Raw genomic sequence first — 144,179 nt, 5'->3', positions numbered from 1 at the left:
GATTATTACTTGGAAGAAGATAATTTGTCGGTTACATAAGAATTTGATATCCTATCATGGTGGAAAACAAATGGGTTAAAGTTTCCAACCCTTCAAGCAATTGCAAGGGATGTTTTAGCTATTCCAATAACAACTGTAGCTTCTGAATCTGCTTTTAGTACTGGTGGTCAGATATTAACTTCTCACCGTAGTCGACTTCATCATATTACTATAGAGGCTTTGATGTGTACAAGAAGTTGGATATGGAACTCAAACCATCTAGGTAAGTTACTCAAATTTATTAATATTTTTTGTTAGTATTTTTTGTGAATTCTCATCTAATATTCTACATTTGGTGTTTGTAGGTGTTAAAAAATTAAAAGGAAAAGATGTTCTCATGAGTGAAAATGAATCTGATGAAGAAGGTACATTATATTCTAGTAATTAAAATTTTCAATTTCAATTATTATATCATATCTAATTTTTCATTTTTTTTCTATGTGTAGGTGGATCGAATGCAAATGAAACCACTGATCATTTGTAAAATTAATAAATATTTTGGTTATTATAAAATTTTAGTAATGTGTAATTTTTTAGCTTTTATATAATTATTTGAATTTTATTTAGTTGTTATTTGATACTTTAATTTGAGATTTATACTATTATAATATTTTTCTTAATATTTGACATCATGAAAATCAAAAAGAGTATGTTATTTTAATATTGAATATTTTGATAGTATCATGATTCCGTTGGTGTGATTTTTAAATTTTTTTTATAAAAAATATTTAATTGATATATGGAACAATAAAAAAATGGGTATGGGTATGGGTATAAGAAAATACCCGTTACCCGGTGGGGATGGGGATGGGTCAAAAGTTGTATACCCGTTGGGTTTGGGGATGGGAATGGGGATGAATTTTTATTATAGGGATGGGGATGAGATCATGATACTCGTACCCGCCCCGTTGCCATCCCTAATCCTTATGCTTACCCCATTAACATTTATTTTCTTACTCCTAATATATCCATCAATGTATTTTTAAGCATATTTGTTTTGATATAATAATTTTTTGCTTTTTAGCAACAAATGTTGCTTAGTTTCTTAATTCTTGTTCAATTTGCATTTTGATGGAGCTTGTCATTTTCAAAGTAAACTAGCAAGTTACAACTTATATTGAAATGTACCTAGTTTGACACCAAATTTGTACATACATTTTTTAAACAAAAAAAAAAAGCTATTAATTTTTCCTATGTTCTATAAAAATATTATTAATTAATTAATTAATATTTAATGTTAAACTATTTTTTTCTTAAAAATAAACTCTTCGTGTTAGCTAGCAATGAAACAATCCTATTGTTGAAATAAATTCTTAGTGTTTAATAAATTTTGAGAGAGACACAAATGACCCATAAACACAATCACATATTGCAAATCACGAGCTAACAACATAAAGTAAGAAATCATTTTGTACCCAAAATCAATATCAACTTTAATTCGCTATAATCAACAATAAATTGTCTAGTTTATTGGCTTAGAAGGTTGTCTCTAATTTGGAATAACCATTATAATGTAAGCATTACATTTTATAATCCAAGCAAGTAGATTGGAGGATTAATACTTAGATGAGAGCATCGATGGTGTGCACAACATCTCAGTATGGAATGTGAGCATAAACTCTACAAAACCCGACCATAGCCACTACAAATGAACCATGAGCACCAACATAAACCACAAATCATTAATGGAATTTTCTTATCATATGAATTTCAATAAAACAAATATTTTATTAAATAACATTATAAAACATTGAGATAAATTAAAGCTATCCAAGTATTGACCATTACAAATATTAATTACCTATAACAGTAATTGAATAAATAAATTACATTCTTAAATATTTTAAAATAACTTAAGAAAAAACTTAAAATGATTTATCTTAATTAATTCAAAAAATTACTTCATAAAGTTCACTTCTAGTTTTAAATATACATTGGGCTGATATCAGCAACGACACGAATGACCATTGACCCAGAAATTTCTAACACCATAGCCCAATCATTCCCATCACATTCAGAAGTGGCTATTTACACTCCCTATTTATTAATACACGTTTTACATTTTTTCTATTATATTAAATTGTAATTTTAACGTCTCTTTATTTTTGAATCCATAATTTTGATATTTATTTCTATGATTTTTTTAGTTATTAGATTTTAAAGGATCTCGAGTTTTGACTCACGCTATACTTTTACACATACGTTTTATTTATTTAATTTTATTATAATCAAATTCTGAATAATAACGAAATATTAGTTATCCAAAAAGTCAATAAATATTCCATATCAATAATATGTTTATATAAAGAAAAAAAAAACCCTAAAACTAACGTATTCGTGGAAGATACCATCAAAGCAATTCACATAAGGGAGATATTGTATATTTTTCTCTGAAAAAGCAGATTTTTGTATACTAAAGGCCCCTTTGTTGTGATTCCAAAATTCCAATGCGAAGCATTTTCTTAGTCGTTAAGCTTACAACTTCAAAAATAAAAAAGTTTACGATGAACTCAAAATCGTGTGAGTAAAAGACTTGTTTGATTTACATAATAATTTTGCATATCTTTTGAAGTGTAGGTCCAAAGCATTGTTTTCATAGCTCGCAGAGTATAATTTGAATTGACTTTAGGTGAATAATAAATACATTTTAATTTTTCACTTTACACTAATGAAACCCAACTTTACATGGGCCATGTTATCATTACCTCTAGTTTAAACATCAATTTGCTAAAGATGATGTACTTTATCTTCATTGTGTATGACTCGTCCTCGTTTGCTCTCGTGAACACAACCATATAATTAATTAACTACATTAAAACTTTGAAGTCATCCCAATTTTTTTTTTTTTTTTTTAAATTGATTATCCATCATGCTGGGTCCAACGACCATTTCAATCCATGGCTTTTTTTCCACCACCCTTTGAATTGAAACTCTTTTATCGTTTTTATTTTAACCCTCACAAACATAAAGCCAACCTTATCCCAATGGTCGTTTTGGACATCCATAATATATGTTTTTGTTGTTTTTGGACTTAATTTCCCAATGTCGAGACATCGAATGTGTCGGTTCATATCACGAGGTGTTCATATCAATGCATGGTTCGTGTTCTCTTCAGTTTTTCACGGTTTGTTCTTTCCCAAATTCATGGTTTGCTTTGAAGATGCGTCATCTTTTGTTCTCAAGCAAGACAGAGAGGTTGATAATGAGGAAGAGAACAGACTACTCACAATAAATCTAAAAGGTCAAAATAATATATTTAAATAAAATATAACTTTAATGTTTAATCTTTATGTAACTAAAATATATTTTCTACTTATTACAAAATAACATAAGTGAGTTTATCTTATTATTACATCACCTTTAATCACCAACAATACTAATTCTTAATTTTATTCTTAAATAACAAACTTTTAACCATATAATTGGTAACTGACACCGCTTCTTATCATTTAGAAGTTTGGCCGGAGGGAGTTTTTTCATGCTTTAATTTGAACACAAAGCTTTTGTTAAATAGTTTTACAGACAAAGTCAATTTATATATAGGTAAACATTATCTTATAAACTAATTTTATAATATTGAATTAGACTTAAATTTATTCATTAACATGATATCAAAGTTATATAAGTTAAAATATATTTTTATGAAATTTGTTATTTGTTGAATCTGTTAATCATTCATTATTGTGTAATTATGCTCTCAAAATATACACATCTTGGTGTGAAGAGATGTATTGAAAGTTTTACATAAACTAAAAGAAAACTAACTTAGAATATATATATATATATATATATATATATATATATATATATATATATATATTAATCCTATTTTAAATTGTTTTGTAGGGTTAAGTTGTTTAAAGTTCACCCACTTTTAAAATAAACTAAAAAAAGTTTCTTTGGTGATCCAATTCTATAAATCCTCTTTGACGGTGTTTCCATTTTGTTCGCAATAAATTAGTAAGAAAAAGAAATGTTGAGGATGTTTTTATCAATTTTACTATTTTTACAGGACCCAAAACATAAATATACAATTGTAAATAAATAGAACTTAACAAATCAACTTTATTTTCTAATATATAATTAAGATAGAACAACCTAATATAAGAATACAAATAAGAAATATCACGTAATAGATTTTACAATAAAGACATAATAACATATTTTATTTTAACATCAAAGAGTCATTTGTAGTTTAAACTTCATTCATTACTGTGCTCAATATTTATTACAATCAGCAATTTAATAAGACTCAAAGAAATTGGAGATTATTATACGTCTTAAAAAATCTAGAAGCAAAGATTTTATTTCCAATAAGAAAAAAAGTATAATTAACTTAGACAAAATTGTGAGTTGTGGGCTCCTCCTTCTTTGAAAAGACGTCCTAAAATATATTGATACTTTGTGCTGAAGATTCTCATGCGGACACATCTTTGGTGTTACTTTCCTTAAAGTATTTTTCTATTTTATAAGAAATTAGTGAACAGGCATCTGATATACATATATCTAAAGAAAAAATACCGAAAATATAAATATAATAAATAATAGAATGTAATAGTAATAAATATTAATCAAATGCAATACGTCATTACTCCTTTATAACCTACACACCGAGATTAAGGCAGACTTTTAATAAGCCTACATAGACTAGGATTAACTCTACTGGAGATTTTGAAAGTTTAGAGAAAGATTATAGAATTTCAATAATGCAACTTACATATTTTGAAATATCTTAAAACTATTTCCTTATCATATAATTAACTATTAGAGTTATCAAAATATATTAGAACTCCAATTGAATCCGATCTACCACACGAGTTCAAATCGGATTAGATTAAAATTTTCTTATAAATTTTAATTTGAATTAATTTTTGATTTAATTCGATTCGGATCAAGTTAGGTTAAAATTTTCTTACAAATTAGCTTTTGACTCGATTTATCTGGATCAAACTCACTCAAATTGAACGGACAATACTTTAAATATAAGAATCCATATTAATAATGTTATTTTAACATATTTGACTAAATGAAAATAAATATATATCATAAAAATAATTAATAATTTCTTTGAACACTCTTCATCATAACCAGAAATTACTTTTCTTTTTTGTTCAGGTGTTCATTGTGCAAAACAATTGACTGGCAACGCAATGAGTTCTTAAATTTTTACCCGAAAACTTGTCATATCATTTAACCAAATAGGACCCTCAATTGAATAATTTGAGTTGAAAAAAATGACCCCTTAACTTTTATGTCACACTTCATTGAAGATGGCCCATAAGTATCCCTTTCAATGGGAGGAGGCCATCATCACCATTGGAGCCTCTATCCTCTTAAAGACAAACTTTAATTATCCACGCAAGCCAAGGGCCCAACCTTATTAACAAGGCGTTAATACAATTAATTCTAATAATTGTTGGGTCAACAACCCTAATTGCAACATAGGTTTCACATGTCTCTTGTCAAGTTCTGCTACGCTATATAGGTCATTTTTAAGACACCCCTACCAACTAAAGACTAATATTTGTCCCTAATCAAACAAAGCTATGGTCATTATACTTGTAATGTGGTGTTGGTCAACAATAAAACAAAATAGCATTTTGTGCCAAATTTATAAAGTTCCACAACAGAAATTGCCTTGCACTACTACATAATTATTGCTCCTTTTTTCCTCAAAACCAATACACAATCAATCATACCCCATCTTATCATTACATATTCCTCACAAAAGATGGTGTTGAAAATCATTGCCATATTCGTGAAACCCTTTTCTAAATTGCACTGTTTAATATTCCAATCCCCTTGCTTTTTCTATTTGTTTATACATCTAATCTTGCCACTCTTTGGTCGATCATTGAATCTGATTCTTTCAAGCATTGTCTAACCATCCAAACGATGCAACAACCAATTTAGGAATCTCATCTTACGCATATGTGCACAAACACTCACTCCTTTCTTTTGCAAATTATACCTCTTCTCTTGTTTATGAAAAATGATAGTGTTTCAACCCCAAGTCTCACAAAGTAAATATGACAGTGTTACTCCATCACGATTTTATCTTTAAAAAACGTCTTAAAAAATATTTTAAAAAAAAGTATTTTAACTATTAGATGTATGAAACACCTAATTATAGCAGAGTTGATAACTTTATTCTCATAAAAAAATGATAATTTCATTCTTTACTTCTTTTCTTAAGATTATTTAGTATGAATTATTGATTAAAGTAACACTATTTTTTTCTTTTAAAAAAATCAATAATCCTCATTAAATTAAATAAAAAAATAAATAATGAGAATAAAAAAATGAAAATCAATAGCATAATTTTTTCATTAAAAAAATGGTTGCAAATAGAGGCATTATTACCTCCCCATGAAGCAAAGTTCCGAAACCTCAAAACAAAAGTTCATCTTCATGTATCTAAAAGTCACCATTCCCTACTTCTCCTTCATCAAACACTAATTTTCCATCTTGGTCCCTCTTAAATCAATCAACCCGTGAGCCTGTGGTCCCATAGCCAAGTCCATTCATTGAAGTAAGCAATCCACTTCAACCATCAAAAGATCAAATGTAGAAGGAATTTCCCAAAATGCATCCAATCAACATCCCCTGTCTCACCACATGTAAAAATCATTATTCAAATCCACATCACCCACTTTTGGGACTACCCTAAACATTTTATTTTATCCATCCACAGATTTTAGGGACCTGCCCCCCACTTGTTGATAGAACTCACATCAAATACTACACTAATCGATTGTTGCAAATTATTTTAGTGGACTGTCCGAAGATTTATCCATTAGAACACTGAAATAAGATCAAATGTACAAGAAAGAAAAGAAACTCATAATTCACATTATGCTGTGGCAATATATTACAACCAGAAACATGAAGGGCATGTTCCACAACTTTTTACTCCACCCCATTTTGTCTTCTTCTATCCCCCACAATCCTATTTTCATCATCACTCCACTTAATTAATGATACCAAGATAAAACATATCTATCTATCTAGTTGTGACGGTGATGAACACACTCTGCTGGCGTAACTGGGAACCTAGCAGTGTCAGAGCAATAGTCATAGAAGATGTGTCTGGCCCTAACCCACTTCAGCTGATGGCTCTGGTGCACGTTGAGTTCAGCCAGATTTGGCTCGTCCCACCAATACTTCTTACCCTCACTGCTGCTGCACCGTTTGGAGTTATCCATTGCAGCCACTGACACAGGGCACTCACAAGCATTGATCTCAAAGTTCTTGAAGGTCGCAAAGAACGGCGCGTGGCTCCAATCCGTCTTCACACGACCACCCTGGGTCGCCCAATCGTCGGCATTCCATATAGAACTGTACACACCCATGGCTTGGTCTTTCGGATAAGGAATACCCTTGTGCTCCATGTTCGTGTGCACTCTTATCGGCGTTTCATCCACCAAAAACCTGATCATGTCAAAAAACATGTTTTAACTTTTAACCTTTAACCTTTAACCTTTAACCAAACAATGTAACACTTTCAGGTTTCAAATTTAATGCAATTTACAACAATTAAGGGGAATGGGTGCTTACACAACTTGTCGTTGGTTCCAGAAGATGGAGTACGAGTGGAAATCCTTGGTAGGGTCGAACCAAAGGTTGAGCCTTTGTTCTCTGTTGCCCACTCCGTTCACATACACGTTTGTTTGGACTGAGTATGGTTCCCCTGTGGTGTTTCCTAGAAACTCAAAATCAAACTCGTTGTGGTTTGGCCCCTCCGACGACATCTACGTCAAATCAATAATCGCTGTGTCAGACTCATTTAGATTCCTCAATAATTGAAACGGAAAAAAGTGAAAGGTCAATTCAACCGCAGAATAATATATGGATCACGAGAACTGTTGGGTTGATCGTGGCGAAAGTAAAGTTCCCCACCAGAATTTAACAGAGCATTGGTTCGTAGATCGCGAAGACGGGGACAAAAGTAATGAATGCGAATATTAATTGGATGGAAAGTAAATCACGAGGGTAAACGGTAGTAGGTAGCTCCTACTAATGGGTGTGTTAATAGTCTTTCCATGGATTCCAAGAACAAAATTTTTTTGCAGAAAAACATTGTTTACATTGATTTTAATTCAATGCATTAAATGAGGTCCCCGAGGTAGACCATCTCCATACTAATGATGAAGAGTTAACGCCACATAGTCAAGTCAAGCCAAACTAGTAACACTATCCATGATGATTATTAATTGATTTTTGTTAATTAATACTTAACAATCATTAAAAAAAAAACTGAGAAATAAGAATAATTTCGTTCACTCACATAGAAAGCAGTGACAGTCCCAGCTGAGTCACCTTCCACGAGCTTAAGCTGGATGGTCACTTTCCCAAACATATACTTGCTTTTGGATCCAAAACCAGCCCCTGAAAACGTCCCACTCAACATTAGTGTCACAAACCAAACCATTTTCCTCCCATAATGTGATAGGGGGATGAACTAGTCAAAGATCATGACTAAGAGGCTAACAAAGACAAAGTCTCAGGATGTTTAAAGAAACAGAAAAAAAATAACGGTGGTTTTTACCGGAATAATTGTCAAGTTTGAGTTTGAGGAGATCTCCTTCATGGACGAAGTGATCAAAAGCCCAACTAGGTTGGAAAAGTTGGTCGAAGTTGGAGGTGGAAGCCACCCCCACAAGCAACATAAGACCCACAAACAATCCTAAGGAGTGAGACATCCTTAAAGCGGAACAGAAGAGTATGGGGAGAGCAGAGTGAAGGTTCTGAAAGCAGTGAGTGGAGAAGAGAGTGGGAAGTGAGAAGGGTTTTATAGCGAAAATGTGTTTGAAAGTGGCTTGCGAGATAAGCTGGTGTTGCATTCCCAACGTACACATCATGGAGGAGTGTGCCACATCAGCATGCCAGGGTGGATTTCAAATACCAAGAAAAAAGACATAAAAGATGATGTGGTGCGTGGCAAATGGTGCCGTTAATATTGCAAGTAACAGCTGGCAAAAGCTGTTCACTCTTCAAGCTCCACTGGGCACCCACTGTACACCCTCACAACAGCAACACTTTCTTTAATAAAATTGATGCAGTAACCAACATTTTACTTCAATAATAATAGCATTGTTTAGCAGAGACAGAAATTTGAGGATGTGTGAGAGATTTGAAATGAGAAAAAAGTGGGAGAAGATGTTAAATTAAATGGGAGTGTATTAATTTATCATAAATGGCCTAGAGAGTAGAGAGTGTGGTACGGAATGGGTGGATATGGAAAAAAATGGTGCAGAGCAATAAAATGATGTGGTGTTGTTGGATGGATAAAGAAGGTGATGGTGGCGATCCAGCTGTCATTGGTAGTACAGGTTTGAAAATCTCTGCCATGCACCGTCACAAGCTTCTCCTTCGACAATTCATGGCGGCATCGCAACCAGACACGCGTGTCTTACAATCTTGGGGCATCCCTTGTCCCATCTTTCGAGTTGATAAAACTGTCATGTTGGATATTTGAATACATATCTTCTCCCATACATTTATCTCTATTATTATCCATGTACAGGATAAGATCAAATCAAAATAAGAAAAATAAAATAAACAATTAAATAAAGATATTTTTTAATTAAAATAGATCAATTTCTATGTATAGAGATTTTACAGAAAATATAAAAACATGGTGGTTAAAGTTTTTATACGTAGCGGTTGTGGTTTTCACGATGTTGCAATTGCTGACGGCGTTTTTCCAGCTGGAGTGTACACGAAGACGCACTTACTCAAAGGCCCCGCTTCGTAACGTTTTTTTAATGTATACGTTGGAGTAATTCGTAGTATAAAATGATTATGTTGTCATAAACTCGTTTAACGATAATAATATTCGTTCATCAATTCTCTCCAAATGCACGTGCAAGAGGATTACCTATGCACTTAATACTAAATTATTAGTGGGAATTAGGTTCAGATAATTATTGTTTTTTTTAAATTAAACATTATTAAATATAGACTATGGTTTAGTTTTTGTGCTTTTTTGTATTTTTTTATAGTTTTTTTTTTTTTTTTTACATTCAGGTATCTGTAATATAAACACGTGACTAGAGTGAGACCAAACGGATAGAGTCCATTCGGTGGTCCAATTAAATTCTATGGTCCACTCTAATATAATTATATTTTAGGTAACATGTATTTTTTTCGAAAATTGTTTAAATTTAACTTTGGAATTAAAAAAAAAAATTCATGTACTTCTAATTTTAAAATACAACACTCTTAGTTAGGTCTCCAAGCACTGGTTGCAACTTTCAACCCCACTCATTTTCAAACGAAAAGCTTTACGAATTATTTCAATAATTAAAAAAAAAATCGAAATATATGGTATTTGTGAAATTTTCGTTTTCTAAATATTTGTTAGGACCGATGAATTTAAATATTTTATTTAATTTTCTTATTTGACTGAACTGAACACATTTCTTTCTAGATAAGATTCTATTCTTAAATTTTTATTTTGTAAATATTTCTTGTAATTGAGATTTTATTTGTGGATAAATTTCATTTTCTAAATTTTAAAATATAAATGCTGAATTAAAATTAAAAAAAAATATTGAAGTAATTTAAAAATTAAATTTTTAATAATACTTGTATATTTAAAGTCAATGATTCATTGTGAAATTTCAATTTCAATTTCGTTAATAAATTTAAAGTTCTATTTTAATTATTTAACATATCTTTCAAACAATTCTTAATTTTTTCTTTTCATTCAAACAATTTATTATACTTTAATTTTTTTTTTGAATTTAATAAAATAATAAATATATATTTTAAATTACCTTATTCAAACATACTATGAACTTGGACCTTATAAAAGAAAATTCTAAATAACACCCAACTATGTTGTTAATTGCAAAACCTTTTTCACGCATTTTTTATTTTTATTTCTCCTTGAGTCAAGATCCAGAGTCTTGACTCCAGAATCATGTTGCTTTTAGACTCAACTTTTAAAATTTTTATCGATTAAATAGTTAATTTATAATATATAAATATAAACTTCAACTGTGAATTAATGTTTTAAGATTTTAAATCTTAATAAAGTTTAATTTTTATTAAATTTATCATTTTACTGGTTATTGAAATAATTTTTTAAATTTATTCCTACCATAACTAATAATTCTATATTATTTAAAAATTAAGGTCCAAAATAATTTAAATATTTTTTTCTTTTATTTTTTATTATTTTTTAAAGATAAAATTGTAACGGACTTTACGTTAAAATGAACAATATCTTATATATGAGTGACCCTTGTATTACATAATTTAAATTAATTATAATATTTCACCCATTAACAAAATTTAAATAAATTAGTAAAATTAAGATTGTATTACTTTAAAATATATTAATACAACCTTTATTTTTTAAAAATGAAAATGATAGGAGGTTCGTAAGTAAGGTGAGTGATGTTGACAGATAATATAAGGAATTCATCAGAATAATCAAAATAATCAAATATAAATTAATATATGAATTTATATGAATACACGAGTATACAAAAGAATTATTACAACGTTGATAAAGCAACGTTTCGGGATGCGGAAGTGCGATCGGCACAGACTGGAAATTGCAGAAAAACCACACTTTCTCTCAATTTGATAATAAAAAAACACTGTCCCTCTTACCCCAACCCATCTTCATTATTTTCACAAATCTAAAAATAGAAAACCACATATTTTTATATTTTTTTAATTTTGACTTCATCTTTCCTTTCGGATTCTTCTATATTGGCAGATATGGCTCCATGTGCCTTCCACATTCTATTTGAAAAACATTTTTAAAATGCATCAATTTATCAAAAAACATTTAAATAAATAGCAACAAAGTATACGTAAATTGAGAAGTATCTGCTTTGGCTGGGACAGTGGTACACAATAATTGTACGGGACGTAGTTGAGGCAATTTTTTTGTGATGTGTTGCGCAGATGAAGAAGCTTCACTTTAATATTAGTATCGTGTTGCAAAAGTTTGAGTGTGTGAGAAGGAGAGAGAGGTGAAAATATGAATAATTACTGTGACGCAGAGAAGAGAGGGAGTAGGTAATGAATGCGACCTTGAATTTTACTTGTGGGAATAGGCTTCCCTTTTTCAGCATTCACTGCTGTACTGTAGAGTGTACTGTCTTCACTCCATCACGCCAGCACTGCATAATTGCACTTCCTTTCTTCTGCACAACATTATCAGACCTTCACCTTCTTCATCAAAAATCTTCTCTTTCTCACTAATTAACCCTTACGATTCCCGAAAACAAACCTAATTTTTCTTTCACTGTCTTAATTTTAGCGTTTTTCCTATCGTGTAAACGTGTAAAATATGTCTAAATTCTCACGAAAAATCTAATTAAATAAAACATCGTCTCCTTTATAATATTCAAAGAGCATGAAGTTCAAAATATAAAGGATTTTACACTCACCCAAATATATCAAAAGAAAAAAAAAAACTACACAATGTCAGGAATAAATTTAAAGTTCACAGTTATTCAAAAGAACTTGCTCATAAGCATGAGATTTCAAAACTACAAAAGTCCTCCAAACATGAGCTCAATGTCCACACACGACCACTATGTTGCAGCATTTCCATCATCACTGCGATCATCGGGGGTTCCCATATCTACTCACACCAAGAAATTGGTGATCTTTTCAAAAAGGAAAAACCACACAAAGAGACAGACACAAGCAAGAAGAGTAAGTTAGAGTAAAATATTTTTATCATACAATTAAGCATGTAATTTAAAGTCAAGAACACATAAATCAACCAAGCATGTGATAGCAAACAACAAGACTTACTCCATTTATCCGGATACATATAATCGGTCGGATTCACTGGATGCTTGCACTTGTGGTGGCCTCTACTGCTCTGCAGAGCCATTGTCAATGGCTTTCACCTTATCACGCACAAGGTTAACCTTCAAACATCTAAGGCCATTATCCTGCCAAAAACTAGGGTCTCCTACTACTCTCACCACTTGAGTCAGTCCGCTCTACGTGAGACTAACTGACTCTTCAAAGTTTCATATGCAATCTTTACTTGACCCTTACCTAATTATATACACTACGACACCACCATGAATTCTTACCACGAGGTTCATGGTGGTGCCTTGTGTGATGGACGTAATTTCATGAACCTCTTACTAAGGTTTCGTGGTGGTGCCTCAGTGTATATAATTAGATAAGGATTCAATTAAGGATTGCATCCTAAAACTCTAAAGAGTCAGTAGTTAGTCTCACGTAGAGCGGACTCACTCAAGTGGTGAGAGTAGCATGAGGCCCTAGTCTTTGGCAGGATAGTGACCTTATATGTTTGAAGGCTAACCTTGTGCGTGGTAGGGTGAAACACATTGGTAATGGCTCTGCAGAGCAGTAGAGGCCACCACAAGTGCAAGCATCCAGTGAATCTGACCGATTATATGTATCTGGATAATTGAGTCTTAGAGTCTTTCTTGTTTGCTATCACATGATTGTTGCCTATCTTGTTGCATGTTTATGATCTGTTTTAAGTATTTGGGTGCCATAACATGTTAAAATGATTTATACTCTAGCTTACCCTTTATGTTTTCTTATGTGTTTGGATGTGATTTTCCTTTTTGCAATGATCATCAATTTATTGATGTGAGCAGATATGGAAATCCCTAGTGGTCACCAGGATGAAGGAAACTCTGTAGTGTAGCCAGGCTACGGTTGAATCTCATTCCTTCAAGTACTCTCTATAGGCATTGTTGTCTGTGTATTTTGGTCAAGTGTCAAACTATTACATTTTATTTTGTTAATGGCACCGTGGTGTGCTTAGTCTTTCTTATAGTATATTCATGGATAATTATAGTGGTTGATGTTTATACTCCATAGCGTTGCTCTTTGTATTATATTCTATGTGATGTTTAATTTAATTAAGTTTATTTATTAAATATGACGTTACAATATTACAAGTCAAAATTTAAGTATTTCACACGTTAAAATTTATATTATCTTTTTATTACATCTAACATGTTAAAATTATAGAAATTGTAAAGTAAAATATATTTAAATTTTAACGTGATATACCTAAGTTTTATGGTATAACATTTTGAAAAGTTATATTAAGAATTTAACAAAATAAATAATATTAATTTTCTTTTAAAAATTAGAAATCAAGTGAGTCAAAAATATAAAGATCAAAATAAATAAAAATAGTAAATTGAGTTACAATTTAGTCTTTAACTCAATAATAAAGTACTTCAAAATATAGCTAACATAGTTCATAAGTATTCCGACATAGGAATAACTAAAAGCTTAATACAATCTTTTAAAAAAAAACTAACACATATTCTCTAACTTATTTCTATACTACTATTTCCATTTGCTCCTAAATCTACTCCCTATATACATAATATACGTCGCAATAATAGAAAACAAAATATACAAAATGCAAGGGTAAGCTAAATATCACAAAAATAATCTATAATCGAAATATATCAAAATTTTCACCAAAGTTTTAAAATAAAGTTAGTTAATAAAAAGTCCAAGAATCACCACAGAGAAATTTTTAGACTCATGAATCTTGCTTACGGAATACTAGTATATTGAATGTCATACTAACCCTTCTCTCCTTATTCTAAACAACAATACCTCAAGTGATACATCATATATATCATCTAGTACTGACAGGATTAACTTCACTAGCTCTTTAAGTAAGTCATATCATTAGCTATGTGAAGCCTCCTTTGACTCTTACCACCTAGTTATCATCTCTATGTGAGTTTGATACTAGTGTTGGAAGTCCCACATTGACTAGAGATAAGGCTATTTCATACTATATAAATGGGGTGCAAATCTCACCTTACAAGTTGGTTTTGTGGGGTTGAGTTAGGCTTAAAGCTCACTTCTAACATGGTATCAAAGCCAAGTTAGAGCCTATCCTAGCGAATTTTCTTGGATATTCACGCACGAGATGTCTATACCTACATTGTCTAGAGATAAGGCTATTTCATACTATATAAGTGGAGTACAAACCTCACCTCACAAGCCAGTTTTAGAGGAAATCCTACATTATTTCTCGTATCCCTAAACACAATTTCACATAATTAAAAGTCTCACATCACAGGTATAAAAATCCAATTGCATATTCATACCCTAAATTTAAGTTAGCATGCAACTACACATTCATACCCTAAATTTAAATCAACGAACTAAAATCAACAATTGAATAATGGTTTAAGGACCATGCACTACTAAAAAAACTCATATTTCCTCCAATTTTTTTTTAATTTCTTTTTGGAAAAATTCTTATAAATTTTGTTATGAAAAAAAATTGCAGGAAATTGATGCTAATTTGTTTGTAAAATATTTTGTATAAAACACTTTTCACAAAAAAAATTGTAAGAAATACTTACGAATTTTATAATTTTGTAGGAAATAATTACCTACGAAGGAACCGCCACTTAAAATTCTTAGAAAAAATAGCAGAAAAAAATATTTTCTTGCAAAGTTTTTTAACAAATTTGCAAAAAAAAGTTCATATAATATGAGAATTTTTAGTAGTGATAGTTCGATGAAGATGCATAAAAGAGAAAAAATCACATGCAACAAAAAATAGCTGCATACACCAGAAAGTTAGGTTGCTTTGCTCTATCATAGGTGGATCTTCAAGAAAAAAAAATGCAAGAGGTGAGAAAGAAAGATATTTGAAAACTGAGAATGAATCAAGGTTATTTCAAGTTTAAGTGAACCATTCTTAAAAGAAAAGAAACCCACTTTAAATTTTTTAATATATATATATATATATATATATATATATATATATATATATATATATATAATATGCTATTGATAAGGAAAACAATAGCATTGAATATAATGATAAAATTCTACTCTGTTTAAAATTTTAATCACGTTCTTACATTGAATATCAAAACTAAATTATTAATTAAATCTAATATTATTAAGAACGAGTTATATTTAGAGTAACATTTTTTTAAAAAAAATAAGAAATTAATCGAGTCAAAACATATATGAAAATGAAAATAGATAAAAATTTGAATCAAAACTACATTATTAATTAAATATAATATTTAACAACAAGTTATATTTAGAGTAAAGTTTTTTTTATAGATTTTTTCTAATCTAAAATTCAAATTCAAAATCTTATTTAAATAAGCCAAATAATCTAAAATTCAAATTCAAAATTTTACTTAATTAAACGAAATACAATTTGGGTTAATGAATGATATAAATCTGATTTGCTTGTTTAAAAATATCTTTCATCAATCCATTGTACTAAAATTTGATTTATTTATAATATTAATAATAATAATAATAATTATTATTATTGCTTGTGCTTATACATGGTTGGTGTTGTTTTAAAATAAAAGTAGTGCGTATTTTATATCTGTAAGAATCGATTTTATTTAATTTAATTAATAAAAACATATTTATCCTAATTTTTTATATTTCTGTTATAAAACTAATCGTTTTAATAGTTTTTACGCTATTAAACAAAACATTATATTATGATAATTCAAAAACAGATGATAGGAATAGGTCGGTATAAAGTATCAATACAGTCATCCTTCAATAATCATACATGTATTGCCTATACATACAACCTACACTAAGAAAGGGGTTACAAAACACCCAACCATTTAAACAAAACAAAGAGTGAAGACTACTGCTGGAAACACTCAGTCACAACTCAACTCCTATCCAGGAGGGGTGTGTCCTCACCTACACTTTTAGCTGCTCACGCCAATCATTAAAGGCGATCATTGCAAACGAGAAAGACACACAGAACAAACATATGCAAGAAGGGTAAGCTAAATAAAGAGAAATCATGCAATTTTAATAATTAAGCATCAATCAAGGTTTATCACATTTATCAGAATTGTCCAAATCGCCACAATCATAACACGCAATCACAATTCTAGACTCGATATCCAGATTATGTAAGTGACATTGGAGCTCTTGGTGGCTTGCACCTGTGACGGATCCCAAACTCTACAAAGTTTTGGGCACAAGGGGTATTCACCCAACCACTCCCAGGGTAAGTCCCCTTCACGTCTATGACAGATTGGGTCCATAAACTAGGACCTCCTGCTACTCCTCCCGATATAATCCATTATACTCTATATGAGTCTTAATGGTTATAGGAGCGTCAGGATACCACCAATATGAGTCTTCATGTCCTTACATTCACTAAAACCATCATCCTTAGAATTTCCCTTGAAATCCTAATTCCATCACATTCTCAAATAAATCAAATTCACACAATTCCATCACGTAGACTATTATTCATAAAACTCACGTACAAAATAGGTAATTATCACATCAGTCCACTTAGCATAACTTCATTTAATCTAAAATAGAGAAGACAATCCAATTCTACAGTGAATCTCGCTCAAGCTAGAGGACCTCGCCTGAGCTAGAGAGTTATCTCGCTTAGGCAAGCTGCACTCGCCCGGACGAGTCCTCTTACAGTGGGCACCTCAAGAATCTGAGCGAATTCTCGCTCAAGCTAAACTGGTTCGCTTAGACGAGATGATCTCTCGCTCAAGCGACTCCAGCTCGCCTAGGTGAGACCTCGCGCAAAGACATATGTAACTCTTTGATACTTTCGGTCAGGCGAGAGCTGCTCGCCTAGGCGAAATTATCAGGATTTCAATCTATTCTTCACATGCAGAACTACGAATTTCACACAAAAACTCAATTTCACACAGCAAGTAGTTCCAAACATCAATTAAACACATACTCATGCAATCCAAGCACTCAGAGACACTTTTTACACGAAAATTGAGTGAAAAGTTAGCTTCCCTTACCTTTTTCTGGTGAATACTTTGGTGAAAGCAACTTCAGATAGGAAAAGCAGAATTCCTTAGTTCAACCTAAAGAATTCATCATCAAGGGAATGAAAGAACACTTGATCAGACTCAGAACAGAAACATAATTTCGAGTTTGAAGCTGAAATTGAACCCCAAAACGAAAATGGAGACTTACCTAGAAGGAGGGGAGCTAAGAGCGGAGACGGCAGGAGGTTCTGTTGAGATCACTCTTCCAGAATCTGTTCCAAGTGCAAGGAGAGAGATTTAGATAGAGTGATTAAGGGTGATTGTGTAAAGAGTGGTGGTGAGGCAGGAGTGGTGTATGGGTTTCAGTGTTCTGGAACGAGAGAAGAAGGAATAATAAAAAGGAGTATCACACTAATTACCATTATCATTTGTACTCTTCTCTCTTTAAATATTTGTAAAAGTCACTAATATTCTTTAGGTTATTTTGTTTTAGAATTAATTAATGTTAAGGACATCACGGATTAGGTTTTTATAAAAAAGAAAAAAAAATACTACTTTGAATTTTTTTCTACTTCAAGAAGTTTGTGAAATTCACAGAATGGCTTTAATCTTCTTTTTAACGAGACACCATAAAAAAAAAAGGAAAATGAACATATTTTCAAGGATGGTGAAATAAAATAAGAGCAAAGTTGACCAAGGAAAACGATATTGTAATAAAAGCTTAAAATAACATTTCACTACTAAAGCTTATAAAAATAAAGTCCTGGCTTATGTTAAATTGTTTAAGTCAAAAAGACTTCAAAATTTGATGGATTCACTTAGAAACCTATCAACATTATTGATTAGTGGCACTATCAATCTAACACAAGATCCTAAATTATCACGGGCATTCAAAAAACGGATCTAAATCCAGCTTTAAGTCAAAGAAAAAGTCAGAAGAAAATGTAAAATTGTTTTTATCCCATGCAACATAGTAATATAAAAAGAAGAAAGAATGGTCAAAAGAACTTAGAGTGTGTTTGATAGAGTATTTTAATGAAGCAATTCATTTTTTTGAAGAATTTAGATTTCTTTGTAATGAAATGCTTTGTTTGGATAGAGAAATTAGAAAGCATTTCAAATGCAAGCATTTTTTTTGAAGGATTTCAATTAGCTAAATTAGTAGAAATTCAAATACCCTCAAAATAGGTGTAATTTGAAATTCTTCTCACTCAACCTCACATTCTAGACGATCTGGACGGGCACGACGACCCGGACGGTCCCAACGACCTGAATGTGTCTGATGACCACGACGGGCCCGACGACCAGGACAAGAACGATGACTCGGACAAGCCCGACGACCCAAACGGGCCCGACGATCCCGACGATCCAGACAGGCCCGACGACTCGGATGGGCCAGACGGTTTGAAAGGTCATGTACGAGTTGTCAGGCCTGTTCGAGTCTCGAGTCCGTCTAGGTCGTCGGGCCTGTCCTGGTCGTCGGACGTGTCCAAGTCGTCGGACCGATCCGAGTCATCGGGCCCGTCCGGGTTCTTGGGCCCATCCTAGTCATTCGACCTGTCCGGTCTTCGGTCTTGTCTGGGTGTATGGCCCCGTCCAGGTCGTCGAACCCGTCCGAGTATTTGGAAATGTCTGGGTATTCGGACTCGTCCGGGTATTCGGCCCCGTCCGGATTGTCGGGCTCGTCTTTTATCGTCGGGCCCGTTCTGGTCGTCGGACTCGTCTAGAGTATTAGGCCAATGACCTAGACAGGTTGGACCGGGCGATATTGACGAACTTGACAGCACAATCGTGCAGTATGGGCTGTTAGGCCTCTAGATCATCGGGCCACCCAGCCTGTCTGGGCTTCCCAGTCGGTCCAGCTCGGGTGGGTCATCAAGTCTAACCAATCCGATTTCGTAGTTGGGTCTACCCCACCCATCTAGGTTGTCGAGCATGTTTCCAAACTAATCATGAACTCAAAACATAATTAAGCGTAAAATAAATATTGTTAAAATTAAATTTTATCTCACAATAAATTCAATTTTTTTTTCCAAACAAAAAATTGAAATGTAAGGTATTTTAATTTCCTTATCCAAACAAGTTATTTAAAAAATGAATGGAATTCAATTACAAGTAATTCAAATACAAAGCATTTCAATTTCTAAACATTGTTGAAATGCTCCATCCAAACACAAGGTTAAGGATTATCCAATAATAAAAATAAAATAATTGATGTTGTAAATGTTTAAAACGGGATAAAAGAGATATAGAAAAATATAAAGTGAGTTTCATTAATGATTTTAATATTTAATGAAATTAAATAAGTTTTTTTCTTTCTATTTTACCTTTTCACTTATAAAAAAAATTATGTTAGCCTCCGTAAGTAATTGTATGGAAAACATAATACCATGTCTCCTCCCTAAAAAGGAGATTGGTGTAAGTTATATATAAATACATAAATTAATTTATAACAATACATTACCAATTCAATTAATAAATTATATAAATATACAATAATTTATAACAATAACCGTAAGAAATAAATTAAAATTCAATGAAAAAATTATACAGGTAAGAACATAGATTAATTATTAATTATTAACTTGGTATGCTAACTCTAAACTTTATGTCCGTGAACTGAAAGATACAGTCTCACATCAATTAAATCCTCAAATGTGAAACTACATATTTTAATATTTGAAAACATTTAAAATTGTGAAAATTTAATAAAGTACTGTAAATTTTAGTTCAACTTGAAAAGAATTTTAATTTTAATAAATAAATTAAAAACCACAACAACACCTGAAACTAATTAATTAATGTAGGTGGAATTCAACTTGTAAATATACAATGTTGTTCTAGAATCTGATCGGGTAAGCAATTCCGTTCAAGTCAATTTTTTTAAAATCAATTTAGTAAAAAAAAAAAAAATCTTCATTTATAAATTATAATTTAATATTATTTATAATTAATGTGATATTTTTAAAATAATTTTTTATAATATTAAGTGAAAAAATCAGGAAAAATGGACGATAAATGATATGATAAATTTAAATTTTTATTAGAATTAAATACTATAATTCATATTAAGAATTGAGTTTTAGTATAATTTAATTTGACAAAAAATGATTTAATATACTCTATAATTTAATTTAATTTTTAATCGATATAAGATTTTTAGTATATTAATTAAGTAATTAATCTTATATAAACTAATAAATATATTATTTATAAATATATCCAAAGCTCGTAGTTGATTTCAAAATACTTTCACTTCAGGACAAGAATATTATTAAATTATCATGTCAACTAAATAGTAAATACTTAAGCAGGTCTATCACTACATTTGAACTTTGGTAGAATGGTTTTCAAAAAGGACTTATTTTATCGTTTTTACTTATATAGTTAATATTATTGTATAATTTCTTAAGGCAAATATGAAATGGAAAGAGTATAGGAAATTTTTTGGATTAAATTTGGTTCCAAATGAACCAAATATCTACCCTGTCAACACATCATACGCAGACAAATACTAAGGCCAAATCAATCCCTATCATCAGTCACGGACACATAAAAATGGTAATTCATAAGAAAATGGTCAATTAAGATTTTTGGCAGTTGTTACTTACTCCCTTGTCTTCTCTTCAATCTTCAACCGCAAAAGAAATCTTAGTACTTTCCACGCACTAAAATGTATGATAAAACTCGATGTTCAGTAAATAATAAGAATATAAATTAATATATATGGATTTACTATTGAATAGATGCTCTTGATTATGATTTATAGATTAGATTAATCATCCTTTCAAACAATTATTTTATTTTGTGCGTGTTTATGTTCTTTAGGCTAAACTTAATGTTTGGCTTCACTTAATTGGATCTCATATGTAATTATATATATAATTTTTTTTCTCTCCTTAATTGTTTTTTTATAGTTTAGCATGTGTCTCAAATCTAATTCTAGTTGATAAGTTACGTACAAGAGGATTTGAGGTAACTTTCGTTAGAAAATATTTGAATTTTAAGTGATCTTCAGTGATTCTTCCCACTTTTCGAAAAGTACTTCAGACTACTTTGTCTTCTTAAAATCTCCCAAAAAGTTGAATTAATTTTTGAAATATAAATTTGTTTGTTGCATCGCCTATTTTCAAAAATTTTAAGAATGTCTAAAACTATTTCTAAGACTCTATCTTATTAAATTGATAGTGATTATAGTGAAGTGCCTAGTCTACAACATTTGACCAAAGTACTAAAGTGATTAAAAATTTGGCAAAGACACACATCTATTTTGAAAACAAAAACAAAAGAGTTGAAAGAGATGAATATATTACTACCTCAAAGAAGGAGCTTAAGATTTTTAAGGAAAAACAAGCAAAGTTTTAAGAAGAGTTGAGAAAAAGTAGGAGTAGAATTCAATCAAGGAGAAGTTCCAAAAATCATACACAACTCATACTAAAAAAAGTATAGTAGAATTTTAAACCAATACTGTTAACACCTGATTACGTCCGACCAAATAAAATTGATTTTTAAAAAAGTAGTAAGCAAAGAAAATAATAATGAAAAAAATAAGTGAAATAAAGTTTATAAAGAAAGAAAAATGAAAAATTTGAAAGAAAAAATTGATGGTTTAAATTAACATGAAATAAAAAATAATGAAACTCATTTTTCTATTAACACATCCTATCTTTTCTGTTCTTACCACCTATCCATTTCTTTCATGATCCTAACTGTACTACCTATACCCTTGCCATTTTCTTTTTCACCCAAAACCATTACCAACTCTTTGGATGCCACGTGCCAATTTTTTTTCTCTCTCCCACTAATTCACTTTACTTAAAACATTCACGAAACCTCACGTCACACACCATTCACGTTAGGGTGGGCTATCTCATCCACTTTTATTCCATTCTGAATTCATATAAGATATATTTTATTAAAAATCAAATTCATTTTATTGAATTCAGATTTTAATATAATCTATATTTTATATATTTTATGAATTAAATATCTATTATCAAAATTTAGATTTTTAAATATGGATAATCTAAAAAATTTAATTTAAAATAATCTAAATTTTTAGTTAGGTTGTCTGAAGGGCAAGTTGGGAGTGATTCAAAATTGGCCGTATTCGGTGGAGTCGGCTCTATATAAAATTTGGTCATATTCGGCTAAATTCAGTCGAGTTGGCATCGGTTAAAATTTGGCTAGTCAACCTTAGAACAAATTTGGCCGTATTCGGTCGAGTCGACTCCGATCCAAATTTGACCACATTGGGTTAAGTTGGTACTGGATGAAATTTGGCCATATTCAGCATAGTCGGACGCGACCAAAATTTTTCCGTATTCAGCCTAGTCGGCTCCGACTGAAATTCGATCAAATTCGATTGAGTCATCCCGATGGAAATTTGACCGAGTCGGTCTTGGCCCAAATTTGGCAGTATTTAACCAAATTTGGCCTCAACCGAAATTTGGTTAAATTCAATCGAGTCAGGCCCTACTGAAATTTATTGTTGATTAAGTGTATCTTTGATGTTTTTGATGATGTCCATAAGAAAAAATAATAGCATGAGAATGTTGGAATTAAAGCAAGGCATGCTGTATGTGTGAGCATGATGTATGACATGATGTACGTGTTAATTGCATCACACTTAGTCAAATAGATCAATAGGCTATAATTGGTATTAGGGATGTCAACGGGGCGGGTAGGGTACGGGTAGTAGCTCCCTCGTACCCTACCCGCTGGATAAATATCTGCCCCGTACCCGTACCCATATTCGTCGGGTATCCATTATGCGCGTACCCGCTTATTTTTTTCATATATGCGAGTATCCACGGGTACCTGCGGGTATTTGCAAAATTATTTAAAAACAAATATTTAATCATAAATTCAAATAAAATAAAATAAAATACATCACACTCATAAATTTTAAATAAAGTTCAAATAAACTAAATTTGATACATGTCCAAATAATTGTAAAAGTAAATATAAAATGACGTTTAACCCAATGAAAATTCTTTAATTAGTGCTTTGATCAACAAATCCACTTTCTCTGATTGATTCTTGAAAAATAAACAAAATAAACAAATAATAAACCTCAATTGTCACGTGCCAAGTATTCTTATTTTGATTTTATCATTTGACAATAAGCATATCATAAACGTCATTGTCTATATAAGGTTTGATGTATATGTCCAATTTCTAAGAAAGGAAAGAGAAGAATGTCAAGGGATGTAAGTTTAGCGGGTACGGGTATCCACGGGTATGGATACTATGATACCCGTACCCGCCCCGTTAATATGCGGGTATCAAAAATATCCGTACCCGCGGGTAGCGGGTATAGATTTTTAATATTTGTTTTCTACCCGTTACGGGTTTTATCCGCAGATACCCGCGAGTACAGATCTCTTTGACATCCCTAGCTGGTATGTGTGTGATAATTACAAAAGGTTGTTTTGTTGTCTCGATAGTCGACTTGGCAAGATGCAAGAAATTCATAATTGGAAATTCATAATTAAGATTCTTGCACCTTTCTAGGCTGTTTTCTTGTATTCTTTTTACAGTTTGAAACTCTTTGTATTGCTGTTTTTGTTTAAAGCAAGTGTGTGGTATAGCCTTGCTGTTTTTGGTTAAAGCAAGTGTGTGGTATAACCTTGCTATTTTTGTTTAAAGCAAGTGTGTGGTATATAGTCTTGCTTGTACGATTTTCTTGTCTAAGAGTTTAGATTTGCTAAAGTGTCTTTGTAAATTTTGTAATTCTTTGAGATATAGTGAAACTCTAGTGTGGTTTGCTAGGAGAAACTGAAAGTAGATTTTAAGGAATCAAACTAGTATAAATCTTTTGTGTGTGTTTCATTTCTTTCTTTCTTTATTTTTGACATGGTATAAATGTTCCAAAACATTCAATCACATTATTTCAATTGATTTAACAAGCAAAAACTTTTAAAAAACAATTTCAAATTGCTAAAAATTGGATAAAGTTTGTCAAAATCAATTCACTTCCCCTCTTTTATGAAATTGTGGTACATTAAAACTAATAAAATTTAGTCAAGTTGACCTAGACACAAATTTGATCTTATGTGACCAAGTTGACCTTAGATAAAATTTATGAATTAGAAGTCATAAAATGAGTTAAACATCTTACAGTAAAAAAGAAGAAAAAACTAAAACGAGTACGCAAAAAAGAAAAGGAATAAAAAGTTAATCGTCAAGGAGAATTCAAAAAGAAAAAAACTATTTAAATATCACTCTACATTAAGTAAAAACTAATTGCGATTTTCGAAACTTATGCCTAAAATTCATTCTCTGCATCTCTTTAGGTAGTGTTTATTTGAGAAAATGTTTGGTTCCATTTCTTGTATTCTCTTTCAATTACAAAACTTTTATCTTGTTATAATATTTTTTCCCTTTCAATATTTTCTATACAAAATAGGGAAACGTTTTGATTTCAAAGGTTTTGTACAAATGTAAAATTAGAGAAAAACTAGAATGATTTTTTATTAAAATAAAAAATAAAATTATATTCTCGTGAGAAATGGATACTTGCTTCTCAAACAGGGAAAGGAAATAAGGGACATAAGTTCTCTGGTGTTATGTTAGATAACCAAAAAATCTCCTTTTTTGTCATTTAAAGGAAAAAGTTAAAAACATTTTGATCATTTTATATATTTTTTTCTTTGCATTCTTTATCAAAGTGAATGAGAGAATAGAACAATTTATCATATTTTCAACATTGCAGGTATTAAGAATTTTGTTGAACAAAAACAAAAAAATGGCTTTTCCTTGTTTTAGATTTTTGTTGTAACCCAAAAGAATTCTATATAATTTTTCATACTTTCAATGTTAATTTTTTTATGTCCACTAACACATATTATTCTATGGTTATAAATTTTAAGATATGTGTTATAATATAAAAAAGCTTGTTTATTTATTAAGAGAAACAAGAAAGCAAGAGAAAAATATAAAGTGAGACAAATGGACCAACGTTTATTTTTTAAGATAAGCCCATATACTGCTGCTATTGGACTTTTGGGACCTTTAAAAGTATGAAAGTAATATTATGATCTAAAGATTTTACGCTATTCACCCCCAAATTACTAACTCCACCTCTATAATATTTGGAAAAGACTCAAATATCTTTCACCATTATACCATATTACACCACACCACCACTGTTACATTACTGCTGTGTAGGAAGAAAAAGAAGAGAAACACCACAGAGGAAGAAGTTTAGAGAAAATACGAAAAAAAAAAAAAATTGTTTAAGAATGTTTTGTTTGAGATGTATTCATGTGTTTTAGAAAATTCTTTCCGGAACATATTTTATATAAGGATATTTCAAAAAATTCATATAAAAAAACATTACGTGCTTTCAAAAATATTATTTGCGTAAAACTAATGTGAAAAAAAAAGACTGACATTTGACCATTATTGAGAATCTTTTACAAAGTAAATATTTTATATTATCATCATATCATATATTTGAATTTTTTTAACATGTTTCAAAAATATTATTCTAAAGAGTTTGTTCCAAAACATATTACCTGTATTCCAAAAATTTCATTCTAAAAATTTTATTTGAAAATTTTGATTCGAACATTTCATTTCAAAAGATATGTTTTCGGAAAGTTTCAAGACAGAATATATAATCCAAAAATAAGGTAAAGTAGTTATTTTGAAAACCTAAGGGATTGCGCGAATAAATTGTGGGGTAAAGGAAGTAAAGGCAAGGATTTTATGAATGTCATGCCACTTGAGAACAAAATGGGTCAGTCATGATTGTAGCAAAACAATTCTTTGAACTTGGAGTTCTTCAGAAACTAGTTAGTTGAAAGTTAAGAAAATGGTTAGCAGTTTAAAATTGGTGGCTGAGAATTGTTCCATTAATTTATTAAATTATTTATATTAAGTGAAGTTATTTCTTAAAGTTGCTAATGAATAAAATGGAAAACAAAAATTATGTATTTGAAATCTCTCTTCTAAAATAATGTTTTACTTTGATAAGTAATAAATTGAGAAAATAAAAAAAATGTACATATATCCATTCTATATATAAAATTTATAAAAATAAGCATTTTTTTAATAAAGTATTTTCAACAAGAATTTAAAAATAACGTTCAACATCCATTCTCTTTTTAATAATAGCACTGATATTTAATATCGCCATAGTTATAACTCATATATAGTAATTTCTTGAAAATATTAATCTCACATAGCCGATCGCATACAATGAATTATTCATTCATATATTGTCACGCAATATATTTAATTTACAGAAAAAAAATATTATTGAAACGGAGAAATATTGTGTGAGCTCAAAATTTTAGCTCGAACAATATTCTTTAATTATAAATGAGTGAGTTAATGACTTTTCATAATTCTAAAGTCATATGTTGAATAATCTTATAAAATGTGAACACCTTTAAAGAGAAATAATTGATTTAATATATTTCTCTATCAAAATAAGTTATGACTTAGAGTGTTAAATAACATTCTTCGATATGACCAATGAAATACTCGATGATGAGTTTCTTAATAAATAATTAAATATAACTTCTTCATCTTAGTGACTAAGAGAAAAAGGAAAAAGTTTTGGGAGATTAAGACAAAAACCTAAGCCTTCCATAAAAAGCTTGACTTACATTTATCATGGCCAAGATTGTTAGTGTTAGATGCTGAAAGAACTTATTAGACAAGCTTAACGGTATATAGGTTTTGATGATAATCAATGAGACAAGAGATTTAAGTTAGAAAGATAATGTTCACATTAAACTAAAAATATATAGATAATATATTTATACAAGGACTGGACAGAGAAAGAGTAGAATAGAACAAAGATGTAATTAATATATATATATATATATATACACGATCCAATTAACGATATGCTCTCAACTGTGATTATATATAACCACTAGAATGTGAGAGATATAAAAAAATGTCAAAAAGATATATAGAATGAGCAGAATTGTGAAATCTCTCAAGAAAAATCAAAGAGAAAAAAAAAAAAAAAATACTCTGAGAGCTTAGAGTCAAATCTAACTTTATTGAGTAACATTGAGTTGTGTGATAATCATTGTAAATATTCTTCACATTGTAAAGTATACCCTGTGAGATTTATTGTACTTTCTTGTTTGAGATATTGTTATTATTTATTTTAATTGAGAGTTCTCGATATCACGAGAAGATTGTGAAGGATACCTTTAGAGGTTTATACTTATAACCTAGAGAAGACGATACTCATTGTAAATTGTAGATGGTGATATTGGTTGTAACTTGTAGAAGTTTGTACTTGTTGTAATTTGGAGAGGTTGATATTCATGTTAGTCAAGAAATTTAATTAGTAGAAATTCTTAAAAAAATTGCTTAAGAGACTAAACGTAGTCTCAACGTTAGGTTAAACTAGTATAAATTCTTGTGTACATTCTCTTCTCTATACTTTACTATGTTAACAATTTTAAAAAGTTTACAGACTCTATTCATCCTCTATTCTAGAGTCATCTTGCACCAACAAAGAAGATAATAAAAAATATGATTTTAGATTTTTGAAGAGAGATCAAAAGGTTGAAGCAATTCACCCTCATGAAATAGAACCCAATAAAAAGATTAAAAAAAACCACTATAATGGTACCAAAAAAATATGACAATGATTTGTATATTAACGAAGAAAATTATCTAACTATTGCATTTGAGTAGTTGAGTTCGGTGCATCAATTGATGTCATACTGAAAGAGAAACTTTTGTTTCATGAAGACATGAAACCGTGTCATAAGCAACAGTGAGTGTTGGGAAAACGACTTTAATGACTTTAATGACAAGTTAGTGTTGAAATAAGAGATGTACCTAAGATGCACCTGAATTTTAAGTAAAACAAAATGTTCGTTTAAACCAAAAAAACAAAGCATGTTCAACTTCTCGTATCTAATTTGTGCCAAATACAAATTAAGGCTCTTGCCCAATTAGCAACGCAATTATTTATTTATGTTTTTATGCATCCTTCCATTTATTTTCAATTTTAAGTATGTTATTTATATGATCTAATAAAATTTGGATAACATTTTCTAGAAAATTTAAAATAATAATATTGATTATTACTTTGTCAATTGTACTATGTTTCTTTTCCTCTAATTCTTAACTAACTTACATTTACTTCTATATTGTATCCAAACAAAACTAAATAAACTTAAAACAAATTTACTTAAATAAAAATAGTTTTAGTTATAATAAATTTTGATAATACTTCCTTATCATTAACGATTGTCTCAAACTAGTATTTGTACCCATGCACAGGATTTTAAAAATAATAGTATATTTATTAAATTAATTTAAAAATATAAAAGAGTAATTAAATATAAGTATTTTATTTTATAAAATTAAATAATAATTTTTAATTGTTTTTATGATGAAAATGTATTTAAGTTTTATATATATATATATATAAAACAATGTCTTGTATATAATTATTTTAAATAATATATTAAGATTGAGTTAATAGAAATTAAGAACAAATTCAATTTTAAATGAAATATTGATTAGATAATGTAAAAAGATGTAAATAGTAAACTCCGTAATAATAAAAATGGTGAATGATGAAAAAAGTATTTATTAGACTATCCAAAAATAAGAAAGTTAGACTATACAACAAATATGAAGAGTAGATGATATAAAGTTAAAAAAAATAAAGCATACAAAAAATATAAATAGTAAATTATCTAAAACTACAAAAGATAGACCACACAGAAAAAATATAAAGAGTATACTATGAAAACATTTTTACCATTATTTTGCTATTTTACATTTCAAATTCAAAATTTGTTGTCATATATATTTTAAATTTTAAAATTTCTGTGTTATTGACGTATAAATCTTAATTTAAAAGAAGTTTAGTTTATAAAATTATAAAATTATAAAATTATAAAATTATAAAATTATAAAATTATAAAATTATAAAATTATAAAATTATAAAATTATAAAATTATAAAATTATAAAATTATAAAATTATAAAATTATAAAATTATAAAATTATAAAATTATAAAATTATAAAATTATAAAATTATAAAATTATAAAATTATAAAATTATAAAATTATAAAATTATAAAATTATAAAATTATAAAATTATAAAATTATAAAATTATAAAATTATAAAATTATAAAATTATAAAATTATAAAATTATAAAATTATAAAATTATAAAATTATAAAATTATAAAATTATAAAATTATAAAATTATAAAATTATAAAATTATAAAATTATAAAATTATAAAATTATAAAATTATAAAATTATAAAATTATAAAATTATAAAATTATAAAATTATAAAATTATAAAACTATAAAACTATAAAAGTATAAAAGTATAAAACTATAAAATTATAAAATTATAAAATTATAAAATTATAAAATTATAAAATTATAAAATTATAAAATTAGAAAATTAGAAAATTAGAAAATTAGAAAATTAGAAAATTAGAAAATTAGAAAATTAGAAAATTAGAAAATTAGAAAATTAGAAAATTAGAAAATTATAAAATTAGAAAATTAGAAAATTATGAAATTAGAAAATTATGAAATTATAAAATTATAAAATTATAAAATTATGAAATTATGAAATTATAAAATTATAAAATTCTAAAATTCTAAAATTATAAAATTATAAAATTATAAAATTATAAAATTATAAAATTATAAAATTATAAAATTGTAAAATTGTAAAATTATAAATTGGAAAATTGTAATTTTTGTAATTCATTATTTTAACATAAAATAATCTGTATTAGATTAATATTATTTATTTTTTATGAATTTGTTTATAAAAAATTTACATAAATATAATAATTATTCCATTAATATTTTAATCACAAAAGAACTACAAACTTTATATATTACTCATTCTAATATGTCAAAAAAAAAAATCTATATGTTAAAATTTAGTTTTGGAAAATTGATACATTATATTTACGAATTTAAATGGATACATTCTACTACTAAATCTAAACTTTGTAACATAAAATAATATTTTTTTTATTCTTTTCTTAGCATCTATATTTATTATAGAAATTAAATTTTGAAGTATAATCATTATTTTGAATTTTATACTCAACATATTATAACAATTTCATTTAACAATCTATTTTAACCTTACAAAAGAAACATCGTGGTAATTGATGAATATATCAATCTAATTATTTTAGGTCTTCCTATTCATAATTAAACATTTAACACAGGTTAAAATAAAATTGATTAATTATTTTATTTTATTTTTATATTATAAATCTTTTTTATTTAAATATTATTAAATAAACAAATTATTTATACAAATATGATAGCAATTAAATTAACTATTAAAATAAAAAGGTTTAATTATGTCTTTGGTCTCCATTTTGGAGTCAAAATCTCAAAATGGTACCCAAATTTTTTAAAGTCTCAAATTGATCCCTTTTTTGTTAAAAGGTCTCAAGCTTGTCCTTTCTGTTAAGTCAAGGTTAACGTCGTTAGACGGAGTGCCACGTGGCAGTGACAGAGTGATGTGGCAGTAACAGTGACACGTGTTAGTATTATGTCAGGTGTCATTTCCTTAGTCTCAATTTGATCCCTTTATTTTAATTTTTGTTTCAATTTAGTCCCAAATTTTGTAAAAATTGGCAATTTTGTCCCTCTCTAAATTGAAATCAAATTTAATTTCTATATAAATGTACACAAATATTTTCATCAAAATTGATATTTTAAATAAATATTTTTAATCAAATTAAGTTCATTTAATTAATATTTTACATTGAACTTTATTTAAAATTGTTTTAAAGTTATTTACTATATGTGTAAATCTTTTCTGCACATCACAAATGCTTTCTCCAGACTTCATTCTGAACATCTCATACTCTTGAATGAGAGTGTTCTTCCTTGCCCTTTTAACTTCATTCGTGCCCTCATGGGTTACTTCCAAGACATCTCACATTTCTTTGGCTGATTCACACACAGATACCCTGTAAAATTCATCCAAAGTTAGTGCAGAAGATATAATATTTTTGGCTCTAACATCATAGTGTGCCCTTTTATTTTCATCAAGAGTCAACTGTGAGAACTCTATAAGAACAATTTTTCCTTCCACTATCTTAATTGGTTTAAAAGGTCCATTCACCACAGCATCCCATACCCCTTTGTCCACTGATTCCTCTTATTTTCATCAAGAGTCCACTGTGAGAACTCTTTAAGAACAATTTTTCCTTCCACTATCTTAATTGGTTTAAAAGGTCCATTCACCACAGCATCCCATACCCCTTTGTCCACTGATTCAAGAAAATTTTTCATTCTAATTCTCTAAAAAGGGTAGTTTTCACCAGCAAACAGAGGTGGCCTGTTGATGGATGCCCTTTCAGCAAAGGTTTGAGATGTATTAGACATATTCGGATCTTTCTAATCGATTATCGTGCGATTAACCAGCTCTGGTGCCAATTGTTAAAACAGATCTGTCTAATAATCTTAACCAAGAAGGGGATCTGAACTGGTTATTGAGTCTTTCACTTGGTTAAGTGGAATCTTGAAAGAATCTTTAAGTCTTATAACCCAATTAATCAATTTCGCAGTTCTGTGTTAATGGATTGTTTAATGCAATTAAGAAAGATTGTAAGAGAAGAGATAAATCAAGACACAACAGTTTATACTGGTTCGATTCAAGATGAATCTACGTCTAGTATTCTCCTAAGTAAACCCACTTAGGAGGATTCCACTAATAGAATTAGGATCCAAGAATTATAAGAACATCAATGAACATACGTCCAGTCTTCTCCTAAGTAAACCCACTTGGACATCATCAAAACCATCTTCATATGAGTTGAAGTAGCTCCCCCTTTCAACAATCTCCCCCTTTTTTATGATGATCAAAATATGTCCTATAACATAACAACATTATGTGTCCTGCAATACAGAAACAAATAGCTTTCTCCCCCTTTAGACATTAGCAAAAAGAGCATCGGGGTGTAACACAACCAAACCAGCACATACCATGAACATCACAGAGTAACAATACAAAGTATGACAATACTAACAACGTAGCAGGTGAAATCAGTAACACAGGTTAACATCAGAGTGCAGACAGCCATAAATCAAATCAACAATTAAGTATTGCAATATCAGTTTAAACCAGTAGTGCAGAAATTTATGGAAGTATAGAGCAAATAGAAACCAAGACCAATGGGATGGATAAACAGATCCAACAGCAGGATTATCAAAGTGCATACAGGCAATTAAGGATTACAGTACTAGCAGATGACTAATCTAATGAATTATGTAGTGTTCAGAAACAAATTAGCCATAGCAGGAAAATGATAATCCATTAGAGAATTACCTAATGGATTAATTTATGCAGAAATATGAAAAAATGCACATTTTACTTCCTTTTTAGTGAACAAACATGCAGTAAATTCAAAATATGGGAGTACTTCAACCAACAATTATACTTGATCACAATAGAAGAGGAACTTTTCATCTTGGCAATGCCTAAAATTTGACCTTTGTTATTATCACCTCTTGTAACATGACCATTAATTGGCTTTGTAAGATATCCTGCAGAAGTTCTTCACATCTCCTTTCATGTATCTTGAGCATCCATTATATAGAAGCTACATTGTTTTCCTTGCATCAAGACACACCTGAAACAAAGATTAAAGAGAAGATGCAGGTACCCAATTGAACTTGGGTCCTTTCATGTTAGTGGTTTGAGGTGTTCCTTTAGGCACCCATTTGTACTCTCCTTTAGGAACCCCATAATTTTTAAAATAGCAGGAATTTTATGCATGACCAAGTTCATAACACTAGGAGCAAATAATAGATGTTGGTTTACTCATATTTAGAAATTTCTTGTGCCTAATGGATTAGATTTGCCACTGTAACCTATTCCTTCTTTGTTAAGCACACTCCTTTGAGATCCTAACACTGCATCAATGTTTGATCTTCCCAAGGTAAATTTTGAGAGAGTTTTCATTAGGTAATCTATCTTTTCTAGCTGTCCTGTGCATTTTTCACATTGGGGAGAGCTTGTGTCATCTTTGGACCTAGAGTGTTTCTTAGATTTCTCTAGTTTTTCAAGACTTATTATCAAATTTTCATTTTCCTCTTCTAGTTGCTTTACTCTACCTTCAAGCCATTTAATTTCTCCTCTACGCTTATTATTTGACTTTTGCAATTTTGTGGCTTCCTTATGCAATTCATTAAAAACATCAAGTAATTCATAGTAGTTATTTTCATCATCATTGGAGTTGAAACTACTCACACTGCTCTTAGAAGAGCCTGTTCCAGCCATAAGACAGAGGTTGGTCTCTTCCTCAATGCTTCCATCAGATTCACTGGATGAGTTGGAGTCACTGTTGTAAGCTTTCTTTTTCTTCTTGTGCTTGTCTGCCTCACCTTTCTCTTCTAGTTTTTGCTTCAGCTTGAGGACAGGGCATTCAAGTTTGATGTGTCCCATTTTTCCGCACTCATAGCAGGTTGGAACATGTTTTTCTTGCTTCCTAGAGGATCTTTTAATTTCTGCAGAATTACTGTTAGTTTTGTTCTTGTACTTTAGAAATTTTGAGAACCCCTTTACCATTAGTCTCAAAGCTTCACTGTCAGAGTTATAATCATCATTAGAGTCATCAGTAGATTCTGCTTTCTTCAGTTTTGCTGCAGATTTTACAGCAATCTTCATGGCTATTGTGTGCCTCTTTTCTCCATCCTCTTCTTCCTTGAGTCTTCCAAGCTCTAGTTCATGTTCCCTTAGTTTCCCAAAGAGTGTGGCTATGTTCATGCTAGTGAAATCTCTGGATTCTGAAATTGCTTTGACTTTGGGATGCCATGTCCTATTTAAGCTCTTCAAAAAATTTTGATATTGAGTTCCTCTTTGTCAAAAGTCTTGCCAAGAGCTAGAAGGTGATTTACTATATGTGTAAATCTTTTCTGCACATCACAAATGTTTTCTCCAGACTTCATCCTAAACATCTCATACTCTTGAATGAGAGTGTTCTTCCTTGCCCTTTTAACTTCATTCGTGCCCTCATGGGTTACTTCCAAGACATCCCACATTTCTTTGGCTGATTCACACACAGATACCTTGTAAAATTCATCCAAAGTTAGTGCAGAAGATATAATATTTTTGGCTCTAACATCATAGTATGCCCTCTTATGTTCATCAAGAGTCCACTGTGAGAACTCTTTAAGAACAATTTTTCCTTCCACTATCTTAATTGGTTTAAAAGGTCCATTCACCACAGCATCCCATACCCCTTTGTCCACTGATTCAAGAAAAATTTTCATTCTAATTTTCCAAAAAGGATAGTTTTCACCAGCAAACAGAGGTGGCCTGTTGATGGATGCCCCTTCAGCAAAGGGTTGAGATGTATTAGACATATCAAGATCTTTCTAATCGATTATCGTGCGATTAACCAGCTCTGGTGCCAATTGTTAAAACAGATCTGTCTAATAATCTTAACCAAGAAGGGGATCTGAACTGGTTATTGAGTCTTTCACTTGGTTAAGTGGAATCTTGAAAGAATCTTTAAGTCTTATAACCCAATTAATCAATTTCGCAGTTATGTGTTAATGAACTGTTTAATGCAATTAAGAAAGATTATAAGAGAAGAGATAAATCAAGACACAACAGTTTATACTGGTTCAATTCAAGATGAATCTATGTCCAGTCTTCTCCTAAGTAAACCCACTTAGAAGGATTCCACTAATACAATTAGGATCCAAGAATTACAAGAACATCTATATAATTCTAGAACCTAAAAACCAAAGAACTTGATCTACCAATCAAGAACTCCCCCTAGGAGCAATGCATCCACGCAATTGCACCTAGGCCTACACTTCACACAATGAAGCAACTGTAATCAGAAAGACAATAAAAAAGAATCAAGAAACGAATACACCTATTGTTGTGCAGATTTGTTAATTTGCTCCTAGATTCAAGCTAGACCCATCAAGGTAGAATCAACCATCAATCTCCTTGAATCTTCACTTGAATGATTTTCAAGAATGCTTAAGAACTCTGTGAATCTCAGAGGGCTGTTTCTCAGAATGTTTTTCAGTGATTTGTAATTTTTTCTAGACAGAAACAGATTTCAAAAAACAGCTTTTATACAGAGTTCTCTGCTGTCATTAATGGATTAGGAATTTACCTAATCGATTATCGTGAGTGTATTTTCACTGCCTTAGTGCAGTACTCATAGCTAATCCATTAGTTAAACAACTAATCAATTTGTGATTGCACAAGCAAGAGTGTGATGATTAATTACAACTTAATGCAGGCTTGATTTACATCTGATAATTTCATACAAACAGCCTAATGCACAGCCTAACTAAAACAGGACTAATTCTAAACTGGTAATGCACATGAAGTGTAGCCTTGGACATCATCAAAACCATCTTCATATGAGTTGAAGTAGCTCCCCCTTTCAACAAGACTAAGGAAATGACACCTAACATAATACTGACATGTGTCATTGTCACTATCACATCAAAAAGAAAAAATAAAAAAAAAATTCAAAAAATCGAGGAACTGACATGTGGCACCCCATTTAACGCCGTCTAGCCAGACTTAACAAAAAGGGCAAACTTGAGATGTTTTAACAAAAAAGGTGACCAATTTGAGACTTTTAAAAATTTGGGTACCATTTTGAGATTTTGACTCCCAAAATGAGGACCAAAGACATAATTAAACCTAATAAAAATTAAAAACAAAAAGCAAAACAATGACGAATCTCAAACTAGTTTTATAATAAAAATATAAAAAATAAATTTAAATAAATAAATATTATAAAAATAATAATTAAATAGTTAATATTTAATTTATGAGTTTAGAGTAATTTAGAATTTTTACCTTTATTATTTTGAAAAATACTTTTATTAAAAGAATATCTCAATATAAAATCAATATTGGCTATTTAGTTTAGAAAAATTATTTCTACAACACGGTTTTTGGAATACAATGGTTTCGAAAATAATTTTTAATAACAAAATATAAAATTAAAATATTTAGTAAAGATATAAATTAAATAATTAAACATAAAAGTGTTATAAGTTGTAATTCTTAAGTCTGTATGGGCATCTTTTTTTTTCTGATCTATGTCATCATTGTATATCTACAAATTATGTCCATGCTTTTGTTGATTAGTTGATATTATACGACATCGTTTAAGCGAGAGTTTTTAGTTTGAACGATATCGATATCAAATCATTTTGTTGCTTGTTCTCTTGTCTGATTTGGATGTTGATATATATTAATTTTTTTTATCCATATTTTTTACCCATTAAAAACATAATTAATGTAAAATCGATCCGCTTCCTATTTTTTCATTTGGATTCATTGGTTGCGATCACTCCCGTATTTTCCGCTACCCCTAAAGTATGCGTGGGCATCCTCATATCCAAGTATTGGTTGATATCTACATCTATATCTATGTGCATAATTATGTCGAGCCAGGTAGGGATACATATTTAGTTCGTTGAGTGGTTGACATTATTGATTGATTATATGTGGATCTAGTTTAAAAGACAAATACAACTTAATTAATTATTTTAAAGTTACATATCTAAACTGATTTTAGATTTTTAATAGTTTGGAATATAAAATTTTTTTAAAAATCATAATATCAGTTGTATATGAAAATTAAAGTTAGAATATAAGGTTTAATTGTATCCAACTTTTGAAAAAAATACTTCAATTAGGTCCTTTCAAACGGAGTTGATTAACGTTGTTAACTACGTGTCACGTGTCAGTATGTGGTTTTTTAATTTTTTTTAATTTTTTGAAAAAAAAAATGCCACGTGTCAGGTCTCTGTGTGCCACATGGTATTGTCAGTGCCACATGGCATTTCAATGCCACATGTCAGTATCACTATGTCATTATGTTGATTTCGATTTAGTTCCCATATATGTCTTTTTATTTCAATTTAGTACCTATTTATGTGTATCTGATTCAATTTTGACATGATTTTTTTAATAATTAAAATCTATTTTTATAAAATTAAAAGTAATTAAGTATAAAAATTTTACAAAAATTAAGTATTTGATATTTATATTAAAATTTAGTGGTAAAAGTCATTTTATTAAGTCATTTTTAATAAAAAAAATTAGTATAACATTCATACAAATAGAAATTTTGGTTTAAAATTAGTAAGAGACAATATTGTTCTATTTTGAAAAAAAAAATAATTAACAAAATGTAACATCCCAATTTTTAGCAGGCAGCTTAAGACTAATAAAAATAGGGAGTTTTATCATAGTTCCAAAATAGATAATTCAGTGTACACAATATATTAATACAGTCTTACAAAAGATATGACTAAAAAAATATATCACTTATACACTTACATTAAACTAATAAAGTTATACCTAAACTGACCACCATTAAAGCTCCCACCTAAAATGATGGCTCCTCATCCTCCAGAAGTGCCTCTGACATTGCAACCACATCTGCTCCCACCATTAAGGTGATCATTGCAAAAGGAAACATACAACACGATACAGAAACACAATAAATAAGGGTAAGCTAATAATGATTTAAAGAAGGTTACATTAGAGTAAGAGCATAATAACAATCAATTATCACAAATTCACACAAGAACATTCCAATACTCACACGCCATTCAACTTTAGACTCAATTATCTGGATATATGCAATTAACATCGGACCTCTTGGTGGCTTGCACCGGTGTATGATTCCCAAACTCTGCATAGTTTGGCCTCAAGGGGTTATCACCCAATCATCACACCAGGTAAGTCTCCTTCCCGCCAAAGACTTGATCGAGACCAGTGGCTAAGACCTCCTGCTACTCCTCATGACATAACTCATTATACTCTACATGAGCCTTAATGGTTATTGGAGCGTTAGGATACCAACCAAAACTGAGTTCTTATGTCCTTGCATACACTACCTCATCCACACTTTGAATTTCTCCATGAAACTCTTCCATAATTCACATACAACAGATCCATATTCACCCAATCTCACTCAAAGCAAACCAAGACAGTCAAAATAATCCATTTCATATCAGTTAATGCAATGAAACACATCAAAACAGCAAACACATGAAATCTGGCAGCTCAGCGCTCAGCCTCAAATCCAACACTCAGCCTCAACATTTAAAATTTCATTCTAGGCCTGTAGGGGTCCCAACGTTGGGGCACTGCTCGGCTGGCGCTCAACCTCATTTTTCTCGCATTTTTCAACGCTAGGCACCATTGGGCTGGCACTCAGCGCTGATCCTCTCGCATTTTTCAAGGCTCAGTCTTGAATTCTGTGGCTCAACCTCACACTAGAAAACAACACAAATTCTGGTTTTCGTTGAGAGATGTTTCACTTGATTTCATGACCCAAATTGGCACCTCCATGGAAGTGTTGTCTAGTTTTCAAAATGGTTTTCAAGCAAAGTGAGATGATACCAATTAGAGCCATGATTCAAGTGTTCATTTTCCAATTCAACCTCAATTCACACGATGCAATCACAATTTCACTTATACCAAACATCAAACAATTCACATTCCATCACACTTCAAACAATCAATTCTAATTACACAAAATTACATTCATTGTATCCCTAATTAAATTCAATTATTAGCTTCCCTTACCCGACAAAGCGACTCTGCAGACCCAAACCGCTCAAAGAACACCAAAACACATCTAACTTCATAGAATGCTCTATCTACACATAGAAACATCACAAGAACGATCAGGACCTACCATTATGATCACTGATCAGCAAAGACTTATACTCATGATTAAAATGTCGCATGCAAGCGGAAGAGAGCTCGCATGCAACAAAACACATAAAAATACTAAAAAGAGAGCGAAAACTCAACTTACGCGAACGGAGAAACTGGTCGGTCCAATTTGAAGAGCTCGCCGAGAGGATCAATCCTACGTTCTCAGTTCTTCAATCAAACGACCAGAGAGACAGAACCTCTAGAGAGAAGTCATAGAACTCTGGAAAAGTGGTTTCTAAAAAGATTGTGTGTTTTAAAATAATGAAACTCGTTTATAACAATTCTATTTATAATAAAACCTTTTAATATTAAAATAATCGAGTCTCACTATTTTTAAACCACTATCACTTTTAAAATGTAATTTTCTAGGGTCTTACACAAAACATGAGTACTTAATAAAAAAATAATTAATTAAGTAATATGTTAAAAAGTCGTTTTTAATAAAAAATATTAGTATAACATTTATACAAATAATAAATTTGGTTTGAAATTGAGAGAAACAATATAACTATTAGTACTTAATTTTGTAAAAATATTTATACTTAATTATTTTTAATTTTATAAAAAATGGATTACAAAAATATTTTAATTATTAAAAAAATTAGGACAAAATTAAATCAGATATACATAATTAGGTACTAAATTGAAACAGAAAGACATATATGGGAACTAAATTGAAATCAACACAATGACATCTGATCGTGACACTGACACGTGACATTGTAATGCCATGTGGCACTACAATGCCACGTGTCACACAAGGGACATGACACGTGGCATTTTTATTTTTTTTCAAAAAAAATTAAAAAAATTAAAAAAATTAAAAAAAGTACATACCGACACGTGACATGTTGTTAACAGCGTTAGTCAACTCCGTTTGAAAGAACCTAATTGAAGCACTTTTTCAAAAGTTGGGATGCAATTGACACCCTTTTAAAAACGGGTACTAGATTGACACATTTCTACCATGGTTACCATCGAAGTAATTAAACTTAATTATAATAAGGGTGTTTAAAGAACTCGTTTTTACATATTAATAATTATATTTTCTTTTTTGTTAGTAAATGAATTAAAAAAAAAATATGAAAGAAGACAACATTTTACAACAAATGAAAAATAAAGAACAAGTTATATTTATACATGATAATAGATAGATTGAATTTACATGTATATAGATAAATAAAATAATTGTTTTAAATATGGGAAAAGCTAGATTGTAACCTTTATTTATAAAATGCTTCTGCAGTTCATTCCACCAAAACCATATTTAAAAACAAATATTATTTTATTAATAGTGGACTCTAAGTCTAATTTAGTCTCACAAAAATAGTTTATAAGATGAAAATTACACTTAATTATATATTGTATATTGATGTTATTTCTGATCGACGTGTAACTTTCAACTTATTTTTAAATAAAGAAAAGTGAATCATAAAAACATGCTAGTTTTTAACGTTCCAAAATACTAAAAAATCTCTTCTCTGAAAACGTTCCATAATACTAAAAAAATCTCTTCTTTGAAAACGTTCCATACCAAACTTTCTGGATATCACTTTTGGCGTTGGGTGCATCCCATGTTTCTCAATTTATCCTTCATTTACACATGTTAGTTATTATAAAATATCCTACGAAACCCCAGATTGGCCACCTCATATTGCAATTTAAGAACTTTAGCATGCTGTAAAACAATACCACACATATAAAACGTGAATAAACTGTTCATTGTAGTGCTTGTGTATATATATATACAAATATATGAGACCACCCCAACTGCAAAACCCAGTTGCAGACATACGCAAGCCTTCAACAATATGGCTCTTATCAACCGCACCTTGCACAATTCCTGTTCTATTTCATATCTCACTTTTCCCAAACCTCTCAAACCAATTTCTCCTAAACTTCTCCAATGTAGGATAATCTTCCCTCGTTACAACGCAACCACCACAAACGTTAACGTTTCAGAAAGAAAATCTGCAAACTACCAACCCAATCTCTGGACTTACGACTTTCTGCAGTCCTTGAAGCATGCCTACGCTGTAATTCACTCAACCATTATAATTATTATACATACTCTCCAAATCCTAAACTTTTTCTTACTCACACGCGTATACGTGATTTGTTCTTTGTATAATGTTTTTAGGATACAAGATATGAGGACAGGGTCAAAGTACTGCAGGAGGAAGTGAGGAGAATGATAAAGGATGAAAGTTCAGATATATGGCACAAACTTGAACTCATTAACGATGTGAAACGCTTGGGCCTGAGTTACCATTATGACAAGGAGATTTCAGAAGTCCTTCTTTGGTTTCACTCTTCTGCAAGATTTAATGCCGCAATCGTTAACAGAAGTTTGCATGAAACTGCTCTGTGCTTCAGGCTTCTCAGAGAATATGGCTATGATATCACAGCAGGTATAACTAAGGCTATAACATTTTTTATTTTTTTCATTTTAAGCTTTATTTTTTTTTTCTAAACAACTATTTGTAATATTATTTAGTTTGTAAAACTACCATTAAAGCTAAAAAATAAGCATTATTAATGTTTTGCATTGATTCCTAATAAAAAACGAAGACTACATCTATATATAATCTCACTATGTTTTAATTGTTTGAGAAAGAATAGAAAAGGAAAAAAAGAAAGTGGCGAGGAAGTAATTAAATGAAACTTTCAAATGTTATCTTTTAGGAAAAAAGAAGAGTGAACAAAAGTGGGTTGATAAAATAATAAAACTTAATCATCTTACTTTAACAAATATTATCATCGTATTAAACAAAAAAAAGCGAAACCAAAGACAAGGTAATGAGCTGTTCATGCACACCATTATAAGAACATGGTCAGTGGAGTTGGGGACCACCAGTTAATGGCTTCACCAGTCGATGATGGTAACCAATAACAGGCTTTTAATTAACAGCCTCAGTGCCTCTCTAATCAGAAACAACTATGATTAATATATAAACAAATAAGTTTTAGGCATTTAAATAACCGCCTCAGTGTCCCTCTAATCAGGAACAACTATGATTAATAGATAAACAAATAAGTTTTACTAATATATATATATATATATATATATATATATATATATATATATATATATATATATATATTAATAAAAAATTATATTTTAATTTTTTAACACTATTTTGAATATGTTTATAAGTTTAATCCAAATAGAATATGATAATATAAAATAATTATAGTGGGTTCATTGTATCCCATGTTTGTAATATTTATTTCAATACATATATGAAATTTTTTGGATTTCGAGTTGAGGTTAAGAGTATTTAAATACATTTTTCATTCTTAATTATTTGATACGTCTTTTAAGTACTAAACTCTAGAGTTTTAAAATGGATTCTAATAAACATTACAAAAAATTATTAAATAATAATTAGAAACAAAAAATAAGTAATCATTATTATTTTTAAAATTTTTTATATTTTATGAAAATTTTCTTACAAATTTATTAAAAAATTTGTAATCCTTTTTTATGTTTTTAAGAGTTTTATTTAAAAAAAATTTCTTCATAGATAATTATTTTTTATAAAAATATAAAATTTATAAATATTTTCTATATTTTTGTGAAAAGTATTTTATATAAAATTTTATAAAAAAATTAATAGTAATATTTTACAAATTATTTTTTATAACAAAATTTATAAGTATTTTTTATGTTTTTAGTATTGTATAATGATTAATTTAAATACTAATTCATAAATGAAAAATTATTTATATATAAAATAGTTTCTATCGAATAACAATCTAATTTGATCTCTATCATTACTTAGTAAGAAATTGGTATCTAATCTAAATTGGCTTGATTTGTTGTATAACATGCAGATATATTTGAGAGGTTTAAGGAGGAGAATGGTAATTTCAAGACAAGCCTTGTGAGTGATGTGAAGGGAATGCTGAGTCTGTACGAGGCATCGTTTTTTGGGTACGAAGGAGAGAAGATTTTGGATGAGGCCATGGTCTTCTCTAGCTTCCATCTTAGGGATGCCCTCAACAAAGGTGAAAGCAGTAACATGGTTTTGGAAGAAGTGAATCATGCATTGGAGCTTCCACTCCATCACAGAATCCAAAGGCTGGAAGCAAGGTGGTATATTGAATCTTATGCTAAAAGAACAGACTCAAATCGATTGCTGCTTGAAGCAGCAAAACTTGATTTCAATGTTGTGCAGTCAACACTGCAAAATGATCTCCAACAAATGTCAAGGTCAGTTTGAGTTGGAAAATCAACAACTCTTTTTCCATTAACTAAAAGAATGTCTGGCGGCAATTAGACCACAGTGATTTTGATTATCTTGAAAATAAAAATCTACCGCACAAACAAATTCTGCTCAACTACCCATCATGAATGTGAAATGATTAATCATATTATTGTGCCTTTGAAAAACTATACATGTCTTCAAAAAAGCCATGATTATGTTATTCTCCACTTAAATTGTTTAATCAATTAATATATATATATATATATATATATATATATATATATATATATATATATATATATATATATATATATATATACTTTCACTATGTTTTAATTATGTGAGAAAGAAAATAAGGACAAACTTGAAATTGGTGGGGGAAGTTATTAAATGAAAGATTCAGTTATTATCTTGAGGAAAGCGACGTGTGTACAAAAGTGGGGAGAAAGAAATATTAAACTTTATCACAACTTAATTTTAATAAAAAAGAAAAAAAAGTAAATAATATTTTTTGTTAACAATTAGTTTCTTAAAAGAAATACAAGATTACTGTTTTATGATGTTCCCTTTCGATTACATCTTTGGAGATATCTTATTTTTGTTTATTGCATTGTGATGAAGGTGGTGGAGGGGAATGGGACTGGCCTCAAAGTTAAGTTTCAGCCGAGACAGACTAATGGAATGCTTTTTTTGGACGGTTGGAATGGACTTCGAGCCTCAGTTCAGTGACCTTCGCAAAGGGTTAACGAAAGTTACTTCCTTAATAACTACAATCGATGACGTTTATGATGTCTATGGCACCTTAGATGAATTAGAACTTTTCACTGCAGCGGTGGAAAGGTAACTTACATAAACAACTTTGATCATTGGCGTATAAACTACTAAAATTATTAATCATTGTACTAAGTAAAAAATGTTTTTTATTGCTTCAGTTGGGATGTTAAAGCAGTTCAAGTTCTCCCTGATTACATGAAGATATGTTTTTTGGCACTGTACAACACTGTCAACGAATTTGCCTATGATGCACTTAAAGAACACGGACAAGATATCCTACCCTACCTCACCAAAGCAGTGCGTTAATTAATAAATTATAACAATTATTTCTTACATTATATACACATATTAGTGCAATATTGAGATTAGTTTTGTTTTTGAATTGAATATCACAGTGGTCTGATATGTTGAAAGCATTCCTACAAGAAGCCAAATGGAGTCGCGACAGACACTTGCCAAGATTCGATGATTATCTCAGCAATGCATGGGTCTCAGTCTCCGGGATAGTTATACTCACCCATGCTTATTTCTTACTAAACCACAACATCACAAAAGAAGCGCTTGAATCCTTGCACAATTACCACTCCTTGTTACAGAAATCATCCATTATTTTTCGACTTTGTAATGATTTGGGTACATCAAAGGTAATTTGGATTCCATACATAACTGTTCTAATCTTTAAAAAATAGAACCACAAGCATAGTTACAAGTATCAAATGTCCTATGACTCAAAGTTTTACATCATTAAATAACGTCGACTAAAACATAAAAGTAATTGGTCTTTTGTTGTAATTTTGCAGGCAGAGTTAGAGAGAGGTGAAGCAGCAAATTCCATTGTATGTTATATGCGAGAAAATGGTTCTAGCGAAGAGGGTGCTTACAAGCACATCCATAGTTTGCTAAATGAAACGTGGAAGAAGATGAACAAAGATAGAGTGTCAGAGTCTCCATTCCCAAAAGCTTTCGTAGAGACAGCTATGAACCTTGGAAGAATTTCTCAATGCACATATCAGTATGGAGATGGACATGGAGCCCCTGATAGCACTGCCAAGAGTCGCATACGATCCTTGATAATTGAACCCATTGCACTCTATGAGATGGAGGCATTTCCACAAGTTGTTTATTAATGTTCATCTTACAAAAGAGAAATAAATTAGTTTGTACAGAGGGTTTGTTATCTTTGTACTATCCGGTCATTTTCAGGATATATGTTAGTGTTAAATTATTTTCTTGATTCTAGCGAACTTTAATGATTTGTTGACAATTTTTTTTAACAAAGTTGACGATGTTTACGACGTACATCTTACGTCGTTTTATCATTTTATTTATTTTTATAGTTTAAAAAGTTTTCTACGTTGCCTGCGAAAGGAACAAATTCCTCACCCGACTTCTCTTCTTTACTTTTGTTTTCAAAACTTCTCTGAGTGCTCTCGCTGTCTCATCATCCCCTGAACTGGTGTTCTTTGTCGCACTTCCGGTGGTTCTTCTTCAGTCGTCCACTGCAACTTTCTGAACCGCACTATGGTGGACGAATTTGTGGTTTCATCTTCATTGCTTTCGGCTACAGCTGTCAAAACGGATAATCGGACCCCTCCTGGTTCGACCCACCACGTGTTGATGATTTAGTGAGCCAACTTAACCCAGCTCACTTTTGAGTGAGCCAAAAAAATTCGAACTCGGCTCAACCCACCGCGGGTTGGCAGGTTAAATGGGTTGACTCACGAGTTTACTTAATTAAAAAAAATTATTTTTTTATTTTTTTTCAGTCAAAACTAAATTGTAATTGTAATTAAAATCTAAATAAACTTTAATACAATCCAAATACAAACCAAAATAAAAAAATACAAATTATTTATGTGTTGGATAAAAAAACAACCTAACATGACCCAAATGTAAAACCTAACTTAATAAAAAAAAATAAGGTTAAAATAATCCGTTGGTCCTCGTTTTTATTGCAGAATCTCAATTTGGTCCTCGTTATTTTTATTAGTCTCAATTAGGTCCTCATTTTTGTAAATTAGTATCAATTAGGTCCTTTCCGTTAGTAGAGAACTAACACAGTTAGGTAGGTATCACGTGTCAACTCCTCGTTTTTTTGAATTTTTTAATTTTTTTTTTAATTTTTTTTAATTTTTTTTAAAAATTTTTTTAATTTTTTTTTAAAAAATATTTATGCCACGTGTCACTTCTGTGATGTGCCATGTGTCAATCTAATATGGTGACACGTGTCAAATTAATGTATGAATCTCAATTTGGTCCTCATATTTGTTAAATTGATTTGATTTGAGTCCCAACTTTTTTAAAAAAATTTCAATTTCGGGCAATCCAAATTTAGACCAAATTTTACTTTTATATAATGTTATGATTATTTTTATTAAAATTGATATTTTTATTAAATATATTAATAATATTAATTATATTTAATATTAAAATTTTAAATATATTTATTTTAATTTTTTATAAAATTATTTTAAAATTTTAAATTTGAATTTATAAAATTGTTATTTTTAAGCCAACTCTAAAATATTGTTGATATTGAATATTATACAAATATTTCGAATATAAATTTATTAATTTATATATTTATAATTTTAAAATAAAATTTAAATAAAGTTTAATGTAAAATATAAATTTAAATAAATTAAATGTTGTTAAAAATATGTAATAGAAATATCACTTGTAATAAAAGTATCATCATTACATTTATAAAAAATTAAATTTGTTCTAAATTTGGAGCATATGAAATTAAAATTATTTTAAAAAAATTTGGGACTGAAATCAAATCAAATTAACAAATATGAGGACCAAATTGAGATTCATACATTAATTTGACACGTGTCACCATATTAGATTGACACGTGGCACATTACAGAAGTGACATGTGGCATAAATATTTTTAAAAAAAATTTAAAAAAATTTAAAAAAAAATAAAAAAAATTCAAAAAAATGAGAAGCTGACACGTGGTACCTACTTAACGGTGTTAGTTCTCTACTAACGGAAAGGACCTAATTGATACTAATTTACAAAAATGAGGACCTAATTGAGACCAATAAAAATACGAGGACCAAATTGAGATTTTGCTACAAAAACGAGGATCAACGGAGTATTTTAACCAAAAAATAAAAACATTTGTGTGACTCTTTTATCTGCGGGTTGGTGAGCCAACCCGGATGAACCGGGTTCTAAATGAGCCGGGTCAAAAATCAATCTATATTAAAATTTGTGAAAAAATTTCAACCCAACCCGACCCGAACCCGTGGTGAGCCGGGTTGGCTCGCGGGTTCCAACCCATTTTCACAGCTCTATTTTCGGCGTTGAAGCTTTTTGACATTGTAGGTAAAGCTTCCTTCTTCATGTACAATTTTATTTTCAAAGTACTCATATTTATTTAGGTTTAGGGTTTTTTTAGAAGCCCCTCTTTTTTGGTCCCTTGTTTGCTTTGTGTTGTTAAATGTATGCCATATTAAATTTTTAAGATTTATTTTGTACTTGTGTCTTGGATTCAAATTTGGGAAAAATAATAATTTTTTCCTAGATGGTGATGTTGAGGAAGAAATGAAACCTTACGAGGGTGAGATAATTATTACTTTTCCCAAATTAGAATTCAAAATATATACAACATAAATCTTAAAACTATAACACGTGATACATCCAACAACACAAAGCACATGAAAACATGAGGACCAGAAAAACATGAGGACCGAATAAATAGGGACTTTGAAAAAAACACTAAATCCAAATAATATGACAGGAGCTCGAAAATAAAATTGTAAAGCAAAAAGGAAACTTTACCTACAATGTCATACAACTCCAACACCGGAACAAAAGCAATGTGGACGAAACTTCACACTTGTCCACGATAGCGCGGTCTAGAAAATCACCCACTAAATCCTAAATATGGAACAAAATCAAAGGAGAGAGTGACAAAGCCAAAAAATTGCAGTGGATGATTGTGGAGAAGAACCATCGGCACTGCGAGAGCGAACACTAGTTTAAGGGATAGCGAGAGCAGCCAAAGAAGTTTTAAAAGCAAAAGTAAGGGAAAGAGTTCGTTTAAGGGATTTGTCTCTTTCGCAACCAATGTGGAAAAAGCTTTTAAAAAATAAAAATAAACAAAACTATAGACACGTAGGAGCCACATAGATGTTGTCAAATAATCATTTTCCTTCTAGTCAAATGTTTGTTCAAACTCTTTTTTTTTCTTCATCAAATTCAATAAATACGTACATATATTACTTTAAAATTAAAAAAACACAAGATATAAGTAATAAAAGAGTGAGTAATGCAATATAAAAGTATATATATGACCTAAATTGAAAAAACAAATTCCAAAACTTGAACCCTTTAAAACAATGTAATGATTTTCAAGCCATAAAAGAGAAAAAATTGTATTGAAGATAAGAGAATGATGTACAATCACTAGTGCAAATTTCACATACGAAATTGCCTTATATATGCCTTGGTTATAGTGAAATCGAAGTATATAAGGAGGCATTGGCATTTTTGAAATTTTTTTGAACTTATATACCTCGGTTGCCCAAATACCCGAAACAGTAACGAGTTTTCTGCCTCGGTTTCTTGAGACCCGAAGCCTATAACCCTTTCTGCTTCAGTTTTCGAGACCTGAAGCCAAAAAGTTGTGCAATATTTCAAATTTGCCCCTGTTAGCTTCACTATTGGCCTCAGTTATTAATTAACCTGAGGCAAAAGCTCTTTTTGGCACCGATTATTAATAGAACCGATGCCATATAGCTTATTTAGGGAACAAATTCGTGAATTGCAGATTCAGGCTCGCGTTTCTCTTCTCTTCTCCAAATTTCTCTACTACACTTCTGCCACTCCCAACTCCTCATTGTGTCACCGTTCTGCTGTCGTCACTGCCACCATCTGGTGCCCTCCCCTGTCGTAGCGCCCTCTTGCCACCGTAGCCACCTCGCGTCGCCCATCATCGCTACCAGTGAGTTTGAAAAATGTGTTTTCGTGTTATGGATTTCATTTGCGTTGCCATTGATTTTTTTTCATTGTCACGTCTCCATTGTTTTGCTTCTTTTTCTTGTGTGAAGTGTTAATAGTGTTTTACATTTTTGTGGTTGAGTTCTAATGGAGGTTGCTGCCATGGTTTGTTTTGGGTTTTCTGCAATGCAGGTGCATGAACAAAGTGGTTGCGTGGGTCACATTTTGGTGTAGGTTGCGTTGTGATTGGATTGTGCAGGTTGCGTCATGATTGGAGTGTTTCCTTTCAGGCAGATCTGGTAGTGGTGGATTGTTCTTCTTCTCCGACGAGGCTATGGCAAGTGCATGGGAAAGTTGCGACGTTGGTTGTTGTAGGGACATATGGTTTCGGTTGTGTGTAGAACCGAGGCAGAATGGAGAGTTTCTGCCTCGGTTGGGACCTGAGGCCAAAAGCAGTGACTTTTTTGCCTCACCCTAATATGCCTCGGTTCTAGAACCAGGATAGAATTGCGAAAATAACCGGGGCCAAAAGCTCTTACTGCACTAGTGAATATATAGCACATGTTATACATGATTCTTTGATTATGGTTAGCATTAAGACCCTACAAATAAGTAAGGTAAACAAGTAACGTTTATAATCATTAATTGATTATTACATTAATTAAAATAACTAACAATATTAAAAGGTGATATTGGATGCATAAATATGCACAAATCAATATATCTTATTTATAATTCCCCCTTCAAAGTTATGGGTTAGAGAGCCACTCCAAGTTTGTTTATCTCTTAGTTGGTTGAATCGTGTATTAGTTAATTAATGTTTGAGTGAGATAGTTAGAAACTTGATCTTGATCAATTGATGGAACATAGGCTACAACAATTTTTGTTTTGCAACACTTGATCTATGATGTAATGCATATCAATCTCAATGTGTTTTGGTCGAGCATGCATAATTGGATTTCAAGCTAAAGCTTTGGCACTTAAGTTATCTCACCATAATGTTGATTTTCTTAGTAGAGAGAATTTCAACTTATCAAGGAGCAAATAAAGGACTAAGAGACAAAAGTGTTTCACCAAGAAAGACACATTAACCAACCATGGATTTTCTATCATTCACACTTGTGGCCTAACTTGCATCTGAGAACCTAATTCAAGTCAATGGATGGTTTAATGTGTAAACAATGGTGAATGTACCTTGAAGATACCTAAGTATTCTTTTGATACCTTGTCAATGATTTATAGTGGGAGAGCTCATGAATGGGATAAGCTTATTTACTATGAATCCTATGTCAAGTCTTGTGTTTGTTAAGTATTGCAATTCTTCAATAGCTTATCTGAAAATGGTTGGATCTTGTAATATCTCTCTTCAACTATAAATTGTTTGTCGGTTACCATAAGTGTTGGACAAGGTGAAGCATTCTCCATATTGAATTTCCTCATAATGTCCCCTATGTACTTTGATTGTATCAAGTACATACCACTTGTGTCTCTTTGAACTTGTATACCTAAGAAGTAGTGTAAGTGATCAAGATTCTTAAGAGAAAACACAATATTGAGTTTGCTTGTTGGAGGACTCTAAAAGTTTGGTGTTGTGTCCAATGACAATTATATCATCCATATATATATATATATATATATATATATATATATATATATATATAAATAAGTGAAAACATATATAATGTTATGTTTTGTTTGATATATATTTCGGTACTGTTGTTTGTAAATATTAACTTCTTTTGAAAAACTTTAACAAGAAGAAGTATAACTATGCTTTATACATCTATTTATGTATGTATGCCCTCTAAAAATGAACTTGTCTATTTATGGATTTGTTACACTCTTTTTCTTTTTTCTTTTGTAACCCTTCATTTTCTATAAGCCATATATATATATAAAACATTTTATTATGCTTTAATAATGCAATTCTACGATCAAATTTAAAACAAAAACTTAACCATAGAATCATATATAAAATTTAACATATGGAAAAGAAAAAGGTTTTTAAAATAATAACGTCACTTTTTCCTCAAATATCTATGTGTTTGTTGATGAAAACAAATATACAATTTCATTGTTAACAATAGTGAAACAAATAATCAAATTAATAGAATAATTTATTTAAGTGTGAATTATATTTTTGTGATCCCTTTTAATTTTTGTCATTACATTACAAAAATATTATTGATAAATGATTAATTTTAATGACAAAAAATAATTTATATAATAACAAATTTAGATATTAATTTATAAATAAAAAATTATTAATAATTAATATGATTTTAAAAGTTATAATTAGTGTCTAAAATAATAATTAAAATAATTTTTATTATGAATTTTTTGTCACACAACTTTTATGTGTAATATTTTGGCCCAGCTCATGATTATGCTCTTGTTTTTTTTTTTTGCTGAGCATTTAACAACACAACCTTATGGTATAAACCAACCAATGGAGAAGGTTCTTAAAAAGCATGAAAAGAAAGTCATGGTGTTCTCTAGATTCCATCTTAGGGTTGTCCTCAGTAAAGGTGAAAGCAGTAACATGGTTTTGGAACAAGTGACTAGGGATAGCAAAACGGGTCAGCCCGACCCGTTTTGGCCCGGCCTGTTTTTGGCTCGCTTTAAATGGGTCGGGCTGGGCTGGCCCAACAAGGCAAAACGGGTTGTGTTTCTGGGGCACGGTCCGCAGGCTGGCGAGCTAGCGGGCTGACCCGCCATCATTTTCCTGATATGTTTATTTTGTAGTCCAAAATCAGATTTTAATTTTTTTCATTTCAAATTTAGTTGACTGAATATTGTCCCAATATATAAATGTACTAGTAGTGACTATAATAATAGTCAGGGTGGTCTGCATATGCATTAATACAATACAATAGTCCATCATCAAAGTTCAAACAAATTGAAATGATTAAAAACAAAATGTAAATGACGTTTGGCTCTTTCATAGTCATCAAGGTCACGGTTGCAGTTGCAACATCAATAACAAGTCTGAATGAGAATACTTTAGGCATGGAACATAACCAAAGTGCAAGCTACATAAAAAAAAACAAAAGCATTAATTATCACAGTGAATAAATACTTTAGGCATATAAAATAAACCCTCCAAATCAATAGGAGCAATGGTAATATACAAATACAATGGTGTTTGCAAGTGAATACTGCACTTATAAATAATCACAGCAGAGTGATATTAAAGTTCACAGCAAGTATATAGTTACAACAAATGTAATAAAAGGAAGGCACGCACGAAAACAGTTTTCAGCACAAAACCGTGTGCTAAAATATCAACAGTTTCAGCACAAAACCGTGTGCTAAAATATCAACAGTTTCAGCACAAAATATCAACATTAGGAGTTCAAAACAGCAACACAATACCATTATACCATTATACAATAGTCCAATAACATTTTACTACACAAACATCAACAAACAATCCAGACCAATCGTTCATCTCAATTGAAAGCAATGGATCGATATGGTTACCTGAATATTGCTCCAATCCAAATAAGCGGCAGCAGCTACGCAAATTGAAATTGGGGAAGATTTAACGATGAACATCGATTAACGGCAGCAACAACAATAATTACGATTCATGATTCACAGAATGGGTCGTGGTGGTCGGAAATCACAAAATCAGAAATTTAGGGTTAAGAAAATTGGGAATTTAGGTTACAAATCGGGAGAAATGGAACCACAACGCAAATTAGGAACATACCTATCTTCGCGGTGGTCGTGGCGGTCGGAATCGTCCGCCAATCGCAGTCCGACGGTGGCTCCGCTGTTTTCGCGGTGGTCGTGGACGCTGTTTTCTCGAAATAGCCAATGACGTGGTGGATGTCAAGGTGGAGGAGAAGAGAAGCGGGTATGGCCAGCGGCGACGACGTGGTGGCCTATGTGTTTCGTGGTGGCCAGCGACGACGTGAGTGGAAGAGAAGCGAGCGCAGAGAAATGAAATCGCAGAGAGAGAGTGCAGAGGGAGAGATTGGGTGGGTGGGGAGCGCAGACAGAGTGTGTGAGGGATACTGAAATATGCACGTGGAGTTTTTTTTGGTACGGGCCGTGGGCTGGTCCGTTTTGGCCTGCGGGTTGGCCCGACGGACCAGCGGGCTTGACGGGCCAGACTGTATGGGAGTTGGCGGGCTGAATTTCTTGACCCGGCCCATGTTTTTTTTGTCGGGCTGCCGGGCCGACGGTCGACCCGGCCCATTTTGCCATCCCTATAAGTGACTCATGCATTGGAGCTTCCACTCCATCACAGAATCCAAAAGCTGGAAGCAAGGTGGTATATTGAATCTTATGCTAAAAGAACAGACTCAAATCGACTGCTACTTGAAGCAGCAAAACTTGACTTCAATATTGTGCAGTCAACACTGCAAAATGATCTCCGACAAATGTCTAGGTCAGTTTGAGTTGGAAAATCTACAACTCTTTTTCTCCATTAACTAAAAGTATGCGTGTTGCAACTTTATCACACAACAATGATTGGTTTTCTTGAAAATAAAAATCTAGCGCACTAACAAATCCTGGTCAACTATCAATCATGAATGTTAAACGATTGATCCTATTATTGTACTTTTGAAAAACTATACATGTTTTGAAAAAAGTCATGATTATGTGATTCTCCACTTAAATTGTTTAATCAATTACGTATATATGCTTTCACTGTTTTAATTATGTGAGAAAGAAAATAGATAAGGACAAAAAAAAAAGGAAAGTGGTAGAGGAATAGTTATTAAATGAAAGTTTTAACTATATTGTCTTGAGGAAAGAGACGTGTGCACAAAAGTGAGGAGAAAGAAATATAAAACTTTATCACAACTTAATTTTAATTAAACAGAAAAAAATGTAAATAACATTTAGTGTTAACTAAGATAATTACTTTCTTAAAAGAAATAAATAGATACCTTATTTTTCATTATTACATTGCAATGAAGGTGGTGGAGGGGAATGGGACTAGCCTCAAAGTTAAGCTTCAGTCGAGACAGACTTATGGAATACTTCTTTTGGACTGTTGGAATGCTCTTAAAAAACATGGACAAAATATTCTACCCTACCTCACTAAAGCAGTATGTTAGCTCATAATTTATAGCAATTATTTCTTACATATTATATATACATGTTAGTGATATATTGAGATTAGTTTTGTTTTTGAATTGAATTACACAGTGGTGTGATTTGTTGAAAGCATTCCTACAAGAAGCTAAATGGAGTCACGACAAACACTTGCCAACACTCGAGGATTACCTCAACAATGCATGGGTCTCATCTTCCGGTGTAGTTATACTCATGCTTTTTTCTTACTAAACCATAACATCAAATCGGCTACAAAAGAAAATTGGTCACTAAAAATTATCTAAATTTGTCTCTAATTAATTAATGACAAATTTAGTGACCAATTATAATCTTTTATTTATAACAATTACTATTTTAGTAATTAATAATTTATAATTTTGTAAATTGGTATATAAATTAGTTATTATAGTGACTAACTATATTTAGTCACTACAATTGGTTTTTAATTAAGAATTTTCTTATAATGTATACGTATTGTAAGGCCCACTTATATTTTAGCCTTTATTTTAAGGGTTGTCCCAAGTAGTTTGGGCCTAAGGCTGGCCTAAAGGAAATTCAGACCCTAACCTGTCCTAATCCCATTCATTCACTTCACTTTTCAAAAATACGCATCTTCTTGCCTTTTGGAACCACATTTGAGCTCTGTTAGGGTTTTTCGTCTTCCGTTAAGCTAGAAGAACCTCGTTCGTTCCAAGTAAGTTGAGCTTCCAACTGTTCTTCCTCTATTTTAGCTTTGTGGCATTAGTTCCTACTGAAGTTGCCCTTATTAATCTAGTTCCCTATCTATTTTCCTAATTTCCAACTCCCTAAGCTGTTCTCGGAGCTGCTGTGCTCTCTACGTTTGGTTGCCAAAGTCCCTTATTAGCCCCTTTCCAGGTAAGGGAAGTTAGGATTTCACGTTTTAAGTTATGTTTGATGAGTTCTGTTGCCTTTTCATGATTTTATATACATGAGTGAAGTTTTAATGATATGAATATGGATTGTGTGTTTGGTGTGGCTAAATGCTTGAGTTGTGTGTGTGCGAACAGTGGAGGGTTCTGGTTTTCTCGCCCAAGCAAGTCTGTCTCGCCTAGGCGAGATTAGCAGTACTCGCCCAATTTGCCTGTGCGAGCTGTCGCTCAAGCGACGAGCTCCAGTTTTGAGGGAGAGTACATCTCGCTCAGGCGAGGAGGTCTCGCCTAAGCGAGAGTGCGTAACAGCGCCACTGTTTCCCTTTTCGAGCCCTCGCCTAGGCGAAGTGAACTTGCCTGAGCGAGACTCTTCTGCTTGAGCGAGGAGCTGAGCGAGAATGCACTAGGTTCTGTTTTTCTCCGTTGTCTTTGCGTGCTTACTATATTTTGGATGAATTAATATGTTAAAGGCATGAAATGCATAATGTGCATGCATGGGATTGGTTCATGAATTGAATATGATGAGTTGGTATGGATTTGACATGGAATATGAATGAGGATTGGTTATAAAGGTTGGTATAAAACTTATACGTGTGACAAGTATTACTTGGTTGGTGGGATATGATTTTATATAAATGGGTGAAATATGTTATTGGTTTGGTTGGGACGTAATTCCTTAAAATATCTAGGTGAGATTTCAGGGTGGTGCCTCAGTTGGTCGGGACGTACTTCCATGACCCCTATTAGTGGGAGTTCATGGTGATGCCTCATCTATATAATTTAGTAAGGATTCAAGGTAAGGTTGCATCTTGACGCTCTAAGGAGTCAGTTAGTCTCACATAGAGCGGACTGACTCTTGTGGTGAGAGTAGCAGGAGGCCTGAAACTCATTAAGGGCTAACCTTGTGTGTGGGGGATTGAGGGGATTGAGACATTGTGACATTTAACTTGGGGGTGAGCAAGGAAATCTACCACAAGTGCAAGCATCCGCTGAATCCGACTAAATTATACGTATCTGGATGAGTCGCGTCGAGTCTTAGTGTATTGTTTGGATAGTCAAAACATGCCTGGGTAACGTATGTATAATTGACTGTGAAAGTGTATATGAGTGCATGATAAAAATATTTTTGGCTCCAGCTTACCCTTTTTGCTTGTTTGGTTTCTCTGTGTGTGGTTCTTCTCCTTTTGCGATCATCAATTTATTGATGTGAGCAGATGTGAGGAACACCCGTGATCAACAGGGAGGTGATAGTTTCGCTGCTTAGCCTCTAGACTGGTTTCTGCTTTTGGACTTTTCTTTTAGGGCAATGGCCCATGTACTATCTGGCCTTTGGGCTTTATTTGAAAACATTATCGTTATTCCTTTATGCTTTCTTTTTGACATCGTATTGTGCCTTGATTATTGTACAAATTTTCTTCTATGTGACGTTTTTTTAATTTGGATTATTAATATAATGGTACATTACACATATTATTATATTTCTTTTCTTTGTTGGATACATTAATAAATTATTCAACCGCATTTAAAAGATAGGTTGGAATTATAGAAAGTAATATGTTTCTCATGAATAAAATCACTAATGTAAGAATCTCATTCTATCAAGTCAAAATAATGTTTTTTGTTTATAAATAACTAATTCTATGCAGACGGATAATAAAAACGTTGAAAATGAAACGAAGAATAAAGTTAGAACTATTCAGAAATTAAATATTTTTTTTCTTAAATTTCAGTAAAAATTGAAATTAGTCTCTCCTTAAAATTTTGGTCAAATTTAGTCCTCCAACATTAGAAATACATGAATTTAGTAATTTTAACAAAAATTTGTTAGGTTTATGTGATGTTTTGAACACGTTTCATGATAATATTTGAGTTGCTTATATCATTTAACACGTTTTCACTCTAATGTTAGCTAAGAAAGACAGTTAAAACATTAAATAAATTTAACAAAATTTGGTTAAAATAACTAAATCCATACATTTATAATGTTAGGAGACTAAATTAAGTCAAAGTTTGGAAGAATGACTAATTCTAATTTTCATTAAAAATTAAGGGACCAAAATTATATTTTATCCTAAAACAATGAGAACAAAATGAATATATAATTAATTATGATTTTCCCATAATCAATGCATATCAATAAAAATAAAATACTTATAAATATATAATATAATTAACTATTTAAAAAAATACTATTAATTTTTATTTACTAATATTTTTTTCCATTAATTATATTATTATTAATTTATTAATATGTATTTTATATTATCATAAAACAAAAATAATAATGAAAAAATAAGTTAATTTAATTTTTTGTTAGTATCTTTTTTATATCATGGAAATAAATAATTAAAATGAAAAAAATACTGAAATAAGGAATAAAATACAATAAGCAATTTAATGCTTTATTAATAGTTATATTTTATATTATAATAAAATAAATAATTAAAATATTAAAATGATAAGTAAAATAAATTAATTCGCTAAATTTGGATATTTCTCAAATTATTTTATTTTGATATATTTTATTTTGAATTATAATATTTTTATTTAAATTGTATATAAATATTTTTGTAAATGGATTAAAACATCACAAATGTTCTATCATTTATAAAAATATTTTTGCTGATAAAAAAATATAACCTGTTAAAATGTTTTGTTGAGAAAAAAATAAGAGTTAAATATGTTTTTGGTCCCTTAACTTTCACTAAATTTTGGAATTAGTCCATTTCGAAACTTTAGACCAATTTAATCCTTCATCTTTCGAAATACATGAAATTAGTCATTTTAATCAAATTTTGTTAGGTTTATTTGATGTTTCGTACGCATTTCAGGATTAAATTTGAGTTGTTTATACTGTTTGACATATTTTTGCTTTAATGTTAAATCAAATACTATTATGAAGCATACTTAAAATGTCAAATAATCTTAATAAAATTTGATTAAAAAGACTAAATCTACGTATTTCAGAAGATAATTGACTAAATTGGTCCAAAATTTTGAAATGAACTAATTCTAAAATTGACTGAAAGTTAAGAGACCAAAAATATATTTTATCCAAAAAATAAAGGAATTTCCACAACAATTAATGTCTACCATTTATATTGTGGGGCAACTACCTCAGAAAGTTAGGCGGTAGGAGTACCGACATGCTTGAGTGATGAGAGTCTAGATAGATCTTATGGATATGATGAGTTATGTTGTATTAATTTATTTTTATTTTTTTTGTGTTTCTCTTTTATCTACGTACGGGTTACCCTTTATCTCAAAATGTGTTTATGTGGTTGTTGTTTAGGAAAAATGAAGTGAAAGAACTAAAGTGCGCTCTATAGATTATAGCACGTAAAGCTTTAAACAAAAAATTCATTTTTGTGTGATGATACATTCCATTTAGTAAGTGAAAACCACAAACTTTCCTTATTTGAGTAAGTGGTAGTGTTCATCTCCTCTCTTGATTGTGAAGTATAGAAAAGTTCCTCTGTGTGGACATAATAAAAATGTAGTGATCATTGTCGGCCTAAGAAAAGGTTTGTCACATTATATAATATATATATATATATATATATATATATATATATATATATATATATTGTGACGATATACATTCACCATGTTTTTTATTTATATTATTTGCGTTAAATATATTAGATAGATCTAATTTAACACAAATAATTAAAAGTATATTTAATCCAAAATAATCAATTCACCCAACCAAGAGAAGTGAATTGGTTATTTTGGTTTTTCACCTTTTTAAAAAGAATTTTGAATATTATTTTTAATCTTTAAAGTTCCAATTACCAATTTTTCAAATTTATAGTTAATGGACTAATTTAATCAATTAAGAAGGCATAAAAGATGAAAGAAAAAAAAACACAACAATTTTTATACTGATTCGATTCAAGATGAATCTACGTCCAGTCTTCTCCTAAGCAACCCGAGCTTAGGAGGATTCCACTAAATCAATAGAGTTACAAGAATTACAAGAGCATCTATATAATTTAAGACCCTAAACACTAAGGAGTTTGATCTACAAATCAAGAACTCCTCCTAGATGCAATGCCTCCACACAATTGCACCTAGACCTTCACTCACATAGTAAATCAACACTGAATAGAAATACAATTAAAAAAAGAGAGCAAGGAACAAATACACCTAATGGATGTGCAGATGTGACACTCAATCCTAAATCCAAGCTTGACCCTTTAAGATTAAATCTATTATCAATCTTTTTGAATGTCCAAATGAATGATCTTCAAGAAAGAAAGAACTTTGTGAATCTTTAATCTCAAAATCTCTCAGAAAATCTCTTCGTGATTCAGTTATTGCGTGAAACTCAAATTGATTTCAAATCTGTTTGTAAATCAGAGTTCTGCTGCTGAGATTAGTGGATTAGGGAATTTACCTAATTGATTATCGTGGGTGAATTTTCACTGCATCAATGTAGTGCCCTATGATAATCCATTAGTTAAACATCCAATCCATTAGCAAGTTCTGCATATGACATATTCAATAGGCTGACAACTAATCTATACGACTCAAGCTTGGTTTACATGAAATCTTAGATATGCATCTCCAATTTACAAGATAAGTTCAAGACTAAGTCTAAGACAGTAAAACAGTGATCCAAGGACTTTGGACATCATCAAAATCAGCTTTATAATATTAAGCGGGCTCTCCATTTCAACAATTTGAATTTTTGTGTGAAATTGGAATTCTTTTTTATTTATAAATTTAATATATTTCGGTCTTCAAATTTTAAAAATAAATGGATATAATCATTTTAACCCAATTACGTTAAATTTTTTTTACGTGTCAAACTCATTTCATTAACGGATTTTGACCATAAGTTTTGAATGGATCAAAATAATATACTCAAAATTTATATAAGTTAATGTGAAATTCCTCTCCTGCACTTGTAATTTTTTAAATCTTAACAAATGATTTCTCTAATTCAACAAACAATTGGATCATTAACATCATGCTTCAATTGTTTGTTTGAATCCTTCTATCATTTTTAAAAACTTTTAGAAAATGAATTTATTTTTTTATTCTTCATCAATATACCTCTTTACCAAAAAGTTTAAAAATAAAAATTAATTTACTAAAATATAATCAAAACTTGAGAGACATATATATTACAAAAAAAATAATAATAATCAAGTCACAATTAAAATGGTTATGACAAAATATACACTACATAACTTTACATTTAATATTCATAAAAAAATAAATATTCAAAATAAAAAACTCATGAAATGAAAAAAATACTAACTAATAAAATAAGGTTTCATTATCAAATGAGGCAAAAGAGAGTTATCTTTTTTCCTCTTTAATAATGGAAGAAAATATATGAGAAATGATAAGAGAAAAAATGACTTTGAGTCTAACTTCTTAATGTTTTCTCCATAAACACAATAAAACGAGTAAAAGTGAGAGATAAGTACAAGAAAATCAAAAGATAATGAGAGAGAACATAACAAAAAATTTTAATAAATTTATTTCTTTTTTATTGTATTTAATTTTATGTTTTATTATTTATTAACATTAAATATTACATTTTGTAAAAGAAATAAAATCTACCTAATTTAATTTTCATCAATATAATATATACTACAAAAAAAAATTAAAAAAATTTGGAGGGTCATACCCTAAGGCAATGCTATAAGATCTACCTATGCATTTCTTGCTAGTACTTGAGTTTTTTACACTGTTTAACACGTTTTTGCTACAATATTAATTGGCAACATATTGTACACGTAAAATAATTCAACATAATTAAGTTAAAAGAAATATAGCTGTTAATTTTTAATTTTTAAAGTTTGAGACCACAATATGTCAAAATTTTAGACAATAATTAATTTTAATTTTGTGTCAAAATTAAAGAATTAAAGATATATTTAACCATTTTTATTTTCTTTAATAAATTTTCATGATAACTGAGTGATGGATTTGAAGGTATAGATGTCAAAAGTAATAATAACTACCTTGACCTAATTTAGATATACCTTATATGATAATTTCTACTTCAAGAGTTGCCGCTTTGACATCATCAAGCTTGGAATCATTAGACACACAATAATTTATGATAGACGTGTGTGATTTAGATTGGACTTCTTTGTCTTATCACATGTTAAAAAATAATAATAATAATAATAATCTTATTATTATTATTATTATTATTATCATTATTATTATTATTATTATTATTATTATTATTATTATTATTATTATTATTATTATTATTATTATTATTATCTTTATATTTTTGATTTTCCACGATCATATATAGAAAGAGATTAAGTTACATGTGTAATAGAAGAATACATGCAATCAAATTATAATTATAAATAGTATTGAATAATAGCTTATAAAGAAATGAAGATTTTTTAAAACAAATTGATAAAAAATAATTCATTAATGTGTTAATATTTTAATCACATCTTTTTTATGTTTTTTAATTTAAATCAAAGTATAACGGGTACGGGTATCCATAGATACGGATATTATGATACACGTATCTGTCCTGTTAAGATGCAATATAAACAATACCCGTACACATTATCTGCAAGTATCCATTTACAATATCCATCTCCAGCCTGTTGCAGATTTTTTCCGCAGGTATTCACATGTGCAAATTTTTTTGACATCGCGAGAGTCTAGATAAGGAGATGATGAGTTGTGTTGTATTAATTTATTTTTATTTTTTTGTGCTTCTCTTTTATCTATATGGGTTACCCTTTATCTCAAAATGAGTTTTTATGTGGTTGTTGTTTCGGACATTATAGCACGTAAAGCTTTGAACAAAAAATTCAAATTTTTATGATGATACATTCCCTTTAGTGAAAGTGTGAAAACCACGAACTTTCCTTATTGAGTAAGAGGTAATGCCTATCTCCTCTCTTGATTGTGAAGTATAGAAAGGTTTCTCTGTGTGGACATAATAAAAATGTAGTGATCATTGTCGGGCTAAGAAAAAGTTTGTCACATTATTCTAGATTTGATATATATGATTGAGTGTGATAAAACTAAAATAATAAATTAAATAATACTTTATTGATAGTTATGTTTTATATCGTAATACATAATACATATTTTTTACAGTTTTCATGAAAAGCGCGTTGGCTAAGCCGACGCTAGTTTCTTTTTTGTAAAAATAATTAAGTAATCTGTGGTACGTCATTTGTTATTTTTAACATCATCTAAAAATAGAGATTAAAAATAATGATTTTGAGAAGTGACTAAGTTTCGACGAACATCATTTTTAAATTTAGTCAAATTTGAGGGATCAAAAACATATTTTTTCTTAAATTTTTATTATCTATTAAATACTTAGTAAATTTATGTTTTTCAATTGAGTCTTTACCATTAGATTTGTTATCGTTGGTAATGTTACGTTTAAATGTTGACATGATTGTTATATTATGTCACCTTTCTAGCCACATATTATTTTATTATTTTAATGTTTTATAATTTTATAATTTATGATATTATTATAATTATATAATTTTATAATTACATAGTGTTATAATGTTTTAATTTTAATTATAAGATTATATAATTTTAAAATTTTAAAATAATAAAATAATTTGTGACAACAATTTAGCAAAGTAGCGTAACAATAACAAGATAACAATCATGTTAATCACTCAATAAATCATCTCTATTAAGAACTCAATTAAAAGTTTATAATTTTATTATGGATTTAAAATATAATTAAGGTTTTTATTTGTTAAAATTTTATAATAATTATTTATTTTAATTTTAAAATTATTTTATCCCTAATTTATAGTTTTTAATTTATTTTTATTAAAATATTCTCAAAAGTTATTTTTAAAATTAGTTATATATATATATATATATATATATATATATATATATATATATATATATATATATTACATCAACTTTAAATTTTCTCACCGCTCTCCACTCGCTTTTCTTTAATATAAACAATTAAACTTTTGATTTTTCTTTCTTTCTTTCCTTTATTTTCTTTTCCATTCCTTTTTCCATTTCAATCGAACAAAAAATGTGTGGTGGTGTGGTGATTGTGGAAGTATAAAAATCTGATACTTAAAAAAGTTACAAGTATTTGATATCTTTATACAACTTGTTCAAAGATTTGTTGTGAATGGAATAATAACCCCTCAACAATTAATATCTCCAATTCATATTGGTGCTATTGTCACGTAATTGTCCACGAGTTGGATGGTAAGAAGGGACATGCTTGAGTATTGGGTGTCGAGAAATTTTATATATTTAATTATTATTATTAATATAAAAAATATATATAATTTAGTATTGAAATTTTGTATATTTTTTCTTAAAAAAGTATAGTTTTAAAATTCTATTTGATATAGAATCCATTTTAAATATGTTTTGCTAATTTCATTTTTTTCATCGGATATTCTTATATTTAAAACTGCTTTCTTAGAATAAATTCCAAAGAATTAATATGAAACTTCCTACTTACAATTTTAAAGAATTGATATAAAACTTTTTACTTATAACTATTTGAATATTAAGATGAATGTTAAAAGATCTCATCTAATTCAACGATTGAATTCTTAGTATAATGCTTGAAGAGAGATGAAGAAGTAAATTTGTATTATTTCATCTTCACTATATCTTTCCTTTTATCACTTGAAAAGGAATGAATCAATATGCCTATTTTTAAAAAAATTAAGACTAAAAAATAATTTATCAAAATCCAATCAAAAGATGTAATTACAAAAAAAAAAATCAGTGATAATCAAGTCACATATGAAAAATGGTTATGAAAAAAATATAGTATATACCTCTTCTTTCTATATTCATAAAAAAATAAATATACAAAAATATCATAAGATGAAAAAAATAAATAAATATCAAACTAATATTTTTCTATCAAGAGACAAAAGAAAATTACCTTTTTATCTTAAAAAAGAACAAACGAGAAATGAGAGCAGGGAGAATGAATTTGTGTTTAACTTTCTATTTTTTTTAAACAAAAAACAAAAAAATGCAATAGTAATAAATGAATACAAGATATGAAAAACTTAAAATGAGAGAAAAAAAAATATCTCAAAAATTTTTATTATTCTTTATTATATTTATTTTTTTATATTGTTATTTATTAACATTAAATATTAGATTTTATAAAATAAATAAAAATCAATCTAAAAAATTTTTAAAAAAATTATTTTAAAAATATTTAAAAAGAATTAAAAAAATTTGGGGGACATGACACCCCTCCAAGCCCTCTAAACTTGGCCATTGCACGTACGTCTTGTGGACATGGATTTTGTATTTTTTTTTTTTTTTTGTGTTTCTTCATGTATATGGTAATAATGAACTTTTGTGCGGTTGTTGTAAAAAGAAAAAAAATTCCAAGAACTAAAATGTTTTCTTTAAATTATATCACGTAAAGCTTTAAACAAAAAAAAAATGCAATTTCTCATGTTCATACATTCCATATTTAGTGAAAGATTGTGAAGCAACCCAAAGTTTATAAATGATGACGATTCTCAATTAATCAGCATGGCATCCTTCACAGTTGTTGTAATCAACTAGTGCTTGCCACCTTCATCTCCATCAGTTGTTCTTGTCAACACAGACAAACTGTAGTACTATTTCCCATCAATGACAGATGTTGCACTCTCCAACATGTTTATGCAGGCACAAAGCTTCTAGCTTGAAAGTTGGGAAGAGTTTAAACTTGTTATTCAAGTTGTTTCAAATGGTTAAACATGTCTGTGGCAAGACAAGAATATCATATAATATAACTCTTCATTTCAACAACGTCAAAACTGTTGGTTTTGGTTACCTCCACACCACTTTGAATATATCCAAATAGCTAATCCTAAAGTCACATAGAACAATTTCAATTAAATTAACTAATTCATCTTGCATAATAACGTCTTATGATAGTAATGAACACTTAAAGTTAAAAGGAACTGATGGGAACATGTTTTGGGCATTGCTTCGGATGTTGTCTGAGAATGAACCAACATGTTTTTTTTTTTTTTTTTTTTCCAAAATAAGTTGAATCAAATTCCATCCTTTTCATTCCAAGGAAATGCATGAAGAATAAAAGATACTTCCTAGCTGGAAGCTAGACGAGAAGCCAAAATGCAAAAAAAAAAATAATAATAAAAATTGAATGATCTGATTATTCAAAACAAGAACCATCAATAATTCAAATTGGACTAAAAAAACTTTTATTTCAGAATAAGGCTTCCAAACTTGAAAACAATAAGTCAACTGAATCTGTCTATTGAACTTAGTTTATTTATTTTAATTAATTCTATTATTCTATGAAAAAGTATATTTTATTAAAAAATATAAATATAAATAATTTAAATACATTCTTACACTAAAAGTGTAACGTCCCATTTAATTATTAAACGAAATTAACGGAAACGTCACGCAAACGATAGTGCAGTAGCGTAGTCTTGGGGTCCTTAACCCAACCCCTACAACCTGGGCACACCACGATGCCAACGGAAACCAAATACAAGTCTAACAAAGAGTGTAGAGTAGAAATGCATAAAGCGATACATGGGCCATAGCCCTAAAGAAAACATGAAGAAAATAACTCCAGCCCAGATGGCTAAGCAGCGGATTCACCATTCCCTTGTTGGCCACGAGAAACTCGTCCATCTGCTCTCATCAATCAAATTGATGATCATCGCAAGAAAGAACAACCACATACAATACAACCATACAACAAAACGGGTAAGCTAGAGCCAATAACATATTCATCATACAATCAGTTATATTTTCACCATCCCATATCCATACAACAACCAAGCATGTCATGACTCTTCATTCAATACACTACGACTCGACTCGACTCATCCGGATACGTATAACCTGGTCGGATTCAGCGGATGCTTGCACTTGTGGTGGATACCTCTGCTCACCCCCGAGCTATGTGTTACAAGTGTTACAATGAATCAAATTTCCCTCACCACAAGGTTAGCCCTTAATGAATTTCGGGCCTCCTGCTACTCTCACCACAGGAGTCAGTCCGCTCTAGGTGAGACTAACTGACTCCTCAAAGTGTCAGGATGCAACCTTACCTTGAATCCTTACCCAGCTATACAGATGGGGCACCACCATGAACACCCACTAACAGGGGCCATGGAACTACGTCTCGACCATTGAAGTGCGACCCTGAAAGTCTCACTTAGAGACCCCAAGGATTTATGCACTGACATAGACCAAATACGATCATACAATCAAACAATATTCACCATGCAAAGATACCCTCATTATATCAACCTTTAAAGCCGTTACCTTTCACATTTCCAAATCCAACCCATTCCAACTCATCATAATCCATCCATGTACATAGAATCCAACTCATCTCATTATCATGTCACTTTAACAACACCAAACTCATTTAGTTCACATGCCAATACTCATACCAAATCCATCATTTATAATTCATGAATCACGTTACGTATGCATCACACTCCATTATATACATGTCCCTCATCATAACATTCATGCCTAACCAAAATAGATCATTCAGAACTAAGCAAACGTCCAAACACAACGCTGTCTCGCCCAGCACCTCGCTCAGGCGAGTCCCCCTCCGCCTAGGCAAGGGCTCAAACAGGAACAAGAAAGCAACGCGGGATCTCGCTTAGGCGAGACCCCTCTCGCCTGGGCGAGTTGTTTGCTCGCTCAAAAACACACTCTAGTCGCCTGGGCGACCACTCGCGCAGGAAGCTCTAGGCGAGCCTCTGCACGTCTCGCCTGGGCGAGGCAAGCTCGCCTGGGCGAGTCTATCAGTATCCGCCACTGTTCGCACCTGCACAACTCATACACGCACCCAACATAGATTCCAGCCAGACATTCATAGCAATGCACAATCTCAAAGAATTTGCAAACCACAACAATACAGGCCAAAACACACCACATGAAAGGGTTCTAGCTTCCCTTACTTGGAAAGGGCTTGTACGAGACCTCGACACTGGGCCACGGAGCACGGCGGCTCGATAGACAGACCTGGAAACTGGTGGAACAACGATACAATGGGAAGAATGAGGTTATTGACTAACCTTAAACGGTGGAATACAAAAAGGACCACATGGAAGTAAGAGCAGTAGGTTTAGGGTCACTTACATGGAGCAGAAAGTAGAACGTGAGCTTTGAGCGGACCGGTTCGAGACGGTAAAGCTAGCCCTAGCAGAGCTCTAGTGTGGAAAAGGGGAGTGACGGCTGCTGAATCTTCTGCGAGAGTGCAAAGTGAGGGTTAGGGCAACCTGAAAGGGTTTTATCAATTGGGTCAGCCCTAGGCCCAAACACAAGAGGGCAGCCCTTAACTTTAGGGCAGAAATGGCCAGCCAAACTTTGATGGGCCTTACAAAAAGTAATAAAATATTATTGATTAATTTTACAAAATAAAATATCAACATTAAATTTTAATTATATTGTAATTTAATGAAGTTAAACTAATATAATAAATATATTTTTCTTAATAGTCTGGTGTATTGTACGAATACTATATGATACAATGAGAAAATCAAAGATTAATAAGTTGATCGGAAACCTAGGTAATTGGGACAAGTTATAGATATAACACGAAAAAGTGGTCACATTACAAAATTAATTATTTTTAGTAGGGTTATATTTGACATTACTAGGATTTTAACTTCCACTAATGATTTTATTCGAGATTTACAATTTTTTTAGAAGAGTCATCATAGCTAACAAATTATCAGAGATTTTTAGCAACTTCCTTAAATTAGCGAAAATTATCTAGGATTTCGAAAATCTCCTATTAATACTTGGGGTTTTGGAACCCTTGTTAATACCTGGAGTTTTGGAACCCCATTAATACCTAGGGTTTTGGAAACTCCCCGTTAATATTTGAGGTTTCAAAAACTCCCGTTAATACCTGGACAAATTGATTTGCGTTAGTTACAGGTTGAGCTTCCCACTGTCAAACTACGTTAGAAGCTCAACCATACTATATGGTGATTACAACAATAAACGCTACACCAATGCCTAATATATTTACAATATTTAAAGGCAGGTAAGCATATCAAATGTAGTTCTATATCATCAAAGCAGGAATATGTATCCATTAAATTTCCATAATTTAGAGTTCTATTTATATAAACGCAAACAATTTTACAATCAATATTGTTTGAAGGCCATGCTTAGTTATAGAAAATGACAGCTGAATATTTTAATTGGACTCAATCAGTCAAACCAAATCCCATGAAACAAGTTAACTTAAAATTTCATTGAGTTAAAGGGCAGATTTACTGACATTCCCTATTGCCTTTTGGATAGTGGCAATATATTGGAATGCCCTCTCAGATTCCAATGCTTTAGCAATAAAATGTACACAGACCGAGACATTCGCCCTTAACATATTTCACAAGTACCTTTTTTCAATAATTAAATTATCTGAATTCATAAGATCATAAAAAGATTAAAAGAGTAAAATGGTTTTATTAATAATTATTTACTCAACAAGAAACAAAATGATTGCATCACAAAGCAAACCCTAATAGAAAGGAAAAAAAAAAACAAATAAAGATCTAATTGAAGAACAAATCTAGAAGTAAGAGAAATTTTCATGTTCTTCTTAAACTATAAATGCCATAAATAAACTGGATAAAAAAAATACAACATAAGCACAATGCAAGGAAATAATCTTATAACATAAGTTCAAACCAAAACTCCAATTTCACCTAAAGTTCAAGCAATTGGTCAACATATTCTTGTGGAAGAATGTCCACTCTTGTGGAGAATTGTTGGCCAACTTTAATAAATGTAGGACCCAATCTCAGAATCCTCTCCTTTAGCCACTAGGTTTCACCTTAAAGTTTTCTTTTCCTCTGTCATTCCTCTTGTAAATAATCTCTTTTTGCGTCGAAGAAAAAACAAATGGTAACATTGTTGAGGTTCCTCAAATCAATAAAATACACTTCACAATTTATATGTTAACCGGTTTTTGTAATTAACCAATCAACATATTTTTGTAATTTCTTTTTTGCTAGTTGATGCTCTATGATTGCAATTAATCAAATCCTCACTCAACTCAATTTACACCAAAACTCTAACACCCAAGGAATAATGCTTAATCATATCAGTAATTTAGTATTACAAGTACCGTTTCTAGAATACACTACTGTTAGAAAAACACTCGCACTAGTAACACATTGAATACACTTTGCATTTGTTTATCAAATCAATAAAATCAACAATATAATGGATCCCATGTTCCTCCACATGAACACTGTAAGAGTCATTTCAACAAATCCTTTCCAAATACCTGTTTTTTTAATTCATAATTAAGCATAACATAATGTCTCATATCAAAGCTTAGATATATAGATATTTCTCCATATCTAAAAGAGTGATAAATATAAATAGAGAGATGAAATCAAAAGAACGATGAGAAACTGAAAGTAGAGAACGAAATCGAAAGTAGATAAAACAATGGTGAAATCGAAAGATTGTGTTTATTACCTGATTTAAGAGGGAAACGATTGATGAAATTGAAAGAGCGAACATCTTCCTCCTAAGGCATGAGCCACAACTGCTTCAAGGAGATAAATTTAAAGAGACCAAAACGAAATCGAAAATAACTTAGATGATGAAATAAGGGATGAGATGTCGTGGTTTACCACGGAGAGGCACTGAAACGAAAATGAAATTGAAGACCCAGATAATGAACGGAGCGAGATGAGAGGTAACACACGAGAAAACCCCAGAATCCTACTTCTTCTTCTTCATCCTGAATTCTCCAGCCAACAAGAGTAGTAAGACACGAGAAACCAAGAATTTTTAAAAATTATAAAAAAGAGAGAAAATAAAAAAAATTAGGTGAGAATAATTTTATCGAGGTTTGTTAAGAAAATCCTTATATTTAAGGAGGGTTTCTAAAACCCCTGGTATGTCACTTTTTTATTGGAGGTTATTATAACCTCAAGTAATAAACCCCAACTAAATTTATATATTTTTGTAGTGCCAACATAACTATTTTCTTCCTAGATTTAATACTTATTCTAACCATTATGAAAAAGTTTTATATTCTTTATATATTTTTGTTAGAAATATTCAACAAAATTTTGAACAAACAAATATTGAAAGGTGTCGAAAAATGCTTTTATGTGAAAATTCGTTAAGTTTAAACTAATAGAACATAAAGAAACATTTTTGAAAAAAAAAATACATAACATTGAAATTCATAAAAAAAGTATCATGGAATATGTGCATTTCCTTGTTGCAGGTTATATCAATTGTCTCAAGTGGAGGCAGGTAAGCCTAGTCACTATCGAATTGTGACTCTTGAGTTATTACGCTTTAATGATAAAGATTTTTTCCCTAATTAATAGCTATTGGTTTTTGCCTAATGGTAAGTGTTAGATCCAACAATTGGTATCAAAACTAATGTGAAGAATTTGTTTCCTAGTGGACAATTGTTCAGGAAATATATTATTGCAAGTTGCACAATTGTTAACATTTTATCAACTCATCTTAACATTTTGTTAGAATAGGGAGTTTTAACATTGTTAAGACATTTTAATGCATATTTGAATTAATCTCATTTTTAAATGGTTTTACTTTTTTAAATGGTTTATTTGGATAAAAGAATTTAAATTTAATAACTTTTTCTCTCTCTCTTAAATAGAGTATTTTAATACCTATAAACTATGATATCGTACCAATATTTCAATTTGGGTCACATATATGTATTTGGCACGTATCTGTGTCCGATACTTTAGAATATTTTACCAGTACTATGAATGAAGTATCTATTCTATAAAGCAACAATACTTTTATGATGATAATAATTTATAATTTTTTATGTTGACCACTTTAATACATATAATTTTAATTGGAACTCAGACAATAATAATCATATATTTATCATGTTTTTAATGCATATATCACATATCATATCTATTATTTTCAAAATAAATGTATCGACATATGGTATAGATGTCATATCCGATACAGGTATCATATATGTGCATCATGGCATATAAAATATAAAAAATTACTTAAATATTAAATAATTGTTAACAATTAAAAAATATTAAAATTGATTATTTTTTGTAGTCGTTTTTGTTTATGTAATAACAATTATTATTTCACCCTTTGGATAACTTGGGTTAGTTCTGAGGGAACTGCATGCCTAGATGATCAAAATGCTAAAAAGAAAGAGCTCAATCATAATGGATGGAATGATAATGAGAAACTACTTGGAATTTGGAGACTTTGTGGGAGCAGCAAAGGTTTTCTTTGTTGGTTTTTCAAGGAATTACCTATTATCAATGCTAACAAGGTCGTCGGTGGTAGTCTGGTAGTTTCTCCGTCCGTCTGTGGAAGGTGTGATTGTGAATGTAGAAGGTGGTGTTGGGATTGGGAACGAAAGAGTAGACAAGGGGAGAAATCTTGTTTCTTAGGGTTTTCTTTTGAAGAAGAGTTAAAAAGTGGGTTGAATCCATCTTTTCCATGTAGTCCCATGAATTCATTGTGCTGGATTTTATAAAAACAAATAATTTTAATTAAAAAAATTAAACACATGGCAGCCTCTTGTCATTATACGTGGCAGTCTACGTGGAACATTGTTTTTCACGTGGGGCAAAATTTTAACGCCGTTCAAAGTCAGGGACTAAAACCATTGTTTTTGAAAAATGAGGATCAAAATGGTTAAATAAGACGATCGATGGTTTGTATTAGAACCTTGTTATCGGTCCCATGGTGGGCGTTAATGTTCCAAATCCAAGTCCGTCGAGTGACATCATTAGATCAATCACCATGCAACCGAGATAATGTCCGTTTTGGAGCGTGGAGCTTTGTGACGGTTTTATACCTAAAAAGCATCTCGGAGGATAGAAGGAGGAAATAGTATTTAGACTGCTTAAGCTTCGATTTTTAAGCGATGTGAGACTATTAAACATGGTAGGATTAAGTAGAAAAAATTTAGTTTTTATTAAATGAATATCTTTATATATATATATATAATAATTGTTATTATTATCTCATTGTTTAATTATCCATGAATGAATATATGTATTATAGTGTTTAGTTATAAACATTGTTGAAGATTCTTATAAGACAATTTCATAATATATAATTGGATGCAAAGCTCGTTTTACAAACCAATTAAGTTAAGTTTAAAGTTTACTTATTAACATAGTCTTAGAGTCACGAGTTTGAACTTATCCAGTAAGATTTGTTATTTGTTTGGTCTATCATGTCATTCGCAATAAAACTGCTATTAGACTATCAATTAATATTCAGTTTCATATTCAAGATGTATATGTCTCGACGTAGGAGTAACAAAAAAATACTATACTACCAACAAATAATTTTTAGTGAATTTTATATATTTTTATTTATTTTTTATTTAGACTTATAAAATTAAATAAATTAATTTAATTTTATAAGGATTAATTTTTTAAAATTTATATTTTAATGGAATTCTTTTAAATTTTTTTGGAACATTTCTTTGCATTAATGCTTTAGTAAATAAATTAATTTAAATTAAGTATTAAAATTATTTTTATCTAAATTTAGAATTTAAAGATTTGTTTTAGATAATTTTGTTTAATATATATATATATATATATATATATATATATATATATATATAAACATTTTCGATATCCATAAATATCACAAATTCCAAAAAAAAAGCTCAAATTCTTTTTTAATATTCAACGGACCACAAACAAAGTACGTATTGGAATAGATAATAGAACAATTTATTTTTTTTTTGGAGAAAATAGGTACCTAAGTACTATTCGACCCCTTGTGATCGTGCTGTAGGAATAGTGAATAGGTATAGGGATTTGATGTGTCCATATCATATTCATTATAGTAGTCTCGTTATCTACTTTATAAGAAATATATTAATTGTATAGGGCTGATTTAAAATTTTTGTTTTAGATTTTATAAATAAAAGGGTTTCCAAAAAAATTAATACTAATATCTTTTTATAAGTAATTATTAATTCAATAACTTGTTTTATTAGTAAAAATATTTCATTTTTAAATTTATTTTAAATTTTCTAAATTTATAACATATTTAAATATAATTTATGTTAGGCATATTCAGAATTATTAATTTTAAAAACAAAAAGTAATTAATTATTATAGTGACGAATTTAAATACTAACACTACAAAAATAATTATTTTTAACGGGGGTTATTTTTTGATTTCTGGGGTTTTAACCCCTACTAATGGTTTTACCAGGGGTTCCTTTTTCCCCTGAAAGAGTCACCGTAGCTAAGAGATTACTAGAGGTTTTTAGCAACCCCTGGTATTAGCACAACTTTCTGGAGGTTTTCAAAACCCCTGGTAATAGTAGGGGTTTCCAGAACTCCTGGTAATGGCGGAGGTTTACAGAACCCCTGGTAATGACAGGAGTTTACAGAACCCCTGGTAATGCCGGAGGTTTACAAACCCCTGGTAATGATAGAGGTTTATAAAACCCCCAGTAATTGTAGGGCTTTGAAATCGTAATGTTGCCTACAATTTAGAACAACATGTTACTTTCAATATCCTTATGTTTGTTACGTTTTTTATAATAATACACAAATATGAAAATGAATGAAAAATTATAAAAGGCAAAGTTTTAAATTTTTTATTTGTAATTTTCCTATAACATTCATAAAAAGATAAAAAAAAAAAAACAAAATCTATAAATTTAACCATTCATAAATCCATAGCATAAAGTATACAATCCTTTATAATTCATTTACTTCTCTTTTCTCTCTCAGTATAGTACTAAATTTTCTTGTACAACAGAAGTCAACAATAATAACCCTAATGATCAATTAACACAATATATGGAGCTCTCGAACAACATCAACTTTTAGAAAATTAAATATGACTCCTAAAATACTATTAAAACCTTTATATCACCACCTTCAAAACTGTAATCCAAGATTCCCTTAACATATGCACTGAATTTGGCGTAAATGCTTTTGGATTGCCACGTTAGCAATGACTGATACATCATTATCTTTCATCTTGTTCAACTCACTTTCCTCGGATACTGTGTTGAAGTGTGGTTGCTACAAATATGAAATTTGATATTACTTGCTGGAACAAATTCATCAATCATTGGAACAATTAGTTTGACCAAACGATCTCATTATTCACAGAACCCAAGAAGAAATTAGAATAATCAGATCATATGCTCAGAATGTAGTTCATAGATACCAAGAAGAAAATGACCTCAATGAATTTAGTACCTATAAAAGCTCTCAGTGAGTGTATTTCAACCCGTTAGTATGAGAGATAAGGAGAACTTGTGATGTGATAAAGTTTTCAATTTTGAAGAGGAAATCTAAATTTGTTAGCATAGTTTAATTTGATTACAACATGTGTTTACCATAGCGCTATTGTTGCAAGGTTGTTCTTCAGTCTTGTCCTAGTTTTTATTGACCTAAACATGAGCAACTTATGAGAAATTAAGGTCTACTCTTTTGGAAAAAAGTGAAACCTGATATTCACAATGATTATAAAAAATACAGGGATGGGTGGAAAGAAACAGGATGCACAGTCTTATGTGATAACTGGTCTGATGGTAGGCTCGGATCACTTGCTGTGTTTTCTGTTGCATGCTCAAAAGGAACATTATTCTTGAAGTCGGTTGATGTTTCAGGTCATGAAGATGATAGTACTTACTCGTTTGAGCTTTTGGAGTCAGTTGTGCTAGAAGTTGGTTTAGAAAATGTTGTTCAGGTTATGACAAATGCTAGTGCTGGTTATGTTTGTGCTGGAAGGCTTCTCACAGCGAGGTATAATTTTTTGTTTTGGTCTCCTTGTGTTGCTTATTGTATCGATAAGATGTTAGAGGATATTGGTAGACAAGATTGGGTTAGCACAGTCCTGGAAGATGCAAAGACAATCACAAAGTACATTTATAGTCATGCATGGATTCTAAATATAATGAGAAAGTTTACAGGTGGAAAGGAATTAATCAGACCAAAAATTACTAGATTTTTCACTGATTTCCTTTCCTTGAGATCTATAGTGATGCAAGAGTATAATTTGAAGCACATGTTTTCTCATTCAGAATGGTTTTCTTCCATGTATAGCAGACGTTCAGATGCACAAGCCATTAAGTCATTGCTATATTCAGATAGATTTTGGAAGTATGCGCATGAAGTTGTGAGTGTTTCTGAGCCACTGTTAAACTCCTAAGGATGGTTGATGGGGACATGCCTACTATGGGTTATATATATGAAGGAATAGAGAGTGCAAAAGTTGTGATCAAGGCCTATTATAAGGGAATTGAAGAGAAATACCTCCCAATCTGGGAAATTATTGATCGAAGATGGAATATGCAACTTCATTCATCATTACATGCTACAGCTGCATTTCTTAATCCTTCAATTTCTTACAATCCAAACTTGAAGAAAGATTTGAGGATGAGGAATGGGTTTCAAGAAGCCATGCTGAGGTTGGCAACTACAGATAAAGATAAAATGGAAATTACTTATTTGTGATGGGATCCATGTATCCTTTTGCTAGTCCAAAGTCAATCATGTAAATCTGAGTGTTACATTACACCAATTATATATTAATTAAAAGTTGAAAGCTAAAGAAAATACTAAATAAAAATTGTATCCACATAGCAATTGAAAAGAACAAAAATACTAACGTTAATGAAGCAATACCTGATTTGCTTTCTTTCCAAGACCCATAAGGAAGTAATCAGGTTTGATGTCTCTATGCAAAAATCCTTTGGTAGAGTTCATTGACATTCACCTGAATTACATACAATAAGCAGTGGAATAAGAAACACACTTTGATATAGTTATCAGTGATAAAAAAAATGAAATTGAGTTCCACTAATAGATTGGAAGAGAATGAAATATAAATACCTCAGTTATAGTTCCCTTGGTCATGACACCAAGTGAGGTGTACATAGGGTCGTTAGGGTTTTTCTTTACTCCAATTATTTCTAGATTAAACGTGCATTTAAGTTCTGGGTGAGTGACATGGGCCTTGGTAAACCGCAAATCTGTTGGACGAATGAATCTCTCATACTTTGGAGGCTTCCTGGTAAAACCAGGCCCAATAAATGTAGCTTTAGTAACCATCCTCTTCCATTGCTTGGCTGCAAAATGGTTAATCATGAACTGTCATATGCGCTTCAGGAATGATCATTATATTTTTTTTCTAATACTCTAATAACACCAAGTGCTTGTGAGTCATGATGAACTAACATACCGTAAAAACAATGACAGAAAGACACCTTCCCAAATAGAGATTTCTCTAATCATTTAATGACATAACAAGAACACGTAAAGATTTCAAAGTACTCAATATCCTCCACCTATTCAAGCAAAGAATGCAAGAATGAACTAGGAATCATACGCAAGAATGAACTATTAATCATACACAAGCATGATTTGTAGATTTGTAGAAAGATGAAGAAGACAATAATACAATCTAGCTAATACTTGAAAATAACAATTTTATGCGATTTTAATCAAGTGGTGCCATAAGGTGAAAAGAAATTAAAAAACTGAAGCTAGAAATTAAGTTTAGACAAATAAATATGATACTTACTCTTTCTTTTACCAGTCCAGACCACTTTGAACATTTCATCTTCAGCCACAAGACGAACTTGAAGAAATGAAGAAGGCATACATTATTGTTAACAAAAAAGGAACACAACCCCACCCCCAAGGGGCATCCTTTCCTTCAAAAAGGATCCAAAAAATACTCATAAAAAGGAATCTGTATTGAATATGCTATACTTTTCATGTTGCTTCGTAGGAAATACGCACCTGAATATTGATTAGTTATTTTTCTATCAACTGATGCAGTCAACACTTACATGATGTCTATGTGATTTGTTTATTATTTAATTTCATTGTATCAGTGCAAACTGTACAACTTTTGGTATTCCTTTCCATCTCCACTAATATTGTATTCCTTTCCATAAATTTCGTAAAGAATTTTCGCCATGAATGTATACTTGACAGTTGACCATGACTTGAAATGATTTTTTATTTTATACTCCACTACACATTTTAACCCACCAAAAAATCCAATACTTGAATGACAAGTATCTTTGTAGTGATCAGGGTTTAGATGTACAACACGAAATGAAGCAAAGACCTTCCATTCCTTTGGAATAGTGTAACCTATTTTTATTACAAGGGAAGAATTAAATTGTGATACAATATCTAATTTGCCTGTAAATATAATTGGTAATTATTAGGTAGTAGTTGATACCTTTATTGTTTATATATGTCATAGCTCTTCTAAATATTCCACCAAAAATGTTTGCAACCCTCAAAGTCTCATTCACAAACTATAATGTGCACAAGATTAATGATAATATTAATAATGAAAAACTTGATAGAAGTTGTTTGTGCATTTTGTAAATGTGATTAGTTTTTTATGCAGCTGAAATAGAGTTAAAATATTCTTACGCATTGAGAGAACTCCCCCTCTGGATGACTTTTTTAGCTTTCATATGACTATGCTCTTCCTGCCAAAACAACACAGAGAACTCCCCCACCAAACCCTCTAGTTTGGTTCTACTTGTACTTTATAAAACTCACAGGATAACTAAAATAGTCTAAAAATGTTAGAGCATACTTTCGGAAACAATCAAAATAGTTATTTCCTAAATACAAGGAAAATGTTCAATAAAAAAATCACAAAGCTAAATCCAATCAAAAAATGCATCAATAAAATCATAGACACCATGAAATGATAGGAACGAATTAGAATATTTGTACAATGCTATCAAATTCGAACCACCATAAATCAAATTCTCTAACCTCTGTAGAAGGATAAAACGAAAACATACCTTTGTCGTCGCTGGTAGCGGTGAGAGAGCAAGATTGAAGGCCTGAAGTGCGTGAGCGTCCGGTGGCGGAAGACGACCCAAACAGGGGCACACACGCAATAGGGAACTTATGGTGAGGCACAACAAGGAGGTGCTCACGAAGGTTTGTGCAGAGGAGGAATGGCCAATGACGGAGGCGAATAGCGAACCTAGATAGGGACAAGGTCAATGGCGACGACGGAGCTCGTGAATTAGTGGTTGAACCCTAATCGTTTCGACAGTCGATGGATGAAGCTCGCCGGTGTCTATAAGCGACACATGAAAAGGGAAAATGGAAGAAGAATTATGTAGGACAAAGGAGGTGGACATTAGAACGAAGGGAAAAAAAATATGAATAAGGGTAAAAAAATCATAAAAAAAACAGAAAGAGGGAAGGTTAACAGAATAGGGAAAAAATCAAAATAGTATCTACTTATTTTAATTTAACTGGGGTTTGAGAAGAAACTCACGACACTTACTTGGGGTTTAAAAAACCTCTGGCACCTATCTTATTTTCTTGAGGTTGTTATAACCTTTGTTAAATAACCCTTAGTAAAATTAAATTTTTTGATAGTGTAATTTATAAAATTAAAAATTAAAAATTATTAAATCATAATAATTAATTTTAAAAATTAATTTAATGACAAGTTATAATTTTTCATTTATAATAATAATAGTGACTATTTTAATAATTAATTATTTTTAATTAAATTGATTTATAAATCGGTTATTATAATTATTAATAATTATTGTTTATTAAAAATTTCATTTTAATGTCTTATTTTTTTAGAATACATTTGAGAAAGTTACAATATATTATATATGGTTAGTCAATTTAATGATTCCCTCTAGAAAATGACAGGTGAACAAGGAAGGACAAAAAAAACGTGGTATGAACAGTTAGAAGTTAGAGAGTACGAGAAATGGAGAAGTTAACATCCGATGCAACCTTTTCCGCATATAGTTCCAATCAAATTATATCTTAATTCATTAATTTATATATATATATATATATATATATATATATATATATATATATATATATATATATATATATATATATATTAACAACTACAAGAAATAGTGATATTATTGACTTTCAAAATTCATCTATAATACTTAAAATCTATCGGTAAAATAAAATTATTAACTATTAAAATCTATTAGTAAAACTATCGTATGTAAATTGTACCAATGAAACATGTATTAGTAAAATTTCTCGATAATTATAGATAGATTTTTCTATTGGTAAAATAAACATTATCATCTAGTTCATCTTATTCCTCTTCTCTCCTATATTCCAACGATGAACAATGGCGGTGAAAGTGAGACGAAACACAATTTTCTTCACCCACTCCAACACAATTTTCTCCCATCAAACACCATCAGCATTCAACCTCTAGAACCTTCGTTTCTTCATCATTCTCTGTCGCCCATTCTAACTCCATCATCTTCATTGCATTACCATCTTGAACCTCTATTTTTCACTTTTTTCTCCACTGATTTTACAATCCAAATACAGAAACAAATTTAACTCCTCTAGAAATCAATCACCAACCTTTGCGTTTGTTTGAAAAGAAAAGGGAAGGTGTTGGCGGCGTCGACAATGTCGACCATTCTGATCGGGGTGATGGCAAGCGACAATGACGCATTTTAAGGTTGCTGGAAAGAAATCTTGGGTTCTCCTTTTGGCTACCATACGAGAGCGAAGAAGGACATCTAGGTTTTGGGAGAAGGAAGAATAATGGTGTTGGTGAAGCCTTCGACAGTGATCAGTGTCGCCGACGACAACCCTGTATGAAGGTTGAATTTGTAGCAAGGATGGAGCAACTCTCTGGTGGTGGTTTGCATGAATAAGGAAGGCTACTCCTGACATGGAAGGAATTAGGGGAGGAAGAAATGCTCTAAGTTATTGAGTTGGATCTAGTTCATGACAAATTTTAAAATTTGTAATTATCGACATGTTTATCGATAAAAAATTTATCAACAAATGAAATATATATTATCAACAATAAATAAATTTATCGATAAAAATAAATTCGTATATATTCAAATTATTTTCATCAATAAAATTTCATCAATAATTTTAAGAATTTTGCATTTACAACATTTTTCAAAGTTATATTTTATTATAGTTAATATAATATATCATGATGATTTTTATTTATTTTACAATTTTATTTTTGTATATTAAATCATCTTTACTTTTACTCTATTTTTAAATTTTTATTTTATTTGTTTATTTATTTCTTGTTTGCCTCTTGGTTTTATTTCTCTCTGCCAAACAGATGTTTAATATTTAGATGAATGGTTTTATCGGTTTTTTCTTCTTTTGTGTAATGTCGTCATAAGAAAATAAAATATAGACAATGCATTAAACGAAAGCTTAATTGAATTTTTAGTTCCCGTAATATAAGGCTTTTCATTTTATTCCTTTTTTTTTCTTGTACATGTAATTAACTTATCACATTACACATAAAAAAAAGTTTCAATTTGGTAATATTGTCACGTGACATGTACCACTCACTCTTCATTTTTATTTTATTGATGTTTCTAAGAAATTAGAAATCAGCAGTAAATAGTAGCGGGATTGGAATTTACTCCAGAACAATTGCATCTTTAAATATAGTAGGTTTTCTTTTATTCTACAGATATCTTGTTATAAAATAAAATTGATAAATATAACAGTGAGAGGAGGGAGAATGTAAGAATAGAGAATGAAAATAACTTTGTGTTTCTTGTTATTGATCACAAGAGTCTTATTTATAAATATAGAAAGTAACCCATAAATTATACATGATATAAGAATACAAATATTTGAACCTCATAAATAATTAATTATATGAGTAATTGTAGCAAATCAATTAATCATATCAATTATGTAAACAATTATATCAAATCAATATACGATCATTTATTCATACTTGTTGTTCTTTTTATTTGTTTGATTTTATTATTGGTCTTTGTAAGATCAATTGAAAATAGTGATCATCTAAATTTGATTTATCATATATTCAAATTTATTATGTTTGCATTTTTTTTAAGTTTCTAGATTTGAGTAGCTTTATTGTTTGGATTTAAAAAGTTTCTTTGAAAATAAGCATTGTAACAAAAAAAAAATGTATGTTTTATAGAATTGCAAGAAGGCTTACCACAATGTGAAGGTGGTTTGGTCACTAAATTTTGATTTCTATGCATAAATTATAGTTTGGTTGAATTTTTTTTTTAAATGATTGCACTTAGAGTGTTGTTTATTAACTGATGCTTTTAAAATACTTTGACATGATGTTCTTATTGAGAAGTTTATCAAGAGATTAGATCATGTATAATAAGGTATTGAGAAACTTAAATTAAGTTTTGAAAGATCAAGGTTGAATCATAAAGAGGAGAAGATGTTTGAGTAAATCGTGTAAAATTTGAAATTTAGAAATTATATTATTAAAATACTTTTGAAAACAATATTTGAAAACTAATTTGATTTTGTTGTTATTGAAATTGATTTTTATGATATTTTCACTCAAGAAAAATTGTAATAAAAGTTCAAACCTTACTTTCGATCTTATTTTTTATTAAGAAAATATATTTCTGATAATAAAAGATAGATTTGTTTAAGCAAAACTAACGATGCAACTCAATCTTATATTTGGTCCTATTTTTTTTTCAATAAAAATTAATATAAATGTCTTTCGAAGGAGAAAACTTTTGCTCAATATTTTTTCCGTAATCTCTTTGGTGATTGAACATGAATGTTTTAGTAAATTCAAAATGAATATTACTATTTGGATGTATGATTGATTTGTAATTTTGTTTAAATTAATTATATTGTATGATACTGGTTACTACGATGCATGAAATTTGTAAGTTATATGTGCTTATTGATATTGATAATAATTGTATGAAGTTGTAATCTTGTGTTTGGGATGACAAGTGAATTGTTTGATTTACATAAGTATAGACACAAATGTTATAATGAAGATTTTTTTACTTAACTTATGATTTAAGTCAAAGAAACAATGGTGCAAAGCTATCTCATAATTAATACCATACGAAGAAATGAAAACCACAATTTTCTTTATCAGCCAATGAAAAAGAGAATAACCGGTTCTTTTGTTGATGGAAAATCATTACATTGTTTTAAAAGGTTAAGGTTTTGGAAAAAAATTGTTTTAGTTTAGGTCATTTATATAGTTTTATATTAGGCCATTTATATAGTTTTATATTGGATCAATCACTCTTTTATTAATTAGATTTTGTGTATTTTTTAATTTTAAAGTAATTTATGCACATATTTATTATATTAGATAATAAAAAGGTTAAAATAGGAAGTGGACAAACATTTTACTGGAATCAAGAAATTACTTTAACACTTATTCTGCAATTAACCAGATAATACAAAGTTAACAAACACTCTATACAAACTAATTTATTTTTCTTTCGCAAGATGACCATTAATAAGCAACTTGTGGAAAGGTCTCCATCTCGTAAAGTGCAATGGGTTCAATTATCAAGGATCGTATAAGATTATTGGCAGTGCTATTTGGTGCTCCATGTCCATCTCCATACTGATACATGCACTGGGAAATTCTTCCAAGGTTCATAGTTCTTTCTATGAAAACTTTTGGGAAAGGAGACTGTGACACTCTATCAATGTTCATCTCCTTCCACGTTTCATTAAGTAAACTATGGACATGCTTGTAAGCGCTCTCTTCACTAGCACCACTTTCTCGCATGTAACATACAATGGAGCTTGCTGCTTCACCTCTCTCTAACTCTGCCTAAACAATTACAACACAAGATCAATTACCTCTATGTTTTAATGATCTAAAATTACTCAAAAAATTGAGTTACAAGACATTTGATAGTTGTAACTAAACTCATGGTTTAATTATGTTAAAGACTACCGTGGTTATGTTCGGAATCCAAATTACCTTTGATGTACCCAAATCATTGCAAAGTCGAAGAATAATGGATGGTTTCAGTAACAGGGAGTGGAAAATGTTCAAGGATTCAAGTGCCTCTTTTGTGATGTTTTGGTTTAGTAAGAAAAAAGCATGGGTGAGTATAACTACGCCGGAAGATGAGACCCATGCATTGTTGAGGTAATCCTCGAGTGTTGGCAAGTGTTTGTCGTGACTCCATTTGGCTTCTTGTAGGAATGCTTTCAACAAATCACACCACTGTGTAATTCAATTCAAAAACAAAAATAATCTCAATATTGCACTAACATGTATATATAATATGTAAGAAATAATTGCTATAATTTATGAGCTAACATACTGCTTTGGTGAGGTAGGGTAGAATATTTTGTCCGTGTTCTTTAAGAGCATCGTAGGCAAATTCATTGACAGTGTTGTACAGTGCCAGAAAGCATATCTTCATGTAATCAGGGAGAACTTCAATTGCTTTAACATCCCAACTAAAACAATAAAAACCATTTTTTTACTTGGTGCACTGATTAATAATTATGGCCGTTTTATATGCTCGTGATCGAAGTTCTTAGATGTAAGTTACCTTTCTACAGATGTTGTGAAAAGTTCTAATTCATCTAAGGTGCCATAGACATCATAAACGTCATCGATTGTAGTTAATAAGGAAATAACTTTTGTTATGCCTTTTCGGAGCTCATTGAACTGAGGCTCAAAGCCCATTCCAACAGACCAAAAGAAGCATTCCATAAGCCTGTCTCGGCTGAAGCTTAACTTTGAGGCCAGTCCCATTCTCCTCCACCACCTTCATCACAATGTAACAAGAAAAATAAAAGGAACATCATAAAACAGTAACCTTGTATTTTTTTAAGGGAATAATTGTCTACTTAACAGAAAATATTATTTCCTTTTTCATTCTGGTTAATTAAATTTATGTTGTGATAAACTTTCATTTTTCTTTCTCCCCACTTTTGTGCACACCTCTCTTTCCTCAAGATAGTTGAAAATTTCATTTAATAACTTCCCCCCACCACTTTCCTTCTCTTTCTCCTTTTCTATTTTCTCATATAATTAAAATATTGTGAAAGTATCCGTAATTGATTGAACAATTTATGTGGGGAATTACATAATCATGACTTTTTTGAAGACATGTATTGTTTTTTTTTACCAGAATATTTGTGTGTCTGGTCGATTTCATTTTCAAGACCAATCACTGTTGACATTTACAGTTGCAGAATGCATACTTTTAATTAATGGAAAAAGAGTTACTGATTTACGTATTTACGATAAGAGACCAAATTTAGACACAACACTGCTAGTTCAGTTAATCTTGTGTTAACATCATAGGGCTAAAATCAACATTTTATTTGAGGCTAGTGTTGTTGAAAATAGTTTAAGTGTGAATCAAAGTTTCACATTGAATAAAATAGAGAAAGTTATAAATTTTTATATAACATCATTGTTTTAAAGTTTTAGTATAAAAATGATATCAAAAGTCTTATATGAAAAAATATCGGTCAAGTATGTTTTTCGAATACGGACTGACCTTGACATTTGTTGGAGATCATTTTGCATTGTTGACTGCACAATATTGAAATCAAGCTTTGCTGCTTCAAGCAGAAATCGATTTGAGTCTGTTCTTTTAGCATAAGATTCAATATACCACCTTGCTTCCAGCCTTTGGGTTCTGTGATGGAGTGGAAGCTCCAATGCATGATTCACTTCTTCCAAAACCATGTTACTGCTTTCACCTTTGTTGAGGGCAACCCTAAGATGGAATCTAGAGAACACCATGGCCTCATCCAAAATCTTCTCTCCTTCGTACCCAAGAAACGATGCCTCGTACAGACTCAGCATTCCCTTCACATCACTCACAAGGCTTGCCTTGAAATTACCATTCTCCTCCTTAAACCTCTCAAATATATCTGCATGATTATACAACAAATCAAGCCTACTTTACACACAGCTTGCAGATACAAAATACACACGTGAACCTAGCACATGGATATGCCACCATCTAAATTGTAGATATAATGAAGTGATGGGTTTATATTTTATATTCTTCACATATATGGGTTATGATTATAGTCATTGTCATTGAGAGATTGTGCTTCTATATGGTTATATGACATTAGTCTTACACATATAAGACCTTAGACACCACTTTTACACCAAAACCTTAAGACAATGTTGTTATGGATCTTTATTCTTATATAGTGTTTAACTTTGTCATTTTTATCCAATGTGGGACTTTTTGACTCTATTCCCAATACGAAAGTTACTATATATTATTTACAAGGGAAATAATAATCGGACAAAATTTTGTTTGAGAAACAACTATTAAAAGAAATCCTTATTTTACTTTTATAATTTTCATAAAAAAGTAAAAAATTACTTTATTTGATAATTTTGTCAATTTTATCAAAATCTTATTTGTCAGAAAATCATTTTTCTATTTATAATTATACAAATATAAAAAATTAAAAAACAGTAATAAAAACATATTGTTTTATAAAAACATTCAGAAAAATAAAAATAAGAATATATCTACATCAATACTAGTATAATTTAATTTTCGTCAAATATATATAAATATTTTCAATGAAAATTTTAGACAGATAGTTATAATCAATAATCATATCAATAATAAATTTAAGAGCTTAAAATTTCGTTATAACTTTAAACAAGAACTGTTTATACTAAATGCATATAAATTATTCTTGATTTCAAACGCATAGGGAAGAGGCCGATATTAATTTTGACATTTTAATTGCAAAGAGAATCTTAATTATTATCATGCCCTCAAGATCATTTAGTGACTAATTATAAACTTTTATTTATAATATGACTATTTTAGTAATTAATATTTTTTTATTTTATGAATTGGTATCAAAACTAGTCACTATAGTGGTTAACAATTTTTAGTTACTAAAATTGGTTATTAAAGAAACATTCTCTTTAGTGTTGATACACCTCTACCAAAGTTAGAGCTGTCAAAATGGGTTGAAACCCGCAAGCTAACCTGGCTCACCACGGATTCGGGCCGGGTTGGATTGAGATTTTTTTACAAATTTCAATACGGGTTGATTTTTAACCCGACTCATCTAGAACCCGACTCACCCGGATTGAACCAGTGGTGAGTCGGGTTGGCTCACTAACCTGCAGATAAAAGGGTCACACAAATATTTTTTATTATGTTGGGCTTTACATTTGAGTCATGTTAATTTGTTTTTTTTTAGCCAACACATAAATAATTTGTATTTTTTTATTTTGGTTTGTATTTGGATTGTATTAAAGTTTATTTAGATTTTAATTAGAATTATAATTTAGTTTTGACTGAAAAAAACAATATAAAATTTGTATTTTTTTTAATTAAGTGAATCTGTAACCCAACCCGTTTAACCCGCCAACCTGTGGTGGGCCGGGTCGGGTTCAAATTGTTTGGCTCGTTAAAAAGTAAGTCGGGTTGGATTGGCTCACTAAATTATCAACCAGTGGTGGGTCGAGCCGAGTCAGACCGAGTTATCAGTTATTGCATCTCTACTTGAAACGTTTGAAAGTTTAAAAGGTACGGTTTTTAACTTTTTTTAAAAAAAAATCTCTTTGAAATTATAATCTTTTCTAAATTCTTCCGTGATGATTTCATGTTAAAAAATTCTTCCTTTCTTTATAATATCTTTCTTCACTTCTTCAAATTAATTTTCTTTTTCACGTTTAATTATATTTTAGTTTTTAGCATTACTAAAACATAAATATTTTATTATTTAATTTTTTAAACTTTTTATAGATATAAATCAAATAAATTATTAATTAGAATTGTATATCAAGATATTTTTATCCTTTAAATAAAATAAAATATTATTTGTAATATTTAGATCAAGATTTATCTAATATTATAATTAATTATATATTTTTATAAAATTCAAGACACGTTAATTTTAACCAATAAATTTGTTGACAAGAACCTAATTATAAAAATGTTATCAATTATTTTTTATGTTGACAGTTTTAGAGATTCTCATTGAAACGGTGACGTTAAAAGTTCATTATGAATTCTTTAAAATATATATAAACAAAAACATTGTAATAGTATGATATATAGTGTCATCCAATTACTTTTATATCATATTATTAAATTTATTAATATATTCAAAATAGCAAAAAGGTATTTAAAATATACTTTTTACAATATTAATAAAACTTCTTTATTTATCTATCTGTTAATCGTAATTGTTCCAGAATAGTGAGGCACTGAGGCTGTTATTTGAAATGTCGGTTATTGGGTAACAGAGACAACTGGTGAAGGCATTAACTGCTGGTCCCCAACTCCTCCACATGAACATATAGCAGAGTTTAAATACATATGTTTATGATGTTACGAGGCCTATAATGGTGTGCATGAACACCTCATTTCTTGTTTTTTTCTATGTTGTGTATGTGTACAGTGTTTCGGTTTTTGTTTGATACGATGATAATATTGGTTAAAGTAAGATGTTAAAGTTTTATTTTCTCTAACTCCCCACTTTTGTTCATACTTCTTTTTCCTAAAGATAACAGTTGAAAATTTCATTTAATTACTTCCTCACCGCTTTCTTTTTTTCCTTTTTTTTTTCAAATAATTAAAACATAGCTTTAATGGTTAGTTTTTAGATATTTCACAAACTAAATAATATTATAAATAGTTGTTTAGAAAAGAAATAAATAAAGCTTATTTTTTGTTTATAATAAAAGGAAAATAATATTTAACAAAATTTTGTTTGACAAATTTGTACAAACAACTATTTTTTATAAAAAAATTCCTAAAATTTTATTACTTTATTTTTATAACTTTCATAACAAAAATTACTTTATTCCGTAACTGTGTCAATTTTGTTAAAAATTTGTTTGTAAAAAAAAATCATTTTCCAATAATATGAAAATGTTATAACGTTGGGTATACCTGCATTGACATCATAGCCATATTCTCTGAGAAGCCTGAAGCACATAGCAGTTTCATGCAAACTTCTGTTAACGATTGTGGCATTAAATCTTGCAGAAGAGTGAAACCAAAGAAGGGCTTCTGCTATCTCCTTGTCATAATGGTAGCTCAGTCCCAAGCGTTTCACATCGTTAATGAGTTCAAGTTTGTGCCATATATCTGAACTTTCATCTTTTATCATTCTCCTCACTTCCTCCTGCAACATCTTGGCCCTGACCTCGTATCTTGTATCCTAAAAACATTATACAAAGAGCAAATCACGTATATGTGTGTGAAGAAAAAGTTTAGAATTCGGAGAGTATGTGTAATAATTATAATGGTTGAGTGAATTACAGCGTAGACATGCTTCAAGGACTGCAGAAAGTCGTAAGTCCAGATGTTGGGTTGGAAGTTTGCAGATTTTCTTTCGGAAACGTTAACGTTTGTGGTGGTTGCGTTGAAGCGAGGGAAGATTATCCTACGTTGGAGAAGATTAGGAACAACTGGTTTGAGAGGTTTGGGAAAAGTGAGATGTGGAAGAAAAGAGGAACTTACGAACGGGAGGTTCACAAGAGTCATTTTGTTGAAGCCTGGCTTATGTCTGCAACTGCGAATATTTAACTTTGGGATGTCTCATATATATATATATATATATATATAGAGCGAGGGATGATGATAGGAGTTGGGATGACGTGGTCCCAAACTTTTAAAATTGTGTATACACATTGAATATATGAGAATTAAATTCGTTTATTTTTATTTTTTATAAATTACGTTTGTTTATGATGAAAAAAAAATGTCAAGATATTTTTTTCTTGGGTTACTTATTATTATTTATGTTTATTTCTCATTATGATACGTTTTTGTATTTTTGAAAAAAAAAAACTAAGTCTTACGTGTGAAAAAAAAAACTAAGTTTTACATGTCAAAATTAGCTTTAACGTCGTTTGTATTTTATGGTGAGATACCATAAGTATATTTATAAGACTTTTAGGTCCTATGAAATTTGTTGTCAAAATTAATATTATCAAGAAAATGTCAAATAATAATTAATAAATATATGTGATAACTTGATATACCATATATCAAACTAAGATTTAGTCAAATATATTGTTAATATATAAATATTTATACTAATAAATATGTTTTATAATACTTTTTGATCACTTTAAATCACTAAAACTAAATGGACTTTATTAAATTTCATCACTTACCATATTTATTGTCATCACTTATCATATTTATTGGATCGAGTATAAGGATGTCAAAAAAATCCGTATCCGCGGATAAAACCCGTAACGGGTAGGAAATGGATATTAAAAATGGATACCCGCTACCCGTGGGTATGAGTATTTTTGATACCCGCATGTTAACGGGGCGGGTACGGGTATCATAGTATCTGTACCCGTGGATACCCGTACTCGCTAAACTTTACCCTTATATATATATATATTAGTAAAAAACATTATGAATCTTCATTCAATCATGGTGGTCAGATTCTTACCCCACAAATGAGTAAATTACTTCCATATACTGTGGAGGCATTGATGTGTCTCTAAGACTGGTTATGGACCAACATGGAAGGTAATGAAATTAACACTTTTACTTAGATATTTTAATTAAGTGATTGTTAGAAATTTTTACTGAACTTCTTATATTTTAAGGTTCTTCTAGATTAAAATTGGACAACCATGAAACTTTATACAATGTTGCAAGAGGTGGACATTAATGAAGTTAGTAATTTCTTTAATATTTTATTCAAAAATAAACTACAATATAAATGGGTAGTAATTTTTTTTGTTTGTTTTTCAATAATCAATCGGAGAAAGGGGACAGACTTGTTGATCTAAGCACTAATTATGGTTAAATATTTATTTTTTAAAATATTTTTGTAAATACCCGTGGATACCCGTGGATATGAAAAAAATAGACGGGTACCCGCATAACGAATATCCGACGGATATGGGTACGGGTATGAGGCAAATATTTATCCAGCGGATAGGGTACGGGGGAGCTACTACCCATAACCTACCCACCCCGTTGAAATCCCTAGTCGAGTATGTACCCTTCTTAGTAATAAATTCAACTAGTACTAAATAATAAACCACTCATATCTAATCGAGTAAAAAAATTAAATTATATAAATAGAAGATATTTTTTGCGATGATTTTGAACACGTCACAACTCCTGGTAGCTCCTAATTTTTTATCAAAAAATTCAACAATAAAAACAAATATATATTATTCCATATTTGATAACATTTTTATGGTCTACAATAAATTTTAAAAGCATATAAATACTTTCTTAACATAAATATAGAAAATTCTTAGTAATATTTTAATTATAATAATATAATGGAATGTATAAAAATATTTTCCATTATTATTAATATTTTAATTATAGTATATGACAATATATATAAAAATTATTTTTCATTATTAGTAAGATAATTCAAATTAATAAAACTTTAAAAAATATCAATATTTTCTTACGCCTTAATAATGTTTTGAATTTTTCATGTATTTGGGAATTTTCAATTGAGTCTCTAATCACTTTTTATAGTCTATTGAGTCATTAAAATTATAAAAAATTTTAATATAATCTTTATTTATGTGGCGGTTAACTTTGTCAAGTAGTAATAATATTGTCCTGTCACTCCACAAATGCTGTCACATAGTATTTTATTACAAAAGACAATTGATCAGGAGATTTTTTCCAAATATTGATTGTATTTAATGATTTTTTTTAAATTTAATTAAAATTATAAAATTTTAAAATTAAAAATAAAAAAATACAAAATTACAAAAATAGAAAACATGTTACCGTAAAATTATGAAAAACAATTATAAATTATAAATTAAAATTTAAAAATATAAAATTACAAAAATCAACAAATTAAAAAATTAAAAAATTATAAAAATATATAATTTTATATTTTATAAAATATAAAATAGAATTAATTCTATTTTTCTTCTTATAAAATTATTAGTTATTTTATTAAAATATCGTTATTATTATTATAATTATTATTATTATTAAAATTCATAAAAGATACTAATTTAATTACAGAATAATGCTGTACTATTTACAGTATTGATCTGGTCATCCAAAATAAAAACTAAATGCACTTACAATTATTAATTAAAAGGAAAACAATTAATACTATAAAAAAAGTAAATATGCCCATATAATTTTTAAGTAGTTATAATTTTATTTTATTATTTTTTAATCGGTATATTTTATGTATTATTATTGCACTAAACATGTCAAATTAGCTTTAATCAGGAAAGAACTGAATTGTTAGAAAACAAACACAACATGTATTTGTAGTATACAAATTTCCTACCATTAAATTCTCGTGGATCAATTATTAAATATTTGATTACAGTTGATTTACTGATAACCTCGTCTATTATTATTATTATTATTATTATTATTATTATTATTATTATTATTATTATTATTATTATTATAACTAAAAAAATGTTAAATCATTCCATTGGACCCTATTTTTTAGAGAAATTTTGAGTAAGTCTCCTTCTTTTTTTTCTCACTTATGTTTCTATTTTGAAAAATTCGTTGCAATTAGTCATTTTCGTTAGTGGTACACTAACAAGGTTAATTACGTGACACAGGTCAGCACGTGTTTTTTTTATAAATTTTAAAAATTAAAACTAAAATTGTTACGTGTCAAGTTGTTAGTGTGCCACGTAGTAGAGGCGGTGTGATGTGACACTGACAATGCCAAATATCAATATTGAATGTGACAATTCTCAATTTAATCCTGTATTTGTTATTTTGTCTCAATTTGATCCCAATTTTTTTAAAACTGGTGCAATTTCATCCCTATTCAAATTAAGAGAAAATTTAACCTTTATATAAATGTCATGATGATATTTCTAATAAGATTAAGTTTTTATTTTACATTGAACTTTATTTAAATATTGTTTCAAATATTTATATATCAATAATTCATAGACAAATGTGAGAGTTGGTTTAAAAATAACAACTTTATAAATTGATTTGTAAAATTTTAAATAAATATATTTATTTTAAATTGCTATAAAATTGTTTTAAAATTTTATATTTGAATTTATAAAATTTTTATTTTTAAAGCAACTTTAACATTTATCTATAAATTATAGATATATAAATATTTAAAACAAAATTTAAATAAAGTTCAATGCAAAATATATATTTAAATATACTTAATTTTGTTAAAAATATCAATTATAATAAAAATGTCATTGTAAAATTTGTAAAAAAATTAAATTTGGTATAAGGATGAAATTGATTCAGTTTTAAGAAAAATAGAAACAAATTGAGACAAAATAACAAATACATGAAGTATATTGAGATTTTTCATATCCAATAGTGACACGTAACACTGTCATTGTCACATCACACTGCGTCTGTCATGTGGTATAACGCCAGTTTGACATGCAACAATTATTATTATTTTTTAAGTATTAAAAAAATTAGAATAAAAAAAAACTCACGTGCTGACACGTAACATATGGTTAACGTTGTTAGTGTATTATCAACGAAAAGAACCTACTTGCAATGAATTTTACATAATAGAAACTTAATTGAGACAAAAAAAAGGAGACCTATTTAAGATTTCTTTACTAAAATAGGGATCTAACCCAAAAAAAAATATGTACAATCAATTTTACCTTTTATTTGTAATTTATCTTTCTTTTTTCACGACATTATCCTTTGAATTTAAAGTATTGGAGTTATTGTTTTCAACCGGTCAGGAAATATTGTCCTTTGAATTTAAAATGTTTGAGTTATTGTTTTCAACCGATTAGCAGACATTAATGGAACAAAAGAACAAGAAACAATGGAAAATATTTGAAGTAAAACATGTGATACATTTTCTCAAGATTCCTTACAATGGGTGCTATCTCCCTCAAACTTCCATTTTTCCTGTTATAAAATTGTTGTTAACATGTTCATGGCTTCAGCAAATAAATCTTGTTATATAATACTTCAACTCCAACCATATTGTAACTGCCGAATAAACTTCAGATATCGAGATATGAAATATAGGATCACATGTTAAATAATAAAACTTATCATTCCATTTTGTAAACTCTGTTAACTTATATTATATCTTTGTAATGTCGTAAAACGATCATGATAAATGTTCAGGAATATTTTCGACCTTAATCCATTGATTACAAATTATTAACTTTTTCCTGTTGTTTAAATTCTTTTTATATATAAGTACTTTTTTAATAAATAATTATTTATTAATTTTTAATTACATTTGGACAAATTTATCTCAAGGTCTTATAAAAAATCACTAAAAATAAATATATAGTAAAAATATATTAAAATTGTTAATTGTTATAATAAATACTTGAAATTTAAAATCATATATCAGCTATTTTAAATAAACTAAACCGTGCAAAAAGGTTGTGATAATGTATGAAATTTATATGTTTAATCGTATGCAAAATTTTAAATAAATAATAAGACCCGTTACTGTTTCATTTTCTATATTTATCTGTGCATTTTAAAAAATTATTAATAATAAATTGAATTTTTTCTATAATAATGTGAAAATTTTGAATTATTTGTATTTTATAGTTTTTGAAATAAATACCAATTAAAATAATATTAATGTCTAAAACTTTTTTAAAATATTATTTATATAAATATTAATTAGGACTGTTTATATATAAAAGTAAGCATTTATTATCTTTTTATAATTTTAATTACACATATAACTAACAAATCAGAGTCTGAAAAAAAAGAGTCTGAAAAAAAAGGGTTAAATATGTTTATTCTATTACTAATATTAAAATTACATGTTTATTATATGGGTAAAGATAGTTTAACCCACCTTTTTTTATCTACTTTTAACCCACTCTTTCAATGACCATTATATTATCTATTTTGATTCTTTTAAGTGATATGATGTGATGATCTAATGGTGATTGAAGTAGTGAGTTAAAAGTGAGTAAAAAAAATGGGTTAAAGTATTATTGTCCTTATTATATTTCTATAACATTGTTTAAGTCTAATAAATTATAATCTTAATATTTTCTTCAAAACTTATGCTGTGTAAATTCTTTACATACACGCAAAGAAGTGTTAGGTATCCTTAGTTACGTAAAAAAAATTCATAGTTGTGAATATTCGTGGATAAAACTTGCAACGGATAAGAAATGAATATTGAAAATGGATATTCACGGGTAACGGATACGAGTATTTTTATACCCGCATATTAAAAGAGTGGGTACGAGTATTGTAACATCACATTTAATAGATAAATCTAATTAAATAAAACATCGTATAAATTATAATATCCAAAGAGCACGAGATTTAAGGTATAAAAGATTTTACAGTCATCCAAATATACCAACAAGGAAACAGAGACACTACACAATGCCATAACAAAATAAAAGTTCAACTATAGCCCAAAAGCTTGCCCAAAGGGCAAGAGGTTACAAAACAACATAAATTCTTCAAACATGAGACTCAACAACGAGCCCAACTCCAACCCATAACCAACTACGCTGCAACATTTCCATCGTCACTGCGATCACCAGGGGTTTCCATATCTGCTCACACCAAGAAATTTGTGATCCTTACAAAAAGGAAAACCACACAAGAAGACAGACACAAGCAAGAAGGATAAGATAGAGTGAAAAGGTTTTTATCATACAATTAAGCGTACAATTTAAAAGTCAAGAACACATCAATCAACCAAGCATGTGATAGCAAACAACAACACTCTAAGACTCAATTTATCCAGATACATATAATCGGTCGGATTCATCGGATGCTTACACTTGTGGTGGCATCTACTGCTCTGTAGAGCCATTGCCAATGGGTTTCACCCTACCACGCACAAGGTTAGCCTTCAAACATCTAAGGACATTATCTTGCCAAAGACTAGGGTCTCCTGCTACTCTCACCACTTGAGTCAGTCCGCTCTACGTGAGACTAACTGACTCTTTAGAGTTTCAGGATGCAATCCTTACCTAATTATATACACTACGACACCACCATGAAATCTCACCAAGAGGTTCATGGAATTACGTTCATCACAACCAACATCACTATGAAGTCTCACCAAGAGTCACATGGAATTACGTCAACTCATACCATAGCCATGTCTCTCCAACCCACCACATATTTATCATGCATAAGAATCTCATGCCAATATCCAACCAACCAACCAACTATGATTCATGACTTTATTCATACCAAGCTCATCAATTATAGTCTATAACATCAAATAATACATGCATATTTACATACTTCATGCTTTAAATAGGGTAATCCAATCAATCATGCAACCAACAACCGAAAACAAGGAAGAGAACAGTATTAGAGCATGTTCCTGCACTAGTCTCGCTCAAGCCATGGGCACTCGCTCAGGCAAAAGAGGTCTTTCGCTCAAGCTAAAGGCTCTTGCTTAGGCGAGACTGCCAACAAAGAGCACTGCAGGTTTCGCGAGTTCTTGCTTGGGCGAGATCTCCTCGCCTGAGTGAGACTGCTCTTCGCCCAAAAGTGAGGCCCCTCACCCGAGCAAGATGATTCATCGCTCAAAACGAAAGCAATTTGCCTGAGTGAGAACTCAAGCAGAAACCAGGGCAAGCTTCTGCTATTCTCGCCTAGGCGAGACAAGCTCGCTTGGGCGAAAATACCAGTTCACTCCATTGTTCGCACATGCATCAACCAGACATTCAATACCAAACAACATTTCAAGGTTTTCCATGCAACCAAAGTAGCACGCAAGCCATATAAACACGAAGGAAAGCTAAAAAATAGTCAGATATAGAGAAAATACGAAAACCTTAGCTTCCCTTACTTGGAGAACGCTAGCAAATCTGCACAAACACTCGAAGAAGAGCACCATAGAACGTGGCAGCTTGCGGAACTAAAAAAGCAACCAAGGAGAACGAAACTGAGATCCTGGTTGAGGTTAAAGCGGAACTAGAGCTTCCAAACAGAAGGGGAAACGTAAAATGAATAAGGGTATAGAGTTCTACTTACCCGGAAGTAGAGTTCGATTACCCAACGAAGGAACTAGCTCAAACCCTAGCACAACTCTGAAAAAAGAGAGAAAAGAGAGGTTGAGAAAGGAGTTGTTTGCAATATGAAAGCAGAATGGAAAACGAAGAGGTTGAAAGGGAGTCTTTGGGGCACCCTATGGGCGGCCTTAGGCCCAACAGAATAGGTTAAGCCCTTAAACATTAGGGCCATAAAAAGTGGGCCTTAGAGGTATCATAGTATTCGTACCCATGAATACTCGTACCCGCTATACTCTAATTTAAATTAAAAAAAATATTAAAATATTAATACATTGATTTTGAATGGGTTATTTTTTATCAATTGGTTTTAAAAAAACTTTATTTATTTATAAAATGTCATTCAACACTATTTAAATGGATTATTTCAACTTTGTTTGAAATTTATAAATGTTATGCATTGTATTTTTATTTGAATTTATAGTTAAAATTTGTTCTTAAATATTAAATTTTTCTTTTTGTAAATATTCACGAATATTTGTAGATATTAAAAAATATACGAGTACCCGCATAACGGATACCCTCACCCATATAGGTACGAATATAGAACGAATATTTATTCAATTAATAAAATACGACAGCTATTACCCGTTCCCTACCTGTCCCGTTGATATCTTAAATATCTTCACCATGGCAATTGTATAAGCACATACACATTTCTCCTTTCAAAATATTATCCTTTAGAAAAGACAAACACATCCAGGGCAAAAGACACCGATGACAATGACCATATATCATCATTTTCTTCATTTGCAATGGACTGCATTATCAACATTGCTCTGTGGACAGAAAATGCAGCATGTGGATAAATGACAGAAAATGAAAGTCAGACCTTCAAATGCAGATGATGTCTGGTCCATTATTGTACCAAGTGTTCCTTACAATATTTTTATCCATCTTTTCTTATAAAACATATTATTGCTGTGAATAATTTCCAACCATATAAAGTAAAACCTCCCTTCCCTTATCTCTAAAATAGAATATCTTTCAAATGTCTTTCCAAAAAAAGTTCACAAGTACTAAATCTTAATATATATATATATATATATATATATATATATATATATATATATATATATATATATATATATATATATATATATATAAAGCTCCCTAGGATAGGATACAACAAAAGTGAGGAAAAAAGATGAAAGTGAGTCAAGGTGTGCCTTTGAAGTAGAGTAGAAACACTTATTTACTTATTTATAGGTGGAGAATATACTGGGATGACGTAAGGAAAGTAAATGGATATTTGAACTACTTACTTTTGTGATTAATGAATAAAGGATAATTTAATAGGAAAACGATAGTTTGATAAAAAAAAATTGAAATTTTTTGACAAATTGGTAAAAAAAAATACTACTTTATTATTTCATTTTAATTAAAAAATATTAATTAAGTTAAATCTATTTATTGAAATTTTGTTAAATTGGTCAAAAAAAATCTCAAAAGATAATTTTCCAATTTAATATCTGCATATGAACAAGTTAGATATGAGTATCATATCATTCTTATCCCCATATATTTATTATATTTAAAAAATTAAAATTAAAATTTAATTTATATTTTGTTATGTTAAATTTAATTAAAGTTAAAATTTAATTTATATTTATTTTATTTTATTTTATACTATAATTTATATTATTGTTGTAATTTTATTTAGATTTTATTTTAAAAATTTATAAATGTTTAATTAGTGATTTAGTCCTCTAATATGTTAGTTTGACTTATTTTGGTCTCTCATTCCTTTTGGATTCAATTTAGTCCTCCAATTCTTTTAAAATGTTTAATTTGGTCTCCTTATTTATTATTCAATTTAGTCCTTCTATTTTTTAAAACCATCCATTTTTGTCTTTCTCGATTTGAGGTTAAATTAATAATTATGCTTAATTATAATTTATATATATATATATATATTAAAATATTTTTTATAGTTTATACATCAAATCATTTCACCTAAATATTCTATTTTTTTACATTTAGACAGAGTGATTTGATGTTTTCAAAAATTATTTTAATATGTATGTATATATATATATATATATATATGTATGTATATATAAGTTACGATTAAGTTTAATTACTAATTTAGTCTCAAATTGAAGATGACAAAATTAGATCGTTTTAAAAAGAAGAGAACTAAATTGAATAAAAAATAATAAAAAGACTAAATTGATTCTTTTTAAAATATTGAAAAACTAAATTGAATCCAAAAATAATAAAGGAACTAAAATAAACTATAACAAAAAATTAGAGGACTAAATCAATAAATCTATAGATTTTTATTTTTTTAAGTGTGAAAAGTACGAAGACCATGGGGTTCGAATTCTCTTCGGTGCAATAATTTCTTTTGTGCTGGCTTGGTATGATGAAGATGAAGGCAACGAGAGAATAAGAAGAAGAAGGAGGTAAAATTGTCATTTTATCAAGGTTATGGAGGTACAGGAAGAAAACATGGGGTGCGGAAATAAATTCCCTTTGAATAGTTACGCTTTACATGTACCCGTAATGCCTCCTTTTATTTTTTTTAGTTGAACCAATCGCGTGATCTAGTGACATGTAGACCCTCTTTTCTTCTACATCCACGAGGAGGCTTCCCGTATTAATTTGGACCTAGTTGTTGCAAAGCTCTTTGAAATAGGTGTTTCTTTTTACTAAAAGTATGGGGGCTTCTCCCTACACCTCCAAGAATCTCGTCCAATTTTATTTCCATAATTGCCTATGGTTAAATATAAGATTTACTGTGTTTTTTTACCGCATACCCCTGCACCCCCAAACGCCTGACACTGCACCCCCTAAAAAAACCTCAATTTTGACCGCATACCCCTCTGCACCACTGCACCCCCAAAACAAACCCCAATAAAGAGAGAATCTGATTCTCTGCACCCATCAGGAATCTTTGACCTAGCCAGTTTGTTCTCCCTCATTCTCCTCTTCTCCCACACACTCTTCCTTCGTCTTCTCCCACGTTTGGTTTTCTCCCACTTTGGTCTTCTCCCACTTTGGTCGCATACATCCTCCACCACACAGTTCTTCTCTCGAGAGTCCACAACACAGTCTTCATCTCTGCTGCCTCCCTTTTCTGGTCTTCTCTTGCGCAACACTACAGACGCATCTTCTCCAAGTAATGTTTTTAAATTTGTAATTAATTTCAGGAATGTTGTCGGTTTATTTTAATTGATTTTTGCATCTTCGTTTTAGGAGTGCACTTCCAGAATGGTGAAACGGAACACACTTCGTTTGTTCTTTTTTTTTTCAATTGTTACTGAAACGGCTTTTGTAAGCCGTGTGGGAACTGTGAGAAACAGAATACACATTCCGTTTGGTATTTTTTTTTTCAATTTTACTGAAACGAATTTTGTAAGCCGTGTCGGAAGTGTATGAAACGGAATACACATTCCGTTTCTTAATTTTTTTTTCAATTTTATTGAAACGACTTTTGAATGCCGTGTCGGATGCGTATGAAACGGAATACGCATTCCGTTTTTGGTTTTTTTTTTAATATTGCTGAAACGGATTGTGGATTCCGTGTCGGAGGTGTATGAAATGGAATACACATTCCGTTTCTTGTTTTTTTTTTGAATTTTGGTGAAACGGATTTTAGTATCCGTTTTGGGTTTTTTTTGGTGTTTTTTTCGTGAAATCCGTTTTAGCAGTTACTTGTTGAATGTAATTAAGGGCTGAGTCTTTGGAGCATTATGTGTGTGTGTGTGAAATGGAAAAAGAAAGAATGGTTAGAGAGGTATAAAGAAGAGAGAACACACGGTAGCTCGCATTAAAATGAGGTGATTCATGGTTGGTACTAAGAACTATATGATTAACTTTAAACTGGTCCATCACCAATTTAAGCATTAAATCCAACAAACATTTCTTCCAAGTCTAGCATGTAAAATTTACAAACCAGTAGAGGAAATTGCCTTCATCAGCATCAATAATTTACCTTTCCTATTATTAGACAGAAATTGCATTTGGTAACAGAATTTAAAATCATGTTGTTTATTTCATTTAGTTATTTTTCCAGGAAATTTATATTAGATTCTAATGTTTCAAACTTTGAATTACAGATATGGTTAGGACACGAGGAAATTTATCTAGACGCGGTTCAAATGATGCACCAGAGAGTTCCAAACAGGGTGGTACACGGAAGAGACCCATAGCTTCGGCTCGTAGAAGGGGTCAGCATGAGGCTAATGTGGTTGAGGATGATATTGTTGAGAATGAGGTTTCTGACGTTCCTCGGGAGGACGAGCAGGGCATTGATAACGATGGTGGAGGATTTCCTGGTGGTCCATATGATACATCTTTATTGACCCGGTACCAGGATCATGTTGCACGCATGATATGGGATGGTCAGGTCAGTAAGAAGTTTTTATATAGGTTTAATTTTGTTGTTGTTAAGTATTTTTATTCTTTTTTGTTTCTTTTGTTAGGATCGAGTTGTGAAAGTGGTCTCTCATATTAAAAAGGTGAAGAAATTAGGACGTCCTCATCCTTCTGTTGCACCTTTTGTGTTAGCTTCTGGATTATCGCCTCTGTGCGATATTTTATATGAATATATCGATCTTGGGTTAGTATTGGGTTTCGTGGAGAGATGGCATCCCGAGACTAATACTTTTCATCTACCCATTGGGGAGATGACCATCACTTTGGATGACGTATGGTCACTTCTCCATCTTTCCATCAGTGGAAACTTTTGCTCCACTGAAAATCTTGAATATGAAGAGTCTGTTGAGATTTTGACGACACTTCTTGGTGTTGACCGGGCCATGGCTTGTGTGGAGCTTAATCAAAGTCGGGGTGCACAGGTCCGACTTAGCTGGTTGAGAGAGTTGTATGGCAGCTGTTGTGAAAACGAGCTATGGGAGTTTGCTGCACGTGCATATCTTTTGCACCTTGTAGGGTGCACGATATTTGCTAACAAAAGCGCGACCTATGTTCGTACACATTATCTCGAGCTATTTAGAGATCTCTCCACATGTCGTACATATGGTTGGGGAGTTGCTGCTCTTGTCCACTTATATGAGCAGCTAGGAGATGCCAGCTTTGCAAATACAAAGCAATTAGCTGGATATCTACCTCTTCTGCAGGTACCCATTTATATAACATTTTATTCTTTATTTCACTTGTTTTTAGTTTTATATGACAATGGTTAAATGAAATGTTATTTGATACAGGCTTGGATATACGAGCACTTCCCTACATTGGGAAGGAAGCAAGTACGGGATACATATGTGGAGACCGAACCCCGTGCTCTACATTATGTCACTGGACGCGCCATTTCCGCTATAGCTGATGTTAGAGTCCAGTTGGATGGCTTGACATATGATGGGATGATTTGGAACCCATATGTAGCACATAGAGCTGCTCGACAACTTGTAACAGATGGCATGTTTTCTGGCTTCCTGAGGGTTGGTACCATCGTACACCGTCATATGCCGGAGCGTGTGTTGCGACAATTTGGCTTCATGCAGCCTATTCCACCGCCGCCTAGTTCGCTTCCCATGATGGACTTTGAGGCTATTGATGATCGGTGGAAGAAGCACGAGCAGTTTGTTGTACATCAAGTGGTCCAAGCACCAGCTCCTTTTTCATGTGCAGATGGATATTTGCAGTGGTTTAGGAGAGTCTCCCATCCATACATTTTACGTGGAGCTGAGGCGGACCGGCCTAGCCTTGTCATTGTGCCCTGACTTCGTCGGAATTTGCCAGATGACATACCAGTTCAGAGGACGTCACCGTCATCATCTTCTAGTGGTTTATTGGTATGTTATAAATTTAGTTGTTCGTTTTATTAGTAACTTTTAATATTTGACATTAACTTGTTATTATCACAGGGTCTCGTAAAACGCATTGTAGGCGGTCTTCAGCGGATGATAGACTGTAGAGACGTTACTGAGGGCACAATTGCTTGGGATCGCACTCGTGAGTTATTGCAGATGGCTCAAGAAGGCGTTGAAGAGGAAGAGAGTAGAGGAGGACGTAGAGTTCGAGGTCGACGACCATCTACGTCTGGATAGTCCATTTACTATTTATTTGTATTTGATATTAGAATTTTTATATTAAGATATTTCATCTATATATTGTATTTTATATTAAGTTATTTAATGTTAGCAATGAGGCCAAAATATATATCCGTCCCTTGGCCAAAGGAGTTAGAATTTTATATATTGGTAAAATAATTACAAACAACAACAGTCAAATAGTTAATACAATCAACAAATATCAGTCTTCCATGAGATCTACATAACTACGATCCACTACGTGTAAATCTAGGAATGCTTGCATCCTATCTCTATAAAATGATGCCCAGCCTTTTGCCTTTGGGTAACAATTGCTAGATGATATGATATCCACTGTTGGTAATGGACAACCTTCTTGTAGACGAACCTGTAAATACGTAATTAGTGAATAGAGATATAAAGTTCTTTATCAAAATAATATATATATATATATATATATATATATATATATAAACATATATACCTGCACAAAATGAGAACTGTAAACATGTCCAATACAAATTAGTCGATGTTGACTTTGCGAAATAGGTGGGGATGTACGAAGTGGGAATATCGTCAAATTCTGAACTGACGACAAGTAGACGAGGATTACATTATACCGATTAGCAATCGCATACCCCATGTCTGGTATAGTCATCCACTTGTCTCGATTAGCCTGCATATAATTTAATTAGATTATACTAAAACAATATCATAAAAAACTTTTAATACATAAATTTCAACATTGGTGTGTAGAAGTCATACCCCTGATGGTGAGTGAACTAGCAAAGACTTTCTCAGTTCTTCCAGACGATCATAGCCTCCAACTAATGTTGCATATTCATCTCGCCATTGACTAAGTTCTTTGTATAGATCATGTCTGATTAGAGGCCACAACTCTTCACCCATACCCAACAATGCAGTAATGCATCTATATCCACAATGACCGTCCGCAACAACATCGACAACATCGAGTATATAAGGATGAAAAACAAGATTGAACTGTTCTAGCATGGGTATTACTTTCTCTTCAATTACACGTTTGCTCTTCAGCTTTTTTTCTGTTTTTGCAACACATGTGTCTTGTCTTGAGGACTCAATGAAGGCGTCCACATGCTCAAAATAGGAGGGATCACGTTTGGTTGACTTCTTTGATCTATGACTCTTAGCTGCACCTTTCGTCTTAACTTTACTTGGTGGTGGTAACATCGATGTCATAGAAGGGCAAACTATGTCGAGTAATTTATGTTTTATGGTCACTTTTCCTGCAATATCAACTTCTTTGAAAAGATTAAGCAGTAGATCAACTTCCCTCTGAATAGATAATTGCCCTTCAAATTGTGAAGACGAGACATTGGAGAAGCTCAACCTAGTCCACATCACATGAATTTCTTGGAGAGGAATAATCCCATGATCATATCGTGCTAATTCACACGCACATGGTAGACCATAAGTTTGTCTGAGAATGCAGCCACAACGACTACTATCGAATCCAATCTTTTTTACTCTTTCCAACTCTGGAGCAAGGAGTTCTAAGGCACATCTAGAAATATTTCCCACTAATCTTCTATAACTCAATGCCTTGTAAGAGTCACTGATCAGATTTAAACTTCTTTCAAAAGATGCCTTAATTTCGTTGTGTTGCAAGATAATAACGTTGTGAATTCCATCCCAACACGAACAAAGGTCTCCCATACTACTTCCAAGAACTTTCTTCAGACTCCAGTGAGCAGACTCAACCCTAGTACAATTTATACAAGGAAATCATATAAACCATTAATAAAAAAAAATTTAATTAATAGCAAAATACAAACATACCTGTTTGATGTTGTATTCCCCAAATGCATAACTTTGTTCGTCCATGCCTTCACAAAGAATTTCTTATAAGGAATGATCCACGAGTCGTTAACATATTCAAAGAATACAGGCCATGGCTGGCAAACAAGCTCAAGACGATGAACACACTCGTTGAACTTTAATTCATCTTCACAGTCCATGACATTCTCCCAAGCTTGCAATACAACATCCCATGCATCAACAGAATTTACTAACATTTTGCACTTTGCCTGCGCATTTTTTTGAATGTGGAAACGACATAGAAGATGATAACACTCAGGGAACACCATGCCAACAACATTCATTAGAGCAAGATCCCTATCAGTTACAATGACTTGTGGACCACCCTCGGACGTCATAAATAGACCTCTTAGCCTTTCAAGAGCCCAAATGAAATTATTTTGCTTTTCACTAGATAAAAATGCAAAAGCGGCCGAGAAAGTTAATCCTGTTGAGGTCACACCAACAATCTCAAGTAATGGCAACCGATATTTGTTGGTTTTATAGGTACTATCCATTAAGAACACAATATTGAATGAATTTAACAACTTCACAGCATCAGGATGGGTCCAGAACAAATCGCTTACCACATCAGATTCATCAAGACATCTACTAAAATGGATGTAGTGATCACGTTCCAACATCAACATTAACTGTTGTAACTCAGTTCTTGAACCTCTTATTGAACGTTTGTACCTATATCTTGCATTATACACTTGCTTCAGAGTTGTAACATTACAATCATCTTTTTCTTTCAGAGTGAGAAGTATATTTGCAGGTTTGACTTGACTTTTGGTCATATCAACAAGCAACGACTGTTCAGTAGACTTCAACCTACCCGCATAGGGGTGACCAACTAGAGTAGAAGAGACATCGTGATTATGGTAACCACATTTTACGTTCAACACCCATCCCTCCCCTTGAGAGATGAGTCTCCCTCTCAATCTAAAGGGACAATCACATTTTCTTGTCCCAGATAAACTGGGTTCTGCATCACACTTGTATTTTCTATATTTTCCACCTCTTTCACAACCTAATAATACATGGGTCTTGCAACACGTATCAAAAATTAAAAACTAATTGCATGTTGATATTCATTGCATAATTTATGTTAGAAAATTCACCAATCACACAATATACATTCACTCACATTACAAATTGACCAATAACACAATATACACACCAACACACAAAATCCAAGTATGAAACGGAATAGCTATTCCGTTTCACATCTTTAAGACACGGATTATGTAATCCGTTTGGAAAAACAAAATTTTGGTTTCTATTTGATGTTCAAGCGTTTGGACTTCAAGTGTTTGGTTTGTCGGACAAAACATCCATGCAAATAAGGAGCGGAAATTTTAACGAAATAAGTGATTCAATTCTATTTCTAAGACCATGACAGCACGTACATGCATGCCACCAATCTTATTCACCAGTTCTTTTCTTTGCACAGAACTGGAAATGGAATCAAGAAGAAAGAAATGGGGTGGGGGTATGTGGGTGTAATTTTTAACAGAATATTATGCAAGGTTTATTTACCAATAACATTTAAAAATAATGGAGTGATCGTGTTATTCTTTTATGAATGGGTGTCAGAAAAAAATCATAATTTATGCGAAATGGCATACACTTTCCGTATTGTGAAACGAATTCCTTATTTATCATCTAACAAACATACACCAAAAACACCAAAAACAAAAACAAATGTATAGATGCGAAAATCATAATTTATGGGAAACGGAATACAGAATCCGTTTCATAACGTTTTGAAACGGATTCTGTATTCCGTTTCATAAAAAAATAATTTTTTTGTGAAACGGAATACAGAATCCGTTTCATAACGTTTTGAAACGGATTCTGTATTCCGTTTCACAAAAAAAATTTGCAATTTTTTTTATGAAACGGAATACAGAATCCGTTTCATAACGTTTTGAAACGGATTCTGTATTCTGTTTCATAAAAAAATTTGCAAATTTTTTTAGAAACGGATTACAGAAACCGCTTCATAACATTTTGAAACGAATTCTGTATTCCGTTTTCCATACATTTTGAAAAACAACTTTTGTATTGCGTTTTGAAACGCAAACAATCCCTTCAAACAAACAAATTCCGTTTACAAAGAACTTAAGGTGGTATGAAGGCTAACCTGGATTGACGGAAGTACCACTTGGAGAGGAGATAAGGCAGTTACTCACAAGACCTTCCTTCAAAGAATCAACCTTCAATCACAATAATGCATACTCAGTGACAGAATAAACAAAACAGGATTCCTTAAAAAAAATAAATGAAAGTAATACAAACCAGAAGAGGGACCACCACAGACAGAATGAACGAATGAAGACAAGAGGGACCACTACAGAGAGAATGAACGATTGAAGAAGGACAACTCTCAGGACCACGAACCACAATAAAACTGAGCAAAAATTTTAATGAAAGCAGACACTGGATGATGGAGAAGAAACGGAGTACAAGAATACTAAATAGTAACGTATAGTAACGTTTTGGGGGGTGCAGGGACGTTGACGCAGTAAATGAAATTTACTGCGTCCCTACCCACTTTCACCCATTCTCACAGTATATTAAATAAGGGCATAAGCGTAAATTTTGGGGGTACAGGAGATTTCTTGGAGGTGCAGGGAGAAGGCGCCAAAAGTATTTATTTACACAGATTTTAAAATCACAATTTTTTTTCTAATATGACAAAACGAACCAGCTCAATTTGTTTTTGACCCATCAAAATTGAACTGGGCCGGACTAGCCCGTATGGAGAAAACAGGTTAAAAATTTGAGTAAGTCCCAAAGTTGGGCTGGCCCGCCGGTATTCAATTTTTTTCGGCATTTTTGCTATGATGGACTGATCCAGTTTTTTTAGGGCCTAGTTTTTATGTGTAAGTATTTTGGCCCAGCGCATGATTGTGCTCTTGTATTTGCTGAGCATTTAACAACACAACCTTGATTAACCATAAGAATAATGCAAACATAAGATCTATAATGAATACTTAACATACAACTTTTAATCACTCAAAGTTATAACAGACCAAGTTCAAAATTCAATAATGATTGATAATATAAACCTTCACAGAATGTGGCCTTATCTGGAATATTTTATTGATTACCTGAAATTGATAAAAAAAATACAGAGACCCAAAAATTGAGTAAGGTATTTAAGATCCATGAAATGCCACAACAAATATTTTATAATAAATTGCACAATAAAGAAATTGATAAGCAATTAAGGAGGAGAGGTCCCACACTTTTCAACCTCAAGTTAGTCCAAGTCAAGAACTGAAGTGAGTTCTCATGCCTAGTTCTCAACCTCTAAAACTTGAAGTACAAATTCTAACCCGAATTACACCTCAAGTAAATATTCAACAAGGTCTTACATTTTCATTTTCCCCTCCACTTCCATTTGCATCTCAAGCAAGTATTTAACAAGGTTCTAAATATGCTTACCCTCCACCTCCATCTGCACCCAGCCAAGTAATTTGTTTTATCATATTTCATGAATAAGTATTATGTATATAATCTGTTTTACATTAGATTTTGTATATATCAATTTGATTTTATATTCAGTTTTAGGAATATCTAACCAATTTATTTTTAGGAACCTTGAAAGTGAGGATATCTTTAACTAGCCAGCCCCCAATTGCACCTCAATCTAATTTTCAGCCACCATATCAATCATTTCATGTATTTGAACCAACAATACCAACGACATTACATTCATATTATGAAAATGAAGAGGAAGAAAATGAGGAGACTGAGTTCCAATAGATGAACAAAGGCCTGCAACCCGAAAAAGAGCATGGTTTGTTAATGTCGTTAGTAAGCAACTATATACAAAGTATTACATAATATATTATACATATATTTGTCTTTATAATAAATTAGTAACAATTATTTTCTCACACTCCGTAGATGATCAGGGAAAGAGAATTACAAAACAACTATGAACCAATGATGTGTGGCATTCATTTACCTCCTAATGAAAGGATTGTTGTGCAGTGGAATAATGAGGGTCAACCAATTGCAGATGGTGGAGCATTATTGAATAGGTTCTTAGGTAGCATTGCAAGAAACTCTAATTCTCTTCCTATTAATTATTCTAGTTGGAAGAAGATTCCTAAAGATTATAAAGAAGAGGTACTTAAGAATATTATTCAGGTCAACATTGTAAAAGCTTAATGTATGATTTAATTATACTATAATTCTTGTTAATTTTAACTATTTTATGTTTTGAAGGCTAAGTTTGATGTCCATTCCGATGTTCATATAAGCCACATCCTCAAATCACTTAACATAAAGTGGAGAGACCACCGACAAGAATTGTGACAACTTAGAAATGATGGAACACGTACTGAAGATGAATTGATCACAATGGTTCCAGTGGAAATAGATAGAGATCATTGGGATTCTTTTGTGGATTATCGACTAAATTCAAAAACAAAGGTATATTGAAACTATTTTTCATCAACATCGTTCAAGTTAATGATTATTATATTTATACGTTGATGATTAGGAGCATGCTCTGAAAAATAAAGATAATAGGGCAAAGCAAACCATTGCTCACACATGTGGATCTAGGAGCATTGCAAGGAAAGAGATGAAATGGTGACAATACTACATATCTTGATGTGAACTTTTTGTTTCAATTTTTGGCTTTATGTGTCATATATTTTTTCTTTAATTTTATAGGAAAAAGAGTGTGGCCACAAGGTTAATGAAGGAGAGGTATGGATAGCAACACATAAACATGCTAATGGAGCCTTTGTGAGTGATAAAGCGAGGGAAATCAATGTGAGTTCAATTCTAATAAAGTCTATAATTGTCAACCATACTTTGTGTTATTTTAATTAGTTTCTTCTTATGTTCTTTGTAGGAAAAAATTCAAGTATATGAATCAACATCATCATCATCTGTATCAAAAGAAATATCAAGTACTGATTCCTTAGCTTTTGCTTTCAGAAGCCAAGAACATTGTGGACGTGTTAGGAGTTTGGGTTTTGGTCCTTGCCCATCTAAAGTGTTTGGCTCCAAGGGTCATTCATATAATGGAACATCTTCAAGTTATCCTTCTAATGCTCAGTTACAAAATCAAGTTAATTTTTTAGTTTTGATCATGATGCATTACTTTTATCAAATTTGACATTTGAATATGTTTAAAGTAATATGTTATGTAAACCAAGATTGTCAAAAGAGCTCCATTTTTTTTCTTCAAAAGTAGAAAATAAGAGTTATTTTCTCTATTTTGATTAATTTGATTAATTTTGTGTTTTAAAATAGGTTTCTACATTGACATTCCAACTCAATGAAATGAAGGCAATGGTTAATTTTTTGGTACAAAATCATCAAGGAGAGTTGCCTCGTGATTTTACTATGCATCATGCACTAACAGTAATATTTAAATCTTGATTAAATTAATATATGTTTGATATTATTATTTGGAAAGTTATTAATTATCATTATTTTTTATATGTTAGGTATCTGATCAAGGAAGTGTTCCTAACGAAGAAACAAATGATCAACATCCAACACCGCATTAGATGATAATTTTCGTTTACTTTTGGAATTTGTCAACAAATGTGCTTCTAGGAAACTTTTGGTTAATTTTGCTAACAGGGAACAACTCTAATTTCCTTTAATATTTGGTTTATTGTAGGTAGATACTTTTAAATGCTACCTCTCCAACATTTATTATATTAAGAGCATTATGACTGCTAGTCCACTACTGGTACCATTTGAATGAATATTTGCATTGGTACCGTTTGAATGAATATTTGTATTGATTGCTTATTTTGAAGTGGTCTTGGAGTTTTTTCTTTTTATTTAATGAGATGTGTTATGAAAATGAGTGCTTTTTATTTTGGTTGTATTGTCAAATGTAATCATCCTCTAAAATAATAATGAAAACCATAATGTTAAACAATAAATAAAAAATTCCATAGAATAAAGTTCTTTTCGTACTCAAAGAATTAACTAAACAAATCAATTATCAGAAAAGTACAACTTTAGCATTATAGCAATGTCATGCACTAACTTATATAAAATCATATTTTACAAAATTCTTTTGTAAATATATCAATATGTAAAAAGATATTTTATGCCATCAATGTAAAATTGCTCTCTACTCTTTACTATTTTTTATCTCAATTAAATAACTCTACATTTCACTTTTTTTTTCTTTATTTCTATTCTTTTCCACTTCTTTTCTATTCTAAATAAAACATAATAAGTGGTTGAGAATGTAGTAACTTGCGTATCATTAGTGATCTCTATTAAAATTGTCTGAAACTAAAATTATTGAGATATGTATATAAATATTATTTAAATAGGTTAGAGCATCATAAATGCTTTATTATATATAAAAATGTTTTTGCTGATAAAAAATATAACTTGTCAAAAAGTTTTGTTGATAATAAAATAAAGCAATCTCTACAACAATGTCTACCACTTATATTATAGGGCAACAACCTCCGAAAGTTAGGTAGTAAGGATAGCGAAATGCTTAAAGTGAGTGATGGGTAGGAATGTAAATGCGATTTTTAGGGTATGGATAGTAGGTTTTCGTATTCTGAGTGATGGATAAATATTTGTTCTATATTCGTATTTATATTTGTGTGGGTATCCGTTATGTAGGTATCTGTATATTTTTTTAATATCTACGGGTCTCCACAGATATTTACAAAACAAAAATTTAATATTTAACAATATATTTTAGTCATAAATTTAAATAAAAACACAATACATAACATTCATAAATCTCATACAAAGTGTAAATGTCTCATTTAAATAGTGTTGAATGGCAATTTACAAAAAAATGATGACTTTTCAAAATAAATTGATAAAAAATAACACATTCAAAATCAATATGTTAATGTTTTAACCATGTTTTTTCTTTAATCTAAATTAGAGTATAATGGGTACAAGTATCCATGGGTACGGATACTATGATATACGTATCCGCTCTATTAACATGCCGGTATAAAAAAATACATGTACTCATTACCTGTGGATATCGATTTATAATATTCATTTCCAACTTGTTGCGGATTTTATCTGTAGATACTCGTGGATATGAATTTTTTTGACATCCCTAATGACAAGAGTCTAGATAGATCTCAAGGAGACGATGAGTTTTGATGAGTTATGTTGTAATATTTTATTTTTATTTTTATTTTTTGTGCTTCTCTTTTATCTATATGGGTTACCCTTTATCTCAAAATGAGTTTTTATGTGGTTGTTGTTTAGGAAAAATGAAATCAAAGAACTAAAGTGGGCTCTATAAATTATAGCCACGTAAAGCTTTAAACAAAAAATTCAATTTTTTATGATGATACCTTCCATTTGTTAAAAGTGTGAAAACCACAAACTTTCCTTATTGAGTAAGTGGTAGTGCCTATCTCCTCTCTTGATCGTGAAGTATAGAAAAGTTTCTGTGTTGGACATAATAAAAATGTAGTGATCATTGTTGGACTAAAGAAAAAGTTTGTTCCTAGATTTATATATATATATATATATATATATATATATATATATATATATATATATATATATATATATATATATATATATATATATGATTGAGTGTGACAAAACTGAAATAATAAATTAAATAATACTTTATTGATAGTTATGTTTTATAATACATAACAAATAGTTAAAAATATTAAAATAATAAATATCGGAGTAACTAATTAAACTTTGATATTTCATAAATTAACTTATTTTAATATACTTTTATTTTGAAATACATAGATTTTAATTAAACTTTGATATTTTATAAATTAACTTATTTTAATATATTTTTATTTTGAAATACATAAATTTAGAAAATTAATGAGTACATAATAAATTTACATTTTTTAATTGAGTCTCTATGATTAGATATGTTTATTAAATGAATGACATGATGATTAAGTGGTAGACATAATTACTACATTTGTCATTCTTATCGCCACATATTATTTTAATATTTTATAATTTATAATTTTATTATAATTGTATCATTTTATAGTATTATATATTTTAATTTTAATTATAAGATTATATAATTATAAAATTTTAAAATAATGAAATAACATATGATTATATTTTTCAAGATAACCAGGTTAACCATTCAATAAATCATATCTAATCAATTAAAAAAATTTAAATTTATCATGAACTTAAGAAATAATTAAGTTTTTTATTTATTAAAATTTTATAATAATTATTTATTTTAATTCAAAAATTATTTTAACCCTAATTTATAGTTTTTATTAAAACGTTCTTAAAAATTATTTTACAAATTATTTTTTACATATATATATATATATATATATATATATATATATATATATATATATATATATACATCAACTTTAAATTTTCTCACCACTCTCCACTCTCTTTTCTTTAATATAAACAATTCAACTTTTGATTATTCTTTCTTTCTTTCCTTTATTTTCTTTTTACATTCTTTTTTCCATTTCAATCAAACAAAAAATGTGTGGTGGTGTGGTGATTGTGGAAGTATAAAAATCTGATACTTAAAAAAGTTACAAGTATTTGATATCTTTATACAACTTGTTCAAAGATTTGTTGTGAATGGAATAATAACCCCTCAACAATTAATATCATTTGGGTGCTATTGTCTCGTAATTGTCCACAAAAAAATTGAATAGTAAGAGTAGGGACATGCTTGAGTATTGGTTGATGAGAGTGCAGGTACGTCTTATGGAGATGATAAATTTTGGACTTGGATTTTGCTTTAATTTATTTGTAGTTTTGTGTGTGCTCTTTATGTATATGCTAATAATGAACTTTTGTGCGGGTTGTTGTAAAAAAAAATAAAATCAAAAGAACTAAAATGTTTTCTATAAATTATAGCACGTAAAGCCTTAAAAAAATGCAATTTCTCATGTTCATACATTCCATATTTTGTGAAAGATTGTGAAGCAACCAAAAGTTTTTAAATGACGACGATTCTCATTTAATCACCACCACAGAACACTTTTTAATGAGAGTTAAATATGATTTTTGAAGACGATTTTCAAATATTTGAAATATAGTTAAAAAGTGTAGATCTATAACAAATCTCGAGTTTGATTTGAGATGATAAAGAGCTGATAAAGCGACAAATTTCAAACTTTATTCGGGACGGTAAAGAGTCGTCTAAAGTGATGAAGCCGTCTAACTAAAAGAGAGCCACATAGAGATTGATCCATATAAACTAAAAGAGCTTGTTTGTAAAAACAAAGAGAATGAAACTCCCTTTTATTACATATATGATGTTGTAGTCAAGAAACTAGGTTTACACTTTCCTTTAAGTAACCTTGAGGAAGAAAATTTAATCTTGATGAATGTCACTTCTATTCAACTACACCCAAATAGTTGGGCATTTATTAGGGCTTTTCAGATTCTATGCACATACTTTGGCATTAGTCCTTTCGAAAATGTGCTCTTTTTCTTTTACGAGTTTAAGAAAATATTCTTGGCCTTCTAAGGGCTTTGTGAGTGGTGTAAGTGGTTGAAGCGTTCTGTCTTTATTCCAATCCTCTTTCAAAAACTTTAAAGGAAGATTTTTCAAAATTTGATCTCCTGCTCATGACGATAACATTTTAGAGGGCTTTCCCCTTTATTTGATGAGCTCGCCTCATAATCAGCAGGTTCGTAGGAAAGAAGATTTGGATAACTCTAGAATGCAAATTTACATTGCACCTTTAAAAAATTTTAAAATCTCAAAAATACCATTTGACCATTTGAGCGAAGTAATGTAAATCATATTCTCAAAATTATTTTCGGATATATACTTCGAAAAGTCAACATCTAGAAATAATTTTGGGATGTGATTTGTGTGACTTTGCACAAATGATCAAAGGTAGTTTTGGAATTTTAAAAAATCATGGAGATGCAGAAGAAAATTTGGCGGTGCAGGAAGAAAGCCCACGTCTCAAAATTGGGCTGCCCCGCAAGTATTCGAAAAAAAATTCTGCATTTTTGCTATGATGGGCTATAATGAATACTTAACACAAAGGCAATTAATAATGCAAGCGTAAGATCTATATGATGAATACTTAACATACAACTTTTAATCACTCAAAGTTATAACAGACAAAGTTCAAACTTCAATAATGGTGGAGAATATAATCCTTCACAGAATGTGGCCTTATCTGGAATAACTTATTAATTACCTGAAATTCATAAAAAAATACAGAGAGACCCAAAAATCGAGTCAAGTATTTAAGATCCATGAAATGCCACAACAAATATTTTATAATAAACTGCACAATAAAGAAATTGATAAGAAATTAAGGGGGAGAGGTCCCACACGCTTTTATTATTTTTTGGAGCGTCGATTTAGAGCGTTTAACTGACTCTCCATTACAATAAATGTTTCAACAAATTAAGAGTTTAACATATTAATTATAATCGGTGTTGCGTACGCTTAACTCACTTTATTAATAACTACTAGGGTTCCCTTTTCCTTGGCGCAATATTTTAGAAGCTATTATTTAATATTTTTGCAGTAACTAGTTGTAGATAAATAAAATAAATCAACGCTAGATTCTCGCCTTTATATTTATAAAATGCTTCTGCAGTTTATTTGACCAAAACCATCTTTAAAAAATTGTTATAGTTTTAAGAAAAACACAAAACAAGAAAAACGTGCTAGTTTTTAACACTTCATAGAACTAAAAATAATGTTCCTTAAAAGCAATCACTTTTGACGTCTGATGCACTCCGTGTTTCTCAATTGACCCTTCATTTACACGTGTTAGTTATGATAAAGTATCCTAGGAAAAATGAAATTGGCCACCTCGGACTGCGATTTAAGTGGATCAGCATGCTGTATAAAAAAACCACAATTATTAACGTGATCAATAATCAGTTTTTTTAGCGATATAATATAAATAATTCAAATAATATATTCAAAATTTATATATTTATATATATTTTCATTGTCATTAGTTAAATAAAATAACAAATAATTTGATATAATTATAAAATAAATTTTATATATTTACATAATTGTTTTTTTTTTCTTTCAAAATTTTGTCATTAGCAGTTCAATAAGAAATTAAATTTTTAGAAATTTTGTTTTTTTAATGTAAGTATCATATATCGTCTTAGAAATTCATCTTCTATTTTATTTTCAATTTTATTTTTTAAATATTTATTGTAAAAAATAATTATTTTAATTACAAGAAATTAGAGATGGAAATATGGGCCGACCCGTTTAGGCTCAACCGTTTAAAAATTGAAAAACTTTAAGAAGTTCACAAAATTAAGTAAAGACTTTAGGGAGTTGACATACACAATGTATTCTTTAAATTTTAGCACATTAAAAAATATATAATACATGTCTTTTCCAGTTATATAAGAATTTGGAACGTTAATGCATGAATCCATAAAAATTGTAACTAATATACACAAGTACAATATTTTTTTATGCGGGCTGCGGACTTATGTGGCCGGACTACTGTGGGTTCACTACCCTAACCCACCCCATGTTTTTTTCGCGGGCCTACGGGCCGACCCGACGAGCCAGGCCCATATTGCCATCCCTACAAGAAATTGTCAAATAATGGAAGAAAATTTCTCAATATAGAATTTACCATTGGGTTTCTCCATTAATTCATCGATAATGGATCAATTGTTTAATTTGTTGGTTTTTAAAATTTTATGACCAATATTTTTGTTAAAAAAATAAGTTTGAAGTTCACGCTTTGTGCTTTGACTATTTTTGTGATAAAATTTGTTCGTAAATTCATCAATAATTTATTTTTTTAATTTATCAATAATTGAATTGTTTTAAAATTTATCAAGAAGAGGACAAAATAGAAGAATCAAATCACAATATTTACTGACGGATAATTGATGGATAATTAATGATGAATTTTCACCGTTGGCAATTATTGATGTATTTTTCCTATCCATCAATAAAATTTAACAATGAATTTTTTGTCATTGTTAATTCGTTGGTATTTTTTTTTTCTTTTGTAGTGTATGTGTTAAAAGAGAAAGAGCTATAATAAGATTAATTAAATTGTCTCTTATCAAATAATGACATTTTTTAAGCATGATTTATAAATTTTTCAAATTTAGATGATTCAAAACATCGACAATAAAATACTAAAGTTGAAATCTTCATTTGTTCATTAAAATTTAAAAGATTTTTGTAACAAAAGTACATATATCCTTAATGTTAGAAAGGAAAATTTATTGATATAATTAAATTGATTTTGAACAAAAATAAAAATTAATATTGATAGATGTAATTAATAAAAGAAAAATATATGATAATTAAACTCTAATTAAAAATGTTGTGAAAAAATATATTAGTTAACTTTTCCTTTCTTATTTTAAAAATAATTTGTGTATGAAAGGCTTTATGTTTACTTTTTATTTAATGGAATCCTAATATTTTTTAAATATAGTCAATTTAGTTTCTTGTGTTCAATTGCCATTAATAATTCTGTCACGTGTTAAAATATGTCAAAATATAAAAGGTGCAACGTGTTAAACCTTTTTAGAAAATATCAAAATATAAAAAGTGTTAAGGGTCTCACGGTACCACATGTCATGTCAAACTAAGAGTAAAAAATATAAAGGTCAAAATAAATTACATGACTAAATTCAAAATCAAATTATTAATTATACCTAAAAAATACTATAATATAAAACTAAAATTTGACTATTAAATGGGTAAAAGAAAATTATTCTTTTTAAATGAATAAGCGAATCCCAAAGTTAAAAAAAAATAAAAAAACTACTTTAATTCTCATATTTTCATTGTGTATATACACAATTTTAAAAGTTTGGGACCATATCATCCCAACTTCTATCATCATCATCCGCCTCTATATATATATATATATATATACTAGTGTAAACACAGGCGCTATCGCGCCTGTGTGTACGCATTTTTTGAATTATATTAATAATTGATGATATTGTAATGTTATTAATTTAATAAACAAAATAAAAAAATAAAAGTATATTTATAAAAAATAAAATAAAATGTACGGAGAAAATAAGAGAAAAATAACTGTTGATGAATAGTAAGAGAAAAAAAGAAAAAGGAGATAAGTAAATAATTTTATAAAAACTTGTAAAAGTAACCGTTAAATTTTAAAAATTTAATAAATAATTAAATTATAAAGGGTAAAGTTGGAATTATGAAATGTGGACACAAAAGAGGGAATCCCCTTTATATATAGTTATAGATATATATATATATATGAGACATCCCAAAGCTAAACATTCACAGTTGCAGACATAAGCGAGCCTTCAACAAAATGACTCTTGTGAATCCCAAGTTCCTCAATTCCTCTTTTCTTCCACATCTCACCTTTCCCAAACCTCTCAAACCACTACTTCTTCCTAATCTTCTCCAACGTAGGATAATCTTCCCTCGCTTCAACGCAACCACCACAAACGTTAATGTTTCCGAAAGAAAATCTGCAAACTTCCAACCCAACCTCTGGACTTACGACTTTCTGCAGTCCTTGAAGCATGCCTACGCTGTAATTCACTCAACCATTATAATTATTATACATACTCTCCAAATCCTAAACTTTTTCTTACTCACACGCGTATACGTGATTTGTTCTTTGTATAATGTTTTTAGGATACAAGATATGAGGACAGGGCCAAAATACTGCAGGAGGAAGTGAGGAGAATGATAAAGGATGAAAGTTCAGATATATGGCACAAACTTGAACTCATTAACGATGTGAAACGCTTGGGCTTGAGTTACCATTATGACAAGGAGATATCAGAAGCCCTTCTTTGGTTTCAATCTTCTGCAAGATTTAATGCCACAATCGTTAACAGAAGTTTGCATGAAACTGCTCTGTGCTTCAGGCTTCTCAGAGAATATGGCTATGATGTCAATGCAGGTATACCTAACGTTATAACATTTTCTTATTTAAGTTTTATTTATTTTTTCCAAACAACTATTTGTAATATTATTTAGTTTGTAAAACTACCATTAAAGCTAACAAATAAGCATTATTAATGTTTTGCATTGATTCCTAATAAAAAACGAAGACTACATCTATATATAATCTCACTATGTTTTTATTGTTGGAGAAGAATAGAAAAGGAAAAAAGAAAGTGGCGAGGAAGTAATTAAATGAAACTTTCAACTGTTATCTTTTAGGAAAAAAGAAGAGTGAAGAATAGTGTGGAGATAAAAAAATAAAATAAAACTTGATCATTTTACTTTAACAAATATTATACCATCCTATCAAACAAAAAGCGAAACAGTACACATACACAACATACAAAAAACGTAGGTAATGAGCTGTTCATGCACATAGGCCTTAACATCATAAACATATGTATGTATTTAAACTCTGCTGGGAACCACCTGTTAATGCCTTCACCAGTCGTCACTGTCAGTGCCTCACTAATCAGGAAAAACTACATTAGTATTTATTTTGTATTCTTATTTTTATGACATCTACAATTTAGATGGTGGCATATATCCATGTACTAGGTTCACGTGTGTATTTTGTAGCTGCAAGCTGTGTGTAAAGTAGGCTTGATTTGTTGTATAATCATGCAGATATATTTGAGAGGTTTAAGGAGGAGAATGGTAATTTTAAGGCAAGCCTTGTGAGTGATGTGAAGGGAATGTTGAGTCTGTACGAGGCATCGTTTTTTGGGTACGAAGGAGAGGAGATTTTGGATGAGGCCATGGTGTTCTCTAGCTTCCATCTTAGGGTTGTCCTCAACAAAGGTGAAAGCAGTAACATGGTTTTGGAAGAAGTGAATCATGCATTGGAGCTTCCACTCCATCACAGAACCCAAAGACTGGAAGCAAGGTGGTATATTGAATCTTATACTAAAAGAACAGACTCAAATCGACTGCTGCTTGAAGCAGCAAAACTTGATTTCAATGTTGTGCAGTCAACACTGCAAAATGATCTCCAACAAATGTCAAGGTCAGTTTGAGTTGGAAAATCAACAACTCTTTTTCCATTAACTAAAAGATTGTCTGTCGGCAATTAGACCACAGTGATTTTGATTATCTTGAAAATAAAAATCTACCGCACAAACAAATTCTGCTCAACTACCCATCACGAATGTCAAATGATTAATCATATTATTGTGCTTTTGAAAAACTATACATGTCTTCAGAAAATTCATGATTATGTTATTCTCCACTTAAATTGTTTAATCAATTAATATATATATATATATATATATATATATATATATATATATATATATATATACTTTCACTATGTTTTAATTATGTGAGAAAGAAAATAAGGACAAACTTGAAATTGGTGGGGGAAGTTATTAAATGAAAGTTTCAATTATTATCTTGAGGAAAGCGACGTGTGTACAAAAGTGGGGAGAAAGAAATATTAAACTTTATCACAACTTAATTTTAATAAAAAAGAAAAAAAAGTAAATAATATTTTTTGTTAACACTTAGTTTCTTAAAAGAAATACAAGATTACTGTTTTATGATGTTCCCTTTCAATTACATCTTTGGAGATATCTTATTTTTGTTTATTGCATTGTGATGAAGGTGGTGGAGGGGAATGGGACTGGCCTCAAAGTTAAGTTTCAGCCGAGACAGACTAATGGAATGCTTTTTTTGGACGGTTGGAATGGACTTCGAGCCTCAGTTCAGTGACCTTCGCAAAGGGTTAACGAAAGTTACTTCCTTAATAACTACAATCGATGACGTTTATGATGTCTATGGCACCTTAGATGAATTAGAACTTTTCACTGCAGCGGTGGAAAGGTAACTTACATAAACAACTTTGATCATTGGCGTATAAACTACTAAAATTATTAATCATTGTACTAAGTAAAAAATGTTTTTTATTGCTTCAGTTGGGATGTTAAAGCAGTTCAAGTTCTCCCTGATTATATGAAGATATGTTTTCTGGCACTGTACAACACTGTCAACGAATTTGCCTATGATGCACTTAAAGAACACGACCAAGATATCCTACCCTACCTTACCAAAGCAGTGCGTTAATCATAAATCATAGCAATTATTTCTTACATTATATATACATGTTAGCGCAACATTGAGATTAGTTTTGTTTTTGAATTGAATTACACAGTGGTCTGATATGTTGAAAGCATTCCTACAAGAAGCCAAATGGAGTCGTGACACACAGTTTCCAAGATTCAATGATTATCTCAACAATGCATGGGTCTCGGTCTCCGGGGTAGTTATACTCACCCATGCATATTTCTTGCTAAACCACAACATTACAAAAGAGGCGCTTGAATCCTTGCACAATTACCACTCCCTGTTACAGAAATCATCCATTATTTTTCGACTTTGTAATGATTTGGGTACATCAAAGGTAATTTTGATTCCATACATAACCGTGTTATTCTTTAACAAAACAGAACCACAAGCAAGCATAGTTACAAGTATCAAATGTCTTGTAACTCAATTTTGTGACAGTTTTAGATCATTAAAACATAGAGGTAATTGGTCTTGTGTTGTAATTTTGCAGGCAGAGTTAGAAAGAGGTGAAGCAGCAAACTCCATGGTATGTTACATGCGAGAAAGTGGTGCTAGTGAAGATGGTGCTTACAAGCACATCCATAGTTTGCTAAATGAAACGTGGAAGAAGATGAACAAAGATAGAGTGTCAGAGTCTCCATTCCCAAAAGCTTTCGTAGAGACAGCTATGAACCTTGGAAGAATTTCTCAGTGCACATATCAGTATGGTGATGGACATGGAGCCCCCGACAGCACTGCCAAGAGCCGCATACGATCCTTGATAATTGAACCCATTGCACTCTACGGGATGGATGCATTTCCACAAGTTATTTATTAATGGATATCTGCAAAAGAAAAATAAATTAGTTTGTACATAGAGGGTTTGTTATCTTTGTATTATCTGGTTATCTTCCGAATTAGTTTGTACATAGAGGGTTTGTTATCTTTATATTATGTGGTTATCTTCCGGTTAAGTTGTTAAAATAATTTCTTGATTCTAATAAAATAATTTTGTAACTTCCTATTTTACCTATTTTTTTCTTCATCTAATATATTAATGATGTGCGTAAATTAATTTTAAGTTAAATAACACATAAAATATAATCATTAAAAGAGTGATTAATGCAATATAAAACTATATAAATGACCTAAATTGAATCAATTGTTTTCCAAAACTTGAACCCTTTAAAACAATATAATGATTTTCCAGCATAAAAGAACCGGTTATTGTCTTTTTCATTGACTATAAAGAAAATTGTGCTTTTCATTTTCATATATGGTATTAATTCTGAGATAGCTTTGCACTAATCCATCTTAGTCTATCTAATGTTTTATAATTTATATTTGTTATATATATATATATATATATATATATATATATATATATATATATAACAAATATTAAGCAGTTGTTTATCCTTGTATATTGTCGGTAAAATTTCTCAGAAACGGTTTTCGCGAGTCGCGAAAAATGATCTTGTGTGAAAATTTGTCAAGTTTAAACTATTAGAATAGGAAGAAACATTTTCGAAAAAAAAAAAGTACATGAAAAGTGTCTCGGAATATATGTTTCTTGAAAATATGTCGCAATCAAAGTTTTGATAAAAACTAGTTCAGAAGTAACTAAGTGTTGTTTAAATATATAATATTATTAAGACTCTCGTATCAACAAGGAGATAAAGGAAGTAAAGAAATTTAAAAGTTATACTAATATAAATGAGTGAATTCTGTCATAAATTGAGAATATGTCTTCTTGGTGCGGAAAATAGATAAAAGGGATAGAATCGTCAACTCACATATGTTTGGATAAAAACTTAAAATTCATTAAGATTATACTTGGAAAATTTTCTGAATCGATGTTATTCAATGTTATTATTTTCAGTTGATGTTGAGCACAATTCTTTTTGACCGACATCGATTACGATTATAATTTTTACAATATGGATGGTTAGAGAATTTTTGCCGACCTTTTTTAGTCAATGTTTAATAAAAAAAAATCCAATTAATATTGATAAAAAAAAAACATAATTAAGGGAATGTTTCATTCACAGATTGATAGGAAATGAATAAAACTATCCACTTTCCAAAGGCCTAGCCTAAAACTTATTCGTTGGATCAATTAGGATGTGGGAATGTCTTTTTTCATTATAGCATTGTAGAGACTTAAATTCAGTGATTTCACTTGAGAGATGAAGAAAAAGATAAGAGAATTATATTCTAATATTTTTATTGGTAAGTCCATTTTTGAGGATAAGATTTTTTGTTGTTGAGAAGAATTGTTACATAGCTAAGAATAATAATAAAATATAAAAAAAATAATAAAAGAAGTGAGGATAAGAAAGAAAAAAATGAACATTGTACCATGTTGTCATTTCTTCTTCATTGCCTCCTTGGACAACCATATTTGTCATTTTCTTTTCATTGAAATTCACCTTTAAGCACCATTTTTTAGAAATCAATCGCACCATTGAGTAGGAGCGTTTTGGACCGATCCATTTTCAAAATAGGTTAAGTTTATATTTACTCTATAGGATCCTTCTCCTTTAGGTTTTGCATTGGTAGTATTTTGTAAAATGAGTAAGGACACTTGAGAGAAATGATCCTCTATGCTTAATCTACCTTATACTAAAATTGTGTCTTCTTTGGATATTTTGTACTTGGTATCTAGTTGGGAGTAGCTCAATTAATGGAGTTGTGAAGATTTAGCTTCGAGAAAAGTTATTTTAAGGTAAAAAAGCTAGAAAAATTTAGAATACTACTTTTTAAAAAAATTATGGTGGTGATGAATATGTTGTGATATTGAACTCAGTTTGTGAAAGTGATTATTTGTGCTGGTTTTACTTAATTGAATTGGATAATTGGAGTAAATTGGTTTGAGGTATTAGTTAGGGGTGGGCATGGATTGGATATTTAATGATCCAATCCACATCCATTTTATATCCAAATAATTGGATTAGATTTTTGACCCAAATCCATTTTTTTAACAAAAGTAGTTTGGATTTTTTTAGAATCCAGATCCAAATATTTGGATCAAGATTTAAATCCAATCCAAATATTTGGATCAAGTTTAAAATCCAGAATCCATTTTTAATAAAAGAAATTTAAATTGAATTTCTTAAAACTTGTGTCATTAAGGCCCGAATGACTCGGATGAGATCGACGATCCGGACGGACCCGACAACCCGGATGATCCAGACGGGCTCGACGATCCGAACGACCCAGACGGGCCCGATGACCCGAACGGGCTCGACAACCCGAACGGGCTGGACAACCCGAACGGGCCCGAAAACACAAACAGGCTCGACGACGCAAACGGGCCGGACGACCCGAATGGGCCCAACGACCCAGACGGGCCAGACGACCCGGACGGACAGGTCCAAATAGTCGGGCCCAATCGGGTAGTCGGGCACGTTCGAATCGTGGGGCCTGTCTGGGTCGTCAGGTACGTCAAGGTCATCAGGCCCGTCTAACTCGTCGGGCCCATCTGGGTCGTAGGACCCGTCCGGGACGTCGAGCCCGTCTAGGTCGTAGGGCCCGTCCGGGTCGTAGGGCTCGTTCGTGTCATCGTGCCATCCGGGTCGTAAGGCCCGTGTAGGTCGTCAGGCTCATCCGGGTCGCCAGGCCCGTCAGGGTCGTCCAAGTTGTCATGTCCGTCCGGATCGTCCGGCCCATTCGGGTCGTCTGACCCGTTCTTGTCGTCGTGCCCATCCGGGTCGTAAGGCCCGTGTAGGTCGTCAGATCCATCCGGGTCATCGGGCTCGTCCGGGTCTTCGGGTCTGTCCGGGTCGTCGGGCCCGTCTGGGTCGTTAGGCCCATCCGGGTCGTCAAGCCCATCCGGGTCTTTGGGCCCGTCTGGGTCTTCGGGCCCGTTTGGGTCATTAGGCCCATCTGGGTCGTCGGGCCCGTCCGGGTCGCCAGGTCGTCCGGCCCATCCGGGTCTTCGGGCCCGTTCGGGTTGTCAGGCCTATTCAGGTTTTTGGGCCTGCCTGACTCGTTCGGGTCTTTGGGCTGCCTGACCTGTTTTTGTCATTGGTTCTGCCTGGTCCGTTCGGGTTTTCGGGTTCGCGTGACTCATCAGGTCATTGGGCCTGATCGACTCGTTCGGTTTGTCGGGCCCGCCTATCTCGTTCATATCTTTAGGCCCGCCCAACCTCTTATGGTTGTCGGGCCTGTTCGATCCGTATAGGTCGTCGAGCAAGGCCCATCCAAGTCTGAATTTAGCATAGTTCATCTCAACCTTTAGTCTAACCCAACTAAAAATTTAAATTGAAAATTTGGATTGGATATTTTGGATTATCCATATTTAAAAATCTTGATTTATAAAATGGATATCCAATCCATAAGATATATAAAATGTAAATTAGATTGGAATCCATATCCATTAAATGGATTTTAAATGGATTAGATTTTTAATAAAATGGATTATAAATGGAGTGGATTGGAGCAAAAGTGGATTGGATCAAGAAAATTAAATTTTTTGCCCACCCCTAGTATTAGTATTGTCACTTAGATTATTTGGGTAGGATTTTGCATTAAACTAAATATATTTTGATACAAGAAAAGAGTAAAAATGGTTAAGATAACCTAATATACTCATTTGATACATATAAATTTGTTTCTAAATTATATAGTCTCGTTGGGCAAAATTGAGGATTTTGTTCTACTAAGCTCTGAACTTTTCTTTTGATGGGTGGATTATATTTTTGGATGGACCATAGTAGAGATCCTTTTAAACGTTGTCAAAACACTTTTCTACAATAATGTATTTTTGCTTGAGTAAAACTATATTCATTTAAGCAAAAATATCTTTGCTTAAGCAAAAGTAAGATGAAGAGCTAGACTTGAATTTTTATTCCAATTTTGCTTGACTAAAAATATCAGAAAAATCAATCTCACCAACAATAGAATTAAATAGATTTTAATGGTTTTTTGTGGTGATAGGACCAACCAGTCGACCCAATACCAGATAGAGTACTTTAAGAGGAGAAAGAGTATATCAACTTAGGATGCCATATAATGTTAAATGAGGGGATTAAAGTAGTAGGTCGGATAACACATTATAAAGATCATAAAGAGTAAAAGAGGTGCATTAAAGAGACATTAAGGGAGCGTTAAGGGGACAAATGAATTGAGGAGACTGTGGGAAGGTAGGATAAAGAGAGACACATGATAAGGAAAAAAGGGAAAACATTTTGAATGCTTTGATTGATCGGACTCCATTCTTTTTTGTTAGAACAATTTTCAAGAACATCTCAATAATATAACTTGTAAATAATTCAAATTTATCAAACTTAACATTGCTTAAATATTTTTCACTCATTTTAATTCGACCTTGGTCCTTCAAATTCAAAAGTATGTGTATTTATATTCAAAACTTAATTTATGAGAATTCTATACCTTATCATGCATAATCTAATATCTAGATAAAGTTCTCAATAAACATATCCAATTCAAAGTACTTTAAAATCATCACTTATTAAACAAAATTTGACGGTTTCAAACATTTAAGTAATTTTCAATCAAACTACAATTTCTACATAAAAAAGAAATATAGTAACTAAGTTACCTTCTGGGCATCCTTTCTATTATTATATTCAAAATATAAATAGTTTCCATTACTTACATACAATGTCTATCTTCAAACTTTTTAATATAAACAAAAAAACTACTAAAAATTTAGATATGTACAGAAAAGTATTCAAAATAATAAATTTATTATATGATAAATCAAGTTAAAATTATTATTTTTCTCAACTCATCTTAATAAGATTATAATAAAATGAAAATAATAATAATAATAATAACAAAAAGAAATTTAGAGTAAAAATTAACTTACTATATTTAAAGATGTAATACTATTTACTTCTGGTTTATTTTAGAGAAATCAATAAATAAAAATGAAGAATGAGTCGTAGATGTCATGTTACATTATTACCAAATAGACACTTTTATTGATATGTAATGCAACAAGTTAATTACAAAAGAAAAGAAAAAACGGACTAAAATAGAAAGCCTTGTATTACGGAACTAAAAATTTAACTTTGCTTTAATTTAGTGGAAGAATAAGAAGAAAAAACAAAAACCCGATAAAACTATTCATCTAAATATTAAAGATCTGTTTGGCAAAGAGAAAAAAAGAAAAAGAAAATGCAAGAGGAAAACAAGAAATAAATTAAAAAAACAAAAATTGTTTGGAAAAAAATTATTTAAAAATAAAATTGACTTGTGGTTTGACACCAGAAACAATAATTCTTGATTTCCCTTTTAAGAAGAGGTATGTGCCCCTAACAAGGTAGGAATTTGAAAGAAATGAAAGTTGTCTTCTCCGTTTTGATTTGTTGAGATTTGGTAATGTCTCTTTCTTATTCTTGCTCATCATGCACTTGTAATGGTTGAGGGATTAAAAATTCTAGTGTAAAGATTAGACCGATTTAATCCACATTTACAAAAAAAAGGACAAAATTTAGATAAAAATTACGAGGATCTATTTGAGATTTCTGAACCACAATAAAGATCAACAAAGTATTTTAACTATTAAATTAAATGATTAAATTATGACAAAAACAAATTTTTATTTTGTATCAAAAATTAAAAACTAAAATCATATTTAACCTATATTATAATTATAACAAAATATAACTTTTAAAAAAAATCGTAAATATTACTACAATATTTGCAGCTACTGTACATGTATAGCGAATACATGGACAATGACCAGCGAAAAAGGTTGCATCGTACTGTTCATATGACGCTTTTTCTCCTTCCTTATTCACCTGTCACTTCGTAGAGTGAATCATTAAATTGAGTAATCATGTAATATATTTTAACTTTCTCAGCCGTATTCCAAATATTTAGTTTGGTATATAAAGTGGATAAGTGATCATCTGTATTACAACTGGTTTCATATGAATAGTGCTTAGTATGTTTCACGTTTAAAATCTGTGTCTTGGTATGTATCTTATTCTTGACAAAATATTCGCAAATATTTCTTTATTTTAAAAATTTTAAACAAAAATATTTAAAATATAAATTTAGATAAAAATTAATTTTGAAATGCAATTCAAATTAAATTATTCACTAAAATATTAATTAAATAAATTTAATTTTTTTAAAAATAATACTAAAATATAAATTTTAAAAAATTAATTGTTTGAAAATAATTAAAATACATTTAGATGATTGAAGTGCGAAAAAAAAACTAAGTTTTTGCTATTGTTGTAGTTAGAATATAGAACATGTATATCATAAAGTTTTGAATATATAAAATAATAGTTATTTTGTAATAAATTCAACTAACACTCAATAATAAACCACAAAAATCTAATCAAATAAAAAAAAATTAAAGTGTGTATATGCTTCATAAGAAAGTTGAAATCCATTTTACCACCTCCCAGGTTTAGCTTTCATGATGTTTTGTCACCTTCTCAAGTCACGTTTAAAATGTTTTATGCCGATGAACTTCCTTCCACAAATTTAGCCTTCAACTTATCTCTTTTGACATCTACAGTGTTTAAAATATTTATCATTTCCTTTCTTTTTTTGTTTAAATTTGTTTTACATTATTATATAAAAAATTCAATTTATTATTAATATTTTTTTTTAAATGTACAGATAAATATAGAAAATTAAACATTAACGGATCTTATTGAGAGATGATCACTCATGAGTTCAAATTGACATCATTCTTAACCCAAAACCTAAAGACAATAGAATTATGGAGTCTTCATCCTTGTATGATATTCAGTTTTCTTATTTTCGATCAATCAAAAATTTACACTTATATTTAGATTTCCAAATATATATATATATATATATATATATATATATATATATATATATATTTATGACGGTGTCATGTTATATGTGGCAATTGGTGTCTTATGCTCTGGATCTGCTTGCCTTTTCTAAAGAATAATATTTTGAAAGAAGAAAAGTGTTGTGTACGTGTTTAGACAATTGCCTTGCAGAGGATACCTAACACTTTGTGTGTATGTAAAGAATTTACACAGCTTAACTATTGAAAAAAATATTAAGATTATAATGTATGCTAAGACTTGAACAATGTTATAGAAATATAATAAACATGTAATTTTAATATTAGTAATAGAATTTAAAGGTGTGTCTTAGTATTTAGTCTCTGCCTATTTTATTAACATTTTTTTTCACACTCTGATTTGTTATGTGTAATTAAAGTTATACCTTTTTGAAGATAATAAATGCTTACTTTTATGTATAAACAGTCCTAATTACTATTTATATAAATTTTTAGACAAAAGTTTTATTTTAATTGGTATTTATTTCAAAAACTATAAAATACAAATCATTCAAAAAATTTAAAAACATTTAAAAATGTGAATAGAAAATAAATTAATTTAAAGATTAAAAAAAATATATTAGAATGTCAATAACATTTAAAAATGATTAATTGTGAATTGATGCATGGACATCATAAATGAAATGAATGTCTCTTTTCTATTTAACAATGGTATATCAATGAAGTAATTATATTTTTACTTATAAAATTATTAGTTTTTTTATTAGAAATTATTACTATAATTTATTATTTTATTATTAAAAGAAACTACTTTAATTCCAGAGTTGTACTATTTTAATAATGCTGTAAAGATCTAGTCATCCAAAACAAAAAACAAATGCGCTTGAAATTATTAATTACTTAAAAGGAAAGCAATTAATACTATAAAAAAATAAATATGCACATATAATTTCTTAAACTAATTATAATTTTATTTTATTATTTTTTTAATCGATATATTCAGTGACGGCGTATACACGAGGGTATGCAGACTTATCTTCTATTTTTTTTTTAAATTACTATTAAGTATATGAAAAATATTTATTCTATTCTGTTTAATCTTATATATTTATATATATTCGTCTCTTTTAACATATTGTCTCCGGTGATTGGGTAGATCTGTGTCAAATTAGCTTTAATTGGAGAAAAAAGTAACTGAATTGTACATAACAACCACGAAATATGTATTTGTAGTATGCAAATTTCCTACCATTAAATTCTCGTGGATCAATTATTAAATATTTGATTAGGGTTAGTTTGCTGTCCTATAATTTGAATAAATGTTAACCTCGTTTTTTTTTCTTATTTATTTATTTATTTATTTATTTATTATTATTATTATCATCATCATCATTATTATTATTATTATTATTAATATTATTATTATTATTATTATTAATATTATTATTATTATTATTATTATTATTATTATTATTATTATTATTGTTTCACGACATGGTTTAATGTTTGAGTTGTTGTTCGCATCAGCAAACATCAATAGGACAAAAGAACAAGAAACAATTGAAAATATTTGAAGTAAAACATGTGATACATTTTCTCAAGATTCTTCTATGTGACTATATGACAATTGGTGCTATCTCCCTCAAACCTCACTTTTTCCTGTTATTGTCGTTACCATGTTCATGTCTCAAGCAAATAAATCTTATTATATAATTCTTCAAGTCCAAGCATATTATACTACCGGTTAAACTTCTGATATCGAGATTGAAATGGAAATATAGGACCATCACTACATGTTAAATAATAAAACTTTATAATATCAGGATTATTTTCGACCTTATACCATTCATTACAAATTTTTAACTTTTATTTAGCCAGTTGTTTAAATTATTTTTATAAAAAGGTACCTTTTAATAAATATTTATTTATTATTGTTTTTAATATATTTGGAGAAATTTATCTCAGGGTCTTATATAAAAAATCACCTAAAAATAATTTTTTTAGTACATATACTGCATTATCGACATTGCTCTGTAGACAGAAAATGCAACATGTGGCATAAATGACAGAAAATGAAAGTCAGATCTTAAAATGCAGATGATGTCTGGTCCATTATTGTTGTCAATTATTACATGAAAAGGTAATCAATGAAAATGACTCTCCTACTTCTTGAACCAAGTGTTTCTTTTCAATATTTTTTTTTTTCTTATAAAACAGTATTTTTGTGAATAATTTCCAACCACAAAAGTAAAAACCTCCTTATCTCCTAAAATTGAACACCTTTCAAATGTTGTACGAAAAGAATTCTAAATGTACTATATATATATATATATATATATATATATATATATATATATATATATATATATATATATATATATATATATATATATATATATATATATATATATAAAGTTGAAATTGTTGTAAAATACTAACAAGAACATGAATAAGATCGATTTTCTAAGATGTGAATGATCACTGTGTAACATCCAAAGAAAAACAAAATCTAGAATGCAATGTTTTTAATATACAATGTATCAAGGTTATCATTATTCAAACAAAGAGATTAAGTTGATTATATATATATATATATATATATATATATATATATATATATATCATAAAGAGTTAAATAGTTTATAAGAAAATATAGTAACTAATATTAGATGCGCGTAGTAAATTGTCAGTTACTTTATAAAAAAATAAAATAGTAATTATAATTTATGATATAAATTATGAACATATATAATATAAGCCATAATATTATATAAAATTAATAATAATTATCGTAATATTTTGAAAGGATAGTATGATATATAGGTGTAGATTATATATTTATAATGGTACTGTTATTATGATCAAGTTGGGTAAAAAGAATCTTATAATTATTCCAAGCATTAAACAAAGCATATACTTATAAAACATTAAAAGCATGTAAGAAAACATTTTCTTTAGAATGTTTTATCCCCAGATCAGCAGGCTACAGATTTGGGTTAACGGATAAATGACCATTCAATGTATGTGAAAAAAAAAATCTCACACAACTAAAAATTTTCATATTATATGAAATTTTTTTACAAATTTGTTAAAATAATTCATAAGAAAAGATTTTTTCTGTCATTTTTTTAAAAAATTTTAATTGACAAATAATTTTTTCGTGGGTAAATTTCTTACAAAATTATAAAATTTGCAAGTATTTCCTACAAAATTTGTTACGAAAAATGTTTTATACAAAATATTTTGCAAGAAAATTGGTTGCAATTTCTTGCATGTTTTTTTTCACAACAAAATTTGTAAATATTTCTTACGAAAAAAATTTTTAGACAAAATTAGCAAGAAATATGAGTTTTTTTAGTAGTGATTGCAATTTATAAAAGGGGTGTTAGGCAAGAGTAAAAACAAAGTCATATAGACTTAATAGAAAACGAAAAAGAGAATGAAACAAAGAGCAAGAAAGGAAAGAAACTTAGGAATGACTTGTGCTTGTGGGTATCCATGGATAACATTCATAATGGATAATTAGTAATAGGATGTTAATCAAACTTATTTCAAGAATTTTGGCAATGATAGCGGTCATACTTGGAGAAATCAAGGATGAGAAAGAGACAAGTCTCAAGGTATGATGACAAACGTTCTAGTCATGACCAAGTGCATACAAGAAGAGTGAGTCTTATCTAAGCTTAGTGACACAAACTTTTTTTCTCATAGACTAACATTGATGGTAAATAGGCCTTGTATTTTGGCCAAATAGTGTAGGATGCTTGGGCCATGTATTGGGTCTTATTTTGGACTTTAGGCTTAGTAGTGTAGTTTTGGACGTAAGGGTTGGACTTTTTGTGTGACGCATGAATTAGGGTTTAGTTAGGCTAGCTTGGCCCTCAAGTAATCCTAATAAGCATATATTACTCTCAAAGGGAGTGTCATGTGCGCATATACATGTAAGAAGCATGACCTTCCACTTGGCAAGTCACACTAGAGACATGACTCTTTTGGCTCCAAATTTGAGAGCTTAAATTCAAAATTTCCCTCTCTTTTTCTGGACTTCTTCTAGGGTTTCTTGGCCAATAAATGAATGCCTCCACCTTTTGTATTTTCACTTTGAGATTAGTAATGAGATGTTGCCAAAATTGTGCCACTCTACTTGTCTTGAAGTCTCCCTAGATTAGTTCTCTCTTCTAGACTACTTTAGGCTTCCTTCTTTAGAAGTTGGCCCCACCTTTCCCTAGGAAACAGTCATAGTCAAACCATATCCTCTCCATTTCTCACATCAAATTCAAGCTTTCGTTCTATGATCAATGCATCATCCATGCGAGATTGAAGTTTACTTGGAGGAGGGCCATCAAGGTAAGTAGTGTATTTGCCACAAATTATATCACAATGTTTACGAGTACTATTCTAAACATAGTTTTCCGTTATGGATAAAACAAAGAAATAATCATACCATAAATGCTCTTGAAATTGGTACAAGTAACAATGCACATAAGATCTCTTCTCCTCAAAATTCTATTAATATTCAATATATAAAAGATTTCTTTACACCCAAACAAGTGCAACAGTCGTTGAAAATTCTTCAAACAACTAAAAATAAAGTCAGTCTCGTCAACAACTTAATGGGTGAGGTTTCTGCTCAATAATCTTACAAAGGTAAAAATTTACGCATTCATGAATTTTAGACACAAGTGTTATTGATCATGTAACTTTTACTAAAGATTACTTTTCAAGGTTTTACAAAATTAAACTATTGTATATAAAACTCATGTTATTATTTCTTATGCTAGAACCATTTATATTTCGCAGGGATTTTGTTCTTTACAAATATATACATGACTTTTCTCTAAATATCATTTATATTCAAAAACTTATATTGTATTTAAATTGTCAAATTGTTTTTTCACACAATGTTTGCAAGATTTAAAAGAGGAATTCATCGAGGGTGATTGGTTAAACTAATATGCACAATAGTTTGTATTGCATATTTGCACATATAAATCATAATGTTGTTATTTCAATAAATTGATGATAATTTGGAACATAAAGAAAACAATGATCTTTGACATCTTAGACCTGGTCATCCTTCTAACAAGGTTCTTGATCAAATTTGCAAGAATTGAACTGAAATATATTTTGATAAAGTGAAAGATTGTTATTCTTGTCATATTGCTAAACAATGTAAGTTATCTTATTCATTGAATATTACTTAACATTGCTTTTGACATTATTCATGTGGATATTTTCAATTTACCCTCTATTCATGATCGTAAAATCTTTCTTACACTTGTTGACAATCATACTAAACATACATGGATATACCTTGTGAAAATCAAGAGTGAAATCCAAAATATCTTATTTGATTTTGTTGTTTTCATTAAAATTCAGTTTGACAAAATATTAAAATTATAAAAATTGATAGTGGGCAAAAGTTTAATCGAAAATAATTCTATAATAAACTTGTAATGATGCATCAATCTAAATAAAAAAATAAATTATAAATGGTAAAAATAATAGTTACAGTAATAATAAATATTAAGTACTAGTGCAGTAATGATAACAAATGTTTAAATAAAAAATAAAATAATGTAAATATGTTAACAAAATAATATAAATATTTAGAATATTATATAATGTATTTATTATAATAAATTATGAATATACAAATATAAAAAAATATTAAAACTAATTAACTAATAACAATTTAATAATGTGTTATAAAATATGCATGTATTAAAAATATATGTATATAAGTTATAAATAAATCTATATATATTATAATTACATTGTCGTTAAAGAATACGAGATCAATACACCTTGTATGAATCAGATAAGATTTCAAATGCCACAAAATAAGATGCTAATCCACTACACCAGTAAAGACTAAAATAAAACAAAAAGAAAATTTGTAAAAATTAAGTTATAATTATATTATATATTAAAGGTTAAATCATTTTAGAAATTAAATCGGGTCTTTTTCTACTTGAAACTTCACTATAAAAATGGAGACCTCTGAAATGATTTAATCTATATTAAAAAAAAATGAGATGAAGAGTGAATCTTTCTCATAAAAGAAGAATTCGTAATAGAAGAGAATAAGAGAATGAAAGAGGAAGAAATAAAACTTTACATTGCAATCTATTCATGATTATTTTTATTATAGTTTTATTTATTTTTATTTATCATCTATTCATGATTATTTTTATTTATATGTTTATATTATTTTTATATTTATATTAAGTAAATTGTCTTTAATCTCATTCTAATCTATATTTATCTTTAGTCACGCACACTTATTATTCAATCTATATTTATTGTACTGGTCTTCTTATTTTATTTATATTTAAGTTCAATTACCCACTTATCTTATTTATTTATCTCTATTTACACACCAATTATATTTATTTGTTTTATATTTATATCAAATTATTTCCACACAAATAACTTTATGTTTATTTAAAACTATGTATTCCCTGATTTTCTATTTTGAAGGTAAATACGTAGGAGCGATGTTAATCATTGTTGGGTCTAAACAAAACATTTTGTAGAATCTTTTATTTTTATTTTTAAGAACAATCATCTTTAAGGTAAGGGGAGGAGACATCTATCATTTTATCTCTTTACCTTTATTATTGTTTTTTTATCTGTTCATAATTATTTTATTTTTATATTTACGTTAAATGAGGTGTCCCTAACCTCATTATAATCTATATTTAATTCTCATTCTCATTTATTTATTTATATTCATCTCTAGTTATGCAGTGATCCTATTTATTCAATTTATATTTACTTCCAATTATTTATTTATATTTATCTTCAGTCACGTACTGGTCCTTTTTATTTATTATATTTATTTTTTTGTTATGCACAGATCTTATTTATTTATTTATACAATATATGATTTAATGTCAAAATAAAAGTTATGACAAATAAATATTTGATTATTGTAGTTGGAGATATACCTTAGGGATTTAAATGCGTATTTATTACTCAAGATGAGATGTTATTGGATTACTTTGTTGGCCATGTTGAGACTCATTTATCCTTGGGTTTTGTTGCCATGTTGAGACTCATTTATCCTAACTAGCTAGCGCAAAATATAATACATTTGAGTTTACATAAATTTTGGGAAAATAATTCCATAAGGTTAATTAAAAATGATTTACTTTATAGAAATTGTATGTGACATTATTTTAGTAGGATTTATGTTAATATTATGTGAAGAAATTTTATTTACTTTATTTGTTTTGTTACAGTAAAATTATACCTTGCGTTTTTGTGGATGTGATTTCCACCTACGATGATCATATATTTTTGTCGATATGCGTGAGTAGAGAGTCTTGCCAATAGGATTGAGGATCAATAACGAGACTATGAGTTGGTGAATAGGAATAGACGCGAGTATATATGTATATACCTATATACCTAGTATAAACAGTGTCTCATTGATATTAAATATCTTATTTTTGAAAAATCAATTTATAATTTTGGAGAACTGTGAATACTTAATATATAGATTTACATTTATGTGTTGTTGATTATTACTTATATAATGATTTAAATTGGTATAATTATATATACTAATTTGGGTCATTACATGATTTACTTAGTTTTTAAAGGTTTTTTAGTGTCTTTGTTTTTCTTCTACTATTGAAAATAACATAAATAAACTTTATCTAAGAGTTAGAAAATATGTTTTTCTTGGATTTAAAACTATAACTAAAGGTTATATTGTTATTGACCTAAATACCAAAAAAAAAAATCATTTCACAAAAATATGAAACATAATAATATTGATTTTGATGGAGAAGATTTCAATTTTTTATAATACGAACCTATGCATAATTTATGTTATGAAATTGTTCAAAATAATCATGTTGATGATAATGAAAGAAGTAAAACTGAAAATGAAAGAGTTGAAAGAGAAAATCTAAGAAGATTTTTAAGAATTTAGAAGATTCCATCCTTTTAGATGATTATCATCATCAATTCGCTCCTTCAACGAAAATGGTTTATGTTTATGAAGGTAAAAAGGTTAGATATTCCATTAATTCTATCATGTCCTACAAAATTTGTCTGCTAAACACTTGAAATATATTCTTGCTATATCTTCTCATACTAAACTTCATACTTATGAAGAGGCCATTAAATCTCCTGGATGAATAAAAGCTATGAAAGCCGAGATTGAAACACTTGAAAGAAACAAAAAAATAAAATGGTGTGTTATTGAACTCTCACAAGAAAAAAAAAAATTCTCATCGACAATGGCGGAACTTGGACAAAAATTATAGGGGTGCCAAATTAGATTTAGATTTGCTAAATACAATTTTTTTAGTTAGAAAAAAAACTCTTCATCTTTTTTCTTCATTTCCTCTACTTAAAACAAACACACATAAAAAAAAATATTACTATCATTCACTATTATATTGTGATACCGAATCATGAATACCATTTTAGATAAGTCTTTTGTACCTTATCAATTTGATTTGGTGATATTGTCAAATTTGAGGCAGTTATTCCCAAATCGCGTTCTAATGAATTTTTAAATTCATTATATGTAATTCTAAGAACTTTAGAGATTTGTTTTTTATTGTCTTGAATTCTTGGTTGTCATGAAATTTCTCTTTAGTTAACGTAAATGCATTTTTTTTCATCTTTATCACAAACCTTCCTCTTTTAAAAAAAAAAAGAATCAATTTTTTTATTTTTATCATAATCTTTCTAATATAAATTTATCACATCTCGCCTATCTAGAAAAAATAAAATTTATATTCACAAATCACAATTATCACATTGCAAAACATAACAAAACTCATATCACTTTAATTAAATAAGCAACACTGTATAAATTCAAAAATTTTAAAAAAAATCTAACATAGGCAGCGAAAAAACACAAAATCCCTAAATTTCATAATTAAGAGTTATAATAATTTGGAAAAAATTATAATTAGGGTTCATACTAATTTCATAAAAGAATCCCTAGAATCATAATTTGGGTTTATATTAATTTGGGATAAACTTAATTTGGGAGAAACATCCTAAAAAGAATCATAAACTTAACATGCATAACTCATAATAAGATATTAACCTTGATATGTGAGAGATCATGGAAGAATGTATACTTCGATCTCAATCTATGTATTTCTCAACTTCTATTTCCCACTCCATCTCTTTGTATTTATTTCTCTTCACACACTTTCATGACAATTTATATGGTGGGAAGATCTTATAGCCAGAAAAAAAAAATCCTAATATTTTTTATAAATCAATGTCTCTATTTTTTTTTTATTTTCTCTTTTATTATAATTTTTCATAATATAAATTTAATATAAATAATATATAAATATAATTTTAAAATATATATATATATATATATATATATATACATATAAAAATTAAAAAAAATTGGGAGAGCCGTGGCTCCCCTATGTCACCACATAGTTCCGCCCCTGCTCATCGATTCCAAATGGGTTTACAAAATAAAGTACATGAGAAATCGAAATATTTTGAAAATATAAATATAAGTCTAAGATTTATGTTGAGTAAAATTGAAAAAATTAAGAAACTTATCATTACTTTTATGTTATATATTTATCGTTACTTTTATGTTATATATAATAATCACCTAAATTTTAGACAAATATGAATGCAGAATAAACACACTGTTACTCTCTTGGTGGAAATTTCATGTTTTAGAAAGATGATAACATAAAACATCAGACATAACGTTTTTTTTATTACTATTTATTGAAACTATAGGTGTAATTTTCAAGAAATAAGTTATTTAGTGTTTTTTTTTTCAAATATTTTAAAACAGTTGATATTTAAACTAGTTTAATACTCAAATTATATAGTCTATTTTATTGACGCTGCTCTGATTTTGATAGATTCAAGGATCGCCTTAAAAGTTAGCACCCTTAAGGCCCAATTGAGGTTATTTGATGGGATTTTTGTGGCCCAAAAAGGAGTCATAGAGGGACAAAAAATTTTGTGGGTTGATCCACACCAGTAGAAGGGGGCTTCTCCCTGCACCCCAAAGCATTTCTCCTGTACCCCCAAAACTTTTTTTGTTTCCAATTTTACCCTTAAATGAAGAAAGAGAAAACACAGTAAAAAAAAATTAACTGCACTCTTACACCCAATCAACACGAATCTGCTTTTGTTGTAGGCCTCTGCACCCCAAAAAATGCCAAAACGGATGACAGAATCCGCTTCAAGATTTTAAATATATTTTTTAATTTTTTTTTGTTTATTTATTATGTTTTCATATATTTTAATATATATCTAAAAATAAAGTAATATATATATATATATATATATATAATTTGATTTGTAAATAACTTTTTCAAAAATAAATGTAATTATAAAAATAAATAAAACTAAATGATAATTAAACTTTAAATTAGATAAAAGAACGAAATTCCAAATCTGTTTCTGTTTTTTTTTTTAATGAAACGGAACGTGGAATCCGTTTCGCACAGAGCTGAAACGGAATTCCAAATCCGTTTTTATTTTTTTTTTAACGAAACGGATTGTGGAATCCGTTTCGTGTTTATGTTTTTCGTGCTGAAACGGAATATGTATTCCGTTTGGTGTTTTTTTTTGTTTTTCTGAAACCCGTTTTAGCGTGTTTTAAACTGGTTGGAGAGGTGGAACGTGTTTTAAAGTGGTTGGACAGGTGGAGAGAAGAGTATTAATGATTGAATTTGAATTGGTAAAGGAACACAGCCTAAGGGAAGAGTGGGGTGTGTGCATGATTAATGGGCCATGGGAGAGAGAGATTTGGGAGACGGAAGACACATTCCGTTTCATTTTTTTAATTTTTAGCAAAACAGATTGTGTAATCCGTGTCGGAGGAAGGTGAAATGGAATCCGTTTTGGTGGTTTTCTTGGTTTTTTAGAGTGTAAGATTCGTTTACGTAATTAATGTAATTAAGGAGTGAGTGTTGGAGTGTGAAATGAAAAAAAAAAAGAATACTTAGAGTGATATAAAGAAGAAAGAAGACACTACCTGATAAGAGGGCTAGGTACACCAAAAACACCAAAAACAAATGTATTCTTGACTTACAGCATCCCCACAACCACCTACGAACATGAGTAATAAACATATATATATATATATATATATATATATATATATATATATATATATATATATAATTTTGTAATGGGTGCGAAAATCATAATTTATAGGAAACAGAATACAGAAACTGTTTCAAAACGTTATGAAATGGATTCTGTATTCCGTTTCAGAAAAAAATTTGCAATTTTTTTTATGAAACAGAATACAGAATCCGTTTCATTTTGAAATGGATTCTGTATTCCGTTTCAAAAAAATTTGCAATTTTTTTTATGAAACGGAATACAGAATCCGTTTCAAAACGTTATGAAACAGATTCTGTATTCCGTTTCATAAAAAAAATTGCAAATTTTTTTGAAACGGAATACAGAATCCGTTTCAAAACAATTTTTTTTATGAAACGGAATACAGAATCCGTTTCATAACGTTTTGAAACGGATTTTGTATTCCGTTTCATAAAAAAAATTGCAAATTTTTATGAAACGGAATACAGAATCCGTTTCAAAACAATTTTTTTTATGAAACGGAATACAAAATCCGTTTCATAACGTTTTGAAACGGATTCTGCATTCCGTTTCATAAAAAAAATTGCAATTTTTTTTATGAAACGGAATGCAGAATCCGTTTCAAAACGTTATGAAACGAATTCTGTATTCCATTTCCCATACAGCTCTCACGACCACGAACCACACAAAGCACAATGAAACTGAGCAAAAATTTTAATGAAAGCTGGATGATGGAGAAGAAACGGAGTAGAAAAATACTAAATAGTAACGTATAATAACGTTTTGGGGGTGCAGGGACGTTGACGCAGTAAATGAAATTTACTGCGTTCGTACCCACTTTCACCCATTCTCACAGTATATTAAATAAGGGCATAAACATAAATTTTGGGGGTACAGAAGATTTCTTGGAGGTACAGGGAGAAGGCGCCCAGTAGAAGAGGTCCATGGGATTCCTTAGACTTATTTTTAATTGACCAAAGTATCTGAGTGTGTTTCTTCCTGCACCATCAAATTTTTTACGACACCCCATTAAACTGGATTATATTTTCTGAAACACATTAAACTCAATTTCAGAAATATTTTTCCTGAAGGGACTCATTCTACCTCTATTTCGGATCAAAATTTTCCAAAAACTTATAATGAGATACAGAAAGAAATTTGATGAGATTCAGGAAGAAACACCTATATCTGAATAAACAGAAAAACCTTAAATAACCAAAAAAATGAATTTAGCAATTTCTATCTGCACCCATTTTCTTTTTTTACTGAAACTCTTCCTTCTGTATTGTTTTTATAATATTCTTTCTTTCGAAAATGTTTTTTCTTTCATAAATCTTGAAATTTTAACACATTTGGCAATGTATTGAAATTTAACACTTTAAAAAAGTAATACCTGGAAGCAAATTTCAACATACTCCTTCAACACCAGTTCGACACTATTGTTGAAACAGGAATTACACAACTGTTCAGAGCCACATGTAAGGAGCAATCACATACATAGATCTTAATTTTGTTTACATCTACTACACATACATTTGTTTTTTCTCTTTATCTCTTTTTATTAATTATATAATCTACAAAACTATTTTTTTTTCTTTTAAGTGTATATTAAGTGCTAATGCACCCTTTTAACTTCATGAATATACACAAATGGGAATAGGATAGGACATGAAACATCCCATTTAATAGAAAACTTCTGATAAATAAAACATCATATATTATAATACAATAAAACAAAATGACAAAAAGTATATTAGAATCAACTATTACAATCATAAAAAATATATTGAATAAACAAAAGAATCACAGTACAGAATAACACCATAAACATAAGGACATAAACGCAGTTTTGCAAAAGATTTCTCAACAGTGCACAAAAGGATATATAGAAACAATTATTCAAAAGATGTTTAGAGAAAAGCAAGGTCTAAATCTAATCTAGACATCAGCATCACTTCCATCCTGATGACCAACATGTGTCCCCACACCAATTCACACAAATATTGGTGATCATTGCAAAAAAAAAAAAAAATACAACAAGGAAACATAACACAAAAAGAAGGGTAAACTAGTGAAAATAATTTAACAGATAAATAAACAAGGCATGAAACACAAACAACATGTGATAGCAAACAATAAAAGACTCTCTAACTCGATTATTCGGATACATGCATTTGAAATCGGAATCACTAGAGACTTACACTTGTGGTGGTCTCTACTACTCTGCAAAGTCATTATCAATGGGTTTCACCCTATCACACACAAGGTTAATCCATAATCATGTAAGGCCATTATCCTACCTTAGACTAGGATCTCTTGCTACTCTCACCACATGAACCATTTACTCTATTTGAGTGTGAATGATCATTAGAGTTTCAGGATATCACCTTACTTGAATCCATAGTCCAATTGATCCATTAAATTAAAACCACCATAAAATCTCCCCATGAGACCCATGAAATTACATCCAACATATACAATACTTTCCCAATAATGACATCCTTACTCATATTTTCATATTCACATATCAATAATTTTATCTCAAATTTCAAATATCAAAACAATCACATACTTTACAAAAACATATCAAGTCAAGTATCAAAATACCAACATCATCCATGCATAGCTTCATACATCATATTTTTAAAATTTACTTAGTTAATCACAAGTTAAAAATAAGGAATTAAAATTCTGCAGCATTATCGGTTAAGTTATATTTTTCTCGCTTAGACTAGACTGATCTCGCCTAAGCTAAAAATTCTCTCTTAAGCCAGAATAACATATGTTCACTGATTTCAGCATACAAAACCAAAAATCCTCAAACCAAAAACAACACAACCACTCCAATTAAGTAAATTCATCAAGCCGACACATCAAGATGCAATCAAATACCAAGATAAACAATTTATTTCAAAATCTAAAAGAAGAATGTAGCTTTCCTTATCTCGAAACTGTTACTACTCTTGACGCAAAGAAAGTCCTAGGTGGAGATGAGCACCACATCCCAAAACAGCTTAAAAAACTGAAACCCAAGAGCATAGGGAGACGAAAGTGAGGCTCCAAATAAGAACAACGCAAAACCATAGCTACAGAGCTGAAAAAAAAAACAGATGTTGAAGATCAACTTACGTGGGAAAAAAGAATGTTCGATTTGTTTTGACGAGTACTCCGCAAAAGTCTCAATTTCAACCTCTATATCAAGAAGTAGTAGAAACTGAATCAAAAAGGATGGAATAGTGGCAGGAGAAAATGGTTAAAAGTGGAGAGAAAAGGTAGAGAGGGGAGTTGAAAGGGTATGAGAAAAACACTACAGGATTTATTAGATTTAGTCACATCTTTCTATTACATTTATTTTAAATGTTACTTATGAATAATTATAATAATACTTATTGAAAAATATTACCGTAAGTAATTAAAAATGTTACTATAAATATTGTTACTATGATATTGTAATATTTTTAAATAAATGTTACTATAAGTAAGTAATTAATTTTCATTTTTTTACCTTAATTGTAAAATTTTAAAATGATAACAATAAATTTATAATTAATTAATTTCGTTATCATATTAAAATAGTTAATATTAATTTAAAATTTAATATTTTAATTTATTTAAAAGTAAATTTAAAGTAATATTATAATTTACTTAATAATAAATTTAAATTAACAACAAACCTTTTCAGATATTTAAATTATGTGGTTTCAAATCAATTTTAAATTAATATTTTAATTCATTTAAAGATAAATTTAAAGTAATAGCTTTCATATTTCTATAGTATCATCACAAAATTTATTAGTTTTAACAACATTTTTTTGTTACATTTCTTAAAAATGTTATCCTATGTATACCTAGTCATACTTTTTAAAAAATGTTACCACAAGTAACACTTTTAAATAAATATTACGGTACATAATTAAGTTTTCACTTTTTTAAATTGTAACTTTATAGAATATTTTTAAATAATAACAATAAATTTATTAATTAATAAAATTTATTATAACATTAAAATACTTAAAATTAATTTAACAATTAACATTTTAGAGTAATATTTAAATTTATTTAAAAAAAATTAAATTAACATATGACTAGTTCACTGTGTTTGAATCCTTGACAAGTAGGTATCAAAGAGTAACAATACATCCCTAAGCCCTAACAATCCAAACTCTCATAACTTTCTTTTCAAATCCTCCTTAGTGTTGCTCAAAACATCTCCTTAGTGTTGCTCGAAACATCCTTCAAAACATTCTCAACGATTTTTCTTCAAATTGTCCTTAGTAGTGTTCGAGTCATCCTCAATGATCTAGTTATTGCTCGTCCTTCGCAACCTGCTTGAAGGCATTGACTTCCATTCCATCTTCTGGTATTCAAAACCTTCTTCCCATACACCTCTTTTCATTTCGCAACACCTAATTTCACTGTTTTTTTTCCCTATTTACCTATTAGGATTTTTGTGTATCTTTTTTGCTAGTTTTTTTTTTTCACTCTTTAGCCACGCTTCTTTCTCAACTTTTCAATGCTCCAGAATAATTAAGCATTGTTATCATATATAGTTAATAATTTTTCCTTTCTTGTATTGTTCAGTTTTTAGTGTATTTTCCATTGAATATATTGCTTATGTGTGGTAGCGGTTAAGTTATGAATATTTAAACAGACAAGTTTTTGTGTTGATTTTAGTTTGCGTTGAATTCACAAGGTAATCCTTTAAGAGGTATTCAGAAATTGGTGGATCCAAGTTTTGAAGAAAGTTATCAATTGAAGCAGTTATGAAAGTTAAAACATTGTTTTTCTTTCAATAATAATTTAGTACAGTACATTTAATTTGATTTTCAAGATGATATAAGCCTATTTATTCTTAATCATATTTTTTTTACAGACATTGAATGAGTTGAAAGAAAAGACACCACAAAAAGGAAATTTTAGTGGTTCTATGCTCAAGAAAAGTGGGAAGAAAATAAGGACTTTGTCATGATTGTATACATTGCTTATATTTGCAATTGGTTGAGAACATATTTTCTTATTGTCGCAGACTTTATTGTTGATGCCTAGCAAGTCATGATGCTAGTGCAATTAGGTACTTGTTTGTAGCATTTTATGGAACATTTTATGAGACAATGAAATTGTAGCATGTTATGGTATACTAAAATTGAATTTGACCTAAATATTGTTGTAGGATTGTTTCAATTTCACAAAGTGTATTATCCTTATTTCTAGATAAATATATTAATAACAATTTTAAAATGTTACAAAAGGACAATTCATAACCTTTTTTAATTCTTGTAAAATAAGATAATTGATAACATTCATTTAAATGTTATCAAATATAAGGGTAACATTTTCATTAAATGTTAGAAAATATA

General features: G+C 30.0%; 6 protein-coding genes and 3 pseudogenes across 11 annotated transcripts; 5 read left to right on the top strand and 4 right to left on the bottom strand.

Moving 5' to 3' along the window:
* Positions 1 to 6,861: 6,861 nt before the first annotated feature.
* On the bottom strand, positions 6,862 to 8,912 carry LOC114170022 (xyloglucan endotransglucosylase protein 6-like). Its single transcript, XM_028055487.2, has 4 exons — positions 8,588 to 8,912; positions 8,327 to 8,427; positions 7,597 to 7,790; positions 6,862 to 7,470 (listed from the first exon to the last, which is right to left on the bottom strand). Exons 1-4 carry the CDS (start codon positions 8,898 to 8,900, stop codon positions 7,047 to 7,049), a joined length of 1,032 nt encoding a protein of 343 aa, XP_027911288.2. The 5' UTR covers positions 8,901 to 8,912; the 3' UTR covers positions 6,862 to 7,046.
* Positions 8,913 to 41,284: 32,372 nt separating this feature from the next.
* On the top strand, positions 41,285 to 45,826 carry LOC114168157 (tricyclene synthase EBOS, chloroplastic-like). Its single transcript, XM_028052892.2, has 7 exons — positions 41,285 to 41,549; positions 41,654 to 41,924; positions 43,351 to 43,729; positions 44,346 to 44,564; positions 44,657 to 44,795; positions 44,894 to 45,142; positions 45,299 to 45,826. The coding sequence occupies exons 1-7, from the start codon at positions 41,325 to 41,327 to the stop codon at positions 45,623 to 45,625; spliced, it is 1,809 nt and encodes a 602-aa protein (XP_027908693.1). The 5' UTR covers positions 41,285 to 41,324; the 3' UTR covers positions 45,626 to 45,826.
* Positions 45,827 to 53,274: 7,448 nt separating this feature from the next.
* LOC146881884 (tricyclene synthase EBOS, chloroplastic-like) lies at positions 53,275 to 54,798 on the top strand (annotated as a pseudogene).
* An 18,991-nt stretch (positions 54,799 to 73,789) lies between these two features.
* On the top strand, positions 73,790 to 76,052 carry LOC146881883 (uncharacterized; annotated as a pseudogene).
* On the bottom strand, positions 74,062 to 78,609 carry LOC146881882 (uncharacterized). Of its 6 annotated transcripts, none has more exons than XM_085668486.1 (6): positions 77,831 to 78,606; positions 76,959 to 77,015; positions 76,268 to 76,503; positions 76,061 to 76,151; positions 75,689 to 75,851; positions 74,062 to 74,449 (listed from the first exon to the last, which is right to left on the bottom strand). In XM_085668486.1, the coding sequence occupies exons 1-4, from the start codon at positions 77,832 to 77,834 to the stop codon at positions 76,113 to 76,115; spliced, it is 336 nt and encodes a 111-aa protein (XP_085524612.1). In that variant the 5' UTR covers positions 77,835 to 78,606; the 3' UTR covers positions 74,062 to 74,449; positions 75,689 to 75,851; positions 76,061 to 76,112. The 6 variants fall into 6 exon arrangements, with proteins under 6 accessions (XP_085524612.1, XP_085524613.1, XP_085524609.1 ...); XM_085668487.1 differs by having other exon boundaries at positions 78,214 to 78,605; XM_085668483.1 differs by having other exon boundaries at positions 74,062 to 74,477; positions 76,959 to 78,605.
* A 3,974-nt stretch (positions 78,610 to 82,583) lies between these two features.
* LOC114170371 (tricyclene synthase EBOS, chloroplastic-like) lies at positions 82,584 to 88,710 on the bottom strand. Its single transcript, XM_028055846.2, has 7 exons — positions 88,468 to 88,710; positions 88,096 to 88,366; positions 84,703 to 85,081; positions 83,743 to 83,961; positions 83,509 to 83,647; positions 83,160 to 83,408; positions 82,584 to 83,006 (listed from the first exon to the last, which is right to left on the bottom strand). The coding sequence occupies exons 1-7, from the start codon at positions 88,690 to 88,692 to the stop codon at positions 82,680 to 82,682; spliced, it is 1,809 nt and encodes a 602-aa protein (XP_027911647.2). The 5' UTR covers positions 88,693 to 88,710; the 3' UTR covers positions 82,584 to 82,679.
* Positions 88,711 to 102,386: 13,676 nt separating this feature from the next.
* LOC114170369 (uncharacterized) lies at positions 102,387 to 106,841 on the bottom strand. The gene is made up of 6 exons (XM_085669385.1): positions 106,713 to 106,841; positions 106,149 to 106,221; positions 103,982 to 105,032; positions 102,929 to 103,904; positions 102,648 to 102,839; positions 102,387 to 102,551 (listed from the first exon to the last, which is right to left on the bottom strand). The coding sequence occupies exons 1-6, from the start codon at positions 106,839 to 106,841 to the stop codon at positions 102,387 to 102,389; spliced, it is 2,586 nt and encodes an 861-aa protein (XP_085525511.1).
* Positions 106,842 to 107,302: 461 nt separating this feature from the next.
* Positions 107,303 to 109,545, top strand: LOC146881881 (uncharacterized; annotated as a pseudogene).
* A 7,707-nt stretch (positions 109,546 to 117,252) lies between these two features.
* On the top strand, positions 117,253 to 121,001 carry LOC114168156 (tricyclene synthase EBOS, chloroplastic-like). The gene is made up of 7 exons (XM_028052890.2): positions 117,253 to 117,510; positions 117,615 to 117,885; positions 118,557 to 118,935; positions 119,532 to 119,750; positions 119,843 to 119,981; positions 120,079 to 120,327; positions 120,484 to 121,001. The coding sequence occupies exons 1-7, from the start codon at positions 117,283 to 117,285 to the stop codon at positions 120,808 to 120,810; spliced, it is 1,812 nt and encodes a 603-aa protein (XP_027908691.2). The 5' UTR covers positions 117,253 to 117,282; the 3' UTR covers positions 120,811 to 121,001.
* Positions 121,002 to 144,179: the final 23,178 nt, after the last annotated feature.

Source organism: Vigna unguiculata, chromosome 11 (genome assembly GCF_037176805.1).
Source record: "Vigna unguiculata cultivar grain cowpea cultivar isolate G323 ecotype 2 chromosome 11, ASM3717680v1, whole genome shotgun sequence".
NCBI classification, from domain to species: domain Eukaryota; kingdom Viridiplantae; phylum Streptophyta; class Magnoliopsida; order Fabales; family Fabaceae; genus Vigna; species Vigna unguiculata.
Note: the sequence above shows the minus strand (reverse complement) of the source record. Positions and strands in the feature narration are given on the sequence as shown.

Excerpts from the sequence above, each read along its gene's own strand:
- LOC114170022 (XM_028055487.2), bottom strand. The coding sequence starts at position 8,900 with ATGATGTGTACGTTGGGAATGCAACACCAGCTTATCTCGCAAGCCACT. Across the intron at positions 8,428-8,587 it reads CAAACTTGACAATTATTCCG|GGGCTGGTTTTGGATCCAAA; the intron begins GTAAAAACCACC and ends GGACGTTTTCAG. Across the intron at positions 7,791-8,326 it reads GGACTGTCACTGCTTTCTAT|ATGTCGTCGGAGGGGCCAAA; the intron begins GTGAGTGAACGA and ends GATTTGACGTAG.
- LOC114168157 (XM_028052892.2), top strand. The coding sequence starts at position 41,325 with ATGGCTCTTATCAACCGCACCTTGCACAATTCCTGTTCTATTTCATAT. Across the intron at positions 43,730-44,345 it reads GATCTCCAACAAATGTCAAG|GTGGTGGAGGGGAATGGGAC; the intron begins GTCAGTTTGAGT and ends ATTGTGATGAAG. Across the intron at positions 44,796-44,893 it reads TACCCTACCTCACCAAAGCA|TGGTCTGATATGTTGAAAGC; the intron begins GTGCGTTAATTA and ends TGAATATCACAG.
- LOC146881882 (XM_085668485.1), bottom strand. The coding sequence starts at position 77,037 with ATGCCTTCTTCATTTCTTCAAGTTCGTCTTGTGGCTGAAGATGAAATG. Across the intron at positions 76,504-76,958 it reads CTGGACTGGTAAAAGAAAGA|CCAAGCAATGGAAGAGGATG; the intron begins GTAAGTATCATA and ends ACCATTTTGCAG. Across the intron at positions 76,152-76,267 it reads CCAAGGGAACTATAACTGAG|GTGAATGTCAATGAACTCTA; the intron begins GTATTTATATTT and ends TATGTAATTCAG.
- LOC114170371 (XM_028055846.2), bottom strand. The coding sequence starts at position 88,692 with ATGACTCTTGTGAACCTCCCGTTCGTAAGTTCCTCTTTTCTTCCACAT. Across the intron at positions 83,648-83,742 it reads TTCACAACATCTGTAGAAAG|TTGGGATGTTAAAGCAATTG; the intron begins GTAACTTACATC and ends TTATTGTTTTAG. Across the intron at positions 83,007-83,159 it reads ATGATTTGGGTACATCAAAG|GCAGAGTTAGAGAGAGGTGA; the intron begins GTAATTTGGATT and ends GTAATTGTTTAG.
- LOC114170369 (XM_085669385.1), bottom strand. The coding sequence starts at position 106,841 with ATGCCGAAAAAAATTGAATACCGGCGGGCCAGCCCAACTTTGGGACTT. Across the intron at positions 106,222-106,712 it reads GTCAAAAACAAATTGAGCTG|GTTGATTCTTTGAAGGAAGG; the intron begins GTTCGTTTTGTC and ends TTGTGATTGAAG. Across the intron at positions 105,033-106,148 it reads TGGTACTTCCGTCAATCCAG|GTTGTGAAAGAGGTGGAAAA; the intron begins GTTAGCCTTCAT and ends ATGTATTATTAG.
- LOC114168156 (XM_028052890.2), top strand. The coding sequence starts at position 117,283 with ATGACTCTTGTGAATCCCAAGTTCCTCAATTCCTCTTTTCTTCCACAT. Across the intron at positions 117,886-118,556 it reads TGGCTATGATGTCAATGCAG|ATATATTTGAGAGGTTTAAG; the intron begins GTATACCTAACG and ends ATAATCATGCAG. Across the intron at positions 120,328-120,483 it reads ATGATTTGGGTACATCAAAG|GCAGAGTTAGAAAGAGGTGA; the intron begins GTAATTTTGATT and ends GTAATTTTGCAG.